The sequence below is a fragment of the Macaca mulatta genome, chromosome X, assembly GCF_049350105.2.
Source record: "Macaca mulatta isolate MMU2019108-1 chromosome X, T2T-MMU8v2.0, whole genome shotgun sequence".
Taxonomy (NCBI): Eukaryota; Metazoa; Chordata; class Mammalia; order Primates; family Cercopithecidae; genus Macaca; species Macaca mulatta.
Window position 1 is genome coordinate 3,214,448 of NC_133426.1, and position 101,369 is coordinate 3,315,816.

At 45.1% G+C, this 101,369-nt stretch overlaps 1 protein-coding gene and 1 non-coding gene across 2 annotated transcripts; both read right to left on the reverse strand.

Annotated features, from left to right (window-relative positions):
* Positions 1-1,319: 1,319 nt before the first annotated feature.
* LOC114675185 (U6 spliceosomal RNA) lies at positions 1,320-1,426 on the reverse strand. Its single transcript, XR_003726279.2, has one exon. It is a non-coding gene; the product is annotated as a U6 spliceosomal RNA (small nuclear RNA).
* Positions 1,427-2,201: 775 nt separating this feature from the next.
* PRKX (protein kinase, X-linked) lies at positions 2,202-77,810 on the reverse strand (the record flags this gene model as incomplete). The annotated part of the gene is given in 8 exon segments (NM_001258204.1): positions 2,202-2,998; positions 6,194-6,342; positions 9,796-9,873; positions 25,964-26,021; positions 30,826-30,921; positions 47,036-47,155; positions 59,346-59,609; positions 77,642-77,810. Coding segments are annotated over 7 exon segments (911 nt in total), but the record flags the coding sequence as incomplete, so codon positions are not given.
* Between the last annotated feature and the right edge of the window lie 23,559 nt (positions 77,811-101,369).

The window sequence follows — 101,369 nt, forward strand, 5'->3', positions numbered from 1 at the left end:
AAATATAATGTGCCCATCACTGGCTATAGATACGTTTAGGCTAAGCAGGATTTAGACTTCTGTTGCAAAGGAATTAGAAGAATTCAGTAGATACAGTGTATACTATTCGGTTGTGACTTTATTTCCTTCCTGGCTTTATCAATGCCTATGAAAGCAGGCTGGTGGCATTTCCCTTCAGAAAAACAAGACTTGCCCCAATATACTTCTTGTTGTAACATATCCATTTCCTAAAGATATTCTCTTATAGTATTCCAATTTAAGAAAATACTGCCAACTCATAAAATTACATGAAGCAAAGTAAATTTGTAATGTTTTTCTGATACAAATTTTGTGATTATTATAATGAATTTTCCTCCACATTTTGCACGGTGATTGTTTCACATGATCATCTATGAGAAAATTTTGGAATGACCACCCAGGTCAACTATTTTTTTTTTTTTTATTTTTATTTTTTGAGATGGAGTCTCGCTCTGTCGCCCAGGTTAGAGGGCAGTGGCACAATCTCGGCTCACCGCAGCCTCGCCTCCCGGGTTCAAGCCATTCTCCCGCTTCAGCCTCCCGAGTAGCCGGGATTACAGGCGCCCACCCCCACACCTAATTTCTGTATTTTAGTAGAGATGGGGGTTTCGCCATGTTGGCCAGGCTGGTCTCGAACTCCTCACCTCAGGTGATCCGCCCACCTCAGCCTCCCAAAGTGCTGGGATTACAGGCGTGAGCCACCATGCCTGGCCAGGTAAACTCTTTTAAAATTATATATAGTGATTGTTCCGTGTTTATAGCTCATTTTGATTAAATTAACCTCTACATGACATTGGGCCATTTAAACTATGACCCCGCCATGGGCAGTTACCAGGTAGCCCGTGTCACTTCAAACGCTGAAATGTGCGCGACGGTCAAAAGTGGGTTTCACACCATCACACGTTCTTGGAATTGCTTCTAATTTCTCATTTGTTCTGTATGGCTAGAGGCTGATAACAATGTCCGTAAAGAACGAGGTCATCCATGTGCTTGCATATTTCATTTTCCTGCATATCAGGTCACAATTAAGGCATTTCAGGCTTTCCTGATGCTAATTTTCATCTGAGTATGAAATCCTGGATAATAAAACAGACAACCTAAAAATAGGCATATGGACTCATGGGTCTATGTACTTTTTAAAATGTGCTCAAGTGTTTCATTTATGGTTTTATTAATAATTTTTAAAGTAGAATGTTCAATAATATTACTATGATTTATTTTTATAGTCAGCAAACATGAGACCTAATGCTTTTCCTTCTAGCTCCACATCTCAGTGCACAGTATAACCTTTTTAAAAAAAAAAAAATTTGGAATGCTGCATGAATATACGGATCTTCCTTGCAAAGGGAGCCATGCTAATCTCCTCTGTGTCATTCCAATTTTAGGATACCTGCTGCCGACGTCAGCACCAGTTTCACCTTTTCACATTCACGGTGAAACTGATGGGAAACTGCATGCTACATGTTTTGACAATGATGGCCCTCAACTGTTAATCCCAACAAGATGGTGAGTGAGACGCACAGGCTGAAAATACAGTTGTCTAAAACATTTCCACATTTCACCATCTGAACATCATTTTCCACTGACTGATTAATTGCAAAGAGTTTATTCTACTGAACCTACTAATTATTCTCACCTACTGAGTTGACCTCCACGTGAAGAAAAGGTCATTGATGAAAAAGGGCAGCTGTGTTCTGTTTCTGCAATTTCACTGTGTTGTAACATTTTTTTTTTCTTTTTATAGAGATGAGGACTCGCTATGCTGCCCAGGCCGGTCTCAAACTCCTAGGCTCAAGCGATCTTCCTGCCTCAGCTTCCCAAAGTCCCAGGTTTACAGGAGTGTGTCACTGTACCCAGCTTCACTGTCTTTGAAAGCCTTAAGGTGGACGTTCTCTTCATTCCACCTGCGAAAGCACAAAGCCATTAACTTTTTTTTTTTCTTTTTTTTTTTTTCCTGGACAGGGTCTCACTCTGTCACCGAGGCTGGAGTGCAGTGGTGTGATCTCAGATCACTGCAGCCTGGACCTCCCTGGATTCAAGTGATCCTCTCATCTCAGCCTCCTGAGTAGCTGAGACTACATTCACGTGCCACCATGCCCAGCTAATTTTTTTGTATTTTGTAGAGATGAGGTCTCACCATGTTTCCCCGACTGGTCTCCAACTCCTGGGCTCAAGCAATCCACCCACCTCAGCCTCCCAAAGTGCTGGGACTATAGGAACAAGCCACTGCATCGAGCTCAGATGAAATTTTTGAATGTGTCACAGAAGGTTGTTTTAAGTACAGTACATTCCTCCAACAACTTCAATGTCATTGTAGATTCTTGGAATAAATTCGCTCCCATATCTTCTTTCTCTTTGTTTCTTCTTTTAAAATCTCAAGTTACCAGGTAGGAAGCACTAAAGATACTGAAGGTAGACCTCCCCATGATATTTTCTTCCCCCAAACTATAAAATACATGTGAGATGATCTTTTTTAATGCATGCAACATACCCTTCAGATGTTGTCCCCGAGAAGAGATTTTTGAAAAAACAAATTGAAAAATAAAAATTATAGGCTCTGTGAAGTATGAACATTTACATCACTGCACAGTTTCTGTGCATCTACCATAATGACTTCTATATATACACACAGGCATACACACACACACACACACAATTTGTGGTTATAATCGAACAAGTCCAGTTCAAACTTACAAACTTAAGTCTATGAGAAAAACCAAGACATCACAGTAGGCACACAACAACACTAAAGGATAAGATAAAATCTACAACCAAACAATTTTCAAAACCTTCCTACAGTGTGGAATTCCAGTTGCTTAAATAATGCCAGTTCCATTAATTTCAACTGTGCTCTGATCTATTTCTATACACACAGGTACACAGAAAAGTGGAAATGTCCTTATGCCGTGAAGAAGACATTTTACTTCTGGTCTGCTTAGGTGCAGTTCTTTGTTCCAGGCCGATTCCAATCTTCCTGTTTCTAGCATGAAATAGGATGAAAGATTTTGTGAGTTTCTCAGTAACTGGATGAATTTCGTACTCATGATCATCTCAATGATAACACAAAGGTTTCCTTTTCCTAAGTGACAACAAAGAAAACTTTGTAATTCTTTTGCAAGGATCCATAAGCCTGAATTCTAAAAGGAGAGGCCAATCAAAAGGAAATGAAGAATGTTTCAAAGGTAAGGGTTTTTTTTGGTTGGTTTGTTTGAGACGGCGTTTTGCTTTTGTTGCCCAGGCTGGTGTACAGTGGCGCAATCTCAGCTCACTGCAACCTCTGCCTCCCAGATTCAAGAGATTCCCCAGCCTCAGCCTCGCGAGTAGCTGGGATCACAGGCGCCTGCCACCATGTCTGACTGATTTTTGCATTTTTGATAGAGACGGGGTTTCACCATGTTTGCCAGGTTGGTCTCGAACTCCTGACCTCAGATGATCCATGCGCCTCAGCCTCCCACAATGCTGGGATTACAGGTGTGAGCCATCTTGCCCAGCCCTGTTTTCATTTTTGAGATACGGTCTAACTCTGCCATCCAGGCCGGAGTACAGGGAAACAATCACAGCTCACTGCAGCCTCAACTTTCCAGGCCCAAGCGAGCCTCCCACCTCAGCCTCTAGAGTAGCTGGGACAACAGGTATGTACCACCACACCTGGCTAACTTTTTTAGTTTTTGTAGACATGGAGTCTCACTATGTTGCCCAGGCTTGATCTCAAACTCCTGACCTGAAGTGAGCCTCCTACCTCAGCCTCCCAAAGTACCGGGATTACAGGTAGGAGCCACCCCACCCAGCCTAAAGAATGTTGTATCATACGCTTATCCATAAATAGATAAATGTATCCACCGATAGATGATGACCTGCACAAGAAAAATGGAATCCCCAATTCAACATGCTTCCTCAGAGAACCTCACAGCAAGACAGAAAATATTTTATTACAAAGTAAAATAAAAGACATAGTGAGTCAGTTCTCCTAAATTCCCCCTCCACGTTCAGAAAGGCATGTGGGGTGATTCAAACAAAGATGAACGGCTAAAGCATAGTTTCTAAGCTGCCCTCAAGTACAGTGATTCAGTGATTCATCTGAACTGGTGTCCTATTTACAGGAGAAGATTTGGCTTCATGAAGAACTATCTTCCTGCATAAAATTCCTGAACCTAATTGCTCGTTGCTGAAAATGCCAGGGATGTGTTTGGCATGCAAATTACTTGATAAAATTACTGAGACGGATTAAAATATTGCATCTGGGTCGGGCACACTCATGCCTGTAATCCCAGCACTTTGGGAGGCCGAGGCGGGCAGACTGCGTGAGCTCAGAAGTTCAAGACCAGCCTGGCCAACATGGCTAAACTCATCTCTACTAAAAATACAAAAATTTAGCCTGGTGTGGTGGCAGGCACCTGTAATCCCAGTTACTCGGGAGGCTGAGGCAGGAGAATCACTTGAATCCAGGAGGCAGAGGTTGCAGTGAGCTGAGATCACGCCACTGCACTCCAGCCTGGGCAACAGAGCAAGACTCCGTCTCAAAAAGGAAAAAAAAAAAAATTCATTAAACAGAGCCCTGACCACCACTAGCCAAACTACATTAAAAATGAGTCCACTTAGCAAAAATAATACTTACACATACTTTCTCAACAAGGCATACCAGACTGAGAAAGGTCATTCCTATGTGTGGAATCCTTTTCAGGAACAGTAGGGGCAGCTGGGGACAGGATGTAATGAAACTGTTCACTGATTATAAGACAAAAATCCATCCAATGGAAGCTTTTTTGTTCTTGAAGTAAATTTTACAACTGAGGGCTCTCTGTTAGAGAAAGGTTCTATTTTTGTGGCTTATCAACGGGTCCTTCATACTAAAGCAAACCAAGTCTTTACATCATTTTAAAGATTTGCTGGAGAGACATAATTTGTAAGATGTTATGCGCAAGTTAGCGAAAACGTAAGCCCCAGAGTAGACCAGAGAAACAAACACATTCAGGAACATCTTGTGATTTTTAAAACCCACAACTGGATTCCACAAGCATTTATGAAGTTGATAAAGTTACACACTCTCATGTTAATACAAACCAGTCACCACTGTAAAAGCGTTCATCACATACTGAGAGGTGAAGCCATGCCGCAGAGACAGGTTATTTTCTCGAGGTCATAGCCACCTATTCCTCTATCATTTTGTTCTCTATTATTTTAATTTTTATCCAGTTTTCCTCTTGATACATCCATGGAAACACCCGCCCAGGATGGAGGGCTCTCATTCACCCCGTCCTTCAGCAGGTTGGTTCCTCTCCCCAATCAGCAACTGTGACATTTGGTGTCTGTTTCAAATGGTGTTGGTTAGCCAACTGGGAAGACTACAGGAAAATTATGGGAATGGAAATCAAAGTGGGAAAAACAAGCTATGTCAATGAGTAGACACATCACTGACAATATTTTGCTTCACTGGTATTTTTCTTGCTCATATGTTACAGGAAGAAAGATCTAATTGAAGCCATATAACCGAGCAATTTAGACTTGAGGAGTAACTGAAAGCTCTTTTTAATCCATATTTAAAAACTAATAACAGACTTTCAAAGACTCAAGGAAATAACAGTCAAAACCCTTTTCCAGTCATCTGAAATTAAAGCTTAGCGAATTTCATGAGGGATCCTAAAAAATATTATTATTATTTAAAAAATAATAACAGACCTGCAAAGGCTCAAAGAAGTAATAGACTCAAAATCCCTTTCCAGTCATCTTCAAAGCTTAGCAAATTTCCTATGAGGGTACGTTTCTTCTTCTTATTTTTTAACCAAAGGGGACCTAAGAGACTTTTGAAAATACTTGTTAATTATTGTAAGGAAGCTCGCCTGTCACTCAGGGTTTCTGGAACAGGGACCAGAAGAGCTGGGCTTCTCAAATGTTCAGGCACACACAAACCACCCAGGGGTCTTATTTAGATGTGCAGGTTCTGACGCAGAAGATGGATTCTGAACTGTGACGCCGATGCCTCCGACCACATGCTGACCTGGAGTCACAGGCATGGCTGTGTTTATGTCACTGACCCTTGGAATCATTCCCCTTTGCTCTGCTTCACTGCTGACCTCTGTGCGCATGAGCTTAAGCCCCATTCAGTAAACGCAGCCTCACCTGGATGTGGGGTCGAGTCAGTCTCATTTTTTGGTAATTACTAAATATAAAGATATACCTTCCAGATGTGAGCTCCTGTCCTCAGAAATTCTTGAAGATTTCTAAATCCTTCTGCGGCACGGGTGCAGCTGTGTCCCAGTCATTCTCGGGGTAAGTTTCGAAGTTGGAAGTGTCGCCGTCGCCAGCTATCTTGGGCACGATGGGGGGCTGTGAGACATGGCCGAAGCATAAAGGCATGCTTAGAAAGGAATGGGACGCTAGGATGCTGCACATAAATGAAAATGATTTGCAAAACACTAAAGCTGTCTTCCCTTCATTTATGAACACGGCAATCTTTGAATTAAAATATTGTGAATGAGGCTGGGTGTGGGGGCTCACGCCTGTAATCCCAACACTTTAAGAAGCTGAGGCAGGAGGGTTGCTTAAGTCTCAGAAGTTTGAGACCTGCCTGAGGAACACAGGGAGTCCAGTCTCTACAAAAAATACAAAAATAGCCGGGTGTGGCGCTATGTGCCTATAGTCTCAGCTACTCAGTAGGCTGAGGTGGGAGGACCGCTTGAGCCCAGGAGGTCGATACTCCAAGTGAGCCATGACTGCACCACTGCATTCCAGCCTGAATGACAGGGTGAGATCCTGTCTCAAAATATAGACATATTAAGTAAGCTATGGTACAGTCATGTGATGGAATACAAGGCAGTTTTTTTTTTTTAAATGAGGAAGCTGGCTGGGCACAGTGGCTCACACCTGTAATCCCAGCACTTTGGAGACCAAGGCGGGTGGATCACTTGAGGTCAGGAGTTTGAGACCAGCCTGACCAACATGGAGAAACCCTATCTCTACCAAAAATACAAAAATTAGCCAGGCATAGTGTCGGGTGCCTGTAATCCTAGCTACTCAGGAGGCTGAGGCAGGAGAATCACTTGAACCCAGAAGGTGGAGGTTGCAGTGAGCCAAGATCACACCACTGAACTCCAGCCTGGGCAACGGAGCAAGACTTCATCTCAAAAATAAAAATAAAAATAAAAAAATAAGGAAGCTAGCCAGGTATGTAGACAGGTCTCCAGATTATACAGTCAAATACAAAAAGCAAGACTACAATCATGTACATACTACGCTACTCTAGATTTGTATAAATGAGTGGCAAAAGTAAGAATGCATGTATCCATGTGGGTTTTTATTAGCACAAAGAAACTCTAGAAGGATACACAGAAAAATATAATAAAAGGTGATTACCTACACGTGGCTTGGAGGGGGTAAGAGGGAGACTTGGCAATATATCTGTTTTAATATTGACTTGGTTTTTGACCAATGTGGATAGACAAAACATATTCAAATTGTTTTACTAATGCAATTTAATACAGTAAAGTATTTGAAAAAGTAAAACCTTGAACAAAATCAGCCCACGCCCAGTGGCTCACGCCTGTAATCCCAGCACTTTGGGAGGCCGAGGAGAGTGGATCATTTGAGGTCATGAGTTCGAAACCAGCCTGGCCAACATAGTGAAACCCCATCTCTTCTAAAAATACAAAAAAAAAAAAAAAATTAGCTGGATGTGGTGGTGCACACCTGTAATCCCAGCTACTTGGGAGGCTGAGGCAGGAGAATTGCTTGAGTCCAAGAGGTGGAGGTTGCAGTGAGTTGAGATCATTCCACTGCACTACAGCCTGAGCCTGAGTGACAAAGTAAGACTCCATCTCAAAAAAAAAAAAAAAAAAGAAGAAGAAGCAGCGTATCATCCCAGGCTCCAGCCCCAGAAACTCTGATCTGAGCTGAGGACTGGGAATAAGCATTTCTAAGCATTCTCCATTCTTTTGACTCTGAAGTGCAAAGGTGAAAACACTACCATTGAACACTCCAATCAGTAACATATGCAGTGCAGAGTGTGCACGAAAGCCAAGATATGGAATCAACCTAAGTGTCCACCAACAGATGAATGGATAAAGAAAATGAGGTCCATACACACAATGAAAAACTATTCAGCCATAAAAGGGAATGAAATCCTGTCATTTACAGCAACACGAATGGAATGGGAGATCATCATGTTAAGTAAACTAAACCAGGCCAGGTGTGGTGGCTCACGCCTGTAATCCCAACACTTTGGGAGACCAAGGCTGGTGGATCACTTGAGGTTAGGAGATTGAGACCAGCCTGGCCAACATGATGAAACCCTGTCTCTAGTAAAAATATAAAAATTAGCTGGGCATCTGTAATCCCAGCTACTCAGGAGGCTGAGGCATAAGAATTACTTGAAGCCAAGAGGTGGAGGCTGCAGTGAGCAAGATCATGCCACTGCACTCCAGCCTGGGCAACAGAGCAAGACGCTGTCTCAAAAAATAAATAATAAATAATAAACTAAGCTAGATGCAGAATGAGAAACACAGCATGTTCCCACTCATATGTGGGAGCTAAAAAAATTGATCTCATGAAGGTTGAGAGTAGAATGATGGTTACCAGAGGGTGGGAAGGGTGTGTGGGTGGGGGATGAAGGCGAGATGAAGAAATATTGTATAAACATAATGTTAGATAAAAGGAATAAGTTCCAGTGTTTGATAGCATAGTTGGGTGGCCAGAGTTAACAATATATCGTATATTTCAGAATAGCTAGAAGGTTTGCAATATTCCCAACCCATAAAAATGATAAATGTTTGAGCTGATGGATACCCTGATTACCCTCGGTTGATCATTATACCTTCTATGCATGTGTCAAAATATAACATGTACCCCCATAAATATGTACATGTGATAGTTATACTGCTTAGCAGCTGTGTAACGTTCCACACACTGCTTAACTTCTCAGAGGCACAGTCTCCTCATTTATAAAACCGACAAGTATTATATATTGAAAAAAATGCCAGATTTTTTTTTTTTTGAGACAGGGTCTGGCTCTGTCACCCAGGCTGGAGTGCAGTGGCGTAATTTTGGCTCACTGCAACCTCTGCCTCCTGGTATCAAGCAATTCTTGTGCCTCAGCCTCCCAAGTAGCTAGTACTACAAGCGTACGCTACCACGCTCGGCTAATTTTTATATTTTTTGTATAGATGGGATTTCACCATATTGCTCAGGGTAGTCTCAAACTCCTGGGTTCAAGTGATCTGCCTGAGTTGGCCTCTCAAAGTGCTGGAATTATAGGCGTGAGCCACAGCACCCAGCCAAAAAGCCAGATGTTTAAAAATAGGCAGTTTGGCCAGAAATGTTCCAAAGAATATTCTCCATGTAATACACCACCATCACTGAACGATGACCATGGTGCTAGACACTCGCTTATCTCTGTAATCCTGTTGACCGCCTTCCACTAAAGAGGAAGGAGTGGGGTTCAGCAGTCACAGAGCTAGTCAGGAATCAGGCCAGGTCTCCTAAAATCTGCTTCAAAATCTGGGATAAGTGTCCATCCAGGGATGAATGGACAAAGAACACGTGCTATATGACTGGGTGTGGTGGCTCCTGCCTTTGCGGGAGCTAGGTAGATGGTTAGCACTAAGACACTCATAGAGTGGGAAACTTGGCTTATGAAAGGTTTTAGACAAATAGTTTAGACAAATAGTTGTATTATATAAATTAATTACATGTCAGCCATCAATAAAGAAGTCCCAGGATTCAGAGGCAGTCCCTGTTAACGGGAGAGCTCGGGCGTACTGAGTCACCCACTGATATGTGTTGTACCTTCAGTTTTCTCTGCGGAACAGCTTCCCAGTCCACAGAGTGGAACCACCGATGGCGTTTCACATCATTTGCCCCGTTCTTCAAAAGAAACAACACATGTCGTCAGTGTGTGGAATTCTGACACGGCAGGAAAGAAAAATACCCCAAAGAATCTCTACATTATTCTAGTATTGAAACAAACGGAACAAGTTTGCTGCATTTTGGATAACTGTGCCTGGAGGGTGAGCTGCTAGGAAAACCTGCAAGCAAAGCTGTTAGTGTTTTGTTTGCCCTTTTTTGTTGCAGAAACAAATCCAGTCATTCTGCTCCTGTGCAATGCGTTGGCATTGCGGACCAAAGACGAAAATGATAAATACGATTCCATCTCTCGACATGAAATTGGACACCCAGTAATTTCCCAGTTTGTCTCCTGTTTTCATCTTGGCAAACTTATTCAGTATTTTACAGATACAGAAACTAGGGTTCACTGAAAGATGTTAATTTGCTTAGTAGGAACCAGCAAGTAAATAAGAAGACTGGGAACTCAAACCAAGGATGTCCAATTTAAGAGATTTTAGGAATGATATTGCATGGCCTGGCAATTAACAACGTGCATTCAAGTCGGCCTGCTTCATGCTCAAGGGTAGCACCAGGCATCGGCTGGCTCACACTGTGGTCATCACGACCTCTGAAATCCCTCCCAAGTGCTCATCCTTAAACCTCACTCTGCTTCCTTTTTTTATACTTGTAGTGATGTTGTTATCAATTAAATGTGGGACAGCAGAATAAACAAACATGTGGGTTCCACGAAATAGAAGTCGGTACATCTGAATTTAACACGTTTATCAGTTAGCATTTCTGTGGTTTTAAATTTCTTATCCTTAAAGAGGACTACATCCACGACTATATCTTCAAAAGGAAACAGTAATGTGAATTGTTTCTATTGTTTTCCCATCCAGTTGTTTTCACAACTTTTTCTCTTCTTATTGCAAAACAGGTATTTTTGATCTACAGCTAAGTCAGGCAACAAATAATAGCTGTCAAGTTTTACCTTCAGCAATGTTGTGAATAAGAGTAAATAAGAGTGCTGTGAATAAAATAAGAGAATAAAATAAAATAAATTTTATCCATCAGATAAAATTCTAATTTGGATACTAAAGGATGTGTGTGTCTGTATATACTCACATGCATACCCAGTAATATATACACACACATATATATTGATATATACACATACTTATATGCATACACACGTTAATATATACACATGCATTTATATATACACATATACACACACATGTTAATATATACACATATATACACATACTTATATACATACACATGTTTATATATACATATATTTATACATACACATACACACATTAATATATACACATATATACACATACTTATATACATACACATTAATATATACACATATATTTATATATACACATACACATTAATATACACATATATACACATACTTATATACATACACATGTTAACATATACACATATATTTATATATACACATACATGCGTTAATATATACACACATATATTTATATATACATATACTTATATACATACACACATTAACATATACATATATACACATACTTATATACATACACGTTAATATATACACATATACATATGTACTTTACAAACTTTATATGTAGAGTATAAAGTATATGTATATACTGAGATTTACATTAGTATCCAAACTAGTGTGTGTGTATGTGTTATAAAGTGTGTGTGGGGGGGTGGGAGCAGTGTCTCACATTTATATTCCAGCACTTTGGGAAGCCAAGACAGGAGGATTGCTTGATCCCAGGAGTTTGAGACTAACCTGGGCAACAAAGTGAGACCTGGTCTCTACAAAAAAAATTAAAAAAACTAGCCAGCCATGGTGATACATGCATATAGTCCCAGCTGCTCGGGAGGCTGAGGTAGGAGGATCACTTGAGTCCAGGTCAAGGCTGCAGTGAGCTGTGATCACACCACTGCACTCCAGCCTGGATGACAGAGCAAGACCCTGTCTTGAAAAAATAAAAATAAAAAAAGTGTGTGGGTGGGTGTGTGTCTACAGTCATGAGCCTCAAAATGATGCTTCAGTCAATAATGGATGACATATACAGTGGTGCTCCCATAAGATTATAACGATCTTAAAAACTCCTATCCCCTAGTGACATCACGGCCATTGTAACCACAGGACAGCACATCCCTCCTGTTGCACTGCCAGCCGTATAACAGTCTAACACGTATGTTATCTGCAGCACCTAATAGTTGGTAATGATATTAATGACTATGGCCTTGGTTTATCTATTTACTATACTCTACATTTTTGGCGGGGAGGTGCAGTGGCCAGAGTCTCACTCTGTCATCCAGGCTGGAGTGCAGTGGCGCCATATCGGCTCACTGCAACCTCCACCTACTGGGTTCAAGCAATTCTCATGCCTCAGTCTCCCAAGTAGCGGGGACTACAGGCGCGCACCACCACGCCTGGCTAATTGTTGTATGTTATGTAGAGATGGGTCTCACTGTTGTTGCCCGGGCTGGTCTGGAACTCTTGGGCTCAAGCAGTCCTCCTGCCTTGGCCTCCCAAAGTGTTGGGATTACAGGAGTGAGCCACTCACTGCGCGCAACCTATACTCTTTTGATTGTTACCATTTAGTGTGCTCCTTCGCCTTATGTTAAAAAGTTAAGTGTGAGGCAGCCTCAGGCAGGTCCCTTGGGAGGGATTCTCAAAGGCGTTGTGACCATGTGTGTTACTGCTTCTGAAGACTTTGCACTGCAGTCGCGTGTGGAGGAGGAAGACAGGGAGGCCGGGCATCCTGACCCTGTGCAGGCTTACACTAATGTGTGTGGATCTCAGTTTTGAACAAAAATATTTAAAAAGCAAAAAAGGGAAAATAGTTTATAGAAGAAAGAGAATATTGGTGTACAGCTGCATAATATGCTTGTGTTTTAGGCTAAGTATTATTAGCAAAATAATCGAAACGTTAAAACGACATTTAAAAAGTTAATAGAATAAAAAAGTTCCAGTCGGCTAAGGTTAATTCCTTAGTGAAGAATGAATCTTGTTAAAATGAACTGAGTGCAGCCTAAGTGTACAGCGTTGATGAGGCCTTCATCGGTGCACAGGAATGAATGTCCTGGCCTTCACACCCACTCACACCTCCCTCACTCACTCACCCAGCGCAACATTCCGTTCTGCGAGCTCCACTCATGCTGAGTGCCTTATACAGGCGCCAGTTTTCAGGTTTTGTGCTGTATTTTTACTGTCCCTTGTCTAAGCTTAGGGATGCTTAGATGCACACATGCTGACCATTCCTTGTGTTACTCAGCATAGCCACATACCATCTACATTTGTAGCCTGGGAGCAAAAGAATCTGCCATATACCCTTGGTGTGTCAGAGGCTGGGCCAGCCAGGTCTGTGTGAGTCCACCCTATGCGTGCACAAAGACAAAATCACCTAAGCACACATTTCTCAGAGGCCAGCTCCATCATTAAGTGGCATGTGACTGCAGTTACTTAAAGCTCCCACTCTTTTTGTTTTGTTTTTTGTTTTTTTGAGCCAGAGTTTTGCTCTTGTTGCCCAGGCTGGAGTGCAGTGGTGTGATCTCAGCTCACTGCAACCTCCACCTCCCAGGTTCAAGCGATTCTCCTGCCTCAGCCTCCCAAGTAGCTGGAATTACTGGGATGTGTCACCACGTCCAGCTGTGTATTTTTAGTAGAGACAGGGTTTCTCCATGTTGGTCAGGCTGGTCTCGAACTCCCGACCTCAGGTGATCCGCCTGCCTCGGCCTCCCAAAGTGCTGGGATTACAAGCATGAGCCACCACGCCTGGCCAAAGTTCTCACTCTTAAAACATGCATTTCATTCCTTTGACTTCTTGTATGGGTTGCATATAAAGTGTATAAAAATGCAATGTGTCTGTAGAGAGATATACACACTTTATATTATATCTATATACCTATATTATATATTTACATACAGCCATATATTGATACATATCTATATAGCTATATTATACATATTTACATATACATTTATTATTTGCATATATTTCTAAATATATATAGATTTATATACATTTATGTATTTCCAAATAGCTATGCTATATATTTTATATAAACATTATATATAATTTATAGATAAATCTGTATATATAATTATCTATTTATATAAGGTATAGACAAATCTATATTCCTTTGACTTTTCTGTATGCTAGTTGGTATATAAAGTATATAAAAATGCAATGTCTCTGTAGAGAGATATACACACTTTATATGTACACACCTATATTATATATTTGTTACATTATATATAGCTATATATTGATACCTACAGATCTATATTATACAGATCTACATATACATATATTTATATATTTCTAAATATATAGCTATATTTATATATTGCTAAATATATACTATATATGGATATTTATAAATATATGTAATTTATAGATAAATATATATATACTTATCTATTTACATGATGTATAGATAAATATATTCCTTTGAGTTTTCTGTATGCTAGCTTGTACATAAAGTGTATAAAAATTCAATGTGTCTGGCTAGTCGCAGTGGCTCATGCCTACAATCCCAGCACTTTGGGAGGCCAAGGTGGGCAGATCACTTGAGGTCAGGACTTTGAGATCAGCCTGGCCAACATGGTGAAACCCCGTCTCTATGAAAAAAAAATTACAAAAATTAGCTAGGTGTGGTGGCAAGTGCATGTAATTCCAGCTACTCGGGAGGTTGAGGCAGGAGAATCGCTTGATCCTGGGAGGTGGAAGTTGCAGTGAGCCAAGATCGCATCACTGCACTCCAGCCTGGGAGACAGAGTAAGACTCCATCTCAAAAAAAAATGCAATATATCTATATATAGGTATACACACTTTATATTATTATTTGTTTAATTTGAGACGGAGTTGAGCTCTTATTGCCCAGGCTGGAGTGCAATGGCGTGCTCTTGGCTCACTGCAACCTCTGCCTCCCGGGTTCAAGCAATTCTCCTGCCTCAGCCTCCCAAGTAGCCGGGATTACAGGCACCCACCACCACACTCGGCTAATTTTTGTATTTTTAGTAAAGACGGGGTTTCACCATGTTGGTCAGGCTGGTCTCAAACACCTGACCTCAGGTGATCAGCCTGCCTCCCTGCCAAAGTGTTGGGATTACAGGCGTGAGCCACTGCGCCCAGCATCACACTTTATATTATATCTACATACCTATATTATAAATCTATATATTTATATGTATATATCTTTATCATATAGATTTTTACGTTATTTATTTCTAAATACATATATATTTATATTTATTTCTAAGTATCTACATATACTATATATTTATATAGATATATATCAATATTACATAAAATATAATCTATCTACATATATGTATAATTATCTATTTAAATAATGTATAGATAAATCTGTATTCCTTTGACTTTTTTATGCTGGTTTGTATATAAAGTGTATAAAAATGCAATGTGTGTATATAGATACACATACTTTATATTATATAAATAAATTTGTATATAAATCTCTCTATATTTTATATCTATAAAGTGTGTGTGCAGATGCATGTGCATGTATAAGTCCAGCTAATATTAAAAAAAGGAACATGCTGGGGATTTTCCAAGCATGAAGGGCACAGCAGTGTCCACAGAGGATGAAGGAGTTCAACAGAATGGATGTGGTTCCAGAAGAAGAAGGGAAGACCCCCGAATGAAGAGGTGCCAAGCGAAGAGAGAAGAACAGCAAGGTGCGATGGTGACAGGTACGGCAGCAGGTGGCTCATCCATCCTGGCTGCATGAGGGTTCACGGGGAAGACCACGGAATCATCAGATGAGAAGCAAGGGATGAGAAGAATCTGGAAGTTCTTAACCAAGTTAAGACCCTGGGGCTCCAGGCTATGAATGACAGACCCTTCTTCCTAGGGAAGAGGAGGGATTGTGGGGAAAGTCAGTGGCGGGAAGGCCACAGGGAGTACTGACAACTGCCTGGGAACGCAGTGATACCCGTAGGCTGAGGATGGCAGTGCAGCCGAGGATGGAGAGGCGGTCAGAGTGGGAAAAAGAGTAAGTGTCCCTCTCTAGGGCACCCACAGACCAGGGGCTACCCAGGAACACACTTTCATTTTAATCAGACAGTTTCATCCCTGACAAACTAAACATAGAACTACGAGAGGCTCAAGCAATCCCACTACTGGATACATACCCAAAGGAAAAAAAAAAATGAGTATATCAAAGAGATCTGTGCACCCCCATGCTCACTGCACCACAATTCACAACACCAAGATATGGAATCAACCTATGTGCCCATCAAGAGGGGAGTGGATAAAGAAAACGTGTTATATATACACCATGGAGTACTATTCAGCCAGGAAAAGGAGGGAAATGTGGTAATTTTCAAAAACATGCATCAACCTGGAGGATATTATATTAAGAGAAATAAGGTCCAGGCATGGTGGCTCACGCCTGTAATTCCAACACTTCAGGAGGCTGAGGCAGATAGATCACTTGAGGTCAGGAATTCACGACCAGCCTGGCCAACATGGTGCAACCCCGTCTGTACCCAAAAATACAAAAATTAACTGGGCGTGGCGGGCACCTGTAATCCCAACTACTTGGAAGGCTGATGCAGGAGAATCTCTTGAACCCAGGAGGTGGAGGTTGCAGTGAGCAGAGATTATGCCACTGTACTCCAGCCTCGGTAATACAGCAAGGCTCTGTCTCAAAAAAAAAAAAAAAAAAAGAGAGAGAGAGAGAAATAAGCCAGGTAGAGATAGATAAATACCACCTAATCTCACTTACATGGGAAATCTAAAAAAGTTGAATTCATAGAAGCAGAGAGTAGAATGGTGGATACCAGGGGCTGGGAAGGGGCTGAGATGGGAAGTCATTGGTCAAAAGAGACAAAGAGTGGGACAGGAGGAACAAGCTCAGTCGGTCGCTTGCACAGCTCGGTGACTATAACTAATGATGTACTCTCAAGAATCTCTAGAAGAGAAGATTTTGCTGGGTGCAGTGGCTCTTGCCTATAATCCTAGCACTTTGTGAGGCTGAGGCGGGCAGATCACTTGAGCTCAGGAGTTCGAGACTAGCCTGGCCAACACATCGAGACCCCATCTCTTTTTTTTTTTTTTTTTAATTTTAACAATGTATTTATCCAAGTATATCCAAAATGTTATTTTTTTTAATTTATTTATTATTATTATACTTTAAGTTGTAGGGTACATGTGCATAACGTGCAGGTTTGTTACATATGTATACTTGTGCCATGTTGGTGTGCTGCACCCATCAACTCGTCACTTACATCAGGTATAACTCCCAATGCAATCCCTCCCCCCTCCCCCCTCCCCATGATAGGCCCCGGTGTGTGATGTTCCCCTTCCTGAGTCCAAGTGATCTCATTGTTCAGTTCCCACCTATGAGTGAGAACATGCGGTGTTTGGTTTTCTGTTCTTGTGATAGTTTGCTAAGAATGATGGTTTCCAGCTGCATCCATGTCCCTACAAAGGACACAAACTCATCCTTTTTGATGGCTGCATAGTATTCCATGGTGTATATGTGCCACATTTTTCTTAATCCAATCTGTCACTGATGGACATTTGGGTTGATTCCAAGTCTTTGCTATTGTGAATAGTGCTGCAATAAACATACGTGTGCATGTGTCTTTATAGCAGCATAATTTATAATCCTTTAGGTATATACCCAGTAATGGGATGGCTGGGTCATATGGTACATCTAGTTCTAGATCCTTGAGGAATCGCCATACTGTTTTCCATAATGGTTGAACTAGTTTACAATCCCACCAACAGTGTAAAAGTGTTCCTATTTCTCCACATCCTCTCCAGCACCTGTTGTTTCCTGACTTTTGAATGATCGCCATTCTAACTGGTGTGAGATGGTATCTCATTGTGGTTTTGATTTGCATTTCTCTGATGGCCAGTGATGATGAGCATTTTTTCATGTGTCTGTTGGCTGTATGAATGTCTTCTTTTGAGAAATGTCTGTTCATATCCTTTGCCCACTTTTTGATGGGGTTGTTTGTTTTTTTCTTGTAAATTTGTTGGAGTTCTTTGTAGGTTCTGGATATTAGCCCTTTGTCAGATGAGTAGATTGCAAAAATTTTCTCCCATTCTGTAGGTTGCCTGTTCACTCTGATGGTAGTTTCTTTTGCTGTGCAGAAGCTCTTTAGTTTAATGAGATCCCATTTGTCAATTTTGGCTTTTGCTGCCGTTGCTTTTGGTGTTTTAGACATGAAGTCTTTGCCCATGCCTATGTCCTGAATGGTACTACCTAGGTTTTCCTCTAGGATTTTTATGGTATTAGGTCTAACATTTAAGTCTCTAATCCATCTTGAATTAATTTTCGTATAAGGAGTAAGGAAAGGATCCAGTTTCAGCTTTCTACTTATGGCTAGCCAATTTTCCCAGCACCATTTATTAAATAGGGAATCCTTTCCCCATTTCTTGTTTCTCTCAGGTTTGTCAAAGATCAGATGGCTGTAGATGTGTGGTATTATTTCTGAGGACTCTGTTCTGTTCCATTGGTCTATATCTCTGTTTTGGTACCAGTACCATGCTGTTTTGGTTACTGTAGCCTTGTAGTATAGTTTGAAGTCAGGTAGCGTGATGCCTCCAGCTTTGTTCTTTTGACTTAGGATTGTCTTGGAGATGCGGGCTCTTTTTTGGTTCCATATGAACTTTAAAGCAGTTTTTTCCAATTCTGTGAAGAAACTCATTGGTAGCTTGATGGGGATGGCATTGAATCTATAAATTACCTTGGGCAGTATGGCCATTTTCACGATATTGATTCTTCCTATCCATGAGCATGGTATGTTCTTCCATTTGTTTGTATCACTCTTTTATTTCACTGAGCAGTGGTTTGTAGTTCTCCTTGAAGAGGTCCTTTACATCCCTTGTAAGTTGGATTCCTAGGTATTTTATTCTCTTTGAAGCAATTGTGAATGGAAGTTCATTCCTGATTTGGCTCTCTGTTTGTCTGTTACTGGTGTATAAGAATGCTTGTGATTTTTGCACATTAATTTTGTATCCTGAGACTTTGCTGAAGTTGCTTATCAGCTTAAGGAGATTTTGGGCTGAGACAATGGGGTTTTCTAAATATACAATCATGTCATCTGCAAACAGGGACAATTTGACTTCTTCTTTTCCTAACTGAATACCCTTGATTTCTTTCTCTTGCCTAATTGCCCTAGCCAGAACTTCCAACACTATGTTGAATAGGAGTGGTGAGAGAGGGCATCCCTGTCTTGTGCCAGTTTTCAAAGGGAATTTTTCCAGTTTTTGCCCATTCAGTATGATATTGGCTGTGGGTTTGTCATAAATAGCTCTTATTATTTTGAGGTACGTTCCATCAATACCGAATTTATTGAGCGTTTTTAGCATGAAGGGCTGTTGAATTTTGTCAAAAGCCTTTTCTGCATCTATTGAGATAATCATGTGGTTCTTGTCTTTGGTTCTGTTTATATGCTGGATTATGTTTATTTACTTGCGAATGTTGAACCAGCCTTGCATCCCAGGGATGAAGCCCACTTGATCATGGTGGATAAGCTTTTTGATGTGTTGCTGAATCCGGTTTGCCAGTATTTTATTGAGGATTTTTGCATCAATGTTCATCAGGGATATTGGTCTAAAATTCTCTTTTTTTGTTGTGTCTCTGCCAGGCTTTGGTATCAGGATGATGTTGGCCTCATAAAATGAGTTAGGGAGGATTCCCTCTTTTTCTATTGATTGGAATAGTTTCAGAAGGAATGGTACCAACTCCTCCTTGTACCTCTGGTAGAATTCAGCTGTGAATCCATCTGGTCCTGGACTTTTTTTGGCTGGTAGGCTATTAATTATTGCCTCAATTTCAGAGCCTGCTATTGGTCTATTCAGGGATTCAACTTCTTCCTGGTTTAGTCTTGGAAGAGTGTAAGTGTCCAGGAAATTATCCATTTCTTCTAGATTTTCCAGTTTATTTGCGTAGAGGTGTTTATAGTATTCTCTGATGGTAGTTTGTATTTCTGTGGGGTCGGTGGTGATATCCCCTTTATCATTTTTAATTGCGTCGATTTGATTCCTCTCTCTTTTCTTCTTTATTAGTCTTGCTAGTGGTCTGTCAATTTTGTTGATCTTTTCAAAAAACCAACTCCTGGATTCATTGATTTTTTGGAGAGTTTTTTGTGTCTCTATCTCCTTCAGTTCTGCTCTGATCTTAGTTATTTCTTGCCTTCTGCTAGCTTTCGAATGTGTTTGCTCTTGCTTCTCTAGTTCTTTTAATTGCGATGTTAGAGTGTCAATTTTAGATCTTTCCTGCTTTCTCTTGTGGGCATTTAGTGCTATAAATTTCCCTCTACACACTGCTTTAAATGTGTCCCAGAGATTCTGGTATGTTGTATCTTTGTTCTCATTGGTTTCAAAGAACATCTTTATTTCTGCCTTCATTTCGTTATGTACCCAGTAGTCATTCAGGAGCAGGTTGTTCAGTTTCCATGTAGTTGAGCGGTTTTGATTGAGTTTCTTAGTCCTGAGTTCTAGTTTGATTGCACTGTGGTCTGAGAGACAGTTTGTTATAATTTCTGTTCTTGTACATTTGCTGAGGAGTGCTTTACTTCCAATTACGTGGTCGATTTTGGAGTAAGTACGATGTGGTGCTGAGAAGAATGTATATTCTGTTGATTTGGGGTGGAGAGTTCTATAGATGTCTATTAGGTCTGCTTGCTGCAGAGATGAGTTCAATTCCTGGATATCCTTGTTAACTTTCTGTCTCGTTGATCTGTCTAATGTTGACAGTGGAGTGTTGAAGTCTCCCATTATTATTGTATGGGAGTCTAAGTCTCTTTGTAAGTCTCTAAGGACTTGCTTTATGAATCTGGGTGCTCCTGTATTGGGTGCATATATATTTAGGATAGTTAGCTCTTCCTGTTGAATTGATCCCTTTACCATTATGTAATGGCCTTCTTTGTCTCTTTTGATCTTTGATGGTTTAAAGTCTGTTTTATCAGAGACTAGTATTGCAACCCCCGCTTTTTTTTGTTCTCAATTTGCTTGGTAAATCTTCCTCCATCCCTTTATTTTGAGCCTATGTGTGTCTCTGCGTGTGAGATGGGTCTCCTGAATATAGCAGACTGATGGGTCTTGACTCTTTATCCAGTTTGCCAGTCTGTGTCTTTTAATTGGACCATTTAGTCCATTTACATTTAAGGTTAAGATTGTTATGTGTGAACTTGATCCTGCCATTATGATATTAACTGGTTATTTTGCTCGTTAGTTGATGCAGTTTCTTCCTAGCCTCGATGGTCTTTACATTTTGGCATGTTTTTGCAATGGCTGGTACCAGTTGTTCCTTTCCATGTTTAGTGCTTCCTTCAGGGTCTCTTGTAAGGCAGGCCTAGTGGTGACAAAATCTCTAAGCATTTGCTTACCTGTAAAGGATTTTATTTCTCCTTCACTTATGAAACTTAGTTTGGCTGGATATGAAATTCTGGGTTTAAAATTCTTTTCTTTAAGAATGTTGAATATTGGCCCCCACTCTCTTCTGGCTTGGAGAGTTTCTGCCGAGAGATCTGCTGTTAGTCTGATGGGCTTCCCTTTGTGGGTAACCCGACCTTTCTCTCTGGCTGCCCTTAAGATTTTTTTTCATTTCAACTTTGGTGAATCTGGCAATTATGTGTCTTGGAGTTGCTCTTCTCGAGGAGTATCTTTGTGGCGTTCTCTGTATTTCCTGGATTTGAATGTTGGCCTGCCCTACTAGGTTGGGGAAGTTCTCCTGGATGATATCCTGAAGAGTGTTTTCCAACTTGGTTCCATTTTCCCCCTCACTTTCAGGCACCCCAATCAGACGTAGATTTGGTCTTTTTACATAATCCCATACTTCTTGCAGGCTTTGTTCATTTCTTTTTCTTCTTTTTTCTTTTGGTTTCTCTTCTCGCTTCATTTCATTCATTTGATCCTCAATCGCAGATACTCTTTCTTCCAGTTGATCGAGTCGGTTACTGAAGCTTGTGCATTTGTCACGTATTTCTCGTGTCATGGTTTTCATCTCTTTCATTTCGTTTATGACCTTCTCTGCATTAATTACTCTAGCCATCAATTCTTCCACTTTTTTTTCAAGATTTTTAGTTTCTTTGCGCTGGGTACATAATTCCTCCTTTAGCTCTGAGAAATTTGATGGACTGAAGCCTTCTTCTCTCATCTCGTCAAAGTAATTCTCCGTCCAGCTTTGATCCGTTGCTGGCGATGAGCTGCGCTCCTTTGCCAGGGGAGATGCGCTCTTATTTTTGGAATTTCCAGCTTTTCTGCCCTGCTTTTTCCCCATCTTTGTGGTTTTATCTGCCTCTGGTCTTTGATGATGGTGATGTACTGATGGGGTTTTGGTGTAGGTGTCCTTCCTGTTTGATAGTTTTCCTTCTAACGGTCAGGACCCTCAGCTGTAGGTCTGTTGGAGATTGCTTGAGGTCCACTCCAGACCCTGTTTGCCTGGGTATCAGCAGCAGAGGCTGCAGAAGATAGAATATTTCTGAACAGCGAGTGTACCTGTCTGATTCTTGCTTTGGAAGCTTCCTCTCAGGGGTGTACTCCACCCTGTGAGGTGTGGGGTGTCAGACTGCCCCTAGTGGGGGATGTCTCCCAGTTAGGCTACTCAGGGGTCAGGGACCCACTTGAGCAGGCAGTCTGTCCGTTCTCAGATCTCAGCCTCTGTGTTGGGAGATCCACTGCTCTCTTCAAAGCTGTCAGACAGAGTTGTTTGCGTCTGCAGAGGTTTCGGCTGCTTTTGTTGTTATCTGTGCCCTGTCCCCAGAGGTGGAGTCTACAGAGACAGGCAGGTTTCCTTGAGCTGCTGTGAGCTCCACCCAGTTCGAGCTTCCCAGCAGCTTTGTTTACCTACTTAAGCCTCAGCAATGGCGGGCGCCCCTCCCCCAGCCTCGCTGCTGCCTTGCCGGTAGATCACAGACTGCTGTGCTAGCAATGAGGGAGGCTCCGTGGGCGTGGGACCCTCCCCGTCAGGTGTGGGATATGATCTCCTGGTGTGCCTGTTTGCTTAAAGCGCAGTATTGGGGTGGGAGTTACCCGATTTTCCAGGTGTTGTGTGTCTCAGTTCCCCTGGCTAGGAAAAGGGATTCCCTTCCCCCTTGCGCTTCCCAGGTGAGGCAATGCCTCGCCCTGCTTCAGCTCTCGCTGGTCGGGCTGCAGCAGCTGACCAGCACCGATCGTCCGGCACTCCCCAGTGAGATGAACCCAGTACCTCAGTTGAAAATGCAGAAATCACCGGTCTTCTGTGTCGCTCGCGCTGGGAGTTGGAGACTGGAGCTGTTCCTATTCGGCCATCTTGCTCCGCCCCCCGAGACCCCATCTCTTAAAAACAATTTTTTTCAGAATAGATCTTAAGTGTTCTCACCACAAATAAATGGTAATTATGTGAGGTAATGCATATGTTAATAAACTCAATGGACCCATTTCACAATGGGTGCATATTTCAAAACTTCATGTTGTACATGATAAATAAAACCATTTTCATGTGTTAATTTAAAAAAAAAAAAGTGTTTTCTTGAGTTTCTTTCAGTTTATCTCCATATCAGGAAGCTTTAACTAGACTTTAAGACCTAGTTTGAGAGTTCGTGAGCTTTTCCCCAATTCCTTTGATTGGGAAACTTGTTCTTCCCCCTCGGAAGGTACCTATAACGGTCACTATGCCATTCCCAGCAGATTCTAGATATGGGTCATCTGTAATTCCCTGCAGTCCTGGCAAGAGACCCAGCTCTTTTCCAAATGGCTGTGGCATTAACACAGGACCCATCCACTTTTATGAAGAGCCGTGGCACAGATGAATCCACACCGTGCAACCTGGCTGGACAGGCTCCTTGGAGACCTGAAGGTATCGGCCCCTGTCTACAAATAATGTAAAGGACAGAAGCTTGACTACAGTTACCGGGTGAACAATGTCCCTCAAAAAGATACGTGCATGTCCTATCCCCCAGTGCCTGTGAATATCACTTAATTTGGAAATAGGGTCTTTGCAGATGTAACTAAATTAAGGTTCTCGAGATGACATCATCCTGGAGTAGGGTGGGCCAGGTGTCCTCATAAGAGACAGAAGAGGAGACACAAACACAGTGGAGAAGGCCATGTGAAAATGGAAGTAGAGACTGCAGTGATGCAGCCACAAGCCCAGGGATGCCTGGAGCCCCCAGGAGCTGGGAGAGGCAGGAAGGATCCCCCCTAGAGCCTCTGGCAGGAAGCAGACACAATTATCACACATTGGGCAGTGGCCCCCAAAATATATGGCCATGTCCTGACTCCCAGTACCTGGGAATGGAACCCTACATGCAAAGAGGGTCTTTGTAAATGTAATTAAGGGAAGGCTCTTGAGAAGAGATAATCCTGCATTAGGGTGACCCGAAACCCAGTGACGGGCATCTTTCTGAGAGACAGAAGAGGAGACACAGACACAGAGGAGAAGGTCACGTGAAGAAAAAGACAGAGACCAGAGTGATGCGACCACAAGCCCAGGGATGCCTGGAGCACCCAGGGGCTGGGAAAGGCAGGAAGGATCCTCCCCTAGAGCCTCTGGAGGCCTGAGACACCTTGATCTCAGACTCCTGGTCTCCAGGATGGGGACAGCATAAACTCCTGTTAAGCCCCTAGTTTGTGGTCCATTGTTATGGCAGCCACTGGAGACTCCTAAACCACACAGAGGGCCCCAAGAGAGCCCAGTGGTTCAAGCCTCACATCCTGGTGTACTGTGTCTCCCCAGACTGTAATTTACAGGGTCAAGACATATATGGAAGTTCCTCCAAGTATAAGTCCCTCCAAGGTTGTCCAGAGCTAGAAATAGCCAACAAAAAGTTCATGAATTCTATCAAATTCGGGGATGCCAAAACTTGCATATAAGGTATGATACTACTTACAGAACAGTCTGTTTGTCAATTATGCATTTGCCTCCACACACAAAGTTTGTGGAAATCATACCTGACGCACAACTTTTAAAATCATCACTTGCACACGTAAAACATATACTCCCACGTCCATGGCGAACTACTCACAAAAGCCAAAAGGTGGAAACAGCCCAGGTGTCCGTCCATGGATGAACGGACAAACAAAACAAGGTCTGCCCACACGATCGAACACTATGTGCTCATGAAAAGGAAGGAAGCCCTGACACAGGCTATAGCCTGGATGAACCTTGAAGACATCTGCTCAGAGAAAGTCAGACGCAAAAGCTTACATTTTGTACAATTCCATTTTCAGCAGGGCCATTTTTAGCAGAGCCCAGAATACCGAACCCTACAGAGAAAGTCAGTAGATTAGTGGCTACTTAGTGGTCCTGGTAGTGGACATGGCTTATGAGGAACAAACTGGTAGTGGTCCATGGCTTATGAGGAACCAAAATGGGCCACACAGCAGGAGGTGAGCAGCAGGCAGGTGAGCGAAGCTTCACCTGTATTGACGGCTGCTCCCCATGACTGGCGTTAGCACCTGAGCTCCGCCTCCTGTCAGATCAGCGGTGGCATTAGATTCTCATAGGAGCACACACCCTGTTGCGAACTGCGCATGTGAGGGATTTAGGTTGTGTGGTCTGTGGAAAAATTGTCTTCCACAAAACTGGCCCCTGGTGCCAGAAAGGTTGGGGACCGCTGGCTTAGGGCAAGAGAGGATGAAAGAATAGCAGCACAGTGATAGCTGAAGGGTGCAGGGTTTCTTTTTTGAGCTGATGAAAATGTTCTAAGATTAACCATGGGGCTGGCTGTACATAATCGTGTGTATACTAAAAGCCACTGAATTGCACATTTTAGATGGGTAAATTGCAAGGCGTGTGAGTTCACGCTCCATAAAGCTGTTTAAAAAATAAAATAAATAAGTCAACAAAATAATGAGTAATAACTTAGAAATTGTTACTGCTCTATTACCTTGCTTGAGGGGAGGGGAGATACAGTGTAGACCCAGTTTGACGTTGTGTGCCCAGAAACTCAGATTTGATAGATCTTTCCTGGCAGTTTCAAGTAAAATAAAAAATAAATAAATAAAGCACCAGATCTGAAATTTGGGCAGTGATTAAATCCGACCGCTAAACCTTGGTTTATATCTGCACGTGTCAATATGGGTGTCAGACGGCAGACACGCACATCGGGTACCACTGAATACCTATGGGATCAAATACTGACCTTCATGTTTCCTAATCGCCTTGTTCTGTCAACCACGAGCAGTTTCTTAATGAGGTCTCTGTGTAGGGGAAGGAGACAAAAAAAAAGAAAAAGTGACAGATTATATATCCACATCAGCAAACGCGGCACGGCAACAGAGATAAGGTCTACCCACTCCGAGGACCACGGCTCATTTCCATTTCAGCAAAACATTTTCTAGTGCTTATTTCCTACCATCACCGGCTCTTAAATAACCTATGCAAGGCTGGGTTGCCCCCTGCATGGCTGAAGCTAAGGGAAGGGGGTTGATTACATCTTTGTCAAGAAACTACCCCTTTGAGTAGAAAAGGGTGAAATTTGTATGTGCCTGCAGGGAGGATCCAGACACTTAACGTAAACATGCCTGTCAGGCTGTCCCTGCAAAATAGAAGACATCTGCTTTCACCAGCATCCACCGTCACACGCTGCCCTGGGGGTCTGCTTTCACCAGCATCCACAGTCACACGCTGCCCTGGGGGTCTGCTTACTGATGGGATTCCTGTTGTAAAAGGCTGGCTTTCCCATAAGCACACACATTAGGATGAGTCTCCTAAGTCTGCTTCTTCACTTGTAATCTTCCTTTTTAAATAACAGACCATGTCAGAAACACAGCAAGCCGGAAGGCTGGGCACACTGGCTCACACCTGTAATCCCAGCACTTTGGGAGGCCGAGGCGTGCGGAACACTTGACGTCAGGAGTTTGAGACCAGCCTGGCCAACATGGTGAAACCCCATCTCTACAAAAAACAAAAACTTTAGCTGGGCATGCTGGCACATGACTGTGGTCCCAGCTACCTGAGAGGCTGAGGCACAAGAACTGCTTGAACACAGGAGGTGAAGGTTGCAGTGAGCTGAGACTGAGCCACTGCACTCCAGCCTGGGTGACAGAGCTACACTCAGTCTCAAAACAAACAAACAAACAAACAACAACAACAACAGCAGCAAGCTGGTTCAATTAGGATGGGTAGTTAGAGATGATGTTGAAGACTTCTAGTAGATTAGGCGAGTTTTAAGATGCGCATTTATGGAAGTGGAAATGATCACGTGTGTCTGCATGTACACATATAATACACAGAGTATATTATGTATAATAATATACACAACATGAAATAATAATATAATATATTGAAGTCCCCCCAAACAATCCAATACCCACGACCCCGGTGTAAGCATCTAGGCTTTCCTGGCATAAACTACGTCCCAGGGAAAGTAGCATGAACTTGGACTGGGCCACTCCCAGGTTCGGTGACAGACTGCAGAGACTCCGACAAGCCAGGTGACGTCCCAGGGTCAGACTCCACCATCTAGACTGTGAATCTCACCAGTCCTGTCTGATCGGAAATTCCTGCCACCATGCTTTCTGAATTACAATGGGATGCTTGTCAGACTTCACTGCTTCTTTGCCTCTAAGTAAACCTCAGAGACCATCTGTCCGCCCACCTGAGGCTGGGATTTTGTATCCATCCTGCAAGGCTGAAAAGCTTTGAGCAGGGTGGGGAATATAAAAAAATCACCGAAAAGTTACAAACCTTTCCACTACTTAGTGAGTTTCTCCTTCATTATTTTGACATGCTCCCCTCTGCCAAATAAAAATCAAGGTCATCAAATGCTATACCCCCAAAACATTCCCAAATAAATGTAGGGCTTTTTCCTCATATGATTTACACCACTGCCTGCCCCCTTATCACACACACTTAAACTTAAAGCTCACTGGAGTGGGATTATAAGAAAGGTTTATTTATGCTTTTATATTTTAAATAAACCTGTTTTCTTATAATCCCAGTCCAATCACCTTTAAGTGTGTACACTAATGGGGCAGGCAGTGATGTAAATTATAGTGGAAAAAAAGCCCTATGTTTATTTCAGAATGTTTTGGTGATCACCTTGATAAATTTCAATTTGTGTGTGTGTGTGTGTGTGTGTGTGTGTGTGTCTGGCATGTAAGAAAACAAAGTGTTTGATGACCTTGAATTTTTTTTTTAATTCTTTTGGTGTTTGGCATGTAAGAAAATGAAGATTTATTTAAAATACAGGGCACAGTGGCTTGTAATCCCAGCTACGCAGGGGGTTGAAGTGGGAAGATCACTTGAGACCAAGAGTTCGAGACCAGCATGGGCAACATAGTAAGGCCCCCGTCTCTACAAAAAATCAAAACATCGGCCAGACATGGTGGTGCAAGACTGTAGCACCAGTTACTCGGGAGGCTGAGGTGGGAGCATCATTTGAGCCCAGGACGTTGAGGCTGAAGTGAGCTATGATTGTGCCACTGCACTCTAGCCTGGGTGACAGAGCAAGACATCCAACTCTTAAAAAAAAAAAACAAAAAAAAGTAAAATACCAAAGCAAACTCTTATAAAGCAGAGTCTAGAAAGTAAAGAGTGTGGATGGGAAGGGGCCCCCGAAGACGCAAAGCCCTATAAAGGAACAACAGAAGTGTCCACAGCTGTAGATGGGTCCCTTGACCCCAGGATAAGCGACACATCTGCCGGCACTCTTTTGATGCACTATAGCCAAAATTCTAAATTTTATTTATGATCCTGGCACCAGCTGGCTCCTCTCAGATGCAGGTACTTTCAGGCATGAAAAAAGCCCCGGCAGATAATACCTCTACTGAACTGGCAACAAGTCCCAAAGCTTTGTTTTGGTGTTTTCTTTTAAATGATATTTCTTTCTATAAGGAATGTCAATCCTGACATGCCATTTGCCCAGGCGACATGTTTACCGGGTCAAATGATAAAAGTTGCAGGAACCAACATACGACTTTAAGAAGCTGAGAATCAAAATTCTAGCATCACGGCCAACCAGGAACAGTGATTTGGATAAGAAAATGCATCATTAAGGCCAGGTGCAGTGGCTCACGCCTGTAATCCCCACACTTGGGGAGGACAAGGCAGGAGGATCAGTTGAGCCCAGGAATTCAAAAGCAGCCTAGGCAATGCAGCAAGACCCCCATAGCCATCTCTACCAAAAAATAAAAGGAAAGATATGAGTCACTGAGGTCTTGCTTCTCAGTCAATTTGAGAAGATTTAACAAATAATGGAAAGAAACGAAGTTTTACTCAACTACCACTGTTCCTGCTCTTGGTGGACCCGCACTGGGTATGTAAAGAGACAGGGGCATTGTGGGGAACACTGGAAGGGGCTGGGAGCTACATAAAGAGAGGGATGTTAGATCAGACAGTACCAAGATGGTCACCGCTGGTTCTCTACTCTCTAGGAGAGAAAGAAGGAAAAGTGGCAAGAGTCCAGACTTTGATTATGCTTCTGGTGTGTTCTATTTTTGCAATTCCTTTTTTTGTTTGTTTGTTTCCACAGGACATTGGAAACCTCTCTCCCTCTCCCCCCGCCCTATATATATATAATTATTTTTTTAATTTTTTTTTGAGAGGGTCTCACTCTTTCACCCAGTCTGGAGTGTAGCAGTGCAATCACAGGTCACTGCAGCCTCAACTTCCTGGGCTCAAGCAGTCCTCCCATCTCAGCCTCCCTAGTAGCTGGGACTACAGGCACATGCTACCATGCCCAGCTAATTTTTGAATTTTTTTGTAGACATGGGGTCTTGCTACATTGTCCAGGCTGGCCTCAAACTATTGGACTGGCCCCAAGTAAGCCTCCTGAAGTGCTGGGATCACAGGCATGAGCACCTCACCTTGCCAAACTCGATCATAAAAGTGCTTTGCCATCCACTTGATATAATGTCACTCGACTCAGATGGATTTGGGGCCTGAGAGACAGGTTCTACACAATCCTTTCTATTTCCTTCCAGAGCAGTTGGCTTCTGAGGTGCTGTTTCCCCTGACACCTCCCTGTCTTACCATTCACTGGACAGGGTGTTCCTTCTAGGCGATTCATTGTTAAGCGGAGCCTCGTTTTCTTGCTAAAGTCTTTTAAAACCTGCCTCTAGTGTGTCAAACACAACACAAGCTCAAGCCAACAAAACACGACCTTATCTTCTGTTCAGACTAAGAACCTCTGGTTAGGATGGGGTGCATTCGCCACCAAGAAACTCAACTGAACGTAGCCAGTGGCCCCATAAGGGGCATATTCAAAACAACCTGGTCCGTCGCCCTGAAATAAGTCTTCTCCAAACTGAACTTCCACTGGCTCACAAGAAAATAGGCCATGGAAAATAAAAGTTTAATTCTCAACTAGATGCATTCAGCTCTAGTTTGTGCCCAGGGGGCTGGTGCACCCATTAACTCATCTGAAAAATACAGTGAAACAAACAGAAATCAGTGCTTATTGCAGTAAAAATGGCTACCAGGTGACCCGATTGGGTAAGGTAGCCAGAAAACCAAAAGCATTCTTATATTTAACAAAGTATCTTTTCTCCCTATTGCAACAACCTTAATAAAATGTGCATCCAAAGTTGCCAATATCCAGCAACTATGTAAATGTTTGTAAAGCAACATGCTCAGAACTGAAAATGTTGACGTTAAAAAGGGCTTAGAGGTTGAGCATAATTTAAGCCGGAGAGAAAGGATAAAACTCTGCTAAACCCATCAACAGTTCTGCTAGCCACAGAACTAGGATCCTTCTTGTCAAATTCCAAAACTGCTCTCTCATAAAATACGACGACAAACTCATTCATTGGCTCATTTTAAACATAACATATCACCAAAAGAATAAAATACAGCCAAGACTCATTAAAATGTGAAGTTATCATTAAAGTAGAATACTTACAATCTTTTTCTTTTCTTGTGGAAAAGACAACTGTCCAAAATAGTTTATGCGCAGTACATTTAATACCACAATATGGTATCCTGCTGAGTGCGTGTTTTCATGGTGATTTTAGACACTTTAAAAATAAACACACCCCATGACGAGGCAAACGGTTTACTTACTTTACATGGAAATCCAAATGTCTGGGGAAATCTATTTTGCCTGCAAGAATTTTCTGATAAATGCCAAACGGGTTGTCATCAAAAAACGGAGGAAACCTGTTAGAAAACCAAACATGTATTTTTAGTGGTGAGTAAGCATGGAAAAAAATCCCTGCTTTGTAAAGATAGCTATTTCTGCTTAACACAGGCAGAAGATAATTTATTTCACATGCACTCTTCCCCGCACACTGAAGTTGTCACGATCTGAAAGCACGTGACACTCAGATGGTTCTAAGAGGCAAGGCATCGTGTGCCGCAGCCCGATGTAAGGGAAGCTCCCTTGGAGAGAATATAAAGACCATTTGAGAGGCAGAAGGCAACTCCTTTGAGGCAGAAGGCAACTCCTTTGAGCATCTTATTCAGAGGGGCCACCAGCCCATTCCTTAACTGTGCACTAAACACTGGACGGAAATGCTCTCTCATGTTTACCGGGGTGAATCCACCACCGTGACCAAGCATGGAACTCAAACGTCTCAACAGCGAAAAGATAAGCAGTCCAATTAAAAAATGGACAGGTGGTCTTCACAGACATTTCTCAAAAGAAGACATGGAAAAGGCCAACAGGTATATGAAAAAAATGCTAAGTGTCACTAATCACCAGAGAAATGCAAATCAAAACCTCAATGAGGTAACAATCATCTCAACCCAGTTAAGATGGCCATTACCAAAAAGACACTGTAAGCCCAGTACTTTGGGAGGCCGAGGCGGGTAGATAACCTGAAGTCAGGAGTTTGAGAGCAGTCTAGCCGACATGGTAAAACCCCATCTCTACTAAAATTACAAAACTTAGCCAGGCATGGTGGCACGCGTCTGAAATCCCAGCTACCCAGGAGGCTGAGGCAGAAGAATCACTTGAACCCGGAAGGTGGAGGTTGCAGTGAGCCAAGATCATACCATTGCACTCCAACCTGGGCAACAAGAGTGAAACTCTGTCTCAAAAAAAAAAAAAGACACATACACACAAAAATAACAAATGCTGGTGAGGGTGTGGAGAAAAGAGAACTCTTTTTTTTTTTTTTTTTTTAAGACAGGATCTCGCTCTGTCTCCCAGGCTGGAGTGCAGCGGTGCAATCTCAGCTCACTGCAACCTCTGCCTCCCAGGCTCAAGCGATCGACCTGCCTCGGCCTTCCAAGTAACTGGGACCACAGGCGCCCACCATCACACTGGCTAATTTTTGTACTTTTTGGAGGGGGCGGGGGGTTCACCATGTTGCCTAGGCTGGTCTTGAAGTCCTGTGCTCAAGTGATCCACCCAGCTTGGTCTCCCAAAGTGCTGGGATTACCAGCATGAGCCACCGTGCCTGGCTAGAAAGGGAACTCTCATGCAACGCTGGTGGGAATGTAAACTAGTAGAGCCACCATAGAGAAGAGTATGGAGGTTCCTCAAAACACTAGAAATGGAACTCCCACATGACCCGGCCATGACATTACTAGGTATCTGTTCAGAGCAAAGGAAGCCATGATATCGGAGAGACATCGGCACGCCCATGTTTACCGCAGCACTATTCACAACAGCCAAGATAGGGAATCAGCCTAGGTGTCCACCCGCAGATGAGCAGACAGTAAAGAAAAGGTGCTATCTACACACAGTAGAATACTATTCAGCCGTGAAAAGGAATAAAATCCTCTGATTGGCAGCAACACGGATGAAACTGGAGGACGTTACGTTAGGTGAAATAAGCCAGGAAAAGAACATTAAACAGTACTTGTGCTTACTCATACATGAAAGCTATAAAAAGCTGATCTCCTGAAAGGATAAAGAAGAACAGAGGATACTAGATTCTGGGAAGGGAAGAAGGGAGAGATAGGGAGAGGTTTGTTAAAGGATATAAGATAGGAGGAATATGTTCCAGTGTTCTATAGCCTTGTAGGGTGACCATAATTAGCAATAAAATGTCATACAGTTTCAAATAGATACAGGATATTCAATGTTCCTAACACAAAGAAATGGCAAATAATTGAAATGATGGATATGCTAATTAACCCTGATCTGATTACTCCATTCTTTGTATCAAAGCATCACTGTGTACCCCATGAATATATACAATTACTATGTGTCAATTTAAAAAATAAAATAAGCCTGGGAAATACGGCAAAACCCAGTCCTTAAAAAAAAAAATTTAGCTGAGTGTGGTGGTGCACACATGTAGTCCCAGCTACCTGGGAGGCTGACAGGGGAGAATCGCTTGAGCACAGGAGGTCAAGGCTGCAGTGAGCGGTGATCACATCACCACACTCCAGCCTGGGTGACAGAGTGAGACCTTGTCATAACATAAAATAACATAACATAACATAAAGTAAAATATAGGCCGGACGCTGAGGCTCATGCCTGCAATCCCAGCACTTTGAGAGGCTGAGGCGGGCAGGTTACTTGAGGTCAAGAGTTCCAGACCAGCCTGGCCAACATGGTGAAACCCGTCTCTACTAAAAATACAAAAATTCGCTGGGCATGGTCGCCGGTGCTTGTAATCTCAGCTACTCAGGAGGCTGCCGCAGGAGAATTGCTTGAACCTGAGAGGCCGAGGTTGCGGTGAGCTGAGATCGTGCCACTGCACTCCAGCCTGGGTGACAGAGCAAGACGGAGTACATAAATGAAATAAAATGTAAAATAATTGTTAAAGTTTACAGTGGTAAATACGCCACTATGGCCAAGAACAGGACATCTTTCTCGAGGCTTCCTTCAGTCTACAGCACAAGCAGTACCTGATATGTCCTGCCTTGGAGAGCTCGGTACTGAGCCGGCTTGCACGGCACTATAAGGCACCCTCAATAAACTGCAAGTGAACGTCAGTGAACTACTTTTTTTTTTTGAGACAGGTCTTGCTCTGTTGCCTCCAGGCTGGAGTACCGCAGCGTGATCCTGGCTCACTGCACTGAGCCTTGACCTCCAGGGCTCAAGCTATGCTCCCACGTCAGCGTCCTGAGCAGCTGGGGCTACAGGTGCACACCACCACACCAGGCTGATTTTTTTTTTTTTTTAACTTTTGGTAGAGACGAAGTCTCACTATGTTGCCCAAGCTGGTCTCAAACTCCTGGGCTCAAGTGATCCTCCCACTTCAGCCTTCCAAAGTAATGGGACTACAGATGTGAGTCACCACACCCATCACTGAATTTCTTTATACTCCTCATTCACGGAACAATATGTGGCAAGCAACAGGTGATCAATAAATGTGTATAGGCCAATGAAAGAGCCCGAGTTTATCATATTTTTCTTTTTTGTGAGACAAGGTTTGACTCTGTCACCCAGGCTGGAGTGCAGTGGTGCAATCATAGCTCACTGTAGCCTTGAACTCCCCCAGGAGGCCATCCTCCCACCTCAGCCTCCCATGTAGCGGGGACCACAGGTGTGTGCCACCATGCTTGGCTAATTTTTTTACTTTCTATAGGGATGCGGTCTCACTATGTGACTACTTTTAAGGTGCAGGAGCAGAGTCTGTATTTGTAACTGAGACTGGGTGGTCTGCAAAGCTGACCAAAGCTCTTTGCCCCAAGAAAACCATTTCTTGACCCCTGAAGACCAGGAAAAAGACAGAAATACATGCAAATACAGCCTTGAAAATAGCGGTGCGTGTGTGAAAACAAGATTGTCATGCTATGCTTTGTTGACTGTAGTAAAAAGATTGCAGTCCTGCTGCAGAAACCAACAGACTTTAGTAATATCTAGAAATTTTAGAAATATGTGAAATAAACTAAAAAACATATATACTTAAAACTGCAAAGACCAAGATAAATCCAAGAACACCTAGAAGTCAACTGTATTAGTCCATCTGCAGTCTGCTATAAAGAACTACCTGAGACTGGGTAATTTACAAAGAAAAGAGATTTAGGCCAGGCACAGTGGCTCATGCCTGTAATCCCAGCACTTTGGGAAGCCAAGGCAGGCAGATCACGAGGTCAAGGAGATCGAGACCATCCTGGCTAACATGGTGAAACCCCATCTCTACTAAAAATACAAAACATTAGCTGGGCGTGGCAGCGGGCGCTTGTAGTCCCAGCTACTCAGGAGGCTGAGGCAGGAGAATGGCGTGAACCCAGGAGGAAGAGCTCGCAGTGAGCCGAGATAGTGCCACTGTACGCCAGCCTGGGTGACAGAGCGAGACTCCGGCTCAAAAAAAAAAGAAGAAGAAGAAGAAGAAAAATAAAAGAAAGAAAAAGAGATTTAATTGACTCTCAGTCCCGCACGGCTGGGGAGGCCTGAGGAAACTTACAAATCATGGCGGAAGGCGGAGGGGAAGCAGGGCACATTTACCTGGTGGCAGATAAGTGACAGCGAGCAAAGGAGGAAGTACTACACTTTAAAACCATCAGATCTCCTGAGAACTCTCACGAGACAGTACTAGGGCAATGTTGCTAAACCATCAGAAACCACTCCCATGATCCAACCACCTCTCACCAGGTCCTGCCTCCAACACTGGGGATTACATTTAAACATGACATTTGGGTGGGGACACAAAGCCAAACCACATCATCAACCAGTAAGTGTATACTACACACCTACATGTCCGAGGCACAAGTTGTACTTCTGACATTTTCTCATACTGACCAGGACAGAGACTCATATTGGCTCAAAGTCATGTTTTCTATTTAGCTTCTTTTGACTTAGATACTCCAATTCAGGTATTCTAGCAATGGAAATACCTTACAAAATGGAGCTTTCAAATGATACCCTCACTGATGATCAGAAATGCCAATGAGCAAAAATAATTCTCTTGTAGATTCCAAATCACTTCCTGACCTTAACGAAATTCAGTGGAGTGGGTGGAATGAGAGGTCTCCAGGAAGTTACATCTGTGATCCTGCCCCACCAACCTGCGAATGGGACCTTATTGGGAAATAGGGTCTTTGCAGATAGAATTAACTCGAGGAGCTTCAGATGACATCATCCTAGAATAGGGTAGGTCCAAATCCAATGACAGGTATCATCGTAAGAGACTGAAGAGGAGGCACACACACAGAGGAGAAGGCCACATGGGAACAGAGGCAGAGATGCAGTGAAGCGGCCACAAGCCCAGGGACTCCTAGAGCCCCCAGGAGCTGGGAGAGGCAGGGAGGATCCTCCCCTAACGCCTCCAGAGGGAACTGGATACACCTGTAGTGGATTGAACTGTGGCCTTCAGAAAGATCCATCCACGTCCTAATGCCCAGACCTGGAATGAGACCTTATTCAGCAACAGGGTCTTTGCAGATGTGATTAATTGAAGGATCTTGAGATGAGAGCGTCCTGGATTAGGGTGGCCCTAAATCCAATGACAGGTGTCCTTCCTTCTAAGAGACCAAAGGGGAGACAGAGACACGGAGGAGAAAGCCACATGAAGGTGGAGGCAGAGACTGCAGTGATGTGGCCACAAGCCCAGGGACTCCTGGAGCCCCCAGGAGCTGGGAGAGGCAGGAAGGATCCTTCCCTGGAGCGCAGTCCTGAGGCACTTTGATCTCAAACTTCTGGTCTCCAGGACTAGGAGAGGATAAAATTCTCTTGTTTAAACCTTCCAGTCTGTGGTAGTTTCTAACAGCAGTGCCAGGACATTCACATGTAGAACTACACACATGATCTGTCCAATACACTTCAGTGAAGAAAAATTCAAAGGAAAACAAAGAGGAGAAATACAAAGTACAAAAATGAAAATCAATGGCAGAGGTGACAGAGAAGTGGGGGTGGGTTACATGAGGAAATGAAAGATACTAGAGAAAGGTAAATGATTAGGTGTGTGCGATCTTCCTTCTTAAATAACATTTCAGTTGCTCATTTTGCACTTTAGCACGAAGGTGACTTTTCCAATAGCATCTCTCTTTGGTCCGCTGGTTCTGGAGTTACGAGCCACCACAACGTACTGATAAACCACCCAGGCCAGGCTGGGAAGCATAGCTCTGAGTACGGACACTCGTCAGATCTGCGTGTCCGATCTGCGTCAACACTGCCGCCTCAGACGTGAACAACCTCCCGAGCCCGTCCTCCCTCACCCACCCGCAGAGTTCTCTGTAACAAAACTTGGGGGACTTGTATTCCTGTTTCTCTCTAGGTTTGGGTGGTGACCCTGTCTGAATACATTCAGCTGTGTGACTTGATCAGGGAAATGCACAAATACAGGAATGGAGCATTAAACTCCAGGAGGAAATGTGTCATACATACCTAAAAACATTTATGGAGAATATTAAACGACGTGTTGTTGGACAGTAGACAATACATAAGATCATGGGAAAGGTATTTAATAAGCAGAAAAAAATAAATAGTAAGTGAGCACTAACTGATGATCTTGCCCGAAAGAAAAAGCAGAAACTGCGTGTGTGTGTATGTGTCTGAGAAACAGCACTCCCCTGGACGCCTGGGCAGTGCCCTCTGAAACCCTCAAATTTCTGTCTCTAAACATACAGACTGCTTCCAATTCTTACCAAGTGAAGAATAAATTCTCATTATATGGCATTTGGCATTATTAAGCAAGCTAAATTGATCTGTGGTGACAGCTATACTAGTAAGGGCAATCTACTAATCAGCATGAATGCAAGCTCGAGATTTTCACCTGAAAAATTCACGCTCAGGCTAGGCACAGTGGCTCATGCCTGTCATCCCAGCATTTGGGGAAGCCAACGCGGGAGGATTGCTTGAGCCCAGGAGTTCAAGACCAGCCTGGACCACACGGTGAGACCTCGTCTCTACAAAAAATTTAAAAATTAGCTGGACGTGCTAGTGTGTGCCTGTGTTCCCAGCTACAGCTTCTGTAGTCCCAAGAGGCTGAGGCAGGAGGATCGCTTGAGCCCCGGAGGTCGAAGCTTCAGTAAGCTATGACTGTACCACTGCATTCTAATCTGGACACAGAACAAGACCCTGTCTCAAAAGAAAAAAAAAAAAAAAAAAAACGCTCATGCAGTGGCTCACGGCTGTCATCCCAGCACTTTGGGAGGCCAAGGCAGGTGGATCCCTTAGAGCCTAGGAATTTGAAATCAGCCTGGGTAATATAGCAAGATCCTATCTCTACAAAAAATTTTTTAAAAATTAGCCAGGTACAGTAACGTGTGCCTGTCATCCCAGCTACTCAGGAGGCGGAGGTGGGGGGTTTGCTTGAGCCCAGGAGGTTGAGGCTGCACTGAGCTGTGACTGCACCACTGCACTCCTGACTGGGCAACAGAGCAAGACTCTGTTAAAAAAAAAAAAAAAAAAAAAAAAGAAAAATGAAAAAGAAACACACCAATTGTGCCACTAGCTCTATCATTTGCCAGTAAAATTTGAATGTAATTATTCCACCTATCTACATCTTCCAGTAAAGTGGACGGTCCAGGCAGAGATGCCCTGGGCGCTGCGAGCTGATGTTCTCCCTTGTACTCAGCTGGGAAAACACCCTCCTAAACTATCGGCCGACACATTCCCTGCCCCACTTTCGAAGGCCGGGGCCGGCCTTGGAAGATGGGTGCTTTGGAAATGCATTCACGAAAAGGAAGGCAGAGGCTTTTAGAGAAAAGAAGAAAGCCGTCACTAGAATTTCACTAGAATTTCATCCCACCTTGACTTCTTCCTCAAAAATCTTTGTCCCGATACCTTCAGATTAAAATCTAAAATCTAGGCCAGGCGTGGTGGCTCATGCCTGTAATCCCAGCACTTTGTGAGGCCGAGGCAGGTGAAACACTCAAGGTCAGGAGTTCGAAAGCAGGCTGGCCAACATGGTGAAACCCCATCTCTACTAAAAATACAAAAATTAGCCAGGCATGGTGGCGTGCACCTGTAACCCCAGCTACGCGGCAGGCTGAGGCAGGAGAACTGCTTGAACCCAGGAGGCAGAGGCTGCAGTGAGCTGAGATCACGCCACTGCACTCCAGCCTGGGCGACAGAGAGAGAGTCCCTCTAAAGAAAATAATAATAATAATAATAATAATAATAATAATAATAATAATAAATAAATATAAAATCTGTGCTCCTCAGATGAACCAGGGTGGGTGAGGTGGGAGATGAGACAGGGGAATTCAAGGGCCGGATAAAGCGGAAGGAGCAAGCACTGGGGTGTGTGAGGGTTGGGGCTGAGCGGAGAGTTTGAAAATATAGCCCCGGGCGCGTTCGCGTGGGCATCACAGCAGTGGCTCTCAAAGTGCAGTCCCAGGGTGGCTTCCCGACCCCAATTTAGGGATGGGTGAGGTCGTTTTTCTGACTCCAGCTTTGAATAGTGATGAATTTTCTTCCTATGCCTCAACTCAGCAACACGCTATGCAGCACAGCAGACAGTCTGCAGATGAAGGGAGGAGAGGCCAGCAGTCCTGGTGAAAGCTGGACACTAAGAGATTCGCAAAACCCAGAAAACACGGCCAACCTCCTCACGAACGTTTTCTCTCTGTCACCCAGGCTGGAGTGCGGTGGCGAGACCACAGCTCACTGCAGCCTTGACCTCCCAGCCTCAGTGATCCTCCCGCCTCAGCCTCCCAAAGTACTGGGACCACAGGCGTGCACCACCAAGCCCAGGCAATTGGTTTATTTCATTTTATTTTTTGTAGAGATGGGGTCTCACTATGTCGCCCAGGCTGGCCTCCAACTCCTGGGCTCAAGTGATCCTTCCACCTCAGCCTCCTGAAGTGACAGGATTACAGGCGTGAGCCACCGTGCACAGTCTGAATGGTTTCAATTCTAGAAAGTGCGGTTACACATTTTTTCCATTAAAAAATGCCATTTATGTTCACCTCTGTGATTATTATTTAACTTCTCATATATATTACTTATGTATTCTGTTTATTTATATTTCAGTCCCACTTTAATTTCAAATGCAGTCAGCGTGGACAGCTGTAACAAACAGAAATGAAAGTTCTGCGGGTTGTTAATAACTCTGAGCTATGTGTTAAAGGGTTCCCGAGGCCAGCATGTTTGAGAACCGCTGCACAATGCCTGACGCTCTCCATGGAAGAGGCTTCATTGCAAAGAGATTCTACCTTCTCTAGAATCTTCTGCACCCTGTCTGCTATGCTGTATTGTCTTAGTTGACACCTATGAGGAAAATTCATCACTATTCAGATCTGTCGTTGGAAAAATGATCTCACCCATCTGCTAAAACACACTTCCGGAACCCGACAGTCCTCTGGGATCCCTCTTTGAGAATCATTGCTGTCATAACTAAGACAAGATGCCCCGGGGCTTTTTCTCACCCTACACTCTGCTCTATGCCGTGCGTGCCCCTGTGTTTTGTTCTTGATGCTTTAGCTGATTTTTTTTTTCTTTTTCTGAGTCAGTGTCTTGCTCTGTTACCCAAGCTGATGTGCACTGGTGCAATCTCAGCTCACTGTAGCCTCAACTTCCTGGGCTGAAGCAATCCTCCCACCTCAGCCTCCTGAGTAGCTGGGACTACAGCTACATACAACCACACCCAGCTAGTTTTATTTTTATTTTTTGTAGAGATGGGGCCCCACTACGTTGCCCAGGCTGGTCTTGAACTCTTGGGCTTAAGCAATTCTTCTGTCTCAGTCTCCCAAAGTGCTGGGATGACAGACAGGCATGAGCCACCGCGTCTAGGCTTTACCTGACTCTTGAGTTAAACTCTCTGGGAGAATAAAAACACGGAAATGGATGAGAAAAGAGAATAGGATGGGAGAAATCGGAGCTGAGCTTGGGTCCATGGAAAGTGCATGAGTGATTTTGTTCCAGAATGTGCCACACAATTTTCATCTGACCTAAACATGTCTCGTTCCATGAAAATAAAATCTGCATCATGATATGACCTCCTTCCTAATCACATGGCAGATTTTACCAAACAGATGTTTTCCCCTGTGCGTAGTGGAAGATTGAGATAACCAGTTAAAGCAATAAAACAGACAAGGCACAGCCTCACTTGATCCTGCTAAGAGTGGGAATCCATCAAATGGAGCTGGAATAGGGAAGGTGCAGACACGGGCTGCGAAGGGAGCAGGAGGACTCTGACTGCAGGCCGGCTCCACTTATGTGTGCAGAAACGCCCTCCCTCTAGCCACCAGAAGTTTCTGGGTTGGAGGAGGTGAGGAGAGCAGCTTGGAAGCATTGCTCTCAGAGACAGGCAACACATACAAAATCAAGATGGTTTCAGAGCTGCTAAGCAGTATAAAGAAAACAGATGGGCTGATCGGACAGGGCATGTCCCAGGAGAACAGGGAGGCCCCAGAGGGCTGTGGGAGCAGGTGACAGGTGAACCTGCAGCATGTGCAGTGGAAGGGAAAGGGCCAGTCCTGGCCGGGCGCGGTGGCTCACACTTGTAATCCCAGCATTTTGGGAGGCTGAGGCAGGTGGATCACTTGAGGTCAGGAGTTTGAGACCAGCCTGGCCAATATGGTGAAACCCCCTCTCTACTAAAAATACAAAAATTAGCTGGGCGTGGTGGCACACACCTGTAATCCCAGCTACTCAGGAGGCTGAGGCAGGAGAATTGAACCTGGGAAGCAGAGGTTGCAGTGAGCCAAGATTGCACCACTGCAGTCCAGCCTGGGTGACAGAGCAAGTCAAGAAAGCAGAGGTTACAGTGAGCCAAGATTGTGCCACTGCACTCCAGCCTGGGTGACAGAGCGAGATGGAACAGAAAGGAAAGGAAGAAGGAAAGGAAGAAGGATAGGAAAGGAAGAAGGAAAGGAAAGGAAAGGAAAGGAAAGGAAAGGAAAGGGGAACGAAGAGGGAAAAGGAAAAGGAAAGGAAAGAGGAAAAAGGAGAAAGGGGAAAGGGGAAAGAGGGAAGGGGAAAGAGGGAAAGGGAAAAGGAAAGGAAGAAGGAAAGGAAAGGAGAGGAGAGGAAAGGAGGAAAGGAGAGGAAAGGAAAGGAAAGGAGGAAAGGAAAGAAAAGGAAGAAGGGAAGGGAGATGGGAAGTGAAGGGAGAAGGGAAGGGAGAAGGGAAGGGAAAGGAAGGGAGAAGGGAAGGGAAAGGAAGGGAGAAGGGAAGGGAAGGGAAGGAAGAAGGGAAGGGAGGAAGGAGAGAGAGAAAGGGAGGGAGGGAGGGAGAGAGGAAGGAAGGAGAGAGGGAGGGAGGGAGGAAAAGAAAAGAAAAGAAAAAAGAAGGGAGGAAGGAAGCCAGCCTTTGGGCAGGGGGACAGGTCAGGCTTCCTGGCATGTTTAAAAAGCAGTGGGAAGACGAAGGGCCAGGCTGTTGTCTAAGGGGGGTGGACAACCCACAGACAGACCATCTCAGAACCTCATATGGTAACAAGCTTCCGATTCTGCTCCAGTCATCCAGGAAGCAACAAGCGGGCTCCCAGGGAAGAGGGGCACAGCTGGTGGGCGCGTGGACAGGGTGCCTGCAACTGCTTCCAGGAAAATGTACTGCAGGCGGAGGGGATGCAGGAGACAGTGAGAAGGCTTGGGGTGGTCCAGGCAACCTGAAGCCGGCCAGAGCTGGGGAAGAGCACAGGAATGCCTGGGAGAGTTGGGGTCAGCGAAGCTGGTTAACTCTCAAAACACCCACCCATGTGAAAAGACACAGGGCTGCTGAGAAATTGAAAAAACAATATTCACCCAGAAATAGACTCTAATTAGAAAAAAGGAAAATAAAAAGAGGCCTACTGTGAATCAATAGCTCCCTGCCTCATGAAATGCACAGGTCAGCAGACTGGGCTTTGATTGGGAGATGGTTATTCATTTAATTATTCACTTTCTTTTTTTTTTTTCTTTTTTTTTTTTTGAGATGGAGTCTTACCTCTGTTGCCCAGGCTGGAGTACGGTGGTGCGATCTTGGCTCACTGCCACCTCCCTGCCTCCCAGGTTCAAGTGATTCTCGTGCCTCAGACTCCCGAGTAGCTGGGATTACAGGCACTATGTCCGGCTTTTTTTTTTTTTTTTTTTTTTTTTTTTTTTTTTTTTTGAGACGGAGTCTCGCTCTGTCGCCCAGGCTGGAGTGCAGCGGCCGGATCTCAGCTCACTGCAAGCTCCGCCTCCCGGGTTCACGCCATTCTCCTGCCTCAGCCTCCCGAGCAGCTGGGACTACAGGCGCCCACCACCTCGCCCGGCTATTTTTTTGTATTTTTTTTTAGTAGAGACGGGGTTTCACCGTGTTAGCCAGGATGGTCTCGATCTCCTGACCTCGTGATCCACCCGTCTCGGCCTCCCAAAGTGCTGGGATTACAGGCTTGAGCCACCGCGCCCGGCTGTCCGGCTTTTTTTGTATGTGTAGTAGAGATGGGGTTTCACCATGTTGGCCAGGCTGGTCTCCAACTCCTGACCTCAGGTGATCCACCCACCTCGGCCTCCCAAAGTGTTGGGATCACAGGCGTGAGCCATGGTGCCTGGCCTAATTATTCATTTTCAATTAGCCTAATGATTTATTACATTATAATTAGGTTATTTTCTATTCTATTATATTCTAATATATATAAATATTCCAATATGTTATAGCCTATTAACAATTCTCATAACTTTATATAATAATTCTAATACAGTCATTCTAATGACTGGGGGGGTAATATTCTATTCTTTTTAAATTTATTTTTATAAATTTTTAACTTCAACATACCTTGAAACTAATACTGTTTTAATTATAGTCTAATAATTATATGCTGTATTCTAACAATATTATGTTCTAATAGTATACTGTATTCTAATAATAGTCTACTCTATCCTATAATGAGTAAAATTTGGGGCACATGAACCTCACTCTATTTAAAACTATTAGACTACAGGATACAACAATCCTCAGGCAACGCTGCCCTCGTGTGGTCAGTGTTATCACTGAAGGAAAATGTGGCGCTTTCCTCGGTTGGATGCTGATCAATATGCCTAAGTGATTTTTACAACCTTCTGAGTTTGCCTGGGACATAATGGGCTAGAGTGCATATTGAGAAGTTTAATTCCATACGATTTGTAGGCATGTCTCAGCAAAGAGTAATGGAAAATTCAAAAGACCAACAGGCAGGTAGGTAGGTAGATTATTGATAGCTAGATAGACAGAAAGGTAGAGATAGATAGATAGGTAGGTATGTAGATGATTGATAAATAGATAGATACATAGAAAAGCAGACAGATGAATAGGTAAATAGATGATTGATAGATGGATAGGTAGGTAGGTAAACAGTTACATAGAAAGACGATAAATAGATGGATAGGCAGATAAATAGGAAGCAGATGGATAGATTGGTATATGAATGACAGATAGATGATAGGTAAATACATAGATAACAAGTAGGTAGACAGATAAAAAGATTGTAGAGATAAAGAGATGGAGACAGATGGATATATAAATATATAAATGACAACTTAGATGACAGATAACGATAAATAGATAAACATATACATGCATACATAATAGGTAGCAGACCACAGAGACAGACAGGGATAGGTGTGTGGGTGAGTGGATGAATGGATGGATGGATGAAGGGGTGGGGGGTGGATGGATGGATGCATGGATAAATGAAGGGGTAGGTGGGTGGATGGATGGATAGATGAAGGGGTTGAGGGGTGGGTAGGTGGATGGATGGATGAAGGGAAGGGGTTGGGGGTGGATGGATGGATGAAGGGGTTGGGGGGTGGGGGAGTGGATGGATGAAGGGGTGGGGGGTGGATGGATGAGGGGGTAGGGGAGTGGGTGGGTGGGTGGATGAAGGGGTAGGGGAGTAGGTGGGTGGGCGGATGAAGGGGTGGGGGGGTGGATGAAGGGGTGGGGGGGCTGGATGAAGGGGTGGGGGGTAGATGAATGAAGGGGTAGGGGGGTGGGGGGGTGGATGGATGGATAGATGAAGGGGTAGATGGATGGATGGATGGATGAAGGGGTGAGTGGATGGATGGATGAAGGGGTAGGTGGATGGATGAAGGGGTGGGTGGATGGATGAAGGGATGGGTGGGTGGATGGATGGATGAAAGGGTGGGTGGATGGATGAATGAAGCGGTGGGTGGATGGATGGATGAAGGGGTGGATGGTTGAATGGATGAAGGGGTGGGTGGATGGATGGATGAAGGGGTGGAGGGGTAGATGGGTGGATGGATGGAAAAGTATATAAACATAGATAAACAGATGGGTAGATGGATGGATGATAAACAATATACATGGATAGGCAGACAATGAAATACAGGTGTTTGTGGGTTCCACTCTCCTCCTGTGGCATCTCAGGCTCCGGTTTTGTGGTGGAGTTCTTTGGCAGTGCTTGTTCAACATCGTTCTGATCCCCAAGCTAGTGTGGGAATTAACGGATTCACTTTCTTTATAAAAGATGGCAGAGATAAGCACATGGGACGATGACCCCTGTCTGCTCCCCAAACAAAAGTCAGTGACTGCCTGGATTTTCTAAGGTGGATGTTAGAATGTCACATGCTCCACACCCCCAGGAACAAGCGCTGGGTCTGGGTGCTCCCGCCAGCAGGATCTGGCTGAGACACGCCTTCCAGGCAGGAGAATGCCTCTCCTCCTTCCCTCCTTTGTTTCCAACTGAAAGGGAAAGTTTCCCAGTAAAAATATCTGGTGTTGACCCCCTGCAGGGAATCAGAGAGATGTGAGCAAGGATCTGGCTTTTGCGACAACGGAAGGCACTCAGAGGATACGCTGGTGTCTGTCTTTGAGACTCAGGGGCAAGCAGAAAAAAGAAGGAAACAGGAAAAGAGAGAACATAGAAGGCAGAGCGTCGGCTGTGGCAAAGCACGGCAGAGGATCCCCCAACCGGTGTTCTGGGCCCTCGCAGGCTGGGCTTCCTCTCGTCTTCATCCCAGAGAGGAGAGCCTTTCGTGCAGAGCCACACGGTGCAACAGTTCCTCTGCACACACGTAGCTCACTCCTTCCTACAGGTTCCTTTCTAGAAAAGTGCCACGCTACTGAGTCGTCTTAGGGAATTAATGGACATGCTGGGTACTAACAACGGAATGAGGATGACACCCACGTCCTGGGTTTCCAAGTGTTGCATGCTTCCTTTGCGTTTCTGGTCAAGTCATAGTGGAGTTGTCCCAGGCACATGCTAGACTCGAACACTCAATCATGCTGACATCCCAACAAATGACCGACCTCTCTGTTATGTGGTGGCAGGGAGGATGGCACCTCCCCTGACTTCCAAATGTCACCCAACACAGGGATCACAGGCGCTGGAACCAGAGCAACTCCATCTTGAACAGGGGCCGGGTAAAATGAGGCTGAGACCTACTGGGCTGCATTCTCACACGGTTAAGGCATTCTAAGTGACAGGACGAGATAGGAGGTCGGCACACAAAGACCCTGCTGATAAAACAGGCTGCTACTAAGCTGGCCAAATCCCTCCAAAATCAAGATGGCGACAACAGTGACCTCTGATCGTCCTCACGGCTCATTATACATTAATTATAATGCATTAGGTACTAAAAGACACTCCCGCCAGCGCCATGACAGTTTACAAATGCCACGACAACATCAGGATGTTACCCTATAAGCTCTAAAAAGGGGAGGAACTCCTCAGCTACAGGACTTGCCCACCCCTTTCCAGGAAAACTCATGAAAAATCCACCCCCTGTTTAGCGTATAGTCAAGAAATAACCATCAAAATAGCCAACCAGCAGCCCTCGGGCCTGCTCTGCCTAAGGAGTAACCATACTTTTATTCTTTTACTGTCTTAATACACTTGCTTTCACTTTATGGACTTTACCCGAATTCTTTCTAGCGAGAGATCCAAGAACCCTGTGTTGGGGTCTGGGTCGGCACCCCTTTCCTGTGCCACAGGTGTGCGGTTTTAGGAGAGAACATATTCTCACCTTCCTCGCCGGCTGTTCATGCAGAAGCCACTCAATTGCATTTTGCTGATTTACCTTGACCCAACCTGTGCCCTCCTGAGCTCCGCAGGTTACTTCAGCAAGGGTCAGTGCAGAAGATTCATTTTTACTTTAATTTCTAAATTCTTTTTAAGACTAATTAAACACAGAAGTGATAAGGGGGAAAAGAGGAGAGCAAGGAGTTCAATCTGTAGCTAACTGTGAAAACCAACTGAGATAACTCACCACCTTTGGAGCAGCCCAGAACGTTAATTTTATATTTAAGGAAGATATGGATATTTCAATATAAAAATCTCAATGGGCATGCATGGGTGGTTCCTTCACAAGTTTAGGTTTTTTGCCTCTTATTCAAACAAGCTCAACTGCTAATTCACATTGCCAACCTCAGCAGGGCAGCAGATGTGTGTGCAGCCACACCGTGTGTCTGTGATACTCACGTACTGTTTTCAAGGTTACAGAAACGCCGAGGGGATGAATGGGTGGGGGAAGGGGGTGCTGGCCTGTAAGATGAAGATTCTCTACGGAGACTCCACTTACCCCGAGAGCATCTCGAATATCAGGATGCCGAGGGCCCACCAGTCCACGGCCCTTCCGTGGCCCTTGCTCTGAATGACTTCCGGGGCCAGGTACTCGGGTGTTCCACAGAGGGTCCAAGTCCTATATGGGCGACAGAGACAGACCCCACAAAACTCATTGGTGCTTGGCTAATGCAGTCACCTTAGAAGCTCTGATTGTTACAATAACTTAGTTGAGTAAAACCATGCTCCCTTTACCCTCCTGTGCACACATTTTACTGTGTCAAGACAGTAACATTGTTTTTGCTGATTCCTTTCCATAGTAACATTTCTTAACTGGCTTGGAAACTAAAGAATTGGTTTTATCATCCTTGCTACTGTTGCTGGTACTGTTACCACTGTTACTCAGAAGCAAAAAAAAAAAAAAAAACTCAGTTTTTTTGAGTTATTTATACCTGTCTTAGTATAAATCATAAAGAATAAAATTACTTAATTAAAGGAAAAAGAACGAGATCACGTCCTCTGCAGCAGCGTGGATGGACGTAGAGAGGCCATTCTCCTAAGTGGACGCACATGTTCTCACTTATACGTGGGAGCTAAACACTGGGTATACACAGACACGGAGACGGGGAAAAACAGACACCGGGCCACTGGAAGGTGAAGGACAGGAGGATGAGGATGGAAAATCTGTCACGTACGATGCTTATTGCGTGGGTGACAAAATAATCGGTACACAAAGTGGCATACAGTTTACTCATGTAACAAACCTGCACGTGTACCCCTGAACCTAAAAGTTTTTAAAATAAATAAATAAATAAAATTAAGTAAAAAAGAAAATCCTTTATCCCCTCGCCCCCCCCCCAAAAAAAAAAGTGGCAGTGAAAAAGAATAATTCAAGAACTCACTTAGGCCAGGCATGGTGGTTCACACCTATAATCCCAGCACTTTGAGAAGCCAAGGTGGGCAGATCACTTGAGCCAGGAGTTCAAGACCAGCCTGGCCAACATGGCGAACTCCATCTCTACTAAAAATACAAAATGAGCCAGGCGTGCTGATGTGTGCCTATAGTCCCAGCTACTCGGGAAGCTGAGGCAGGAGAAATGTTTGAACCCAGGAGGCGGAGGTTGCAGTGAGCCGAGAATGTGCCACTGCACTGTACACTCCAGCCTGGGCGACAGAGCAAGACTGTCTCTCAGAAAAGAAAAAAAAAAGGTGCAAGAGCAGAGTCTGTACTGTAACTGAGACCGGATGGTTTGCAAAGTTTACATTCGTTCTCTTCGGCTCTTTACACCCCCACCCCCACCCCCCACAAAAATTTTCCTGCCCCTTGGAAACCAGTGTAAAGACAAAAACACACTTCCTCCCCTGCATGCCATTTTCCTTTAAAGTGCCTGCTTTGTGCTCCAAAAGCAAACTGGTGGCCTCAAGCAGGAAGCCTGTACTTCTTCCCCTAAGAAAGCTCTGGAATAAAAAATCACTTTCTTTATACCGGACCTCGCCCTTGCTAATTGCACTCTGCAAACGGCGAGCGGCTGAACCTGCATTTTGGTTACAGAAGCATCTGCTAAACAAAGTCAGGGAAAGATAACAAGGACCGCAGCAGAAGCTGGAAGACTCATGGGCTGGAAAGGAACTGAGCATCAGTAATCCCAGAGAGGGGGCCGTGTCTGGGCCACACTCCATTGGTGCTCTACTGCTGGGTAGAATGTCGCTTCGGGCTTTCAGCAATTCAGACCCGTAGCACACTTCCAAGCCACATCCACCCTTCCTGCCAAGGGCTGCCTTGGTGTGTGGAGCCTGTCTGTAGACAGGCAGGAAGAAGAACACCTTCGGAGGGAAAAAATATATAGATGCTTTGCAAAAGACCCTTCCCTTCCACCAGTCAAATCAATAAAAGAAGAAACTTTTTGTAAGTTGAATGTAAAGAGAACAAAAAATAAGTTCCACAGAGTCTGGTAATGTACATGTTTATCCACTCTCAAGTTCTTTGCACAATGTATCAAGCATGTGTAAAGCCTATTTTACACCCAGCACATGTTGCCTGAGTCCGCCCTGTTTACAGTGGTGTGGGCATGTATCTTGGCTTCAGCTCCTCAGCTTCCTGCTTGCAGGAACCCACCCAAAATGTTGTTACTGGTATCTCTCCTTCCCTTCCCCACCACACCTCTCTACCCCACCTCTTTCCAGACAACAGACTTTTCCACATTAATCTGTAAGCCCTCGGGATAACAACAAACTGGCTGCCATCCAAATTTCAAATTCTGTCAGCCATCCATGAAATCAAAGTACCACAAGGTTAGGCATGGTAGTTTACAACTGTAATCCCAGTACTTTGGGAGGTTGAGGCAGGAGGATTGCCTGAGGCTAGGAGTTTCAGACCAGCTTGGGCAACATAGCAAGACCACTCCTTTACAAAAAAAAAAAAGCCAGGTGTGCTAAAGTGCACCTGTAGTCTCAGCTAGTCAGGAGGCTGAGACGGGAGGATCACTTGAGCCCAGGGGGTCAAGGCTGCAGGGAGCATGATAGTGCCACTGTACCCCAGCCTGGGCAAGAGAGCAAGACACTGTCTCAAAAAAAAAAAAATACTGCAGGATCTAGCAGATGTAAGTCAGAAAACCAGGAAAGAAGACAAGGAGAGAAATTGAGTCCTCTTCCCACGGAAGAATGTGGAAGGGACTTACTCTCTATCTGCAGGTTAGATCTAACTATGGAACAGAGATCACCATGTGGTCCTGTTAAGTGCTTCTCACTCATTAGAATTAAGTCTACAAATGGAAAGTACAATGCACACTATTTCAGAAACATGCTCTCCCCTGCCCTGCCCTGCCCAGCAGTTGAATCAATTCCAAGTACACCCCGGCTGCTTCGACGCACGACACTTCTATCATTCTGCAAGACGAGTGACTTATTGGCCTGCTAGTTTTGTATTTCCACCTTGCTAGCCCATCCAAAGTGGCCTGAAAGTAGCTAAAAGCCTAGATCTTAGCTGATAGGAAGCCCAGGTAGAGGCCACAGGTCATGCTACCGGCATTAGCTGCAACTTCTCCACTTACCTTTTGAAAGATGAGATTCTTTTTGGCTCTGTGTTAGGGAAAGGACACACACCTAAGGCTGTATAAGTTTCCAGGTTCTGACTTGCCTCAGAAAGACTTTGGCCCCATTACAGTCACTCCTTCCTGCAATAACCCCAATGCCTCACTAGATGTACAAAGAGGCATACGCTGCTGTGGAGAGATGTCGACTGCGTGAGTATGAGATGAGACAGTCTGAGTGTTATGTCGACACCACTGGTCTGGGCAGTGAATTATCCACTTCCCTGTTCCTGTCTCCTTTTGCTCACCTGCCTTTTGGGTAGAAGGAAGGTGACACCTGCTGTTCTGTTTTCTCACTGTTCTTAGTTTCACTATGGCCAGGGGGAGGGGAGGGAGGAGGCCACGTTAACGAAGCAGAAACAGAGCTAAGGATAGGATTCTCTGTAAAGTATAGATATCCAATGACTCCTGTGTTCTGAATGCCCACGCCTTCCACCACACCTGCACTGGTTGGACTGTGCATCCCCCAAAGTCCTAAACCCCAGTATTTGTGAGTGGGACCTCATGTGCAAACAGGATCTTTGTAGCTGCAGTCAAGTTAAGAAGAGATCATCCTGGCTTAGGATGGGGAATAATTGCTTAACAGGTACAGGTTCTCTTTTGGGATGATGAAATGTTCTGGAACTAGAGAGAGGTGATGGTTGCACGACACGGTAAATGCAATAGATGCCACTGAATTGTGCACGGCAAGATGGTTCAAATGGGCTGGCTACAGTGGCTCATGCCTGTAATCTCAACGCTTTGGGAGGCCAAGGTGGGAGTATCACTTGAGCCTCAGGGTTCCAGACCAGCCTAGGCAACATAGCAAGACCCTATCTGTACAAAAATATTTAAAAATTAGCCAGGCATCGTGGCTCACACCTCTAGTCTCAGGTACTCAGGAGGCTGAGAGAGGAGGATTGCTTCAGCCTAGGAGTTGGAAACTACAGTGAGCCGTGATCACACCACTGCACTCCAGCTTGGCTGACAGAGAAAGACCCTGTTCTGAAACATTAAAAATGTTAATAAAGATGGTTATGATGGTACATTTTAAGCGTATTCTACCACAGTAAAAAGAGAAAAAGAGGTCGGGCATGGTGGTTCATGCCTGTAATCCTAACACTTTGGGAGGCTGAGGCAAGTGGATCACGAGGTCAGGAGTTCAAGACCAGCCTGGCCAAGATGGTGAAACTCCATCTCTACTAAAAACTACAAAACTTAGCTGGGCACGGTGGCAGGCACCTGTAATCCCAGCTACTCAGGAGGTTGGGGCAGGAGAATCGCTTGAACCTGGGTGGCAGAGGTTGCAGTCAGCCGAGATCGTGCCACTGCACTCCAGCCTGGGCAACAGAGTGAGACTCTGTCTCAAAAAAAAAAAAAAAAATAGAGAGAAATGGATGACATCTCCAAGCTGAGTTTCAGTCCAGTCCCTCTTACGTCCTAGCAGGTGGCATCACCAGCCTCACTTTCTGTCTCTCCTCACGGTTTTATGACATGGTGAGCACGTCACTCAGCTAACAGGGACATGGTGGGGCTCAGGAGGAAGGACAGCTGATGAGAGCTTTTACACTTGATTACAGATACAAATGCATTTTTTTCCTTTTTATCAGAAAAGTATGAGCCAGTGTTTTGTCTGAGTTTGGTAATGCAGGAAATAGATATTAGCTCAGTACTCATAGTGAAAATACTACATTGCATTTTCTTATAGGATCTGGGGTTACAATGAAAAAGCAGGGTGTGGGATTTTTCATAAAAACGGAAGATTTTGTCATTTTTTTTAATGGGGACACAATCACAGTTCCTAGAACTGTCTGATGGGAACAAACAGTTGAGAATTTCAGGCCCATGAAGGGAGAAGGTGCATGTCTACAAGCATGGGACAGCTTCTGACGGCCAGCCCAGGTGCTGGGAGGGGTTTCCTCCATGACAATGGCTCCTAGACACCACTGACCAACCTCGGCACAGTAATACCCACCTCCTAGTATGAACTACAGCAAAGTTCAAGGGAAAGTAGCAACACGACTGCAAATAGACTCGACATCTCAGGCCCTCCTTGGCTTCCGTCAAATACTCAAAGTCAGAAACTAAGGGAAAACGTCTCAAGTAACTAGAAAGACTTTTCCGGTGTTACGAAATATATATAAAACAATTATGTATTTACAAATCTATATGTTTAAATTTGAACTTATAATCTAAACAGTAAATGTGTAACACATACTAATATATAAATTTAAATTTTAAAAATATGTTTATAAAATTATATATAAAACTGTGGATAATAATGTATAATTATAGCTACATATAATTTTCTAAATATACTTACATCATAATTTATGAGCATATATAATCATTTGGTAGTCATGTTTATAACTATAAAATTAAATATGTAATATTAAATATAAAATTGTATCCGTTTATTATATATTTAATTGTATTAAATGATTTATTTTTAAATGATTATTTTAACTAAAAATTACATTATATTTAATATATAATTATAATCTGAATATATTAATAAATTAACATATACATATGTTGTGTTACATTAGTAATAAAGAGATAAATATATTTAAATATATAAATTTAATGTAGGATATATTATGTGCAACTAAATATTACAATTATATAGTTATTTATAATTATATACAGAATTATGATTTTATACATATAATTTTCAATTGTAAAATACACATAGCATAGAATTTTCCATTTTAAGCATTTGTAATTGTATAGTTCAGTGGTGGGAAGTCCGTCGACCTTGGTGTTCAACCCTCCCCACCATCCGCTGCTGGAACTTCTTCATCATTCCAAACAGAAACTCCGTCCTCATTAAACATCATCTCCCCCTACCCTGCACCTCCCCAGCCCCTGGCACCCACCATTCTATTTTCTGTCCCTATAATTTGAAAGAATCTAGGGCCCTCCTACAAGTAGAATCACACAATATGAGACCTTTTTGGTCTGGCTTATTTCATCCAATATCATGTGTTCAAGGTTTATCAACATGTAGAATGTGTCAGAATTATACTCCTTTTCATGGCCAATAATATTCCACTGCACAGACAGAGCTCCTGGCCAATTTTAACCAGTTCACAAAGCAAATGGCCTGGCTCAGGGGTGGGCAAATATTTTGTGTAGAGAGCCAGATGGCAAATATTTTAGGCTTTGTGAATCACAGGGTCTCTGTTACAAATATCCAACTCTGGTACTGTAGCTCAAAAGCCCCCAAAATGTGACTGTGTTCCAATAAAACTTTATTAACAGACACACAGGGGGCTGGATTTAACCTATGCAAGGCTAATTTTTTTGTTTTTGATGTTTTGTAGAGACGAGGTCTTGCTATGTTACCCAGGCTGGGCTTTTTTTAAAAAAAAGTTTTGTCAGATGTGATAACGCCACTGAAGTTCTTTTTTAAAGGGAGTTATCTGTTAGAGATAGGATGAAGTACACCTGCTTTAAAATAACTCAAGAAACAAATGGGCGAAGGAAAAAAAAAAAACAAAGTGGCAAAGCTTTGATAACAATCGAAGCTGGGTGATGGGGCCATAAGGTTTCAACGTGAACTACTCTCTCTACTCGTGTGTGTGTGTGTGTGTGTGTGTGTGTGAGTGAGAAAGGGGTAAGTAGTAATTTTGAAAGACTAGGTTCAATATTACCCCTATAAGGCTAGAAATAAAAATCCAGAGGACAGTAATCAATGTAACATCTGGATTTAAAATGCTACAACAGAAGAACTAGGAAAGAGCTGTTGCGCCTGGCATGGTGGCTCACGGCTACTGTCCTGGCACTTTGGGAGGCCGAGGCGGGAGGACTGCTTGAGGCCAGGAGTTCAAGACTATCCTGGCCAATATAGTGAGACCCTGTCTCAAAAGAAACACAAAAAAACAAAAACGAACAAAAAGCTGTCACAGAGAAATAAAAAAACACCAAAAACAAACAAACAAAAAAGAGCTGTTGCAAAGAAAGAATACCATCTGTTATGGTTTAAAGACAGATGTACAAAGGTCGAACATCTTTAATCCAAATCTGAAATCCCAAATGCTCCAAAAGGCAACACTTTTCCAGCACCGACATGAGGCTCACAGCTCAAAGGAAATGCTCACTGGAGCATCCTGGATTTCAGATTTTCAAATTAGAGATGCTCACAGGTAAGTGTAATTCAAATATTCCACAATCTGAAAAAAATCTAAAATCCAAAACAATTCTGGTCTGAAGTATTTCAGGTAAGGGATGCTTGTGTTATGCATCTGAATTATAAAATCAAATTAAACACATCAGTATTTTATTTTGAGCATTTCATAAAACCAGAAATAATTCTAGTTTGCCACCAAATCTTTTAGGGGAGCTCTCTAGATAATATAAAGTGTGTGTGCAAAATATTTAAAATACAAACATAATATTGCTGTTAGAAAACAAGAGCCTGGTGAACGCAAGTCACAAAAGAAAACCATCTGAACATACTGACAACCTAGGAAAGTCAGAAATCAAGTCACCAAGAGCAGTGGTTTAAAATAAGTAGGACAGTCATTCAGTTAACAGGGTTGCTAGGGGAGGGGAGGAGAGGGGAGAGGAGAGGGGAGGGGGGAGGGGAGGGAGGGGAAGGGGGGAGGGAGGGGAAGGAGAGAGGGAAGGGGAAGGAATGGGAGGGGAGGGGAGGGGAGGGGAGGGGAGGGGAGGGAAGGGGAGGGGAGGGGAGGGGAGGGAAGGGGAGGGAAGGGGAGGGGAGAGGAGGGGAGGGGAGGGGAGGGAGGGGAAGGAAGTGGAGGGGAGGGGAGGGGAGGGGAGGGAAGTGGAGGGGAAGGGATGGGAGGGGAGGGGAGGGGAGAAGAGGAGGGGAAGGGAAGGAACTGGAGGGAATGGGAGGGGAGGGAGAAGAAGGGAGGAAGGAAGGGAGGGAGGGAGAAAGGAAGGAAGGGAGGGAGAGGCTGAGTACCATAGCTCCCGCCTGTAATCCCAAAACTTTGGGAGGCCAAGGTTGGAGGACTGCTTCAGCTTAGGAGTTCAAGACCGGCCCTGGTAACATAGTGAAACCCTGTCTCTACAAAAAATCAAAAAATTAGCCAGGCATGGTGATGCAAGCCTGTAGTCTCAGCTACTTGGGAGGCTGAGAGACAGGAGGAATGCTTGAGCCTGGGAGTTCGAGGCTGTGGTGAGCCATGGTCGCACTACTGCACTCCAGCCTGGGTGACACAGTGAGACCTTGTCTCAAAAAAGAAACAAAAAACAAAGAAAGAAATTCGTGTCGTGAATAGAATACATTACAATATGCTTAAGTATGTTTTTACCCCATGCTATAAGAGAAAAATGAGAAACGTACTTCTTTCTGGGATATGTTCAAAAATGTTATTCAAGGCCGGGCGCGGTGGTTCACGCCTGTAATCCCAATGCTTTGGAAGTTCGAGGCAGGTGGATACTTGAGGCCAGCTGACCAAGACCAGCCTGGGCAACGTGGTGCAACCAGGTCTCTACTAAAAATACAAAAATTAGCTAGGCGTGGTGGTACATGCCTGTAATCCCAGCTACTTGGGAGGCTGAAATGGGAGGATCGCTTGAGCCCAGGAGGCTGAGGTTGCATGAGCCAAGATCCCACCACTGCACTCCAGCCTGGGTGACAGAGTAAGACCCTGTCTTAAAAAAAAAAAAAAAGGTTATTCAAGATGAGGCCTCCCTGTTTAGTTCCATCTATTCTGTAGTGGTCTACGATACAGTGGTGAATTTAAGTTTTATTCAAAAGGCACATGTACTGTTTGAATCCTGAATCAGAGGCAGGGCCATGTACCTGTCCCCATGCACACAATTTCCCTGGGGCTGGGCCAGAAGAGAGATGCTTCGTTACAAAGAGGGTCAAAAAAAACAAGGAGAAAAGAGTACCCACAAAAAAAAAAGTTTCCAGAAGCTACACTACCCATACAGAGGAAGATGCCGTTCTTTGCAAAAGCAATCTATCAAGATGGTAATGAGGCATTTTCTAAGATTTTCACATGTTCATTAAGTACAATAATCGCTGCATGTTATATACTAAACTATCTTCGTCCATTTAAATAGACATCATGAATTAACGGGACAGTAACATGGTTTGTCAAACTTATAAACAAGTGAATATATGAAATATTTTATCTCTGGTTTGTTTGAATTAGACTTGCAAATGACTTTAAACGAATTTACTAATATACCGTGTGCTGCCAAGAGAGGGCAGCACGGATGCTGTAAATCAGTATTTTTAAAAATCCCGTCTTTCCTATTCCATGTAAAATGCACCTAATTTCCATGCGTCTTATTTTTGGAAATGTAATACAAGAAATACCACAGGGGGAAATCAGATTGAATTTAAATGCATCATAAAATTTCCCTAGGAGAGCCCTTTTCTAAAAGCCGCCAGAGGAGAGAGTCATTTAGTGTAAAACTGCCCCCACATCAAGTTTCTCAAAAACGCAGACGGTTTTACAATGTTAAGAGTATAATTAGTGTAATTATCACCTTACCCAACCCCACCACATCAAAGAATATGGAAATATAAGATGTATTTTCTAGGCTTGCCTGACCAAGACAGAAGCCGATAGCCATGTGCCATCCTGGGTATTTGAAATGTAGCTTGTCTACCGAGGAACTGATGTCATTATCTAATTCTATCTTAATTAATTTAATCTAATTGAAAAACCGACACTCAGTGGAGTTACCAACAATCTTTCTGAGGATTTTTCAGCAGCTTGGGCATGTGAATTTACTTTTTATGACTGTTGATTTTATAAATGTAAATTAAACATCCATTGGGAACTAAGCTATGAGGTCGCCGAGGCATAAGAACCATACAATGGACTTTAAGGACTTGGGGGAAAGGGTGGGAGGTGGGTGAGAGATAAAAGACTACATTCTGGGGCCGGGTGTGGTGGCTCACCCCTGTAATCCCAACACTTTGGGAGGCCAAGGCGGGCAGATCACAAGGTCAGGAGATCGAGGCCATCCTGGCTAACACGGTGAAACCCCATCTCTACTAGAAAGACAAAAAGTTAGCCGGGCGTTGTGGCGGGCGCCTGTAGTCCCAGCTACTCGGGAGGCTGAGGAAGGAGAATGGCGTGAACCCGGGAGGCGGAGCTTGCAGTGAGCGGAGATCGCGCCACTGCACTCCAGCCTGGGCGACAGAGTGGGACTCCGTCTCAAAAACAAACAAACAAACAAACAAAAAAGGATAACTGTTTTCTCCTCAATGGAGTATGTGTGTGTGGAAACATACCTATATATAATTGTTCCAGGCTGAAATGTATCCCTTAAAGCTTATATGCTGCAGTCCTAACCCCCAGAACTTCAGAATGTGACTATATGGGAAAGAGCGTCTTTAAAGAGGTCATTAAGGTAAAATGAGGTCACTAGGGCGGGTCCTGATCCAATAGGACTGGTGTCCTCATAAGAAGAGGAGACAAGGATACAGACATGCACAGAGAGACGAGCCTGTGAGGACACAGGGAGAAGACGGCATCTCCAAGCCAAGGAGAGAGGCCTCAGGAGGAACCAGCCCTGCCCACATCTGGATCTCAGGCCTCAGCCTCCATGACAGTGAGAGGAAAAGGTCTATTCTTTAATGCCCAGTGTGTGGTCTTTTGTCATGACAGACTGGTTAAATGAATGCAATCATGGAAAAAAAATACATATACATGTATTATCAACTGAATGTGTGTGTTCCCCCCAAAATTCCTATGTTGAAATCATCATCACCAAAGTGATAGCGTTAGGAGGTGGGGCCTTTGGGAGATGATGAGATCACGAAGGTGGAGTCTCACGAATGGGATGAGTGCCCTTACAAAAGGGGCCCCAGAGAGCCCCCTCGCCCCTTCCACCATGTGAGGACACAGCAAGAAGGCGCTGTCTATGAACCAGGAAGCAGGTTCCTTCCAGGTGCACAATCTGTCGCATCTTGATCTCGGACTTGCAGCCTCCAGAGCTGTGAGCCATGGATGTCTGCTGTCGAGGCTGCCCAGTCTATGAGCGTATGTTAGTGCAGCCCACACTGGCTGAGACAACATGTGATGGTTCGTTTCATGTGCTGCTGGGCCGTGGGGTCCCCAGATGTTTGTTCAAACGTTGTTTCGGGGTGTGTCTGGGAGTGCGTTTCCAGAAAAGAAACACATATAATATCATACATATGATATAGTATGATATAGGTATACTATATAATATATAATATAGTATAATACATAGTATAGTATAGTAATATATACTATATATAATACATAGTATGTGTAATATACAATATGTACAATATGTACTATATAGAGTACAGTAATATGTATATGACACAGGAATGTTATATATTATATAGTATAATATATAGTATACCTATATGATACTATCATAGTCATAGTATACTATATTATAGTATAATATATACTATACATATATAATACTATATCATATGTACATAAAATATACTATGTTATATAAAATAATATAGTGTTAGATATATTTCTATTTAATATACATATACAGTGGAAATATATATATACATAATAGAAATATAGATACCAGAAAAAAGTAAGTGTGTGTGTGTGTGAGCAGGTGTGTGTGGAATATGCAATTTGGATTTTTTTGGTTTTTTTTGAGACAGGATCTTGCTCTTTCACCCAGGCTGGAGTGCAGTGGTATGATCACAGCTCACTGCAGCCTCAACTTCCGGGGCTCAAATGATCCTCCAACATCAGTCTCCCAAGTAGCTGGGACTACAGAGATCCACCACCATAATCAACTTTATATATATATATATATATATATATATATATTTCTGTAGAGATGGGGTCTCGCTATGTTGTCCAGACTGGTCTCAAACTCCTGGGCTCAAATGATTCTTCCACCTCAGCATCCCAAAGCTCTGGGATTACAGGTGTGAGCCACGGCACCTGGCATTTAATTTCAAGAGATATTGTATCCTATTCGGTGCAGATCTATTTTATAGTCAGGGCAATTCAAACTTGGATATGACTTATTTCCTCATCATTTCGGGTCAACAGTGGAAATGTGGTGTTCCGATTTCCTCCACGGTGCGGGTGAGGGAGAGCGACTTCCTGCCCACCGGCTCTTGGCCAGCAATGGCAGCCCACTTAAAATGAGCTGCAGCTCAGCCTGGCTCTCTCATCCCTGGCTGCAAGTGTCTCCCACACACGAGAGTTACACTCTGGTTCCCAGTCTTCCCCTGCCTGACCTGCCACAACTACCACAATCTTTGTCATTGCCAAGCAGCGTAGATCCCGTCTGAGCTCACGTTCCTCTTACCTGTCTACCAGCTTCTTGGCGAACCCAAAGTCCGTGAGCTTGATGTGGCCATCCCTATCCAGCAGGATGTTCTCCGGCTTCAAGTCTCTGTAGACGATCTCCTTGGAGTGCAGGTACTCGATGGCACAGATGATCTCCGCAGAGTAGAAGAGCCCCGTGGTGCTGGAGAAGCGCCCCCGGTTGCGCAGGTAGCTGAAGAGCTCCCCGCCCGGCACATACTCCATGAGCATGTAGAGGAAGCGCTCGTCATGCCACGTCCAGAACCTGCGGGGACAGCACACGCTCAGGGCCCTGCCAGGGCAAGGCAGGGGGTACGCCGTCAGCTAGGTGTCAGCACATGCTCAGGGCCCCGGCAGGGCAGGGCGGCGATACGACGTCAGCTAGGTGTTGGCGTATAGATGCAGCTAGATGCCAAAATGTGTGTACAGACAGATGGCAATAGCCAGGGACAGATGTCGGAACATGGAGCACACAGATATCAGCACATGGGTAAAGACGGATGCTAACATATGGGTACAGATAGGTGTTCAAATGCACATGTAGCTAGGACTACAGGTGCATGCCACCATGCCTGGCTAATTTTTATTACTATTATTTTTAGAGACGGGGTCTCACTGTGTTGCCCAGGCTGGTCTTGAACTCCAGAGCTCAAGCAATCCTCCTGCCTCGTCCTCCCAAAGTGCTGGGATTACAAACGTGAGCCACTGTACCTGACCTGGGCTTTGTTTTTGGAGAGGACTCAGAAGACACCAGCATGCCCGTGTTTCCATGAGCACATGAGCCTTCACCAGTAGAAGGCACCCAGTAGAATCAGGAGCATAAAGGTCCTCAACCATAACCAGGACCCGTGCCAGTTATGTCTCATCTGATCATGATGCTATCACAGATGCTCCCCTGCAAGCTCATTCTAATGAGCTGCACCCGCTGGTGTACAAAGAAAACAAAATGATGCCCAGGAAACCTTCCCTGAGGACAGGGAAGGATGCTCAAGGTCGACCGGATGGTCTTGTCTGCTAGTACGGGCCATTCCACCAAAACAATGGAGAATGAGCAAGGACATGTGAGAGAGCTTGCAATGACACAGAGATTAATGCTAAGAAAAATCATAGGCTGGGCAAGGAGGCTCAATGCCCGTCATCCCAGCACTTTGGGAAGCCGAGGCAGGAGGATCACTTGAGGCCAGGGGTTCGAAAGCAGCATGAGCAACACAGCAAGATCCCATCTCTACAATAAAAGAATCAGCCAGGCATGGTGGCATCCAAGCAATTCAGGAGGCTGAGGTGGGAGGATCCCTTGAGCCCAGGAATTAGAGGCTGCAGTGAGCTATGATCACACCACTGCACTCCAACCTGGGTGACAGAGCGAGACCCCATTTCTAAAAGGAAAAAAAATAGACAACATGCTACTGTGAGTTTTAAACGAACATTTATTTGACTAATCACAATGTTTTTATGTATTAGCAAAAATATAGGCCTCTTATAAAAAACGCTCTTACCTAATGCACTTTTAAATTTGCAGATTCCACAACAATGCTGGAGTTGGGGGACTAATGACGCTGGAGTGTGGAGGACCCACAAATACAGGTTGTAGGAATGCCTTCCTCTCTCCACCTTGCTGCTGGATTCCTGCCCCTTAGCAGCTGGGTTGCTGAAGGGAGCTCAGGAAGCCAGGGTTAGAAATTTCTTTTTTCTTTTTCCTCAGTTACTAAAGGCTGTGCACCTGTGGCCCACCTCTCCATTCACTTCCTACAGCTCAGCAAGTTCAAAATGTGTGGTCTTGAGGCATAAAGGGAAGCAGGGAGAGTACATGAGGAGGGAGAAGTATTGTGATGGAGCGGTTTTTTGTTGTTGTTGTTGTTGTTGTTTGAGACAGAGTCTTGCTCTGTCGCCCAGGCTTGGAGTGCAATAGCACAATTTTGGCTCACTGCAACCTCCGTCTCCAGGTTCAAGTGATTCTCCTGCCTCAGCCTCCCGAGTAGCTGGGATTACAGGCGCATGCCATCGTGACTGGCTAATTTTGGTATGTAGTGACTGTTTTCTAGAGCAATCTGTTGGAGTTGTAAAAGACCTGCCACATACCCACATTCTTTCCATCTTATCGCTGACATCTCGAGTCATTTTCTCCTAGCTAAATGCCCTATTTTTCTGCTTTGCACCACTGTTGGGCAAGAGTGTTCCTCTCAGTAATATTTCATGATTAAGTGCACGGTATCTCAAATGCATGACAGTCAAACTGTATTTTTGTGGATGAGCTTAGGAGACAACCACGATTTCACTGTTCTGGTGGTGAAATATTTTCCAAGGTCCAAATACTATGGTACTAGTGAACTTTTACAATAAACTTGTGTGTCAGCTGGTGACTTTCTAAATTTCTTCAGGGCACAAGGTGGAAGGAAAATGTAGCTACAACTGACCAGCCAAGGTGTGATACTGAAGATCTGGGGGTAACACTGAGCTCTTGAAAATACCATAAATGGTCAAAGCAACAGCAAGACCACTGTCTACAACTGTTAATTTGGTTGAAGAGAATATATATGGCTCTATTTCCCTACGGCTCAAGTATGCAAGAAAAAGATGGATGCATGCCTACACACACACACACACACACACACACACACACACAGCACTCTCTCTCTCCCTCTCTCTCTCCTGTCAATTAGTTTGCAACACATTCTTTGGATATATCCTGTATCCTCCCCCATCCACCCCACTCTGGGATAATAATCTGCACAGATCCTCTTAAGAACAATGCATCACCTTGTCACAATGTAGCAGCAGGTCACCCTTTAGGAGCATCAGAGATAATTAACCATAGTGGGAGATTAGAAGGATTTGGGTAGGTTAGAAGGGAGGAATGAAAGAACTTTCAGGATTTAGCAGGCATATAGAATATGCAAGCCCTGACAATACAAAGATCTCAGGTTCGGTCACCTGGCTTGCAGGGGAAGTTGCAATTTCAACCACGGGTAGGATGATCTGTAGAGGAAGAGAGTTAGGGCTTTGTATCAAATGAGAAGAGGAGGGAAGGGAAGAGGGGAGGAGGGGAGTGGAGAAGAGGTAAGGAGAGGAGGAGGGAAAGCAGGGGAGAAAAAGTTACTGCATGAGTGGGGAAAACTACTGAGATGTGTAAGGTTGTATGAAAATATATTTGTTCCACAAGTGTCTCGGTAAAATCAACATCAACAAACTACAAGATTTAACAAAGTCATCTAATCAGTATATATGAAGTGAACACACCATTTTTGCCTATACACTAATGCGGGATCACCCTTCAGCATCTTTAAGAAGTAAGTTTATAAAGAGAGGTAGCCAAGTAAGAACATATTCCTATAAGGAAAAAAAATCTAGAAAACTGGGATTCCCTTGCCCTTCCCCAAATCAATAAGATTAAGTAAATATTAGAAGAAAAAAAAAGTTCTCTGAGACATCCTTCCTTCAAATCTTCCTTCAAATCAGTAAGACTTTGCAGACAAGTGTGGTGGCTCACACCTGTAATCCCAGCACTTTGGGAGGCTGAGGCAGGAGGATCACTTGAGACCAAGAGTTTGAGACTAGCCTGGGCAACATAGGGAGACTCTGTCTCTGGAAAAAATTAAAAAGATAAGGCAGGTGTGGTTTGTGCACGCCTGTAGTCCCAGGTACTCAAGAGGCTGAGGTGGGAGGACAGCCTGAGCCCAGGAGTTGAAGGCTGCAGTGAGCTATGACTGAACCTCTGCACTCCAGCCTCAGTGACAGAGCGAGACCTTATCTGGGAAAAAAAAAAAAAGACTTTGCTTACATGGACAGAATTTGTACAGAGCTGGGTATCACTAAAGATAAGGGACAAAAATGTTGAAAGAGATACTGCCTTTACTATCTCCAAAAAACATTTACAAAACTTAAGTCATCATGTGCAGGGACTGTGGAATGGGACGGAGTTTAGTGACCACAGGTGATTTCAAATCTGAGTTTAGAAAATTAGAAACCGATGCATCAGTTCAACGATTCCAGTTAACTGTGTGACTCTGCCCCTGACATCACGTCTATAAAAGTTCAAAAGCAATAGAAGATAAGAGGGTTTATCACAACGGATATGAGAAGCACGTTCAAGATCTAACCCTTACTGTACGTACTAGCCTCAGGAATCAATGAATTCGTCAACACATTAATCAGTAACTCAACAGCCACATTCTTTACTGGTTTCCAGATGTTTTGCACAAGGGCCCCTTATGTGCCAAGCAATGTCCTCAGTACATAATGTCCTCAGGAAGGGCAGATCTTGTGACTGTCACGAGCTTTGCAGGCTTGATGGGGAACAGACATTACATAGTAAACTTGGAAGGATGGCTGGAGGGGGTCTTGCAAGACCAGGTAGAAGGTGGGGACCAGGAGGCAGGGGGCATCTCTGTCCCCACAGCTGAAGGCCAAAGGAAGACTGGGGAGGGACATAAAAGAAAACTGGAGGCCAGGTGCAGTGGCTCACATCTGTAATTCCGGAACTTTGGGGGGCCAACGTGGCAGATCACTTGAGCCCAGGAGCTCAAGACCAGCCTAGGCAACAAAGCAAGATCACATCTCTACAAAAAAAATTAAAATTTAGGGCCAGGTGTGGTGGCTCATGCCTGTAATCCCAGCACTTTGGGAGGCCAAGGTGGGTGGATCACGAGGTCAGGAGATCGAGACCATCCTGGCTAACACGGTGAAACCCCGTCTCTACTAAAAATACAAAGTATTAGCCGGGCGTGGCGGTGGGCGCCTGTAGTCCCAGCTACTTGGGAGGCTGAGGCAGGAGAATGGCGTGAACCTGGGAGGCAGAGCTTGCAGTGAGCCGAGATCACACCACTACACTCCAGCCTGGGGGACAGAGCGAAACTCTGCCTCAAAAAAAAAAAAAAAAAAAAAATTAAAAGTTAGGTGGTCATGGTGATGTGCACCTGTACTCCTATCTACTTGAGAGACAGAGGTAGCAGAATCACTTGTGCCCAGGAGTTCAAGATCAGCCTGGGCAACATAGCAAGACCTCCAAAATTTAAAAATTAGCCAGGCTTGGTGGTGCAGGTCTGTAGTCCCAGCTACCTGGGAGGCTGAAGTGGGAGGATAACTTGGGCCCAGGAGAATGAGGGTGCAGTGAACTACGATGGCACCACTGCACTCCATCCTGGGCAACAGAGAAAGGCCCTGTCTTTAAAAAAAAAAAACTAGAGATGGGGTCTCACTAAGATGCCCAGGTTGGTCTCAAACTCCTGGCCTCAAGCAATCCTCTCGCCTCAGCCTCTGACAGTGGTGAGATTACAGGCATGAGCCACCGCGCCCTGCCTATTTTCACATTAGAAAGGTTTGGGCTGATATGGGAGGAAGGGGTGAGTCCAGCAGAGATGGGAGATCAATGGAGAGCGGGGGAGGGCATCTAGATAAGCTATGGTGGCTTCTGTGAAGACAGCATTGACGTGGATGGGCTCTGGAGATGCGTTTTAGAATTGGAAAGGGGCAAGGCATGGTGGTGTGCACCTGTAATCCTAGCTACTTAGGAGGCCGAGGCAGGAGAATCATTTGAAACTACGAGTTTGAGACCAGCCTGAGCAACACAGTGAGATCCTCTCCCTACAAAAAAAAAAAAAAATTTAATTAGCTGGACATAGTGGTACGCATGTGTGGTCCCAGCTACTTGGGTGGCTGAGGTGGGATCTCTTGAGCCCAGAAGGTCAAGGACGCAGTGAGCCATGACTGCACCATTGCACTCCAGCCTGGATGAGAGAGCAAGACCACATCTCTTTTTAAAAAAAAAAAAAAAAAAATTAAAAGGGCAGGACTCAGGATTACAGTGAATGCAGTCAAAGAAAAGGAATAAAAAATGGTTCCTAGGTGAGCCCCAAGAGCTGGAAGGAACACTTTCGAAATGGGGAAGTGCAGATGAGGAACTGACTAGGGCTGAGGGGCAAGGAGGAAGAGCAGGAACTCACTTTCGGTGAGAGGCATCTGAGCAGAAGGCTCAGAGGGTGGTGAAGTGGGCACACACGTGTAGCTTGGCAGGCTGAAGGCTTGGGTTGGCAGCAGCGCTTGGGAATCTGGAGACCAGCAAGACAGCGAATGCAAATACAGAGCAAGAGGAATGAGAGGGCAGAGGCGCTCCTGTTTCCCACTGCGGGGTCCAAGGAAACGTCACCAGGAAGTGCGTGCCCACAGGCACATAGCCTTGCTCCTAGGGTCACATCCACCCTCCCATCCTCTGCAACTCTGCCTTGCACAGCTGAGCTCCTCTCGAGCAGAAAGTGAGGTCACCCCCCTGCCGCATGCACTGGAAGGCCTCCTCCGCACCAGCAGCACATCCACGGCCCCTTTCCTCCACTTCCACACCATCTGTTGTTTTCTTACTGTTTTTTTTCCTGGATAGGGTCTCACTCTGTTGTTGCACAGGATGGAGTGCGGCGGTGCGATCATAGGTCACTGCAGCCTTCAACTCCTGAGCTCCAGCAATTCTCCCACCTCAGCCTCCTGAAGACCTGTGACTACAGGCATGCAACACCATCCCTCGTTATTTCTTTGAGCTTTTTGTAGAGACAGGGTCTCGCTATATTGCCCAGGCTGGTCTAAAACTCCTGGGCTCAAGCGATCCTCCTGCCTGGGTCTCTCAAAGTGCTGGGATTATAGGCGTGGGCCACCATGCCTGGATTTTTTTGAGTTTTTATAACCGCCATTCCAATAGATGACTAGATAAAGAAAATTTAGTATATAAAAGCCACAGAAAATGTAGTATATCAACATCACCATCAAAAATAATATCATGTCTTTTGCAACGACAGGGATGGAACTGGAAACCACTATCCTAAGTAAAATAACTGAGACACAAAGTCAAATACCACATAGTCTCGCTCAAAAGTGAGAACTCAACAGTGGGTCCACATGGACATAGAAATGGAAATAACAGATACGGGGACTCCCAAAAGGGAAACGTTGGGAAGGGGTTGAGGGCCGAGAAATTACCTATCGGGTACAATGTTCATTATTTGGGTAAGGGGTACACTAGAAGCCCAAAGCTCACCATGACACGATACACCCATGTACCAAACGTCCACGTGTGCCCCTGAATGTCTAAAAATCAACAACAACAATAATACTACAACTTCTCTTCCTCAAAATACCCCAGAGGGATCTCCAAGAAAACAAGAGACAAAAATGATGCATACTCTAGTGGCAGGAGGCCAAAACTGCATGGGGCACGTGTGCGTGTGTGCATGCATGCATATATGTGTGTGTGCATGTGCACATGTGTGTGTGCGTGTGTGTGCGGGGGCTTTTTTAACACAAAGAAAAGTACAGAAGGATCCACACTAGGCTGTCAAATAGTTACCTGGCAATGAGGGAGGGTGAGTGGAAGAAAGGAAAACTTGAGGCAAGCCTCAAGAAAAATACATAACTAAAAACACTGCACAGGCGCCCTGCATCAGTGGGAAAGGCATCTAATTATAATACTAAAAATATATTTGAGGGGCCCGGGTGGTGGCTCACGCCTGTAATCCCAGCACTTTGGGAGGCCCAGGCGGGTAGATCACCTGAGGTCAGAAATTCCAGATAAGTCCGGTCAACTAGGCGAAAACCTGTATTTACTAAAAATACAAAATTAGCTGGGGGTGGTGGTACATGCCTGTAATCGCAGCTAGTTAGGAGGCTGAGGTGGGAGAATCGCTTGAATCCAGGAGGCAGAGGTTGCAGTGACCCAAGATTGCACCGCTGCCCTCCATCCTGGGTGACAGAGGGAGACTCCATCTCAAACAACAACAAAATTAAAACAATGTATCCAAGCAGCTGAAAGCAGGCAATGGAACAGATATTTGCGGAATCGTGTTCAGAGCAGCATTATTCACTACAGCCAAGAGGTGGAAGGCACCCCAGTGTCCATGGATGAATGAATGGATAAACACAACATGCTGTATCCTCTACACGATGGGCTACTACCCAGGCTTAGAAAGCAGGGAAATTCCTTTCTACAGGATGGGGGAATCTGAAGGACATTACAGTAACTGAAAGAAGCCAGCCACAAAAGGACAAACGCTGTAGGATTCTGCCTATATAAGGTTCCTAGATCACCAAATTCACAGAGCAGAGAGTACAAGGGAGGTTGCCAGGGCGGGGCTGGAGGGAGGGGCACTAGGGCGTGTCTCATGAGGACAGAGTTTCAGCTGGGGAAGATGAAAAGGAGTTCTGGAGATGGATGGGGATGGGGGGCAGTTGCATAGAAACATGAATGTGCTCCATGCCACTAAAGCGTGCTTTTTTTTTTTTTTTTTTCTGAGACAGAGTCTTACTCTGTTGCCCAGGATAAAGTGCAGCGACACAATCTCAGCTCACTACAACCTCCGCCTCCCGGGTTGAAGTGATCGTCCCGCTTCAGCCTCCCGAGTAGTGAACTGTACACTTTTTTTTTTTCCCTGAGATGGAGTCTTGCTCAGTACCCCAGGCTGGAGTGCAGTGGCGCGATCTCAGCTCACTGCAAGCTCTGCCTCCCGGGTTCACACCATTCTCCTGCCTCAGCCTCCCAAGTAGCTGGGACTATAGGTGCCCGCCACCATGCCTGGCTAACTTTTGGTATTTTTAGTAGAGACGGGGTTTCACCGTGTTAGCCAGGATGGTCTCGATCTCCTGACCTCGTGATCTGCCCACCTCGGCCTCCCAAAGTGCTAGAATTACAGGCATGAGCCACTGTGCCGGCCATGAACTGCACATTTTAAAAAAGGTTAAAATGAGGCCGGGCATGGACGCTCATGCCTGTAATCTCAGCACTTTGAGAGGCCAAGGCAGGAGGATTGAGTGAGGTCAGGAGTTTGAGAACAGCCTGGGCAACAAAGCAAGATCACATCTTTGCCAAAAATTTAAAAATTAACTGGGCATGGTGGCATCTGCCTGTAGTCCCAGCTTTACTTGGGAGCCTGAGGGAGGAGGACTGCTTGAGCCTGGCAGTTGGAGACCAGCCTGTGCAACACAGCAAGACCCTGTCTCTACCAAAAATTTAAAAATTAGCCAGGCATGGTAGTGCGCACCCATAGTCCCAGTTACTTGGGAGGCTGAGGAGGTTGAGGCTGCAGTGGGCCATGACTGCACCAGTGCACTGCGGCCTGGGCAACAGAGCAAGAACTCATTTCTTTAAAAAAAAAAAAAAGGAAGTTAAAATAGTAAAATGTAAAATGTTATGTGATATATGTTAACAAAATAAAAAAAATTAAATTTTAAAGAATGTTTTCCAGCATAGAGCTCAATCTATGCATCTATGAATGGGGGGGAACGTCAACATAAAGAAAGGGTCAATGTCATCGACAACGACTGAGACAAGGGAGGTTTCCCAGTCCCCTCTCCCTCCTCGCCAGTGACCTCGGCTGAGCTGCTCTGTCCTCATCTTTAGCTGACAGCAGCACTTTCCATCTGCAAAGCTGATCTGCTGTCTTTTATTTGCAGGGTCTGTGGGGATGGCTTCTCCTCTAAGGGATTTTTTCGCTTCTGCTTTTGTTTTTATGAACAGGCAAATCAGCCTCACTAATTTGGAGACGCCTAATACAGAAGTTGGTCCTCCTCCCTCCAGAGGCTGCCATAAAGCTGGGCTTTTGTCGTGAGAAGAAGAAAATGAGCCGTCGTCATCCCATCTCCTCCAACATCTCTCTATGCCACGCAAGGCTCCGGAACGGTTCTACTTTCCGACCTGGCTCCACTGCAACTAGCCCTTAAACAAGGGGACCTAGCGGCCCTAGGTGGCTCCGTCCACCTGTGGCTTCCTCCCTCCAAGGACCCTGCCTCAGGCGCTCTTCTGAGACAGTTGCCTGCAGATGTTTTGCCCTCAGTTTCCCAAATTGGAATGCACTCTCCCTCCTTGGATTTCCTCAATGTCCAGCAGCCCAAATGCACAGCTGAGCCAGAGCCAGTCCTTCCTCACATCCCAGTCCCCACGGCAGTCTTCTACACATCTGAGCTCACTGCATTCCTGTGTCCACCTCCTGGCTGAACCCAGATTTGAATTTCTCCCCTATGTCCCTCCTGCCCCCGTAGTGACCCATGGCTTCCGTGTCACTCCCTGTCTAGAATGATTTTCCACCACCTACCCCTTTCAGTCAATAAACCCCTACTCCTCCTGCAAAATTCTCCTTAGGTGTCCATTTCATCTTCACCCCCTACCTCTTGCCCTCCAAAGCTGGTAAGGCCCCTTTTCCACTATCGCTGGGACTCTTCTCAGCCTGCGCAGGCACCGGAAGGCATCAAACGGCAAACTCTATTCAGAAGACACTACAATTGCATTCTCTTGCAAGAATTTAAACCTCCCTTTTCATACATAGAAAAAGGGAATGAAGGTAAGAAATAATAAAAAAGAAAAATATAGATAATAAAATAAGCCTCCCTTTTTGAAGCGTCTGCTTTGCCCCAAATACTAAACATGCAGTGTATCGTTTTTTGGCCAAAGAAGAGGAAGAGAAGATCCAGGAGCTGCCTGCCTTCACTCTGGTCTCTATGCTTTGCAGGCAGTGATGACAGAGCAAGAAGCGCTATTTCTAGATTTTTGCTTTTAAAATTCAAATAGAGAACAAAAAAAATAAATAAATAAAAGGAGAGAACATGGTGTTCTTTCTTCCTGAACTCTCAGGAAAACAAAGGAACGATTTTACTCCTACCCCCAACAAGTACCAGTGACGACGGGGACCACACTCAAGTTTGCAGACTTTAAAAAAAGATGTTTCCAAGAGATGCATCCACCCTCCCTGAAGAAGAGGTGCTGGCATGAACTCCTCTCCATGGAGAAGCGAGCGGTCGTCCAGGAACTAGAAGGATGTGGCCCGGAGTGGAGAGACCTCCTCCCTTCCAAGTTCTGTAGAAGAAAGCTGGCTAAGCCCTGCAACCACAGACCAAACTCACTGGCTTGGCTCAGCTGCTGTGCCATAGGTAATACGGCACTGGAACCACAGTTTGGCCCATAAGCCAATCAATCATGACAGAAGAGTGGGGCTACAGGCTCAGGGGCTGGGGCAGAAAAGAGAGAAAGGGATTCCACACGCACAGGTAGTTATCTGTCTGTGCATCCGCTACAGTGGGTGTCAACGGGGCTGATTCTGCTCCCGACAATAAACACAGGACAATGTCTGGAGACATCTTTGGCTGTCACACTGGAGTGGGGGTGCTAGAGGCATCTGGTGGGTGGAGCCCAGAGACACGGCTCAGCACCCTACAGCGCACAGGATGGCCCCACCACAGAGAATCCTCCAGCCCCAAATGTCAGCAGTGCTGAGGTTGAGAAACTCTACTAATATGTTCCATCATCAATCTATCAATCAATTACCTATCTATCTCAATATCTATCAACCATCTACCATTTATAGCTACCAGTTATCTATCAATCAGCTATCATCTATAGCTATCATCTATCAATCGCCGATCTCAATATCTATCAATCACCTATAATCTATAGCTATCATCTACCTCAATATCTGTCATCTATCAAATATCTGTCTCAATACTGATCTCTATCCATCCATCCATCCATTCATCCATCCATCCATCCATCTATCAACGATCTGTCAGAGTGGTTCACAACCGGGGATAACTTTTTGTCCCCCCATAAGGGAAACTTAGCAGTATCTAGAGACGTCTTTAGACACTCGTCACAGATGGGATTGGTGCTCTTGGCATCTGCTGGGTGGAGTCCAGGGACGCTGCTCAACACCCTACAGTGCACCGGATGCCCCACTACACAGTCCTCCATGATCCTGCCCCATGTGTCAGCACTGCTGAGGCTGAGAAACTCTCTTTTAGCATGAGAGCTCTGTCTATATGCAATCAGTCATTAATCTATCAATCAATCACCTACCCATCTCAGTATCTATCATCTATCATCTATAACTGTCTCTATTAATATCTATTATCACCTATCTTAATATCATCTATTAGCTCCCCATCATCTATCTGTTCACCTATCAATCACCCATCACTTACACCTATCTTAATATCTATTACCTATCACCTATCCATCTCAACATATGCTTACCTATCGTATCCATCATCTCTCTGTCGGTAGTCTGCCATCACAGTGGTTCACTGGTGGAGAAAACTTTGCCCTCCCTCCCTGAAGGAACACTTGGTTACGTATGGAGACATGTCTGCTGTTCATAACTGAGGTTGCTGCTCCTGGCCCCTGGTGGGTGGAGCCCAGGGACACTCCCCAACACCCTGCAGTGTGCAGGATGGCCCCACCCCAGAGACTCCTCCAGCCATAATGGTGAGGCACCTCCACTTAAAGTCCTTGTTTTATACTTTCATCAAGAAGTCCAAGGCCTAAAACTGCCAGTATGGAAAGCAGATGTTGAGCAAGGCAACTTACATTTAGAAGAGAAGCTGCACAGCTGGGAGGATGAAATTCATTCTTCACAGAGGATCTAGGATTCTCCTCTAAGACATGCTCCTCATTATGCAACGTTGGACACCCTCCAGCATCTTATCCATGGGGCTGGCCAGACCCAGCGTGCTCTCTCGTGTTATATACAGGGAATGCCAAGTGCCTGAATGCACTGGATCAACTTTAATCCAGTTCTTAAAGCCACTTGGTCCCTGAAGTGTTAATGCACAGAAAAAGCAAAATGCTATAGCAGGTTATCATAATACTGCAGGGCACTGAAAGATCAATTCTCAGTAAGTCACTAAGGAGGTCTCATGGGCTAAGTTACATCACCCTCTCCAAGTCCATATTGTTTTTTGGATTCTTTTTTGAGACAGGGTCTTTTCTCTGTCCCCCAGGCTGGAGTACAGTGGCACAATCTCGGCTCACTGCAACCTCCGCCTCCCAGGCTCAAGTGATCCTCCCACCTCAGCTTCCTGAGTAGCGGGGACTACAGGCACCCCCACCACACCCAGCTAATTCTTGTATTTTTTGTAGAGACAGGGTCTTGCCATGTTGTCCAGGCTGGTCTCAAACTTCTGGGCGCAAGGGACACTCCCACCTCAGCTTCCTAAAATGCTGGGATTATAAGTGTGAGTCAACATGCCCAAGTGGCAAACTCATTTTCTGTAATTTTTTGGGAAAAGTCACCTGTAAACTGCTATCACCATTAAGTCTTTAAAGGCTCATTGTTGACAATCATTTCTCTAGATCCAAAACTTTTCACAAGAGCTGTGGACTTCAGGGCCTGCCTTGTTTTCTGCACTATTTCAAAATCAAAGAAATGTTTTGCTTTGTTTTGTTTTGTTTTGTTGTTGAGACGAAGTCTCGCTCTGTCACCCAGGCTGGAGTGCAGTGGCACGATCTTGGCTCACTGCAAACTCTGCCTCCCGGGCTCAAGAGATTCTAGTGTCCCGGCCTCCCAAGTAGCTGGGTTATAGACGTGCGCCACCATGCCCAGTTAATTTTTGTATTTTTAGTAGAGACAGGGTTTCCCCACATTGGCCAGGCTAGAATTTTCTTTTTATTTTTTTTCCTTAAGAGACAAGATCTCACTATGTTGCCCAGGCTGGTCTGGAACTCCTGGTCTCAAGTGATCCTCCCGCCTTGGCCTCCAAAAACGCAGGGATTACAGGTGTGAGCCACTGAGCTCAGCCCCAAATCAGAGAATTCTGAAATGAGTTCCTGCCACGTTTTCCCAAAACACTGAATAAAATCTTCCCAAGAATAATATCAACAGTGGCCTTAAATTCCACGTAGACTTTAAATGATGAGGAAAAATTCATGCTTTTTGGCAACACCACCAGGCGGACCTGACATACAAATAACAGCTCACATTCGACTATAACCAGCACTCAGAGGAGCCGGTGAGCTGTACAGGCAAAGGACAATTCATGAAGCATCCAAAATGTCCTCTTCAAAAGCTATCATGGTGCAGAGAAATTTCACTCCTTAAAAGACTGAAATAGGCCAGGCACGGTGGCTCGCATCTGTAATCTCAGCATGTTGGGAGGCCGAGGTGGGAAGATCATTTGAGCCCAGGAGTTTGAGACCAGCCTGGGCAGCAAAGTGAGACCCCGTCTCTACAGAAAATTTTAAAATGGGGCAGGTGTGGTGGTGCACATCTGTAATCCCAGCATGCCAGGAGGCCAAGGCAAGTGGATTGCTTGCAGCCTAAAGTTCAAGACCAACCTGGGCAATATAGCAAGACCCTGTTCATAGAAAACAAACAAAAACATTATCTTCACCAAAGAGATTGTGAAAAACATATACATATATTTTTTAAAAATTAAAAATAAAAACATTAGCAGGGTGTAGTGGTGGGTGCCTATAGTCCCAGCTACTCTGCAGGCTAAGGCAGGAGGATGGCTTAAGCCCGGGAGGTTGGGGCTGCAGTGAGCCGTGATTGCGCCACTGCACTCCAAGATGGGCCACAGAGCAAAACCCTGTCTCTAAATTTAAATCTATATATATATACTTTTTTATATATATAAAAGATAAAAATAAACCAACATAGGTAACTTTGGACAGAATTTCTAAAGTTTCTAGGGCTTTATATGAGACTTAAGAAACGTAAATGACTTTGTTCCTTAATTGAAAGTAGGGAACATCAAAATCAGAATCCATGTCCCTGCAGGAATCCACCTTATCTGCTAAGGAAAACAGTCGTGAGCTATCCCGGCTTGAAGAAAGGAGCACTATCTAACTAAAGCTCTGTTCTGCAAGCTCCTCCCTATGTTTTAACTTGCGGGAGTTCAAGAATTCCGTCCTGGGGAATTCTCTCACTTGCACACCCCACCCACTCTCATGTCCCTGCGGTTCTTCTGTGGGATTTTAGATTTGCGAACTGTAGAGTACTCAGGAGCCCATCGCCTAGGCTGCTGTCCTGCTCCAGGAGGCGCAGGGGGTGTGTGTGAGGGCTATCATTATCCTCAGGGCTATCATTAACAAAGTACCACAAACTGAGGGTTGGGGTGGGGGGATGCGGCAGACAACAGACATGCATTCTCAGTCCAGGTACAGTGGCTGACACCTGCAATCCCAGCACTTTGGGAGGTTGAGGCAGGAGGAGAGATTCAGGCCAAGAGTTTGAGACCAGCCTGGGCAACACAGCAAGACCTCATCCTACAAAAACTTTTAAAAGTTAGTCAGGCGTGGGGGCACATACCTGTAGTCTCAGCTAGTTGGGAGGCGGTAGAGGCTGCAGTGGTCCATGACTGTGCCACTGAATTCCAGCCTGGGCAAGAAGGAGTGAGACCCCATCAAGAAAGAAAGAGAAATGAAGAAAGGAAGGGAAGAAGGGAGGGAAAGAAAGAGAGAGAAAAGGAGAGAGAGAGAGAGAAGAGAGGAGAGGAGAGGAGAGGAGAGGAGAGGAGAGAGAAAGAGAGAGAAGGGAGAGAGGGAGGGAGGGAAGAAAAGAAAAAAAAGAATAGAAAAGAGAAAGAAAGAATAGTGAAACCCTGTCTCCACTAAAAATACAAAAGTGAGCTGGGCATTGTGGTGCGGGCCTGTAGTCCCAGCTACTCGGGAGGCTGAGGCAGGAGAATCGCTGGAACTTGGGAGGTGGAGGCTGCAGTGAGCCGAGATTGCACCATTGCACTCCAGCCTGGGTGACAGGGCAAGACTCTGTCTCAAAAAAAAAAAAAAAAAAAAAGGAAAAGGAAAAGGAAAGGAAGAAAGAAAAGAAAGGTATTCTCTCATGACTTTGGAGCCCCAAATCCAAAGTTCAGCATGATGGTGTTGGTGGGGTTGGTTCTTCTGCAGGCTCTGATGGAGAATCTGTCCCTGGCCTCTCTCCCAGGTTCTGGGAGTAGCCGGCAATCCTTGGAGTCCCCTGGCTTGGAGATGCACCATTCCTCCAACCTCTAATTCTATCCTCACAAGGTGTCCTCCTCTCGGTGTTCGGCCGTCTCTGTGTCTGTGTCTCCTTCCTTTTCTCGTAAGGACACCAGTCACACAAGGTTAAAAGCACACCGTACAGCAGAATCAGTCCATCCTACTTGCATTTCATTTTTATTTTTTTTGTTTTGTTTTTATAAACAGGGTCTTGAGTGCAGTGGTGGCATCACAGCTCAATGCAGCCTCGAGCTCTTGGCCTTAAGCAATCCTCTTGCCTCATCCTTCCTAGTAGCTGGGAGCACAGGTGTGCACCACCACACCTGAATAATTGTTTAATCTTCTGTAGAAACTGAGTCTTGCTACGTTGCCCAGGCTGGTCTCAAACTCCTGGGCTCAAGTGATCCTTCCACCTCAGCCTCCCAAAGTGCTACAGTTACAGGCATGAGCCACTGTGCCTGGCCACTTGCATTTTAATTACATCTGCAAAGACCCTATTTCCAAATAGCATTCCAATTTCATTCACAGGAGTCGGGGTGAGGATTTCAACATATCTTTTCAGGAGACACAATTCGACCTTCAACAGGGTGGAATCCCCAGAACTGGAGCCCCTCACCCAAGATTTCAGGCACACCCCACAGTATCATGCTTAGGACACCTGCAAGCCACAGAAAAATGCAACAAAGCAAACGAGAAAGGGAAGGGTCCCACCTGCAAGCCCAGCCTTCAAAAGAACTCCTTTGTTTTTGTGAAACAGAGTCTCACTCTTGTCACCCAGGCTGGCATGCAGTGGCATGATCTCGGCTCACTGCAACCTCAGCCTCCCGGGTTCAAGCGATTCTCCTGCTTCTCTGCCTCCTGAATAGCTGGGAATACAGGTGTGCACCACCACACCCAGCTAATTTTTGTATTTTTAGCAGAGATGGGTTTTCACCGTGTTGGCCAGGCTAGTCTGAACTCCTGACCTCAGGTGATCCACCTGCCTCGGCCTCCCAAAGTGCTGGGATTACAGGTATGAGCCACCATGCCCATCCTCTGCGTATGATTTTGTTCGAAGCTCAGGCAGCACTGGGTCCAGAGGAGAAGGCAGGTGCATTTGTTCCGGTACACACAAGGTGCTTCAATAATATGATGGGAGGCACCCTGTGTCCCGGGGACAGCAGGTGAATGAGGGAAAACAAGTAGGTGTTTCTTAGATGGGGGAAGTGAAGGACAATGATGAGAGCAAAGAAGGAGGCCGGTCAATGAAGGGTGGCCTGGGAGAAGCACCGGAGTGAGTGGGTGAACAGCACCTTCTACCTTCTCCTGCAGGGAGGTGCTGGCAGGAGGCCAGTCCATGAGGATATTGGTAGGAGGATGCCGCATTGCTGGGGCTTTATATGGGATACTTCAGGAGTTCCCTGAGAATGACCAGAGAGAGGCAGGTCATTGCAGAGGTACCTGGGAGGACTAGTGAGGCTATAAAGTGAGGAATGTCTTCAAGGGGAGCAAGGCTGGGAGAGAAAGATCAGGTAGGAGGGACGCCAGTACAGAAAATCAGGGCAGAGAGACGGGACCCAGATAAAGCAGAAGATGGATAGGTGGACAGGAGAGGCGTGGCAATAAGACGGCAGAGGGAAGACTTGGGGAATTGGATGGAAGGCACCCATGGAGGGAAAGGAGAGACACGCAGGACATCCTTGTCTAAGACACCTGGCTGGAAACGGAATTACCCTGCTGGAATGGTCTGAATATCTTGTGTCCTCCCAAATCCCTATGTTGGATCCTCACTGCCACGGTGATGGTGTTAGATGGTGGGTCCTTTGGGAGGTCATGAGGGTGGAGTCTCATGAATGGGATGAGTGCCCTTATAAAAGGGACCCCAGAGAGATCCCTCGCCCCTTCCACCATATGAGGACACAGCAAAAAGGCACCATCTATGAACCAGGGAGCGGGTCCTCACCAGACACTGAATCTGCCATGTCTTGATCTTGGACTTTCCAGCCTCCAGAACCATGAAGCAAATGTCTGTTATTTGTAAATTACCGAGTCTAAGATCCTTTGTTATAGCAGCCCGAATGGACTCACACACCTACCCTAGGACATAAGACTGTTGTATACCATCAGCTGGAAGGGTGTGGGCTGCATCTAAATGGGATATCTCTCATCCACAGTCAACCAGAAACCCACGAAACCTGAAGCCCAGCCCCGTCCAAAAGACTGTGGTCCCTTAAAAATCAACTTAACCAGTTCTCCAGAGAGCTATAGAAGCAGAACCCAAGGAGGTGAGGAGACAAAGATTCTTGCATCCTTTTCCAGGCAGAGATACTTGGCTCACCCAGGAGAGGAGCTAGGGGCCTTGGGCATGGACTTCTGAACACAGAGCATTTCTTTTTGGACCTGGTCAGCCATGGAGGTCAGGAGCCCTGGAGGTTTTCCAGCTCCGAGATCAGAGGCTGATAAGACCTGACAGGTGGAGACTGCTGTGGCCTGAGGCTTTGCACGCAGGCCACGGTCTCGGCCCACCCTGCTTCTTACAAGAAGAGACACACAGGGGCCTAGGGAGGGTGTGTGGGGAGAGGCCTCAGGAGGGGACTCACAGCCTGATGAGAAACGGGTGACTGACTTCCTTCAGGACAGACTTCTCATTGTGCACGTGCTGCTCCTGCTTCAGGCGGATGACATCGGGAATGCTCATCACCTTGAGAGCGAAGAAATGCTTGGCTGTCTTCTCCTTCACCAGGTGCACCCGCCCGAACGTCCCAGTGCCTAGAGAGAGAAGAAATCGACAGAGCCATTAAGTCTCCTGGCAAAGGGAGAAACCACCGCAGCCACGCAATCAGCGGGGGGCTGCACCAGGACAGCAAACACAGACCCCAAGCGAAACTTTCAGAGACTGAGTGTCACGGCACACGTGGGCTGATGGCATTTAGTGAGAGGCGCTCACCTGGAATTTTCCACTGAATACAGAAATTGCAGAGAGAGAAAGAGGGAGAGAGGGAAACAGAGAGAGCCATCTGCCTCTGAATGGTTCTTCAATTTGGAGACAAACTGGCCACAATATCTGCAGATCAGTCTTTGCAGACAGCACACCCACACGCCCCACACACCCACATGGAGACGCATTAGAGTAACAGTAAATGGACTTGTGCAACATGCCTTTTTCTCTTCAGGCTCTCTGGTTTCATCAGAAATCCAGACAGGGTGTAAAACACAGCCCTCCTCAACACGGCTGTTTCCTTAACGCACACGAAGGCTTGCTCAAAGCACGGAGTCCGTATTCTACAATCTGCCGTGGATTGGGATGAAGTGCTGTAGGTGCCCACAACAGAAAACAACAACAACAACGGCAACCACTACAAATACCAGAGAAAACCAACAGCTCTACAGTATTCTGCTGGGACAGTTTCAATCCAAACACTCTCTTCTCCTCCTTCCCCTCCTCTACCTCTTCCTTCTCTTTTTTCTCTTCCTCAATCTTCTCCTCCTTCTCTTTCACCTCCTCCTCCTCCTCTCCTCTATTTCCTTTTCTTTTCTACTTCTTCCTCCTCCTCCATCTCCTCCTCCTCTACTTCCTCCTCTCACTGGGGTGCATCTAAATGAAGAAATCTAATAGTCAATGAGATATAAGAGAAAATCAGAATCTCTAAACAAGCTTTGCTTGTTCCTCCTCCTTCTATCTCCTCCTCCTTCTCCTCTTCTTCCTCTTCATCCTCCTCTTCTTCCTGTAATACACTGATCTCACAAGGTGTGCATGTGTTCACGCACATATTGAAATATTCTTCACGTAACATAAATGTTCTTGGGTTGGGAACAAATGAGTTTGCTCTGTCGCCCAAGCTGGAGTGCAGTGGCGCCATCACAGCTCACTGCAGCCTCCACCTCTTGGGCTCAAGCAATCTTCCCGCCTCAGCCTACCCGGTTAATTTTTGTACTTTTTGTAGAGAGGGGGTCACACTACGTTGCTCAGGCTAGCCTTGAACTCCTGGGCTCAAGCGATCCTCCTGCTTCGGCCTTCCAAAGTGCTGGGACTACAGGCATGAGCCACTGCGACTGATGCAGGATTTCTAGAGTATCCCTAAATTGCCTTTGATCTACCTTGATCCCAGCGTTAGCAGCCCCTTACTGACATGCAAGTCATTCCTCAGCAATATTTTTAAACAACCCATCCACAGCTTCCGACAGAGATGAGCAACTAAAACAAAACTGCCCTCCCATATTATGTGATCACCTTCACCCCAGACAGCAGAGCAGGCTTCTCAGAAACTGACATTCAGACAAAGGACGGTTTGGAAGTGTATCCTTCTGAGGAACCAGCATCTGTTGACGAGCAAAGCTCACTAATCAATATTGATCCATTTACCTATCCATTCATTTGCTGATACTCCTGTGCCTGCTTTATGCTAGATCGCAAAACTCAAGAAAACCAGGATCTTCCAGACACCTGCACTGCTATGTTTATGGCAGCACTATGCACAACAGCCAAGACATGGAAACCACCTCAGTGTCCGTCCAAGGGCAGATGGATATAGAAAACATGGTACATATACACGATGGAATACCATTCAGCCCTAAAAAAGAAGGAAACTCTGTCATTTGCGGCAACATGGATGGAATTGGAGGCCTTTATGTTCAGTGAAATAAGCTAGGCACAGAAAAACAAATATTAAATATCGCATGATCTCACTTATACAAGGAATCTGACATGGTTTGGCTGTGTCCCCACCCAAGTCTGATCTTGAATTGTGGCTCCCATAATCCCCACGAGTCATGGGAGAGACCAGGTGGGAGGTAACTGAATCATGGGGGTGGGTTTTTCCCATAGTGAATAAGTCTCACGAGATCAGATGTTTTAATAAATGGGAGTTCCCCTGCTCGCGCTCTCTTCTTGCCTGCTGCCATGTAAGATGTGACTCTGCTCCTCCTTTTACCTTCCACCATGACTGTGGGACCTCCGCAGCCATGTAGAACTGTGAGTCCACTAAACCTCTTTCCTTTATAAATTAAGCAGTCTCAGGTATGTCTTTATGAGCAGCGTGAGAATGGACTAATGCAGAATCTAAAATAGTCAAACTCATAGAAGCAGAGAGTAGAGAGGTAGTTATCAGAGGACAGGGCTTGAGGGGGAAGGGGAAATATATTGGTCAAAGGATACAAAGTTTTAGTTGAACAAGATAAATAAACCATGGAGATTTACCATACACCCAGTTCATATAGTTAACAATACTGAACTGATATATGAAATTTTTGTATATAAAAATCTCACACATACAATAGTGAAATTGTATATACGAAAATTTGCTTAGAGGGTAGATCACGTTACATTGTTTTGTCTTTTTTTTTTTTTGGAGACAGGGTCTCTCTCTGTTGCCCAGGCTGGAGTGCAGTGGCACAGTTATAGCTCACTGCAGTGCTGACCTGCCAGGCTCAAGTGATCCTCCCACCTCTGCCCAAATAGTTGGGACTACAGGCATGCACCATCAAGGGCGGATAATTTTTTAAATTGTGACTGGGTATTTTTGACTGGCTTGAGAAGAAAAAAAAAAGACCACAACCATACAATGGACTTCCTTCCAAGAGTCCGGAATGCCATTGATTGCACATGGTAACATGAAAAGAAAAAGTTGTACTTAAGCTACCAATTTTACTTAAGAGTATTTGCTGTAAACTAAAATCCCCATGTTGTAAAATATATGAGCTAACGAATGATGAATTTACTAGCTTAGGGCAGACTGGGAAGGGAGGAGAAGAAGTAACCTTTGCTTTTAAGTGAAGTCTCCGATAATGAATATTTTATTATGGCAGAAATAGAAAGTGAACTACAAGATAAAGAAAAAGTGTAAGAAGTAAACAACGTCAATAGCTGACAAGTGTTAAATACTTCTTTTTAAAAAGAAGTAAACAACGAGATAGTAACACTTTTTAAAGTATATTCTCTTAGTTAATTTGGAAATAAAATAGGTTTTATTACAGTACGACATGGTGTGGACAAAATTAGGTGGAATGAGGTCAAAGACAGGAAGTAGGAGAAGGGCTTTGAGGACTGTGAACTGATCCAGTTTAGGTGTTTGACTATGGCCACTGATGTTTCAACTGGATAAAACACAATTAGGAATCAGGAACACTGGCATCCAACCCAAGCTTTGCCTGGGATTGGACCTATGAAATGGGCAACAGAGTAACCTTTTAGTCTCCTGTTGCTCTTCTTTCCAACAGAACATACAGATTACTGGGAAACATTAAATTCTTGCCACACCTTAAAATTCTAATAATGCAATGAATATGGTCCCTGACTTTTCTTCCTCTGTCTGGTTCCTTCCTCCTTACTTACCTTTCTCTATCACCCACTCCAAGGAACCCATTTACTACTTGGCTGTGTTTATTGCATAACATTCTGTCTTCTTAGCACTTGTATTTGACCCTCAACAGAGAGAATTCTCCATGCCTACTTTAAGAACAACAGCTATGACTCAACAGATTTTTTCACGCTTCTGTGACTTCTTTAAACCTTTCTCTGAGCTGTGTGAGTTATAAACATACAAAACTCAAAACATGTTACTTATGCACTACAGCGGATCTTTGCACTACCCTGGGAGATGTGGTCAGTCCCGTCAACGCCACAATCAGACTGCAGAAGTATGTCGGTAAACAACCTTATTCAAAGCAGACAGAAGTGGCATGCTGTAATGTTAAAGGTTTATCAGCTTAAGTGCACAGAAGACAAAGGCAACACTTAATGGTGCTGGTAGATTTTCCCTGCTTGGTGTTCGGAGGCTCTCCAGTGCACATTCCCCAGTTACCATTATCCCACTTGAGTAGAAAATGTCTATTTTTAGCCTTCTCTGCAGCTAAGGGTGGCCATCTGACCCAGCTTTGCCCAATAAGACATAAAAAAATAGTCTTTTCAAGTGTTTCTAGGTAGGTCAGATCTTTCCTTCCTGATAAGAGAAATCTTGAAGGTAAGTGGTCCATTCCCCACCCTAGAGATCCCCTCCATCTCTCTCCAAGCTAAGTAGTAGTGTTACACACGAGGGAAATCTGATGTGGAGTTTATGTCTTTTCTTTTAATTTTAGATTCAGGGGGTCCATGTGCAGGTTCGTTACGTGGGTATATTGCATGATGCTGAGGTTTCGGCTTCTAACGATCCCGTCACCCAAGTAGTAAACAGTTTCCAATAGGAAGTTTTTCAGTCTTTTCCCCACTCCCTCCCTTCCCCTTTTTGGAATCCCCAGTGTTTATTGTTCCCATCTTTGTGTCCATGAAGTACTCGATGTTTAGATCCCACTTATAAGTGAGAACATGCACTATCTGGCTGTCGATTTTTTGCATGAATTTGTTTAGGATAGTAGCCTCCAGCTGCATCCACGTTGCTGCAAAGGACACGATTCTGTTCTTTTGCATGGCTGCAATGTGGAGATTAAAGTCAAAACTTTAAGGGGAAAGCTTAAGTATGGCTTCTACAATCCCTTAGCCACAGTGGCTAAAGCTAAAGGCTCTGAATACTCAAAGTGTCTTCATCAACACACTTGGCCACAAAACTGGACCTCGCCTAACATTAGACTATTCAGGCTTGATCCTCCTTGGGGGTGAATATCTACCTATTTCACTATAGAAATATTCTCGTCTTGATAACAACATCCAGCCCAGACTCTGCTGAGGGTGTTGTATAATTTAAAATGCAGAATGCACCCATTCTCATCCCAAATTTAGAAAAATCCCCAAATTCCCAAATGTACCTGATCTATACATTTCAGAGACTTAGAAGGACCATGACAATCTCGGGAAGGTGTGGCTACTTTTAAGGTGGGCACAGCCTTTTTACAGCAGGTGCAATGCAGTGGGCTTTTCCTCCAACATTCAAAGAGTTGTTTCTCCAGCCAAGTGCCAGACACGGAAGCTGGGTCAGATTTATGGGCCATTCTGTGTGCGCAATTCTGATCTGTAAACATTAATGAGGGGTGGACTCGGGTCTCCTCTCTCCCACTGGAGAACGTCCTGCTTTGTGAAAGCCTCTGACAGTGTGACAGTGTGACCACTCTCTCTGCATTCCCTCATCCATCTATCCCTCGTCCCCTACCCCATCCATCCTTTCCAAACCCTTGGGTCCAACTCACACACAAACACATCCTGGCCTGTTGTCGTTGTTGTTGTTGTTGTTGTTGTTGTTGTCCTGGCCTGTTGTCGTTGTTGTTGTTGTTGTTACAGAGTCTCACTCTGTCACCCAGGCTGGAGTGCACTGGCGCAATCTCGGTTCACTGCAACCTCTGCCTCCTGGGTTCAAGCGATTCTCCTGCCTCAGCCTCCAAAGTAGCTGGGATTATAGGCACCCGCCACCACACCTGGCTAATTTTTGTATTTTTAGTAGTGACAGGGTTTCACCATGTTGGCCAGGCTGGTCTCGAACTCCTGACCTCAAGTGATCCACTCGCCTTGGCCTCCCAAAGTGCTAGGAGTACAGGCATGAGCCAACGCACCTGGCCACATCCCAGCTTTCTGTCTGGAGGGATGGGAAGAAGGAGAGAGACGATCTCCACAATCGAATAACGAGCGAACATCATCAACTTCAACTTTCTCAGAAAAATGCCATGGGCATCTTCCGAGCTCCATCCAAATACAGGCATGTGTAACTGCAAACATACACATACACACGACGGTCACCAAAAATGAGAGCCTTTATCCCGAATGTTTACACAACTCAGCAGAACTAAAATATTAGGTGAATCACCATGACCATGGAAAAAGCTGAAAGATTCCCTTGTTAGTGAAGACTCACAACTGGGGGCTGGGGGAGCAGGGAGAAGCTATAGCCGGGCACCGTAGCTCACAACTGTAATCCCAACACTTTGGGAGGCCGAGGCAAGAGGATATCTTGAGGCCAGGAGGTCTTGACCAGCTTGGGCAACACAGCGAGAGCCCCTTGCCTACAAAAACAAAGATATCTCATCTCCATTAAAAGAAATCAGCCAGGAGTCATGGTGCACTCCTATAGTCCCAGCTACTGGGGAGGCTGAAGTGGGAGGATCGCTTGAGCCCGGTAGGTCGAGGCTGCAGTGAGCTATGGTTGCCACTGCACTGCAGTCTGGGCAACAGAGTGAAACCCTGCCTCCATAAATAAATAAATAAATAAATAAATAATAAATAAGGCCAGGCACAGTGGTGCACACCTGTAATCCCAGCACACTGGGAGGCTGAGGTAAGAGGACTGTTTGAGCCCAGGAATTCCAGACTAGCCTGGGCAACATGGTGAGACCCCTATCTCTACAAAAAAAATACAAAAATTAGCCAGGCATGGTAGTGTGCACCTGGAGTCCCAGTCGCTCAAGAGGCCGAGGCAGGAGGATTGCTTGAGTCCAGGAGGTTGAGACCAGCCAGGGCAACATAGCGAGACCCTGTCTCTATTTAGAAAATAAAGAGGCCAGGCACAGTAGCTCACACCTATAATCCCAGTGCTTTGGGAGGCCAACATGGGAGGATTGCTTGAGCCCAGGAGCTTGAGATCAGCCTGGGCAACACAGTGAGACCCCAGTCTCTACTAAAAATACAAAAAAATTAGCCAAGCGTGGTGGCGGGTACCTGTAATCCCAGCTACTCCAAAGGCACGAGAATGTCTTGAACCGGGGAGCAGGAGGTTGCAGAGACCTGAGATCGCACCATTGCACTGCAGCCTGGGCAACAGAGGGACATTTTGTCTCAAAAAAATATAAAAATAATAACAAATATATCTCTCTTGGTTCAAAAATCTAAAGAGAAATAAATAATTTTTTAAATGTACAAAGTGAGGTATGAGAAAGCAGAAAACACATTTCTCATTGTGAAAAGAGATGGTCTTTTCCTCTCTTCCTTAAGTCCAGCAAACCCGAAATCCCTCTTGCCTGTGACTTCGGAGGGAAGGAAAGAGATGGCCAGCAGAGACAGAAGGGAAGACAGCAGGCCACCGTGTTAATCATCACGAAGCCCATTCATACTAAAGTGCCCAGAAAGAGGAGAGACATGGATTTAAGTTTCTTTTGGTTATATTTTTAAATTTTGCTAGAACTCAAAACACTTCAGCAGATCTGTATGGAATAAACACAGGGACTGTGACATGGAATTTCACGCGGTCACAAAAGGGAAAAGAAACCAACCAACCCTGAGTACTTTCCCTTGGGGTCCGTGGGTAGATGGGACAGGGTCAGGAGGGTACAGAGAAGGACTGTGTCTCGCTACAGCACACTCCTGAGAGTAGATTCACGGACGATCTCAGACACTAACAGCTGACACCATCTGAGCCCAGTTCTTCCTCTGTGCTGCAAGAGCAACACCCCACAGCTAGCTCAGCCTTTCATGCGTCACCTAAATACAGCCAATCTCCCCTCTCCCCACTTTGTGTAGGTTGAATTGGGTGCCCTGGAAAAGACACATTGACGTCCTAATCCTTGGTACCTGTGAATGGGACCTTATTTGGAAATAGGGTCTTTGCAGATGTAATTAAGATACACACAAAGGCTGGGCACAGTGGCTCACACCTGTAATCCCAGCACAGGAGTTTGAGACCAGCCTGGGCAACACAGCAAGACCTCATCTCCACTTTTTTAAAAAATGAAATAAAAAAATATATACATTAAGGTGAAGTCATCCTAAAGGCAGTCCAATATGAGTGGTGAACTAATAAGGAGACACAGACGCAGAGGGAAGGCCACGTGGAGAAAGAGGCAGAGAGTACAGTGATGCAGCCACAAGCCCAGGGACACTTGGAGCCCCCAGGAGCTGGGAGAGGCAGGAAGGAGCCTCCCCTGGAGCCTCCAGAAAGAACTGGATACAATTGTAGTGGACTGAACTATGGTCTCCCAGAAAGATATGTCATGTCCTGACCCACAGAACCTGTAAATGAGACCTCATTTGGAAAAAGCGTCTTTGCAGATGTAATTAAGTCAAGGATCTCAAGGTAGGTGAGGTCATCTAAGATTGGAGTGGACCCTAAACACAATGACAGGTGTTCCTGTAAGAGACAGAAGAGAAGACACAAACACAGAGGAGAAGGCCATGTGGAGACGGAGGCAGACACCACATCACGGCCCCAAGCCCAGGGACGCCTGGCGCCCCCAGGAGCTGGGAGGGACAGGAAGGAGCCTCCCCTAGAGGCTCCAGAGGGAGCGCAGCCCTGCCCGCATCTGGACTTTAGATTTGTGGTCTCCAGGATTGTGAGACAATTAACTTCTGTTATTTCAAGGCACCCAGTCTGTAGTATCTGTTACCAAAGCAAATATGCCCAGGGAGTACAAATTCAACCAATCAGTACCAAATTCAGCCAAGCACATTCCCTAGCAATGCTGCGAGCTCAGAGTCAAAGGTATAATTCCACTGTCTCTGAGAACCTGAGAGAGGCTTCCAGGGTGGTCTGAACTGTGCAGACCTCAGCAAACAGCAACAACCCAGGAAAGAAAGGGGCTAAGGAGCTACTAATCCCTATTCCTACGAAGGCAGCCTAGACATGTCTGAGCCTTCCCAGGCCGATCGCTAAGGAATGTCCACAAGGCAGAGCCGCCCCAAACATGGGAGAAGACAGAAGTCTTCAAAGGAGCCGAGATGAAAAACCAAGTTCAAATTGTAAACTAGGCTGGGCGGGGCGGTTCACGCTTGTAATTCCAGCACTTTGGGAGGCCAAGATGGTGGGATCACTTGAGGCCAGGAGTTCAAGACCCGCCAGGGCAACACAGCGAGATGCCAGCTATAAAAATAAACATAAAAAATTACCCAGGTGTGGTGGTGCACAGCCGTAGTCCCAGCTACTTGGGAGGCTGAGGTGGGAGGACTGCCTGAGCCTGGGAGGCCGAGGCTGCAGTGAGCTATGATCGCATCACTGCATTCCAGCCTGGGCAACACAGCAAGTCCCTGTCTCAAAACAAAAAAACAACAACAAAAACAAATAGGAAACTAACAACTGATATTTTAGTCATTTGTATATAAATCCCTTCATAATCTTTACTGAGGTAAGAACCACATCTTCATCCAATAAAAACAAGGTAGTTGGCCAGGCGCAGTGGCTCACATCTGTAATCCCAGCACTTTGAGAGGTCGAGGCAGGTGGATCACAAGGTCAGGAGTTCAAGATCAGCCTGACCAACATGGTAAAACCCATCTCTACTAAAAATACAAAAATTAGCCAGGTGTGGTGGCATGCACCTGTATTCCCAGCTACTGAGGAGGCTGAGACAGGAGAATCGCTTGAACCTGGGAGGTGGAGCTTGCAGTGAGCCAAGATTGCGCCACTGCACTCCAGCCTGGGCAACAGAGCGAGACTCTGTCTCAAAAAAGCAAAAACAAACAAAAAACAACAAGGTAGTTAAGCAAGAATTTGGTAGGAGTGGTCACAGGGAGAGATTACTTTCTGGGTCTCAATCTTTCCCTCTATCAAGTGTTGGTTATTTCTTTTAATCAGTATAAATATTCTGAGGTGCATAAAGATCTCACTTAAGCTGTCATCTCATTCAGCTTCTGCAGTATTCGCTACTCTTTGTTGAAAAAAAAATCCAGTGGCTAAAAGTAAATGAAAAAAAAGTACCTATTAATTACACTCTGACCTCGGTTCATCCTGGGAAAGGGTTTCAGGGCTCATAATTCTGACAGACTTCTATGTAAATAAAGTACTTTGCTAGAACTACTGTAATAACATAACACAGACTGGGGGACTTAAAGAGAACTTCTCCCACAGGCCCGGAGGCTGGAAGTCGGAGACCCAGGTGTGGGCAAGGCTGGTTCCTCCTGAGGCCCCTCTCCTGGGCTTGTCGATGCCATCTTCTCCCTGTGTCCTCACAGGGTCATCCTCTGTGTGTGTCTGTGTCCTCATCTCTGTTTTTATTTATTTTTTATTTATTTCTACTTTGTGAGATGGAGTCCTGCTCTGTGGCCCAGACTGGAGTGCAGTGGCACGATCACAGCTCGCTGCAACCTCCACCTCCTGGATTCAAGCGATCCTCCGTCCTCAGCCTCCCAAGTAGCTGGGATTACAAGCATGCGCCACCACAGCCAGCTAATTTTGTATTTTTAGTAGAGATGGGGTTTAACCATGTTGACCAGGCTGGTCTCGAACTCCTGACCTCAAGTGATCTCGAACTCCTGCCTCAGCCTCTCAAAGTGCTGGGATGACAGACATGAGCCACAACATCTGGCCTAAAACAGTTCTTATATACACACTTTCCATCTTGGGTCCTTCTTGGTAATAAACCCACCTGAACAGGAGACCTATTTCTTCAGCCCTTCCCTCCTTCTTTCATCTCTTTCCTTTCATTCCTTCTTTCCATCCTTCTTTTCTGCCTTCTTTCCTTCCTCTTCTTTCCTTCCACCTTTCTCTCTTCCTTCTCTCTCCTTTCCTTCCTTCTCCCTACTTTCCTCCTTCCCTCCTTCTCTCTTTCTCTCCTTCCTATTTTTTTTCTTCCTCAGCCATCTCACTATTAAGCCTCATTTAAGAGGTGTCATCCCATCATGGTTAAAAGCTGCGTTACCTTGACAAGCCCCCTAACCCCTCTAAACTTCATCTACAAAATAGGGACCATAATCTTTACGCCCACTGGGTTTAAGTGAAATAACACACAGAAAGCATATCACACAGAATAATAAACATAGTAAATGAATGCATCCATAAGTGTGAAAACATTCAAACATCAGCTTCCCAAATGTCCCATGTGGTGGTGGTTACCCAGCCCTATCCATTTGGCAAGGACTCCTCCCAGTGTGCACTTAAAATGGGTGATTTTGCTGTATGTACACCTGAATAACACTGACCCGCCTCCCCCAAGATAGGCTAAGAGGAATTTAAAAAAAAAAAAAAAAAAAAAAAAAAAAACAGAAAAAGAAAAAGTAAGCAAGACCAGGCTCGGTGGCGCATGTCTGTAATCCCAGAACTTTGGGAGGCCAACGCAGGTGGATCACTGGAGTCCAGGCGTTCAAGACCAGCCTAGGCAACATGGCGAAACTCTGTCTCTACAAAAAATTTAAAAACTAGGCCGGGCGCGGTGGCTCAAGCCTGTAATCCCAGCACTTTGGGAGGCCGAGACGGGCGGATCACGAGGTCAGGAGATCGAGACCATCCTGGCTAACACAGTGAAACCCCGTCTCTACTAAAAAATACAAAAAACTAGCCGGGCGAGGTGGCGGGCGCCTGTAGTCCCAGCTACTTGGGCGGCTGAGGCAGGAGAATGGCGTGAACCTGGGAGGCGGAGCTTGCAGTGAGCTGAGATCCGGCCACTGCACTCCAGCCTGGGCGGCAGAGCGAGACTCCGTCTCAAAAAAAAAAAAAAATTTAAAAACTAGCTGGGCATGGTGGCACACATCTGTGGTCCCAGCTACGCAGGAGGCTGAGCAGGGAGGATCTCTTGAGCCCAGGAGGTAGAGGTTGCAATGAGTGCCATGACCGCACCACTGCACTCCAGCCTGGGCGGCAGAGCAAGACCCCCTCTCAACAACAAAAAGTAAGCTCCATAGAAACAGAGGTGGCATGTGTTTCTTCTTACTATTCTGCGTGGCACTGAATATAGACATTCCTGAGGACCTGTGGGCTGAACAGCACAGCTCGCCTTGCGAATCAAGGATCTCACACCAGTTAGTGGGGGCTGGGAGCAAAATCTCCCGCCACAGGGAAATGGAGAAGAAGAGGAGTCTGCACTCCCAACTCAGCTCCTTTATTCCAAAGGTCTGATACGTCCAAAACATAAGTCTTAAGATGTCCATTGAAGACATATAGGCAGGTTCCATCTGTACCAGGTCTGGGAAACAATGTCTCTACTTACGATCCCAGAATGAAAGTTAATCTTTTTTTTTTTTTTTTGAGACGTGGTCTCACTCTGTTCTCTGTTGACCAGGCTGGTCTTGAACTCCTGGCTTCAAGCAATCCTCCACCTCAGCACCCCAAAGTGCTAGAATTGCAAGTGTGAGCCACTACACCTGGCCTTGAATATACTTACTTTGTTTTAAACCCTTTTTTTTTTTTTTTTTTTTGTGAGACAGAGTCTCATTCTGTCACCCAGGCTGGAGTACAGTGGCGCAATCTCAGCTCACTGCAACCTCCGCCTCCTGGGTTCAAGCAATTTTCCTGCCTCAGCCTCCAGAGTAGCTGGGATTACAGGTGCCTGCCACTCCGCCCAGCTAATTTTTGTATTTTTAGTAGACACAGGGTTTCACCATGTTGGCCAGGCTGGTCTCCAACTCCTGACCTGAGGTGATCCACCCACCTCAGCTTCCCAAAGTGCTGGGATCACAGGCGTGAGCCATAGCGCCCTACCAAATCTATTTCTTAATTATGGTAAAATACACACAACATAAAATTTACCATCTTAACCATTTTTAAGTATATAGATTAACGGTGCTAAATACATTCACAACGTCATCCAACCAACACCACCAACCATCTCCATTTGGACTTACTTTTATTTATTTATTTTTAATTAATTAATTAATTTTTTTTTTTTACAGACAGGTCTCACTCTGTCCCGCAGACTGGAGTGCAGTGATGCAATCTCGGCTCACTGCAGCATAAACTCCTGGGTTCAAGTCATCAGCCCACCTCAGCCTGCCAAGTAGCTGGTACTACAGGCATGCACCACCATGTCTGGCTAATTTTGTTTTTGAGATCTCACTTTTTCTCCCAGGCTGGTCTCAAAGTCAAGGGATCCTCCCACCTCAGTCTCCCAAAGTGCTGGGATCACAGGCATGAGCCACTGCGCCCAGACTTCACTTACTTTTAATGGGAGAAGTCACATACAGGTCTTTAGTAAGCATATTAACTAAGCCAATAATAAGGTAACATAATGGGAAACTATGTGGGTGGGACAGCAAATGGCTGATGTCAAAGTAACTTGGATAACAAAAATCACTCATTTTTTAGATGTTTTCAGGATTATACACTTAAAAGGTAAGTCCCTTAATAAATTGTAAATGCCAGTCAACTATAAGAATTCCTGGCCGGGCGTGGTGGCTCACACCTGTAATCCCAGCACTTTGGGAGGCCGAGGCGGGCGGATCATGAGGTCAGGAGATCGAGACCATCCTGGCTAACACAGTGAAACCCCGTCTCTACTAAAACTACAAAAAAAAAAAAAAAAGATAGTGGGGCGTTGTGGCGGGCGCCTGTAGTCCCAGCTACTCGGGAGGCTGAGGCAGGAGAATGGCGTGAACCCGGGAGGCGGAGCTTGCAGTGAACCAAGATCGCATCACTGCACTCCAGCCTGGGCGACAGAGCGAGACTCCGTCTCAAAAAAAAAAAAAAAAAAAAGGAATTCCTAAGGTTCAAAAACAGCTGATACAACAGTCCCTGAATTAAACACATGCATTGTCCATCATCACCCTGCACATTCACCCCACATATTTTAAATAATCTGCATTTCTTTCCTTAAACTGTGATGCTTAAGGAACCTTGAACATGGGCAATCCAGGTGCTAACAAAACAGGATGCACCAATTCAATGGGGGAGAGAAGGTGAGGGTGGATGAGCCCCAATTCTCCCTAAAACGCAGGAGAAAAAACCCCAAACAGGCCAATGGTTGAGACATCATGGACAGAAATCTTTGCAAGAGGAGAGCGTCACAGTGGCCCTGCTGAGACACCAAGGACAGCATCGTGTTCCTCATGGACAGTCCAAGAGAGGTGGCTACATGGAAAATACACTTCAAAAAAGGTAAAACCCCATCCTGGCCAACATGGTGAAACCCCATCTCTACTAAAAATACAAAAAATTAGCTGGGCATGGCGGCGCATGCCTGTAATTCCAGCTACTCGGGAGGCTGAGGCAGGAGAATTGCTTGAAACCGGGAGGCGGAGACTGCAATGGGCCAAGATCACACCACTGTACTCCAGCCTGGGCGACAGAGCAAGACTCTGTCTCCAAAAACAAACAAACAAAAAAGGTAAAACCCAGCTGGGCGCACTGGCTCACGCCTATAATTCCAACACTTTGGGAGGCCGAGGCAGGTGGATGATTTGAGGCCAGGAGTTCGAGACCAGCCCAGCCAATATGGTGAAACCCCATCTCTACTAAAAATATAACAATTAGCCAGGCATGGTGGCAGGCACCTGTAACCCCAGCTACTCAGGAGGCTGAGGCGGGAGAATTGCTTAAACCTGGGAAGCAGAGGCTGCATTGAGCCAAGATCGCACCACTGCATTCCAGCCTGGGCGACAGAGCGAGACTCTGTCCCCAAAGAAAAAAAAAAGGTAACTCAAGAAGTGGGCACAGCCCGCATCGATCTTGTCTATAGTCTGGGAGGCCAGTACACGCCACATTAGCTTGAGAGGGAACACGCTCTTGTTCCACACCTGTAGATGGGTGGAGGCCGGGAGCAGTGGCTCATGCCTGTAATCCCAGCACTTTAGAAGGCTGAGGAAGAAGGATCACTTGAGCCCAGGAGATCGAGACTAGCCTGGGCAACATAGCCAGACACCATCTCTACAAAAAAAATTATTTTAATGAGCAGGGTGTGGTGGTATGCGCCTGTGGTCCCAGCTACTCATGAGGCAGAGATGGGAGAATTGCTTGAGCCCGGGAGTTGGAGGCTGCAGTGAAATGTGATAGTACCACTGCATTCCAGCCTGGGCAAAAGAGCAGGACCACCATCTGCTCACAAAAGAAAAAAAAAAAAAAATGAGGCCCTTCTCCATAAGTGATATTTGCTTCTATATGGAGAAAGGACTTTGGAGAAATATATAAGACACATTAATATGGGCACCTGGGTGGTAGGAGAGGGCAAATTGTGCACAGGTGAGGCACAAAAACAGTGATACATTTCACTATATAACTTTCTCACCTTTTAAAATTTATAACTATAGAAATGCTTCATCTACATAGGTTCAATTTATGTTAAATTGATAAGTAAAACTGATGCAGTACATTAAATAATTGTTTCAAAATAATGATGACATCAGAATGTACAAATTTATCATCATCAAAGTCAGTTCTTTTCCTTGACATTTTCCCCCGTGGGTAAAATCAGTAAAAGAACATTAAATGCTCCCAGGTAGGAAATAAGTGTGTGAAACATGCAGTTCTCCTTTACAAAGTCGATTTTTGAAATTACTGTTGCAAACAAGTATAACCTTCTATTTTATAGAGGAAAAAAAGCTTTTAAAAAGTATTTTTTTAAAAAGAGTGTGTGCTGGCCAGGCATGGTGGCTCATGCCTATAATCCCAGCACTTTGGGAGGCCACGGAAGGACATCACTTCAGGAGTCCTAGACCAGCCTGGGTAACATAACGAGACCCCATCTCTATTAAAAGATCAAAAAAGTAGCAGGGCATGGTGGTTACACACCTGCAGTCCAAACTACCTGGGAAGCCAAGGCAGGCGGATCACTTGAGCCCAGGAGTTCGAGACGGCAGTGAGTAGTGATCGCACCCCTGTGCTCTGGCTTGGGCGAGAGAGCAAGACTCTGTCTCAAAAAATGAATGAATGGGCTGGGCGTGGTGGCTCACGCCTGTAATCCCAGTACTTTGGGAGGCCAAGTTGGGTGGATCACGAGGTCAGGAAATTGAGACCATCCCGGCTAACACGGTGAAACCCCGTCTCTACTAAAAAAAATACAAAAAACTAGCCGGGCGAGGTGGTGGGCGCCTGTAGTCCCAGCTACTCGGGAGGCTGAGGCAGGAGAATGGCGTGAACCCAGAAGGCGGGGCGTGCAGTGAGCCGAGATCGCACCACTGCACTCCAGCCTGCGTGACAGAGCAAGACTCCATCTAAAAAAATAAATTAAAAAAAACAGTGTGCTAACTCTATATAAACTGAAAACTCAAGAACTGCTGTGTTTTTAAAGGGTGAATCTTATTGTATAGAAATTATATCTCTATAAACAATTTTTTTTTAGGAAAGAATGTATGCTTTGGATATTCATAAGAACATTTTTTGATTTATACTGCTGCTATAACCAGTGGGTAGGGGAGGAAGAAGATATCTTTTAAAGCTTGGAATATTTACTTCAAACTTCAGTTAAAACCAGTAGAGCCAATTCAGTCAAGCACTGTGTGGTAGATAGTTTTGTGAGTTCACTAGTCCAGACAGCTAGAAACAAACAAACTCCCTCAAAATTTTGCTGAGTCAAAAACATTCCATTTTTACACTGCCCTATTTTAAAAGATAGAAAGAGATGTTTCAGAACTACACTCTCCGATTTACAGCGTATTAAATTACACTTTCTCATCAGAAATACAAAATGTGGCCGTGAGTAGTGGCTCACACCTGTAATCCCAGCAGTTGGGAAGCCAAGGTGGGCGGGTCACTTGAGCACAGGAGTTCAAGACCAGGCTAGACAACAAAGCAAAACCCCATCTCTACTAAAAACACAAAAAAACCAGCCAGGCGTGGTGGCGACTGTAGTCCCAGCTACTTGGGAGGCTGAGGCAGGAGGATCACGTGAGCCTGGGGACAGGGGTTGCAGTGAGCTATGATCATACCACTACACTCCAGCCTAGGTGACAAAGTGAGACCCTGTCTCAAAAAACAACAAAAAAACACAAAATGTATAATCACAGAAGTGAAAAGAAAAACAGGAAATTTTCGCCTTCTCCCACAGCACTAACAGATGTGAAGCCAGGGAAAGGTTTGTGATTTCTGGCTCAGTGTATTTATACAAGCAGAGTAGGTGCAGCTTTGAATAACATTTGGGTGCGACTCTATCAAGAAAAACAAGGGTTGGTTTTCACGCATCCACAATACAATCCAGCCAGTTTAAAGACATACTAGCCTACCTCCATGATAGTGTTGCAGGATAAATCAGACACGGGAGAAACCGAGCAGAGTTAGGAGAGCTTTTAATTATTCAGGTGATCACCGGCTCAGTCCGACTAGGATCTAGAAAGTCTGAGCCCCGAACAAAGGGATCAATCACCTTTTAAGCAGTTTGGGGCGGGAGTTACGTGCTGCAGAAAGCGACTTGCAGAAGCGAGAACAAAGGCAGTTAATTACTGTTTTACATTTGTTACACCATATGTCTTACATCCTTGGGAATACATACTTTTGTAGCAATTGCTTCTCAACCTTGTGACTTTACAGCTGCACTAGGGAGGGAAGCAAGAACTCACCATGCCTCAACGAATGTAAAACGATGGAACACAGATAAGCGTCTCTGGGCATAGAGGAGGGATAAGCAGTTAATATTCTCTCTTAACCCGGTCCCACCCCCCGAGGGCGGGGGCGCTCTATTACATTCTACCTTCAAGAAAAAGAATAATTTTTCAACCATTATACTTATAAAATTCATTAATTCCCCCTTCAATAGAATGCAATAATTCCACAGGACTCCCCCAAATTACCCTGGAGATCAGCTTCTCAAACTGAGTCCATTAACATTTGGGGCTGGATGATTCTCTGTGGTGGGGCCATCCTGTGCACTGTAAGGAGGCGAGCAGTGACGCTGGGCTCCACCCACCTGTTATCAGTAGCACCTCCCTGAGCTGTGACAACAAAAATGTCTCCAGACTTGTCCAGGGAAGAAGTATCCCCATGAGGGGGCTGAACTGCCATTAGCAGAGAATCTCTGCCACAGACAGACAGAAAGATAGGTAGATGGGTATGACAGACAGATAGATGGATAGATAGAAAGATGATTGATTGGATGGATGGATGCATGGATGGATGGACAGTGGGTATGACACATAGATGGAAAGATAGAAAGATGACAGATTGTTTGATTAATTGCTTGGATGGATGGATGGATAGGTGGGTAGGGAGGTAGGCAGGTAACAGACAGGATAGATAGGTGATACACAGATAAATAGGATGTTTAGATCATTGATAGGTAGATAGGTAGATAGATAACAGATGGGATGGGTGGACGGGGGAGAGCGAGAGTGGGGAGGGGGGAGGGAGAGGGAGAGAGAGAGAAAGAGAGAGAGACAGAGAGAGAGAGAGACAGACTCTCACACTAATGCAGGTTCTCTCAGCCTAGCACTGCTGACATTTGAGGCTGGATGATTCTCTGTAGGGCCGTCCTGTCCCTGGGGTCCACTCACCACATGCCATCAGCATCCACCCCCAGTAGTGACAACCACAACTGTCCCTAGACACTGTCAAGTGCCCGGTGGGGGAAGGCCGGCCCCCAGTTGAGACCCCCTGTTTTGGAGCAAGCACTGTCCACAGAATTGCCTGCAATGATAGAAATGTTCTCTATTTGTGCTGTCCAACATGGTAGCCACAAGCTCACAAGTGGCTACTGAGGATTTGAATTGAGGCTATGGAGAGTAAGCAACTGAACTTTTATTGCATTTAATGTTAGATGGCTTTAGAGTTCCTACCACCGAGACACACTGAATTCTTTTATTAGGTGTCGGCTTCTAACACTCCATCTTGGACAATGAAGTGGTTTATGCAGTCCAGGTTTTGAACACAAAATAGCTTTCGGGGGGGAAGAAAAAGGAGTCAATATAATAAATTAATGCATCACTTCCATCATGATTGATGTTTTCCTGTGTCACAGGTGCTGTCTACCTCTGAGAAACTGCAATGAACAACACAAGGTTGGTCCCTCATTTCGTTTGGTTTAGTTCCAGTCGGGCTGGAAGGAGGGGAGGAAACATTAATGACAGTAAGTCTAACTTGGGTGACCTCACATGAGTTTGTTTAGACTTGAGGACTTCAAACAACATATCCGTCGGAGAACATCGGGATGCATCTAACTTTGGTCAAAAAGTCAGGGAAGGCCTCTTTTAAGAAGTAAAATTTCCAATGAAAATGGGAAGGCGGTGGAGATGGAGGGTTAAAGCCTTGTTCATAAGGTGCTTGGGCAGAGAATGGGCTCAACTGGGCCGCAAGAGGGAGGGTGGAGATGATCATGGCTTAGGGTTTGGGCATCTAAGCAGTGAGTGCTGACGACTTAGGCAAGGTGTGCATGTGCACAGCGGTCTTTTGGGTTGTTCTGTTTGGGGGAAGAAGAGGACACAGTTCATGTTGAACCCAGTGGATATACTGAGATTGAGGGATGGACTAGGTTGAATGGTGTCCCCCAAAAATATGTCTACATCCTAACCCCTGGTGCCTGTGAATGGAGCCTTATTTGAAAATAGGGTCTTTGTAGTTTCTATTAAGTAAACAATCTCCAGATAAGGCCATCCTGGATTGAGGGTGGGACCTAAATCCAACAACAGGTGTCCTTCTAAGAAACAGAAGAGGAAAAAATAATAATTAAAAATGGCCAGGCACAGTGGCTCACACCTGTAATCCCAGCACTTTGGGAGGCCGAGGCGGGTGGATCACCTGAGGACAGGAGTTCGAGACCAGCCTGGTCAACATGGTGAAATCCCGTCTCCACTAAAAATATAAAAAATAAGCTGGGCGTGGTGTTGGGTGCCTATAATCCCAGCTATTCAGGAGGCTGCGGCAGGAGAATCACTTGAACCCGGGAGGCGGAGGTTACAGTGAGCCAAGATGAAGCCACTGCACTCCAGCCTGGGCAAAAGAGTGAAATTTCGTCACAAATAAACAAATAAATAAATAAATTATTTTAAAATAAAAAAAGAGACGGATGAGGAGATACAGCCACAGAGGAGAAGGCCACATGGAGACTGAGGCAGAGACTGGAGTGATACAGCCACAAGTGCAGGGACGCCTGGAGCCCCCAGGAGCTGGGAGATGCAGAAAGGATCCTCCCCTAGAGCCTCCAGAAGGAACTGCATACAACTCTAGTAGACTGAACTGCGGTCCCCACAAAGATATATTCACGGCCGGGCGCGGTGGCTCAAGCCTGTAATCCCAGCACTTTGGGAGGCCGAGACGGGCGGATCACGAGGTCAGGAGATCGAGACCGTCCTGGCTAACACGGTGAAACCCCGTCTCTACTAAAAAATACAAAAAACTAGCCGGGCGAGGTGGCGGGCGCCTGTAGTCCCAGCTACTCGGGAGGCGGAGGCAGGAGAATGGCGGGAACCCGGGAGGCGGAGCTTGCAGTGAGCTGAGATCCGGCCACTGCACTCCAGCCTGGGCGGCAGAGCGAGACTCCGTCTCAAAAAAAAAAAAGATATATTCACATCCTCATGTCCAGAAGCTGGAATGGGAACTTATTTGAAAATAAGGAACTTTGCAAATGTGATTAAGCTAGGGATCTTAAGATGAGATCGTCCTGGAGTAGGGTGGGCCCTAAATCCAATGACCAGTGTGCTTCTAAGAGACGGAGGAGGAGACACAGGCACAGAGGAGGCCACGTGGAGACAGAGGCAGAGACTGGAGAGATGGGGCCACAAGCCCAGGGATGCCTGCAGCCCCCAGGAGCCGGGAGAGGCAGGAAGGATCCTCCCTAGAACCTCCAGAGGGAGCACAGTCCTGCCTGCACTTTGATCTCAGACCCCTGGTGTCCAGGGCTGGGAGAGCATAAATTTCTGTTGCTTGTGTTCCTCAGTTTATGGTCATTTGTGACAATGGAGCAGGACACTCATATAAGAGTGTTGCTGGATATCCTGGGAAAAATGGACCTTCCAACAGGCAGTAGTTGGCAATGCACCCTTCAGGGCTCCTAAGAAAGGTCTAAACTAGAAGTGTGCATTGAGACCCAAAGCCTTAAGATGATAACTGAAGTCACAGACATGGATGAGATCACCCTTCTAATTTATTCTTTTAACTCTCAGTAGTCCCATATAAAGTTCTTCCTCTTTCTCTTTTACTGTAACATCCTATTTTTGTGGAGGGAGACAATACCCTCTCCAACTCTTCTAAAAAGATGTCTCAAAGTGAGGTTTTTTGTTTTCGCTTATATTTCCCTTTTGGATTTTCTTTTTTTGTTTTGTTTTGCTTTTGTTTTTGTTTTTGAGACAGGATCTTGTTCTGTCGCCCAGGCTGGAGTGCAGAGGAGCAATCTTAGCTCAGTGCAGCCTCGAACTCCCAGGCTCAAGCAATCCTCCCACCTCAGCCTCCTGAGTAGCTGGGACTAAGGTGTGTGCCAGCACACTCAGCTAATTTTTGTATTGTTTGTAGAGACAGGGTCTCCTTAATGTTGCCCAGGCTGGTCTCAAACTTCTGAGCTCAAGCAGTCTTCCCGCTCGACCTCCCAAAGTTTGAGTCACAGTGCACATGACCCTCTTTTGCTTTTAATTTTCTCTTGGGTTCTCTGAATGATGTCATTTCTGGGACCACATGTCTTTACTTCCATTAGGCTCTCCCACAGTTTCACTGATAGCTAGATGCCAGATTCATGGTGGTTTTCCTAAGAATGACACATCAGAAAGGATGCTTCAGGTTTCTTTGGTGTGAATGACACTGGGGGACAGCACTATCCTGGAGTGCCCCCCCCCACTGTCTTCCCTAGCTCTCTCCTACCCAGTGCCTGCCTTTTCGTTTCCTTCCATTTCTTTACAAAGAAAATCCTACTGGTGAAAGCTTGCCCCTGGGCTTCCCCACTTCCCCACAATCCAGCAACCTAATGGTTAAAGTCTAGCCCTACTGCAAGGCTATAGCCACTACTCATTCAGCCTGGTCAGTGCAGGACACACCGCTTTTCACCTTTTTTTTTTTGGAGACAGAGTCTCACTTTATTGGCCAGGTTGGAGTGCAGCGGCATGATCTCGGCTCACTGCAACCTCTGCCTCTTGGGTTCGAGCGATTCTCGTGCCTCAGCCTCCTGAGTAGCTGGGATTACAGGTGCCCACCAACATGACTGGCTAATTTTTCTATTTTTAGTAGAGACGGGGTGAAATTCCCGGGTTGAATCCTCATCCCCAAGGTGATGGTGTTAGGAGGTGGGGTCTTTGGGAGGTGTCGAGGTCACGAGGTTGGAGCCTCATGAATGGGATCAGTGTCCTTATTAAAGGGACCCTAGAGAGCTCCCTCACCCTTTCCACCATGTGACGACACAGTGAGAAGGTGCCGTCTATGAACCAGGAAGCCCTCACCAGACGCCAAATCTGCCACGCCTTGGTCTGTGACTCCCAGCCTCCAGAACTGTGAGCAATAAATGTCTGTTCAAGCCCCCCAGTCTATGATACAGACACTCCTCAACTTACAATGATGACATTACACCCCCATAAACCCCTTGTAAGTTGAAAATATGGTAAGTCAAAAATTCATCGAATACACCTAACTTACGAATATCACAGCTTAGCCTGGCCTGCCCTGCTCACAACACTTCCATTAGCCACAACTGAGCAAAATCACCTAACGTGAGGCCTAGTTTACAATCAAATATTGAATGCCTCATGTAGTTTACTGAATACTGCACTGCAAGTTAAAAACAGAATGGTTGCATGGGTATTCAAAGCACAGTTTCCACTGACTGTGTCTCTCTTTCCCACCATTATAAAGTCAAAAAATCATCAATCGAACTATCCTAACTCAAACTATCATAACTCAAACCATCATAAATGGAATCATCATAAATTAGGGATCTTCTGTATAAGACAGACTTTTTTTTTGTTTGGCTGGACGCGGTGGCTCACAACTGTAATCCCAGTTACAATCCTCGGGAGGCCGAGGCAGGCGCATCACTTGAGGTCAGGAGTTTGAGACCAGCCTGGCCAACAAGGCAAAGCTCTGTCCATACTAAAAATACAAAAGTTAGCCAAGCATGGTGACATGTGCCTGTAATCCCACCTACTCGAGGGGCCGAGGCACGAGAATCACTTGACCCCGGGAGGCGGAGGTTGTGGTGAGCCAAGATTGCACCACTGCACTCCAGCCTGGGCAACAGAGCGAGACTTCTTCAAAAACAAACAGACAGACAAACAAAAAGCTACTTACTCACCAAGCACAGTGGCTCATGCCTGTAATCCCAACACTTTGGGAGGCCAAGGCAGGAGGATCATTTGAGGCCAGAAGTCTGAGACCAGCTTGGATAATACAGCAAACCATCCCCACACCCCCGTGTCTACTAAAAATAGAAAAAATTAACCAACTATGGTGGTATGTGCCTGTAGTCTCAGCTACTTGGGAAGGCGCGGCAGGAGGACTCCTTGAGCCCAGTAGGTGAAGGCTGCAGTCAGCTATGATTACACCACTGCTCTCCAGCCTGGGTGACAAAGCAACACCCAGTTTCCAAAAAAACAGAAGTCACTTGCTGTATCTTCACTGTCCTGCTATTAAATTGGAGACCTGCTTCCCGCACACTCCTTTGTCTGCTGGGTCACTAATCTGAGAACAATCCTACTTCTTACTTTTCTTATCACCAGGCAATGTTTGTTTTCATTAATCATAATGTTCTTTTTTTTTTCTTTTTTTTTAAGATGCGGTCTCGCTCTGTCACCCAGACTGGAGTAGAGGGGTGTGATTACGACTCACTGCAGTTCCAACTCCCAGGCTCAGGCGATCATCCCGCATTAGGCTGAGTAGCTGGAACCACAGGTGCTCATCACCATGCCCGACCTTTTTTTTTTTTGTAGAGACAGGTTCT